Source organism: Rhinolophus sinicus, linkage group LG01, assembly GCF_036562045.2.
Source record: "Rhinolophus sinicus isolate RSC01 linkage group LG01, ASM3656204v1, whole genome shotgun sequence".
NCBI lineage: Eukaryota > Metazoa > Chordata > Mammalia > Chiroptera > Rhinolophidae > Rhinolophus > Rhinolophus sinicus.
The window spans coordinates 62857450-62984139 of NC_133751.1; the positions used below are offsets into that span (position 1 = coordinate 62857450).

Sequence of the window (126690 nt, forward strand, 5' to 3'; positions counted from 1 at the left end):
CTGCAAGTTAGTCAATTAAATGCTAACTTAAGGTTTTGTGGTAATAGAGCAACAAGTCCTGGGCACCCTATAAAGCCAAGTACGAGGCCAGCAGGGCTCCAGAAGGCTCCCCGTAAGGTCCTTCTAAGTTTTTCACTGTTCTAGGGGCCACCTCGGTCATCCATAAGCATTAGTAAAGAGAAGACTCAGTGAAGGTGACCCCGAAAGAGAGAAATAGCAAGGGAGAAGAAATAAAGGCAGAGAAAGTTGGAGAATGAGCAATTTAAGAGAAGAGCAAGAAGGGGAATTGAGAAAGAGCAGTTACTGCAGCCGCACCCACTCTGTGGCCCCCAGGGTCTGATACACACTATTTGCAGCCCACCTTTTGACCAAAGATTTTTTGCATTAATACCTAAGTGTCCTTATTTGCATTTCACAGATGGAGACAGGAAGGTTGGAGACTGAAGTGTCCTCATCCAAGAACATGCAGTGAAACAGCAATGTCCCCAGCCCCTCATTTGTCCTCTGACCTTTGGAGACTAAAATGCATATTGACTAAGCCTTAAACTGTGTTCTTTGATACCTCGCCCTCACTGGGTTCTAAGACGCAATTGGCCACTGCTGTTCTGCACACTTCTTGATGAGAGAGCGATGTATTGTTGTCTTCTCAGAATTGTACTAAAGTATCGGAATAATGAAAATGAATTACAGAATCTGAGAAGTGGAAGCCACTTTTGAGATCACTGAACTCAATCTCCTCATTTTCTAGATTAGGAGCCTCGGTGCAGTCCAGAGAGGTAAAGAGGTTTACGAAAATCACATGGCTGCCTAGGGAAAGCTGGAGCTACAATCCAGATATCTTGGTTTCTAGGAAGCTACCTACCCAAGAGTCTTACCAGACATAGATTTGTTTCTTTTCTCATACCCAATCCAAAGTATTCAGCATTCCATTCCCAGAGCATTCCAAATGGGTAAACAATAGCAAAGAACTGAGTGTGATCCAAAGCACTGATCTCTGGTGTTTCTTCAAGGGTGTTTTTGGCTTTCAATCTGTTAACCATAGCAATATTGAATTTAGCAAAGTACATCAAAGTTTTCTATGCAATATGCTAAGAACAGCTGAAACCAATTAAATGCTAATCAATGTTACCCTGTCTGGTGCCGAGTGGAAAAAATGTTCCAAAGGTCTCTCCACCCTGAGATGTTCTTGGCAATGGGTCTCTGTGCGGTGGGCCCCCTCCCATCTCTCTTAGTCATGTACACTCAGGAAGGAGACTTGGCCAACTCCCTTCAGATTTGAAAGTAGAGCAGAATCCAGCCCAGACTTTTCCCTTAAAATAAAAGTTCATCCTCGGAAGAGAAGGCTGCAGACTCTGGGCCAATGCACAGCATAATTGAGAATAGGAGGGACTGAGGAAGGCAGTGAATTCCAGTCACATCTATCAATCCCCTGTGGCCACGTCATGGACTCACCGGCCATCTCTATTATCTGATCTCCTAATGCTACCTTTTGCCCTTCCCCCAAGCCGTACCTTCTCTGAGAGACAGGCAGAAAGCAGAAGATTTTCAAATCTGACAAACTAGGGTTTGAATTTGGGTTCTGCAATTACTATGTGTGATCTTAGGGAAGTTATATAACCTCCTTAGACCTCAGTTTACTAACTTAAAAGGGAGTAATAATACCAACCTTTAAGAATCAAATGGGATCATGTTTATAGAGTATCTGATACATAGTGGGTGATCAACAATTGCTAGTTTTATCCCACATCATGCCTCCTAATCAATTGTTCATGTAGACTTTTTCCTATACTCAGACCATTTCAGTCACTTTTCTACTAGCCTAGTTTATCCCCATGTGTCTGTCTGCTATGTGTCCAGGAGGACAGTTGGATGAGAATATGTGCATTAAGAAGCCACAAGCCAAAGTACTCAGATTCACTGCCTGTGTGCAGAATAGGGAACATTTTACTCTATTCTGCCCATGGTTTTGTGTCCTTAGTAAACTATCAGCTTCTTCCCCCAAGGTTTCCACTCTGAAGGCCTCTGGAACATACCACAGTTCCCCAATTCACACTACCAATCTGTGCACATATATTTTTGAACCTGTTAACTTTCATGCCGAGCTGCTGACCATCATAGAAGGGTTGGGAAAAGTGATCAGCTCCCCGGCACTGAGGCATCATGCGTGCTAGAGGACTGGTTAGCGAGCATTTGACTGAAACAGAACCGAATACCAGATCCTAGCCACTTTGTTAGCTTTCAAAGGTTTTCCGCTTTTTAACAAGATAAGTTACAATTCATCTCCTCTGTTTAGATGAAACATGTATTCAAAACGGTAACAGTTGGTTTTTATTCCCCTTTTCCCTCTCATGGTTTTCAGTAGGCTCTGAACCTAGAGAAAAGATTTTGCAGTTGATTAGGATTTGCATTTTAAGTCAGTAGGAACTAGCCAGGCTTCTTTTAAGTGTTGATTACAAAAATGGACATAAAAGTTATCTAACTTATAGCAAACTGTAGCTGGCCTCCAAGATACCAGCATCTCACTATAATCTTTTCTGCTGAATACATTTATATAATCCAGATTGTTCCTTGTTCCTTTTCACAAACCAGCACAATTCTAGGGATTTTGTTTTTAATGAATACTGTCAGCACACTTTATTTAGTTGCCAGTTTTTGTTTGCCAAACATTATAGATCCTGCATCATGTAACTTACTTTTTGCTTAAGTATTTTCATGACTATTAGTGCTTTGAAGTCAATTTAAAATGCACAAGTTATAAATACAGAGGAAAGCGCAACCAATCAAATAATTTTTGTTCTAAGACTGTGTATAGATTTCAGTTCTGTGCTAACTGTAAGTTGATCAAAACATCTGGGAAAAAAATGACTAAAACTGTATTCATCTCTATATATATTACTTGATGAAATAAACCTTAATTTTATTAACAAAATTAATTAATTAATTAATTAAATGAAATACTTAGGCCCTATCATATTGCTAACTACATAAAATGCAAATGGTCTAAATACATCAATTAAAAAAAAAGAAATTAGCGGATTGGATTGAAAAGCGTGACCCAACTATATAGGCTGTCTGTAAGACAAGACACACACTTCAAATATGATGATATTGGCAGGTTGAAAGTAAAAGTATGGGAAACGATGTCTCATGCAAACATTAATCAAAGGAAAGCAGGAATGGCTATATTAATAACAAATAAAGTAGATGTCAGAGCAAAGCAACTTACCAGAGATAGAGAGGGACGTTGCATAATGAGTCAATCTACCAGGAAGATATAAAAATCTTAAATGTGCTTATGCCAAACAACAGAGCTGCAAAAACTGACAGACTGAAAGAAGAAATACAGGAATTTTGCAGGAAGAGTAGATTTGAATCACTAGAGGATTAGAACCCAGAGAACATAACAGAAATGGAGAACAGTAAAGAGAGACTTTGCCCTGTACAGACGGGCTGGGCTGGATCCAGTGAGAAATAGATTCTGCTAGGTAAGATTTTTGTCAGAATGTGGCATGCAAGATGATTTCAGGAGGCATACCACTAAACTTTTTTTTATATAATTCAGTGTTTATTTTAATGTTATTAGGGAAAAAATGCACTGGGCACAGTAGGTAGAAACATGATTACACAGACCACCTAAATTAATAGACTCTGCCTGAATGTTTCAGACCTTCATATACTACACATGTCACCATGAGATTTTGGAAGTAGGCGTAGTAAGAATGACTGTTCCCAACGTCTCTCCCATGGTGGTCTCAGTAGGCTATTACGTAAAGATGACATCCAAAGCAGTGGGTTATAAAGGAGCCCAAACTATGCCACACCACCAAACAACCAAACAAGGGCAACACCCACTCTAAACCAAGGAAACATCCAGGCTTAGTGTCAACATCAGTCACCCAACTGGCCAATACTGAACCTGGATCAAGGAGTTCTTCGCTTGTATAAATGAAGCAGCTATTTTCTTGTATGCATGTAAAAAATAAATTGCATTTATTCTGTGATTGTCATCGGTTTTTTTAATTTAACTTTTAAAAGTATAACTTTTTGGTTTCGCAATGTTTGTCGGTAGTATGTGGAATAAGTGTGACTGTGACACTATCAAAATCCAACTTCCCCTTTTTTTTTCCCAGGACGCCTCTAACCTTGATCCAGTGGGAAAGCTTTTTTACTCCCACTTACTTTTTACTACCCAGCAAGCCTAGTGGTTTTTTTTTGTTTGGTTGGGGTTTTTTTGCTAGCTTTAAGGTAAAAGAGTCTTACGATTTTTTATGTTCTAACTCAGTCTTAATTTGAATGTCAAGTCCTAGATATTAGTCAATCCTCCAATTTCCACCCCCTCCCCTAGGCAAGGCCTCTATCTGACAGCTGCCTGCCTTCCAGAAAGGGAATGTGGTTGGCTTCTGCTCTGTTCATTCACTTCCTCCTTCACCTGTTAGCTACTGTTTCACTTATTAATAATGGAGTCGAGGAAGGAGAAATAAAGGTGCTAGGACAGGATTTCCTGGCTGGTGGCTGAGTCCCGTAGCCAAGTTGGTCAAACTTTACTCCTTCTTGCCTGGTCATTTTCATGGCAATTTCTATTACTCCCTGTGGCACTTAACTCAAGTATTTCTAGTCTGAGTGGTTACTGCTGACTCCTTTCACAGCCCCTAAGAAGCCAGCATTCCCCTGTAGCTTTCTGCTAGAGTTCCTCCAGGCCACTCAATTGAAAGGACCCAAGATGACTTGACCAGACAGACTCCAGTTCCCCTTCTCCCAAGGGCTCACATCTGGTCCACAGGAAACAGTCACACTTCCCTGGTCCCCAAAACGCTGGGTACACAATCTAATCCTAACACAGCCACTTCCACCCCTTCTTAGGTGGGAGCCAGTTGCCATTGCTCTATATTCCCTAATGAAGGGAATACCTTCCTTAGCTCTCCTTGTGGTCTCAAGGAAGCTTGTCACACAGGTCTGAGGAGAAGGCAGCACCCCTCCCTTGGCTCTCTGGCATAGCACCAGATTCTTCCTAAGAGATTTTCCACAAATCCTCCTCTCCATCCACATTCTGACTCATTTTAAATATCATTGATCCGGCTAAGGGGTGCAAACAGCATGGAACCAGTTCTCCTGAATTCCCTTTGTAAACTTGCATGTGAGGAGTCTGTTTTACACTAAATTTGGTAACATATCAGTTACCGATTGTATATTGTACATTGTATATTGCATTGGAGCTGCAGTGAAAACCACATTCTAACGTCCTGCTATATTTATTTGTATGATTATCTTCTATTTAAGGAAAGAGATATCAATTTTTTGTTTATGGTAGAAGGAGTTTAATTTTTTAAATTAATGTATTTAATTATAGAGTGAGTTGATTTTTAAAATATTAGCTACTAAAATATAGGAGATACATTGGGAAGGCTAAAAACACAGAGATAATATATGAGTAATAGTCATCATAGATTATAAATCAAAGGTATTTTATAGAGATTAATTTGGTAGAAGTGAGAAGAATACATCGGAGAAGGGAGAAACTATAGTTTTACTATGAATCCTGAAAATACACACAAACACATAATTATGAAGACCCAGCAGATGGCACAGGGGACATTAGGAAATAAAATGCCTTTTGAGAGTTAACGTACAACACAGACTGCAGTGGATGTCCTTGTTTGCCATATTCTCCAGCTTTTGAGGAGACTGGCCTATCCCTTCCAAATGAATATAAAACAAGAACAGTACATTCAAAGGGGTCTCATTCCCTGGCCACAGTTGATTGTTCCAGGGGAGGAAATTGATTCGAATTTGACTAAGTATTCTCCTTCCTTAAGAGTTTGGAGTTAGGATCAAGAGATTACAGCTCAGTTTGACTTTCCCTTCGTGGATGGATTCATTTTTACTATGCTGGCAAATTATATTTCTGAGCTTGTAAAATGGACAGACCCCATTTCAGAGCCTGATGTGTGTTACCCAAACTCATAGAACCTAATGAACAATAAAACAGAATTCTGATTCTTACATTTACAATGAGAAATGTAATGATCCAACAAACCAAATACTTTGGTCTACAAATCAACTTATTCTGTTACTGTAGGTTAATTTACGCAAGAATCCAAATTATCAGAAGCTTCCTTATGATCACTCGGCTAGCATCCAGAACAAGTGATGCTAGCTGAGCGATCATAATAGCCGGTGCCTGGACCATGACAACATGATGTATCATCTCCTTCAGGGGATATGCCACCTTGAGAGCCAGCTCTTGTGTTCTTTGGGTCTAGATGTCTTTTATTCAACCTAGTGCTGAAAACCTTCGTTGGCTCTAATTTTCTTTACCATTCCATTGACAGCTAACTCCCTTTTAAATTGGGATTTTGTTTTTTAAATACCCCGAATGTGGTAGGCTGAATAATGGCCTTCCAAAAGACACCCACATCCTAATCCCTGGAATCTGTGAATGTTACCTTACATGGCAAAAGGGGTCTTTACATTAGATATCTTGAGATGGCTATTATCCTGGATTATCTGGGAAAGTTTTAAATGTAATTGCAAGTGTTTTTATGAGACTAGGGAGATTTGATACACAGACAGAAGATGAGAAGTCAACATGACTCCAAAGGCAGAGATTGCAGTGACCACAAGGCAAGGAATGATGGCAGCCACTAGAAGCAGGAAGAGGAAAGAAACAGATTCTCTCCTAAAGCCTGTGGAAGGGGAATGGCTCTGGAGTGAGCATGGCCCTGGGGACACCTTGATTTCAGCCCAGTGATACTGATTTTGGAGTTCTAGTCTTCGGAACAAGGAGAAAATAAACTTCTGTTGTTTGAAGCCACCAGGATTGTGGTCATTTTTTATAGCAGCCATAAGAAACTAATCCAGCAATACTTACAGTTTCAGCTGGAGAGTCGCCCTTTCTATTCCAGGTGGCTTTGTGTGTTGCCACTGAGTTGATTCCAACTCCTGGTGACTCTGTGAATGAGTGATTGTCCACAGTGTCCTGTCCTCAACAACCCTGCCCTTCTCCTGTAGACTCACACCTATGGCTTTTTTTATGGAGTCAACCCATCTCATATTTGGTCTTCCTCTTTTCCCGCTGCCTTCTGTTTTTCCCAGCATTATTATCTTTGCCAAAGAACCCTGACTTCTCATGATGTGCCCGAAGTAGGAAATCTTCAGGTTTGACATTTTTGCCTTAGGCAAGGTTTCAGGTTTAATTTGCTCTAGGACTCACGCGTTTATCTTTTTGGGGGTCCAAGATATCCACAGAGCTCTCCTCCAACACCATGACTTCTTGTGCCTGAATTCCGATTTATTATGTATACGAAGTAACAGCCCTACATGTAACAGAAACTGACTTTAGATACCATAAACAGAAAAGGGAACTTGTAATTAGGGTCCAGGGGAGTCTCATGGAGCATGAAGGGGGGAATGCAGCCGGACCTCCAGGACAGACAGAACCAGGCAACCTGGGACTCCTCTTTCACAGTCTCTCATCCCTGCTGCTTTCTAAGCAGCTCTGCTTCACGGCCTCTGATGCTGCAGCCAGGTTTTCTCTGTTACTCAGCCTGAATAGCAGATAATGGCTTTCTCCTACAGCTCTCAGCTGTAAATTGTGTTTCCTCAGCGGTAAAATGAAGAAGTTGGATATTATGCTCTGTAAGCTCCCTCTGGCTCTGAAATTTGATGGAAATTCTATTACAAGTCCCGTGTGGTGGGGGGATTCTGAGGAGTGGAGAGCCGACTCCGGTAGGTGTGAGGGAGCAGAGATGCTACAGGAAGGCAGCTACAGTGTGAGGCTCAGAGGACTGAGTTGGAATCTCTTTATGGGCCTGATGAGATCATGGGCGTGGCCAACTGGAGAAGAAATTTTGACAGGTGGCATGGAGGAGGGTTCACCCTGACACTACACCTTTAGGCTGGCACTCTCCACTTATGCCCTGATGGGCAACAGAACCAGCTAGAGTATTGCTTACTTCTAAATAGCATCAACTATGTATGAATTCCTTCTATTTTTTTGGTAAGAAGATACCTTTTTTTTTGTCATGGAAATGAGCCATACTATCCACTCTACATCTGTATTCCCTCAGAGCATATCCTACTAGCCCTGGATGAAAGCTCAGTGTGGCGCTGACACTACAGTGTGACAACCATACACTTGTACAGTAAGCCCTCACTTAACATCATCAATAAGTTCTTGGAAAGGTCAACTTTAAGTGAAACGACATATAATAAAATCAGTTTTAGTGTACACCAATTGATGCAAACAAGAGTTAAGTTCCTATGACATATGTGCGGTCACAAATTCTAAAACCCATCTTCTGTTGCAGTAATGACCACTTACCATTCAATAGTATAATTGCCTGTTTGGCTGCTAAGACTCTCCACCAGATCAGAATTTTTAAGATGGCAGAGATGTTATCTTCTTTACTCCTATATTTTCATCACCAGTATAGTGCCTATAACACTAAGTGGTTATTTACATTTGTTGAATGGTTGAGAATGAAGAGAAGTTTGGACTTGTTGAATTTGAGAAGCCTTTGAGACCTCCAAGTAAAGATACCTGCCATTGATTGTGTAAGGCAGAAGCTCAGGCAATTGTTTCAGGCTGGAGTTGGGGAAGGTAGCTGACACCATGGACAGGACTGAGGTCACTACGTCAGTGTCTAGAGCAAGGCGTGATCAGCATTTGGGGCTGGATAATTCTTTGTTGTGCAGGCTGTTCTGTACACTGTAGAATGTTTAATAATGCAGCATTCCTAAACTCTGCACACTACATGCCAGTAGCACCCTCACAGAAACACCCAGAATAATGTTAGACCAAATATCTGGGTACCTCATGACACAGTCAAGTTGATACATAATATTAACCATCACACCACTCTAAAAATTCCCTGTCTTTTCAAAATATTATTTAATACAGGCTTCCCTGAGATCTCTCACTGTATCCCACATGGAAGAAAACTATTCAAAATCTTGTTTAAACAATGCTCTTCTGTTTCAAAATACTGCATTTTGCATGACTATAGTTAGCTGTGCTGCTCATAGGTAACCATTACATTTAAAGCAACTCACAGCTTGTTAGCTTCCAGGAACAAGGATTTTTAAACAAAGTTGTGTGTGGAAAAGCACGCTCCCCTGAGAGGCAGGGGTGTGGTTAGCAGCAAGAAACTTGGCCAAGACTTGTTTAGGAAAGTGGGGTCTCCAACAGAGACACACCCAGGTCCTGCCAAAGGAAGCAGAGAAATGAGTTACAGAGCAAAGGGAGGCTAGGAGGAAGCCCTAGTGACACCACTTGAGTAAGAATGAAGGTTTGCAGAGAGCTGTTAATGGAAAGTGAATTTCCAGTGGTCCAGCCCTTGGCAGTCAAGTCTCAGAGTCAGTTCTGAGCAACCAAACTCCATCTCTTCAAGTAAATAGGGTAAGAATAATAGAGTGAGCAGGGGAAGAAGGAGCAACACATTTATCTTATCCTAGAAAAATACAAAAAATAAAATAAAACAAGAAAGAAAGAGGAAAAGAGAGAATTAAGGCTCTTTAAAAAAACTATATTATCTAATATAATCTATGAAATAGGAATTACTATACATACTTCATAAAGAATAAACCTTGAGACTTTGAGAGATTAAGCTACTTGCCCAAGGACACAGAGCTCAAAGTGACCTCACCAAAACTTCAATACTCAGTGTTCTCAAATTGCAGTTCATTATGCTGAAGGTGACCACTAGAGATTGAATTGTGTGTTCCCACACCTCTGCAATGTTTGTACGTTGAAGTCCTAACCCACAGTACCTCAAAATGAGACCTTCCTTGGAGAGAGGATCTTTATAGAAGTAATCAAGTTAAAGTGAGGTCATTAGGGTGAGCTCTAACCCAATATTACTGGTGTCCTTACACAAAGAGGAAATTTGGAGACAGATACACATAGAGGGAAGACAGTGTAAAGAGACATAAGGAAAAGATGGCCATTTACAACCATCCCTCGTGGCCCTCAGAAGGAACCAACCCTGCCAACACCTTGGTCTCAGACTTTAGCCTTTTGCAGAACTATGAAACAAATTGTTGTTGTTTAATCCACCCAGTTTGGGGAATTCATTATAGTAACCCTAGCAAACTAATCAAGTGACTCTATAGCAAGGATTTAATCAAGAAAACAAAAAAACTACACTAGTTAGTTTTTACAGCAAGAATTTAACTGAAGAAACTAGTTCAGCAGGTATTGGGGGCTAAAAGATAAAAGGGGAGGACTGAGGTAACATAGAATTGAGGAAGCAGCTACGAACCTAGGGCTAGAGGAAAAAGAGAAGGGTTCTCAGAATCCAGAAGCATAAAGAAGAGACCCTGCTGAGCTGGGGCCCAGACTTGGAGGCTGCCTGCCAGTGTTGGTATCTCCAGGAGCTCAAAGGAGGGACCCACCAAACTTGAACTCAAATGTCTGAGGAGAGGGGCCAGCTGCCTGGGGCTGGTATGTCCAAGAGGATGCTAGGAGGTTGACTTAGAAGTAGGGAAACCAGAATCTATTGTCATCAACAGGATGAAGAACCTTTCGTGAGGTGACACTGACAGGAACAGAAAGCAAAATAGACCCAAGAATCTCTTCCAGGCTTCCAGTCTCTCTATAGCATCCCCAATTGCCAGAGTGTCACAAGGCGCCAGCTGGTCAATGAGAAATGTGATTTGATGATATCTCCCTTATTATAAAAGTCTAGATGATCTTCCTTCAAGGGGCCCTGCTCACTGTCCCTCCATCTGCCCCATTACTGGTCACCCTAGAGTTTGGCAAAGCTCACCTGCACCAACTGGTATACCAGACCTTTAAAATTTTCCTGAAATATGTTTGCTACCACATCACTCTTCTCCTTCAATAACTCACAGTTGTCCATAACCCTATTTTCTCTCAACTTGACCAGGCCCTCATCAGCCCTGACCAGCAATGATTTCACTTGTCCCTGTTAAATTCCCTTTCTCTTTTTCCAGGTTGACAACTCCATTCCACATAGTACTTTTCATACGTCCTTTTTCCACCTATACCCCTCAATCTTAGCAGTTGAGATCATTTATCACAAAGAAAATAGGCTAGCTGATAGGAAACCCACAACTTCTCTTCCTTCTTCCTCTAACCTTAACTATCACGGCCCTAACTTTCTTCCTTCCTCCTGTCCCAGAGAAAGAGCTTTCAGTCCTCCTCCCCAGGCCACCTCCTCACTTGTGTGGGCCTCAAACCCAGTTCCTCCTGCCTCCCCCGCAGGCCTTGCTCTTTTGTCTGTATTTTTATAATCTCTCCCTCTCCAAGTGCTCCTTCCTCCCCACCTATAAATACATCCAAGTATTCTCCCATCCAAAAAAATGCTTCCCCCAACCCAGCTCCATTTCCACACTCTCATCCACATGAATCTTCGCTTCCTCACTTTTCAGACAGCACTCTGGCATCTGTCATTATCACTTACTTAAACACCTTGCATTGAGGTCAAATGACAAAATGACTGAATTCATCGTGTACTTCTCTTACCCAACCTCATGGTAGATTTTATGATGTGTGTGTTTTTTTTTTCTGGGTTTAAAATTAACACACAGTCATCATAGATATTTTGGAAAATCTGAAAAGAATAAAATACATTTTTAAAAAGTTCTGAGGGGTTCTGAGAAACCACGAACACATATGACATCATTGGTGTCCTTGGAGTATAGACCTGAAAAAGGAGAATAGAAATTGAAAACAGTTTAGGGGACACAAGGTGTTTACAGCCAAATCTTTGGAGAATAGTTCTGGATAATTCAGCATTCTGAATACCTATTGCTCATCCCCTTAACCACTAAGATATTTGAATATTCACACAAGGCTAAAAATCTGTTTTAAAAATAACATACTCCCTCCCCTTCTTCACCAGAGAATACAAAACACAATTTACTCTTTTATTGATGGCTTAAGGCCATGATAAGGTGAGGAGAAATAATACTAGAACTATATTTGTGACCTGCCTATTATGTGCCAGGCCTATGCTAGGTATTTGACATATGCAACCTGAATGTCACCTCATGTAGTTTTCACAGCTCATCTGTGTTTTATAAAGAAGCAAACCGAGGCTCAGAGAATGGAAGGAGATTCTAAACTGCAGCCCATCTTCTAAGAGGCAGGGCCTGGATTTGAACCTGAAACCTTAGGTCCTTTCTGCCACCCCAAGCTACATGCCCAGAAGGGAGAGCACTGGGAAATTCTGTGTCTTCCTAGAGACTTTGGAAAAACCACTGGATTGCTCTAAGACTAAATTATAAAGCCTCAAGTGGACTTTTTTTCAGTAGAATGAAGATAACAAAGAAGTAGGTTCTTAGCATTTGCGTTTAAATAGTCTTTGTATTAGTTTGCTAGGGTTGCCATAACAGAAAACCACAGGCTGGGCGTAAACAAGACAGTTGTTTTCTCACAGTCGGGAGAAGATCAAGGTGCTGGCAGATTTGGTTTCTTCTGTGGTCTATCTACTTGGCTTCCAGATGGCCCTCTTGTCACTGTGTCCTCACTTGGTCTTTTCTCTGCGGATACATCCCTGGATACATTTAGGTGTCCTAATCTCTTCTTATAAGAACACCAGTCAGATTGGATTAGCACCCACCTTTATAGCCTCCTTTAAACTCAATCACCTCTTCACAGGCCCTGTCTCTCCAAATACAATTACATTGTGAGGTACCGAGGGTTAGTGCTTCAACATATGAGTTTTGGGGGGCACAATTCAGCTCATAACAGTCTTTGGGAAAAAGAAAGAATTTTGAGATCTAACATACTGGCTTTTACTTATCAAAAGCCAATGCCCCCACAAGACTCAGGGCATAAAATCATGTCACACTATTATTATGATGTCATATTATTAAATTATAAATCCCATATTTTATACTTGGCTTAGATTCCTCTGAATTTCAACTAAGCTCTAAGACACTGATCAATTACAGTACTGGTTATAGGATCAAATGAGAAATTTAAGACACGTTATCTTTACATTAAAGTCCCTCGATGGCATTGATGTTTTAAATGTTTATACCTGATTTTTGTTGTACTTCTGACTCCTCCATTAGTATCCTGCTATCAACAGTTATTCTCACTGTTTGCAATATATAACATGATCCGTCTGTCACTTACCAACCCCAAGCTAGCCTAGAAACTTGATAACTGAATATGTTTGAATATGTAAATAAAAACAAATCAGCTTTATTTGAGGGTTTAAGGGGATTGCCTATGAATGAACTATTTGGTGTGTGGCTTCTATGAAACTTGTTTTAGTGATCTAGAGTCTTTGCTTGCTATTTCCTACCCCCAGCTGTGTTTAGATTGTTGAGGTTGCCCCATCCAACCCAAGTTTCAGGTCCATGAGATGTTCCCATATAGTAGAATCTTGGCAAGGCAAAACCTTATATCTTTCAATAGAGGAAAACCTTGACATTGGCAAGGGAAACTCTGGGATCTACTTAAATCCCCAAATTCATGAATACTGCATTGGCATATAGAGTGGTTAATATAACCTGAATGTTCTCCTACCCACCCCCAAGGTTTCTTATAGCTCTTGACCAGTCTCCATTTGACCTAGACCTGAAGTTGTCATTGCCTCAGGGTAGTTTTGTTACAACAAAATGCAAATAACAAAGAAGTCAGTTCTTAGCATTTAAGTTTCAAAATAAGCTTTGCAAGAAAAAAAGGGTTTCGAGATCCAAAAGCTTGATTTTTGGATATCAAAAGCTAATACCCAAAATAATTCAGGGCATAAAATTATGCCGGATTATATATTACTGCATTTTGATTCCCATGTTTCTAAAAAAGCAACCTAGAAAGTCTCTCTTTATTAATTCTGGTTATTTTGTAATTAAAGAAAACAACAAAATATGCTATTTCTGGACAGCTACTCGAGTAAGAATAAAACACTGTTTTAAAAGAAAATGTGCCATAAACAGTAGACTGAGAAGAATTCGGGGGGGGGGCGGTCTATGATCCAATCCCCCATCCCAGGGTTGCACGGGAGAGAAGAGAGTGTCACCTAGGTGACTTGAGAAAGACCCTTGTACCCTTCCACAAGTTAGGGAGGAAAATAAACAGAACTTTCAGAATCTGTTGGGGAAATTTAAGACCAGGAAGTGGTAAGACTCCAACCCTGTGGGGCAGGGGGGCAGGTAGATGGTCTGGCCCTAGAAAGGGTGTGCAAAGGGCCCTAGAAAGGGTGTGAGTGGATAGGACGGAAGCTCCCTCAAAGAGTCCCTGTGCACCCAGTCATCGGGTCTGGACCCCAAAAGCTGGTGGGCCAGGAGAAGCCCCACAGTGAGAACTGGGAGAACCAGAGGGTGAGAGGGACATTTCTGGAGAAGCCAGGCCTGCGAAAGTGGTGATGACCCAGGGTTATAACCCATCCTCCTCAACACACGCCCCCACGGGAAAAGAGGGAAAACATTGAACCCATTGAGCAAACTCAGATTCTGCTACTGGGTAGAAGGAGACAATAGATAGAGCTCAGCACAAAACGGGAAAGAATGTTACTCCCCCTGCCCCAACCCCACACTTGAGTTTGTGTCCTGAAGAAATGTTCCCACTACACATATGATTTGCCCCCTCAAAAGCTGTAAGTATAATTGAAAGTTATGCTTCCAGTTAACACTTGCATTTCATGTCCTACACACTCCATTGAGATGCAGGTCTAGCAGTCTGCCAGGCACAGTCTCTAGCCGAGCAACTCATTTCATGCACCAACTCAGAGGAAGTGTCCCATACATGCCTCAGTGCACCTGTTACCACAGGCCTGCCAGGGGGCTTGATGGGAGCCCACTTGTTTACAAGGACCAGAACCACTCAAGCTATCATAAGCAAAACATTTTTAAAGAATTTATTAGAGGGATACCTGGGTATCTCATGGACCCCAGAGTCAGGAAGAAGAGCCAGGCCTTGCACTGGAACAAGGTCTCTGGAGCCAGAGCCAGGAGAGCAGGAACCCAGCCTCCATTCCCCATTACCCAGGGATCTCAGGTTCATTCCCCTCTGTGTGTTTCTGCACCTCTGCTTCTCTCGTCTCTCCCTGAAGTGTAGCTTTCTCTTCTGTCTGTGCTTGGCCCCTCCACCTAGGATTAACTCGCCGTTTCTCAGGTCAAAGCCTAAGAGAGATGGCTGGAGCTTCTGGAGCTAATTTCTAACTCAAGGAGTTTTGTTACCTTTTGTTTTGTTTAATCTTTATAAAGAGACTTTAAATTTTCCATTAAAAACTCTTTCTAACTTTTAAAATTTTAAACCAAAGAAAAATGGAAAGAATAGTACAATGATCACTTGTGTACTTTTTAGTTAGATTTACCAGTTGTTACAACTCTGTGATGTTTGCGTGTGCTCTCTCTCTCTCTCTCTCTCTCTCTCTCTCTCTCTCTCTCTTTCTCTCTCTCTCTCTTTGTTTCCGGAACCATTTGAAACTACCACGAGATGTGATTCCCAATTTCTTCTTCATATATGCCCTGAAAACAAGAATAATCCAGGAGAGAAAATTGGGTTGGCTCACTTCCCAAACTGGCTCTCCCTGGGTCAGGTGTCAAACCAGCTGTGACGAGGGGACGTGAGGCACAATGTCAGCTCTGGGAGCCATCTCTCTGGACAGGGGACCAGTTCTCAGGGAAGGACATGGCTGGGGGGTGGTACTTAAAATGATTCTCCTGTATCTTGACTGCTTAATATCACTTTTAGATTAAGGTGAGATATATATAAATAAAATATACCATGTCATGAACCCTTGAGGTTGTCTAAGAATATCTGAAACTGTAAAACTGAAATCCACAACTGCCAAAGGTCTACTACATTTTACAGTCAATCTACCCTTGCTAAATGTCTATAAAATGTTCTGCTCTTGACCACTTCCAGTGATGGAATTCTGATACTGGAAGGTTCAGGAATAAAGTAATCATATGCAGGACTCGGTACCTATGAAAACACAAAAGAGTTAAGTAAATAGCTAGTAGTAATTGAGTGCTCCCTGTGCTAGGCAGTGTGCTAAGTGTTTTGCATACATCACCCAATTTCATCCTCACAAAAACGCTGTGCGATATTATTATTATTCACATTTAGAGAAGAAACAAAGGAGCAAAGAGCTTAGGTAACAGGCCCAAGCAGCTGGTAAGTTACACTCCAGAACCTGTGGTCTTAACCACTAGTCTGTATTCAAAAGCATAACCATGCCCTGAATGCTTAAGGAAGCTATTCATTTCCCACCCTCACCCCATAGAGAAACAAAACGTGAACACATTTTTAATAGCAAAGGATGGAAATGGCCCCAATACTAGTAAAATCGGATAGTCTTAGACAATCTTATCACTTTCACTGCAGGAAGCTCACTCGGGAACAATCATCACAGAGTAAGTATTCCAGTGCCATTTAGCGATATCTCTGAACAGCCCCAAATACTTCAGGTTCAACTAAAAGGTCACATGCCAGATAAAGAGAGGTTATCCTTTCCTTAAGAAGGTGAAGGTGTTGGAATGAAAACCATTCTTTCTAATCGCAGTCCTGCCTTTGCCAACAACATGTCAATGGGAGTCTCTGAAGTGCTTAGCCAGATGGCAGATGGTGTGTTCCCCGCCACGAACCGCGTGTTCTGAGGGGCCTTTCACAAGGACACTTCTAATTACCCTCCTCCTTGCAGACTCCCAAAATTTGACTCCTGCAATACATGTAATCCACAGACAAGTTGACAAATGCACTATACTGCTGCCTCTGAGCCTGACTTGGATGGAGGGGTTAAATACTGCCTTCCACGGAGCCCATCAGGATGCTTCAGCTCACTGTTCATGTCAGGTTTGGGGCTTCTGGGGCTTAAGTCCTCAGGGGCGATTCTCAACATCACAGCCTCTTCTGGCTGCCTCATCGAGAGGAACCTTGCTCCAGACCATCCTGGGTTCGTCCTGCCTGGGACTTATGTGTTAAGGACACATAGTTATGTCATAGGAGATCACTCTTTTCTGACATCCATCTCATAGGAGAGGAAATACTTCCACCATTCTAACCTTTTCCCAATAACTTCTTATGACTCAACCATGCTGATAATTTTGAAAGTTTTTCTTAAACCTATTTATTTATTTATTTATTTATTTATTTATTTATTTATTTATTGAGGGAGTGGCATGTGTTCTGAAATTTCCTTTTTGCAGTGTAATGTATTGCTTCCTGTTATTGACCTAAACTATACTTTTTCAAGTTTCCTTCGATGCCCTCTAATACAACTATTCCCATTTTAGTCGCCAAATCCCTTTCTAAAGGGAACATGTCCCTGTGGTTAGCGAGGTTTTTTCAGGCTGCTTAGAAAAGACACACCCCTATTAGTGAAAGAAATGTGCTCACTGCAAGGCTACCCAATGTGAGGCAGGAGGCAGCATCTCTACCTTCGCCACAGACTTCCAACACTGAGGAGCACACCAGGCTGCAAGAGACCTGGAACCATAACTCAACATTGTTCGCAGTCAGTCTAAACTCTAGTCACCCACTTGCCCTTTCTTCACCTAGCATTTCTTCTTCCACAGACAGTGGACTGGATCAGTTTGTCACCCCCCCACTATAGTGCTCCCTTATTGATCAGACTCTGTGACTCTTGGTCTTAATCATGCCCAACCGTACCTCTTAGCTGTTGACTCAAGGAGAAATCCCTTGTTCTGTCAGTAAGGGCCAGGAGAGCAGGATGAACACACAGCATATAAGTACTATTTGAAAGAAAGCTGGAGACATGACAGACATTTATAACTTCATGGTGCATCTCCTAATTTATATTTACTAAGGTCTGTTTCATAACTTGAAGTTTTCCTTAACGCAGGAAATGCTATGGTCACTGGTAAATGGTGGAGATCAAATAGTTAACATAGCAGGCCTGAGGCTGCTGTCCTTAGAATGCCCTGATACAAGGTTGGTCCATGACTGGCATCAGGAAACTTGAATTTCAGGAGGGTTCCCAGCATTCCTAGCAATGAGAGTGGCTCATTATGCCTAAACTGTGCAAACAATATTATGGTTTATGCTGAACACTTTCTTTCCTTCTACAAGTCCAGAATTCTGGTATGCACTAGGCAAAGAGTGCCAACGTGACCAGTCCCCAGTAAAAGTCCTGGACACTGAGTCTGTAATGAGCTTCCATGGTGGACAACATTTCACAAATGCTGTCTCAGTTTGTGGCTGCAGGAGTTAAGTGCGTCCTGTGTGATTCTACTGGGAGAGGTCTCCTGGAAGCTTGCACCTGGTTTCCTCTGGTCTTTGTCCTATGTGCCTTTTCCCTTTGCTGATTTTACTTTGTAACATCTCACTGTAATAAATCATTGTCATGAGCGCAACTATGTTCCCAGTCCTGTTAATCCTTCTATCACATTGTGGAACCGGGGAGTGGTCTGGGGGATTCCCAATACACAGCCAGTTGGGGCCACACATTTTCATTCATATTGGAGTAGCACCATTTCATCACACTGGAAAAAGAAACTATATGTCTCTTCCTTGCAGAGATATTACATCCCCCTCTCTCATACATCCATTACAGCTATTTAAAGCAGTAACTTGAAAGAGTCAGTTTTCTTTGGAAGTAGCCATAAGTGACTAAAAATTTAATGAGAGCAAAGAGGAGACATCAAGGGGGCAGACTCAGCCGGAGCGGGGCTTCAAGGCAGGCCCACTCTGAGTGATATTCAGCAGGTTAATGGCAGCATTTCTACTTTATCATGAAAAGTCAGTAAAAATGAGTATATTCTGCCACGTTCACACATTCTTAATGAGCCAAATTCTTCTACCGCACGACCTTCCTATGCAGGTCAGTTCCTTTAACCAGCTGTATTTATTATCTTCCATTTTTAGGTTTTGCTGGTGCATTAAAAATAATAACCAAAGGTCTGAAAGTAGCACTGTTCCAAAGAGCCTCATTGTTCCAAAGAGCCTGATTTACTCTTGGGGAGTAGCCCAGGCCCTGGGAGAATCTCTGTCAGTGAGGTTTTATGATAAATATCAGTGATTATGTTGATAACAGAGTGTTCCTGCAAATCTAGGCAGGGAAAGACATTTTTTCTTTTCAGTGGGGAAAAAAGCATCACCTGCTTTCTACAAAGCCCACGCTAGTGTGCTAGCATCCTGCTTCTTCCCCCAAGGGTAGGAATTGGGAGAGAAAGGGGGAGGGGCAGAAATAGGGAAAGGAAGTGGCCAGAGAATGAGGAAAGGTTCTCTTTAGCACTGGGCTCTGGCCATGAAAACCCCTATCCCCAGGGGTCTTCTCAGGGGATCCCCAATGTTTCCAGAACCTGATGCAGCCAATTCACTTCATGGTGCCACTGAGGACATCCTCTCATCTCACCTAGACCAGTCCCACTAGGACTGGTACCTATAAAGGGGTGGACCCATCATTTTGATCAAACACGCAGCTTTTCTGGTCTCCACATAAATTCCAAAGGCAGTTGTTTACTCCTACATCTAGATTAAAGTGGGGAATATACAACGTCCCACGTCCCCAAGATGTCTGTTGTTCTTCTGCCCACACTCCTGCATGTCCTTCTGGTGTCTGTGTCAAGGTGGGAAAGAGCCCAGGAATCTGGCCAACTCCCTTTCGGTGGACATTTGTTGTTTTAGTCTGCCCAGCATCCCTTCCTTGGAAAAACCTCCTCCCTCAAATAATGTGGTTTGTGAAGCTGTCAATCAGTGTGCTGCCTGTTATAGGTATGATGTCATGACCCAGCCAACTACAGCACCTCCCCCTTGGCAATGTGCTTTGTTCTAGGTGGGGGAGGAGACACATAACACAAACAGGACCAATCAGAATCCTTCCCTGAGTTGGAAAAATGGACCTTGGGAAAACAAATGCTCTCTTCTTGCTAGGGTTCTAAAGCTGGGAGAATGCAATTCTAGGATTTGCACTAGCCATCTTCTCAGCCATATGGAAAAATTAAAGCTGCAGAATAAACTGAGAGTCTAATGAGAGAGAGGGAGAGCACTTACAGCATTGAGTCCTGGATTCATCATTTCCTGGGACTGCCATAAAAAATTACCACAGCCTTGGTAGTTTACAACAACAGAAATTTCTTCTCTCCCTATTCTGGAGGCTAGAAGACTGAAATGAAAGTGTCGGCAGGGCAGTGCTTCCTCTGAAGGCTCTGGGGAGGATCTGTGCCTTGCCTCTTCTAGCTTCTGGTGGCTGCCAGCCTTCCCTGGTATTCCTGGGTTTGTGGCCACAATACTGCAGTCTCTGCCGCCATCTTCATGTTGGTTTCTCTGTGTGTGTCTCTTCTCCTCTGTCTATGTCTAATATCCCTCTGCCTCTCTCTTACAAGGATGCATGTAATTGCATGTGTGGCTCATCTGGATAATCCAGCAAAGCTCCTCCTCTCGAGAGCCTTAACTTAATCACATCTTTGCCATACAAGACAGTACTCACCCTTTTGCATATAAGGTAACATTTGCAGGCTCCAGAGATTAGGAGGTGCCTGTATCTTGGTGTGGATGGAAGGAGCATGCTTTTTAGCCTACCACAGTCCCATTCAAGTCCCTGAGACCTTAGTCCTGCAGCTCTCACTTCAACCCCATGTACCCTCACCAGCCAATAAGTTCCCTTTTGGCTTAGGCTGGTATGAGTTGAGTTTAGTCACTTAAATAACACACATCCCCATGTCTGCAGCAGGCTGGGAAATGGAGAAGGCAGCCTGGTGCGGTGGACAGAACATCTGCTCTTCTGTAAGTGTTTGAGAAAATCATTTCCTTTTCCCAGCTTTGATGTTTCATAGCTCTTACAAATATTAGGCTTAAAGGACTGTTGCATTTATTTATGCTGTTTTATTGTTTTAAACACTCTGTAATTATATTTATGGCCTGATGATCAGTTGGGAGTTTTTTCAATTGTGACCAAATACCCAACCTAGGATGCTTGAGCAACAAAGCTAAAAAGTATGGGGCTAATCAAGTCCAGCTCAATTTGACACAATGATGGTATTACTGGGCTCCACCTCTTGGCTCAGCCTCTTTAGATTTGGCAGTATCTCAGGCCCCAGGAGGTACCCCTATAGCTTCAGACTGACATTATCTTGTACCCAGGCCAGTGGAAAAGACGGCCAGTTTCCCTGGTGGGTAGAACAAAAATCTTGGAATTGGATCTCATTGGCCCTACTGGCCTGACTTCTGTCAGATGCCTACCCCTGAGCTGTGGCCAGGGGAATGAAATGTACTGATTGGCTTACCCTAGATCAAAGCTTCACCTGTAGAGTGGAGCAGAATACACAGATGAAGAGTGAAAGAAGAATCGTATTCTAGAGGGAAGGTGGCTATGGGTACCGGAAACAAGGTGAAAGCGTGCTGGCTGCAAAAGGAAATAATGTGTATGGAATACCATGAGGATTTCATGATATAAAATTCCTTTATTTATCCAAATTAATAGGTCTGCCAACCTTGTGATAAGTAGATTGATTATCATAAATCAGAGCTCTGTGAATATAATATGAAAATTTATACTACTAATTTACAGAATTTTCAGAAATTAACTGAGGAGATTGTGTGGAGTTAGCATCTTTAGACAGGGCAGAAGAGGCATACATTTAAATTATATATTGCTCTGTGTAGATCAATAAACACATGAATATTTAATAAATACTTTTTTTCCCCAAGTTGCTGATGAAAGCTTCTTGTCACAGGTGCTCTCAGTGATTAAACAAAATGTCACAATGAGTGTGATTAATGTCACAATAATATGATTAACAATAATAAATAGTGTTCTCAATTCTAGAAGTGTTCTTTTGGCTTAATATGAGATTAGCTGTTCTGTAGTGGTAGTCTTCAGACTTTATGGTGACATACCTCTACCAATAACAAGGGGCTGATATATTATGCATATGTGAAATATACATAAAATATAAAGTAACAAGATGAATTAAAGATAAAATAAGCAACATTTACAAATACTTCATTTTACTTGTTAATGGTCAAAAAACCTCTTCTGCTCTCACTGAAAAAATAAATTTAGTGAGAGTGATGCTTGCATTTCATCTAGAAAATATTTGCTTAACATTTTGTGACAGGGAGAGTTGAAGATCTGGGTCTAAGACCAGTTTATTTTGATATTTGGTTTTGTAACTGTCCGACGTGAAAAAGATAACTCACTGTTACAGACTAAATTGTATTTCTCCAAAATTCATGATGAAGCCCTAATCCCTAATATGGCTGTATTTGGAAATAGAGCCTGTAAGAGGGTAATTAAGCTTAATAAAGACAGGAGAGTGTAGTCCTGATACTGTTGGACTTGTCTGCCTAAAAGAAGAGGAAGAGTTACCTGGGATGTACACACACAGAGGAAAGGCCATGTGAGGACACAGTGAGGAGGTGGCCATCTGCAAGCCAAGGAGAGGGGCCTCACGGGAAACCCATCCTGCCAGCAACTTGATCTTGGACTTCCAGCTCCAGAACTGTGAGAAAATAGACTGCTGGTGTGTAAGCCACCCAGTCTGTGGTATTCTTTCATGGCAGCCCCAGCAGACTAACGCACTCCAAACACATGTAGCTCTAGATGGAAAATGTGCAGCATTGGTTCACTCAAAAAATTACAACATTCATTTTTGAGTCCCGTAAACCAATCATGCAAAAGTTTTGGTTAGAATTTGGCTAGCAATTTTTCATCTGCTCTAGAAATTATTTGTTCTTCAAATTAACTGAAAGTTGTTACATTTTTGTATTTTTCACAAATAAGTACATAAACCACTAGAACTCTTTGTTGGAAGATTTTTTTAAACAGATTAGAAAATCTTGTTGAAGTTCTTAAAATGTACATATCGGGGGTACCAAAAATATGTATACAAGTTGACACTTTGGTCAGCATTGCTCAAACAGTAGTTTGCCATAATCAGAAGTGTCAGGACGCTGATGGTAACCACTTTGAGCATGTTTTGTAATTGCAGAAGCCAAATGTGACTTGTATTCATCTTTTGTAATTGGTACATATTACTACAATTTTAATACAGTTTTCCTTTCTAAAAATGTGTATACATTTTTTTGGCACCTTCTGTATATAAGAGTTTTTATGGGTGCCACACCTTTATTGTTTGGGACAAGAAATTCACCCAATGATGAATATTTCCAAGTATCCAATTTCAAAATATTTTCTCCATGGCACAGGTTTTTAAAAGCAAATACTTTCTCACGCATTATTAGCATCACAAATTTTCCTCAAAGTGGTAGATTGTGTGTGAATTGTTTTTAATTGATAGGTAGCATTCTACTTGTTATCGCATAAAAAGATAACTGTCTTTATGTCAAACAAAGATTTGTGTTTCCAAGTTTGACATTTACGGCCTCTGCCCCAAGATCATCTGTGAGCCTCAGTGATGAACAAACATTTTCAGTCACTTCCCATATCATTACTAAGTATTACAAATATTCTGCTATATGTTAATTTATAAGAGGAACCACACCCGTGACTTTCTACAACTGGTTCTGGCCTCAGTGTCTTTGCTGCAGTAGCTCAAGTGTGAATGGCAGCCAAGGATTCCATGAAGGTGGCTGTGGCACCTTGCCCTGAATCCTCCTCGCAATCCACTCAAAGCAGCCACTCCTCTGTGGCTTCACAGTTCTTCCAGAAAATGTTACTTTCTTTAAAGAAGTAATTTAATATTAAGAATGTATCTTTTCCAGTATAGCTTTCCTTAGTTGCTCACAAACAAAGCAGTTCTTTGTTTACTTCATTATGGAAACAGAATCTAGCCAATATAATAAGCCAAGAAACATTTGAAACATCTGTAATTTCATTCCCTATATAGCCATGGTGTAATTTGCTTTAATACTTGTTTTTCCCGCTAATCTTCAGATATAGATATATATAGATATATAGATATAAATTTTTTTTGCCAATTTCAATGATGTAGGCTGACTACAGATGCATTTTAGCTTGACATTATATTGTTTTCCATGTACTGCTTCAACTATTCCTGATTAGAGCAGGAAGACAATTGTTTCCCTTAAAGGTATGTCTTTTGCCATAAAGTAAGAAAGCTAAAAGAAAGTCTCTAAACATTTAATATTAAATTGAGTGAAATTTTGTAAAGTACTAAATTAAATATTGCGTATTTCCAAGCATCACCAAAAAAAAATAGTTATTTGTCTTTGTGTTCTGGATACCTGGTTTTTAATGTTCTTGCTAATCCTAAGTATTTTTAACTGATGTCTCAAAGTATATTTAGGATGAGGATTATGTATCACTAATAATATTGAACGTAAATCTGTATTTCAAATAGCCTTATTGTTACTTTTGATTTTTTTTTTTTGAGGAGGGTGCAGCTCACAGCAGCCCATGTGGGGAGCAAACAGGCGGCCTTGGTTCTAACCACCCTACTTTTGAATTTTTTGACTGACCTTGAGTCATTGTTTCTACTTTGCTCAAGTGGCAGATAGCCAGCTCTTTACAGAAGTAGGAAATATGTCAGCTCTGCCCTTTTCTTATTAATAGGAAAAAGTTTTATCCTCAATTTTTGGTTTTGTAGCTGAAATGGTTTTAATCTAGTTTAGTTTACGCTACATCATATAATAAGTAAATCCAGTTCAGTGGGCACAGTGCAGTATATCACAATATGGTGAAGGGAACTAGCTGCTCTCAGTCCCTCTGTGTGGGAGAGCACCCATTCTCCTCACAGTACTTGGCAATGGGGGTGTAATTCATGACTGTCTGACACGGGGACCAAATATAGGGGGCAGAGTCTACCTATATATTTGTATAATCAATTTCTATTTTTAGGTTGGATATAAGTAAAAATATGTAATATTCTTTTCCCATGCCCTCTGGGGACCCTGCACCCCACTTTGGAGAGCCCTGGTTTCACAGTGTAGGTTGGTTATTTGTTGCTGCAGTAGACACTGTTTGGCTAGTCCCATCATTCATTACCAGCTTTTCCTGCCAGCATTAGCCTGATTTTCTGGGAGGTAGGTCCTCAGCCCTATCTCCAACCCAGTGACTGCCATGGGGATATGGGGGTATCAAGACATTTAATTTAGGCTTTAAAAAAAGTTAGTCCTAAGACTTTTGTAGCAGCTGCCAAGGCTCTTTCCTTCACCTGGATGATGTAGTTCAAGGGCATGATGAGGCTGGCACTGCAACCTGTTTACCGCTTTGAGCGCACAGACCGGAACTCCCAGGAGCCACACTGTGGAACCCAGGGATGAAATAAGACTGCTGAAAGTAAAGGGAAGAAATGGCAAAAAACTGGATGCTTGGTGACCTTACTGAGCTCCTGGATGGTCTTTCCTAAACCCAGACTTACCCCTGGATCTCTCGGCTATACGGGCCAATAAATTCCATTTAACTGCATAAGCCACTTATTTAATTTAGCTTCTCTATCACTTGGAACAAAAAATTCTTCACTGATATAACTGTCAACTCCCTCATGCAGTTTGTTTTATTGATATCCTTTTTTGTTTGTTTTGTTTTTTGTTTATTGTAGAGAGTTAAGTTAACCATACTCTGTACCACAGAATTATCCTCAGTACCTGCAAGGTCTTTCTATTAAATGATTTCCTTAATAGCATACATTAATTATAAGCTTATATACCAGGCACTTATAAGTAATTTACATATTTTAACACATTTAATCTGCATAATAACCCTATGGAATAGTACTATTATTATCTTCATTTTACAAACGAGAAAACTGAGACACAGAGAGGATAACTGCCCAAGTTTACACAGTAAGAGGAAAAGGCAAGATTTACTACCAAGGCACATGTGAAGCAAGGCAATTTGGCTCTTAAACCCACGTTCTTACTTACTACAGCACACCAGAAAGACTGTAGTACTCACATACTAACATTTGGCATTGTCCAACTGTCTAATTTTTGCCAATGTGATAAGTGTAAAATAGTATTTACTACTTATTGTGTAACCTTGGACAAATTACTTAAAATCTCTGTCACAGTTACCTTTTTGGTAAAATGTAGGTAATAAAATAATATTTCATAGGGTTGTTGTGTAATTTAAATAATACCAATGACCTTGAGCATCTTTTTTCTACTTGTTGGGCATTTGGAATGGCTTTTTGGGGAATTACCTGTTCATATCCTTGCCCACTTTTTCTATCGGGTTTCTTGCCTTTTTATTATTGATTTGCAAGGGTCATATACATATTGCAGTTATGAGTTCCATGTTAGTTGTAGATACTGAATATCTCTTTCTATCATTTTTTCTTAAGGTGCTCTTGATCGAGCAGTAATCTTTAATTTTGATGTGGTCAAATCCACCAATTATGCCCTAGATATAGAGAAAATAAAGATATGAAAACATTGTTTATGCCCTAAGCAACTTAAAATCTAGCTGGAGAATCAAAAACAACAACTATGTGAACAAGTGTTAAAGATTATACTATAACACTATGCAATAAAAATGCCAAGTTGTAAAGCTGTATTACTAACTGTTAACCTTAGAAAAGTATCCATATTTTTTCTGAGTTTCAGTTTCCTTATTTGGAAAATGGAAACAATAAAAAAATACATTTCAGTGTGTTGTAATAAGAAAACACGTTGACTGGCTCTACAGCACTGGCACATAGTACCAACTGCCATTCAGATGCAAAGCAGATTCATGAAATAATAATAAGTACTATTTATGGAGGTCTATTACCTGCCAGGTACTTTCTATAGTGTACCATATTTAAATTTCACATTCCCCTGCAAGGCATTATCTCTGCTAATTGTCAGGTGCAGAAACCTATGTTCAGAAAGCTTATGAAATTTGATGAATGTCACACAGCAAGCTAAGTAAATGGTAGTGACAGAATTAAAAGCCCGATTTCTTTGACCTCAAACCTCATGTGCTTTCTACTAAGTCACTATCAGAAAAGGTGCTAGAGAAGCAATGAAACTTTACTTAGGTCATGAAAAAAAAGGAGACAGAATTTGAATACACAGAACAAGTAAGAGAGGAAAGGAGATCATGACAGATTCTGAGGGGGTGCAGTGCATGTGAAAGGGATGAAAAGTATTGTAAATTATTAGAAGACAGAAGCAAAATCTTGTGCATCACATTTCCCTTCAGTCCTAGCAAAGACCCTGGGATAGAGTAGCTGGTGAGGGACATCTGTTCCCTACTTTCCATATTTCCACATTCAAGAAGTAGGAGTGAGTTGTCTGGCTGGTGAGCTTGAAAGAGAAACTATATAAATACGTGTATGTGTGGCTCGGACCCCTCAAGTTTGGGGAGCAGGTGTGCCCCACCAAGCATGTGTTTTCTACTTTTCCAGAAACGATAAAACTGCAGTCAATTTTCACAAGAGTGGTCCCTCTGCACCTCCCCTGCCCCCATCCGCTGTGAGGGGCATCTGTATAGATCCCCAATTTATACAGATTTTCCAACTCTACTTGTAACTGCCAGGTACTAAGACAGCCATTCATCATGTCTTATTTTATTTATTTCTGGGGTAAGGTATTAGCAGGTCCATTGTCCCCGTAGATAAGAAGCCACAGCCACCCATCAAGCTTTTACCAGGAACAAAGCTGACATTTTGCTCTCTCGTCAGTCTGACTCTGGCAGCTATTTCAATGGATTGTGAACAAGCATGGGGAATATGGGTGTTATTTGAAGCCCCTAAAACCACAACAGTAGGCACTCAACAAACCATGGTAGGAGAATGAACGTGACAGGCTCAGAGGACAATGGAAAGACTGGCTTGATCTGAGCAGCAGGAGTATATTAAGTAGCTGAAATAAGGTTAGACGGATGGGGTGGCCCCAGCAATGGAAGACATACAAGAATGGCAGAGTTTGGAACTGATGTGGGGAGAAGGCTGAAAGTTTCTGAGCAGTGGAAGAGCATGAGGAAGGCAGTGCTTCAATTAGGTGGTAAGAATATGGCAGTGAGTTGTGCTGGAGACTCCAGGCAGAGAGCCTGGACCTGGAGGGCAACCAGTTGTGGTTTCCAGAATTCTCCAGTGAGGGTGGATGAAGGTCTGGCCTAGGGACATGGAAATGTGAATGGCAGTAAAGGGATACACAGGAGATTTCAAAGGGAAAACTGCCGGGATATGGTGACAACTGGGGTCTGGGAAGTGGAGAACCATTTTTGCCGCACTACTCTGAAAGAGGCAGATGCGCAGGCCTGGACGCTGCTGGGAAGTAGGGCTCAGACTTGGGCATGTTAAAACTGAGGAGTCCAGTGGATTTGTTCTCCATACCAGGGACACCAGATGCAAGGTAAGAAAGAGGCCCCAGTTGGCAGTTTGGGGAGTCAATACAGTCAGAGACAGCACACATTTGAAGGCCGCTAGGAAGAAGTTGGTGGAGATGGGAAACATGAACTTGGGGAGTAGCTAGGATGACAGGGGTGGGAGCAGGACCACAGGTGAGGGGTGGGAGGAAGAAAGAAGAGGGGTACTGCTCCTGGAGGGAGGGAAGGACAGGGTGAGGCTGCTAGCAAACGCTGGAGTCAAGACCTTTCCAGCAAAGCTGAGCTGCAGCCACCTTTCCTCTAGGAAATCCACAGTTGAACCCAAAGTAGCCTTCCCCACGCTGGCTGGTCTTCCGGGCCCTGCGCCCACTTTCTCGAGTTCTGGCTACAGTGACCTCGGGTTGTGGGGATCCCTCTGCACCTCCAGCCATCTATCTGCCGTGGGGGGCGGCTCGGCTCCCCAGGCTGCGGTGGGGGTGTAGGGCACCGCCGCAGCCCGCTGGAGCTGCGCAAGCCAGCAGCCTCTCCCGGGGGTGGGGTTTCAGCTCCCCCCCAACACACACATCCTCTGTCTTTGTTGCAATGTCCCCCATAATACCCCCTCTCTGCCTGTGCCTCCATGTCCTGGGGGCTGGGCCGGCAGCGGGGTTCGGGCGGCGCCAGGACGCACGCGGGCTCCCGAGAGCCAGGGATAGGGAGGAGGGAGCGGAGCCGGGAGCCGCGGGGCTGCTGCTGCAGAAGGGGGAGGAGAATGGGGAGGAGCTGGGGGGGCAGGCTGTCCGGGAAGGAGGGGTCTTAAGGGGCGGCGAGCCCAGGTCAGATTTCCTTCTAGGCAGGCAGGCGATCGGCGAACCTCCCACCTTAGAGCTTGCTGTAGCCACCCTGCCCCGCGCCCTCCGGAGACCGGGAAGGGGCCATGGTGAGATCTCCGTGCGGGACGTGGAGCTGAGCGTGGTGGCCGGGCCCCTCGGGGCGGCCGAGGGTGGCTGGGCCGAGGGGGCGAGCCTGCAGGACCCGAGGAAGTTTCCGGGGTCGGCGCGGGGCCGGGTGCCTTCAGTCTCGCTCTTGTCTCTTCGCAGATGTGGACACGCTGGCTCGCGCTCGTGCTGGTGGTGGTCGCCTGGGTCCACGCCGAGGTAGGTGAGCGGCTGAGGAGGTCCGAACTCGGGCTCGCGGGCCACTGGGGTGTGCGGGTGGGGCGGGCGGTGGTGCGTCCCAGGGATGCTCTCCCGTGAGACTAGGAGTTTCTGAACGTGGGGTGAGGGGGCGCTCCGAGAAGGAATGCTACTTACGAAACTTGAACCTCAAAATCACGAAAAGAAGTTTGGGCCGTAAGCGGGAGCCCCACCGTGGCTAATATGGAGGGAGAGTGGGGAGGGGGAGAGCGGACTAGCTGGGCCGTTTGGGACGGAGGCGGCGACAAGAGCAGCAGCTGAGTTCAAAAAGGCGCCTTGAGTTTTTTCTTTTACTTAAGAGGAAATCGAGAAGAATTAGGGACTTTTCCTTTCCGAGTCTGTCTCCTCGGGTTGGGGGTGGGGGCGGGACACTCCCCACAAAATACTAAGAGTTTTCTTTTAAGGCGGAATAAAGTTTTTTCTCTTTTGTAAAGTGAGATTATAATTCCCTGAATTGTCTTCTTCCTTTGTAAAGTGCCCCGGATTTTGTGTTATCAGGGCCATATAACGGCCTTGTAAAATCTCCAAATTTCCCTTAAACTAGCATTGCGCAAGTCTGAGCCGTCCATTGCTCTGCTCCTGGAGGGCTTGGCGTTTTCAGTCGCAGTATATCAGTGCTTTTTTTTGGTAATGTTTTTCTTTTCAACTCCAGTGACCTTCCTGAGACACTACAAACAAACCAACAAACCCGTTCACTCACAAGCCCCTCCATTAACTCAAAGGTTTATGGACAGAAAATAAACAATTCTAAATTCCCTGGGCACTAGTCTCCAGAAAAGTGAGGTCAGAAACCAAACATTTGATAATTATGGCAGGAAATGTGGAAGGAATTAAAAAGCATGAGGGAGAAGAAATGGAATGTACATTACAAAAGAAATAGTTCCCTAGTGGGTGGTTATTCTCCCACTTTGAATTTTTTTTCTTCATATTACAGTTTAGCCCCACCCTTAGCACCACGCAGTTTGACTCTGCCCAGAAAAATCATAAAAGCATGCAAGGTCTTAAAGATTGAAAAAATATACACATTATACTGAACTCTCATTTAATTTACTATTACAGTGTTGATTGAACTGGAAACATGGGCTGTTTTAAAATGAAATAAAAAATAGCCAAAATTTATTGGATATCTACTTTGCATTATAATAAAACTCCATTTTAATGATGAGGAAACTGAGTCATAGAGGTTACATAATTTGTCCAGTGCCCCAAACTGCAAACTGCTAGATGGTAGGGGTAGGATTTGAACCCAGTCTAGCATCACACCCCAGGCTCTTAGCCTGCGAAGGACCTCACATAATTGCTATGTACTTATTGTATAGCAGATATTGGGCTGCATGCATCATTTCTTTTAAAGCTTCTCCAATTTTGCAAGGTTTGTTTTGTTATCCCCATTTTACAGAGGAAGAAACAGATTTAGGGAGATTAGGTAACTTGCCCCAGGTCATATAGCTAGTTAATTCTGAAGAAAGATCTGAACCCAGCTCCCTCTGCCTTTGGAGCCCATCTTGAAACCCAGATCAGCTTCTCAAGCATTTTGTTTGCCAAGATTTGAATTTGCGGGAGTATCCCTCTTCACTGGCTGATTAAGCCCTGGCTAAGGAACGCTCTTCCTTCCCTGCTGTGGCCCTCAAAAGGCAGCTGCAGTCCAGTGATGGATGAGGGAATTCCTGGTTGGTTTTATGGCAGGTTTAGGAATTGCCCTCTAGTGTGTGAAATCTCTCTATGAACTGGAATGCAAATGTGAGGTGAGAGGAGGCTATGGGTTCTGTCTTCACAAAGCTGTGTGGCTGGCCCAAGGTCCTGGATCTTTTCTAGGCAGCCTATGCCACACTCCCTCCCTGGTGCATTGCTGGGAAAAGCTTAGCTTTCAAGGAAGTTCCCTCAGCAGTAATTTCCTGCTTCAGGTGGAACAGAGAGTACTCTCACGGAATTCCCAGGCAAAATCCATGGGGAAAGAGGCAAAATCAAGAAGTGCTGAGATATGAATGAAAACTGAGGAAGTTGGTGTAGAAAGAAGGCTGTCAGCTCAGGGTATGTGAGGAGTGAGGACTAGGTATGATCTAGGTTATGTTTCATGACTCCAGATTATTAAGGATTATCTTTTAATCAATCCAGTCTCTTGGTGTCTGGCCCTAGTAACATTCAGCAAGTTTTTAACCCATGTTTTAATAATATACCTTCAATTATTAATTAAAAGGTGAATTAACCGTAACAATTTAGATATTCTTTTAAGCATTTTATCATGCAGTTAACAGTGCTTGCGGTAGAATTTTTTCCCCTTGTTAGTTATAGCAACATATAGCAAACAAAGCCACATAATGATATTTACAGGGTTTATTGACGTGAATTCACTTTCGTGGACTTCAGGGCTAAAATTGTACAAATATTGTTGAACTTTTTAAAAATGAAATTTAGAAAATAAACTGAATTTTCTTGGTGCTTTGTGGTTGAATACAAACACAAGGACTCAACTCAGCATATTTCTTTAAAGTGTGTTGCCTGACAAATCACATTGCTATTTGAAGAAACCAAGCCTTTGGAATATTAGACCCTCAGCATCAGAGGTGTCCCAAACTTGGGAAAAGGTGGTTGTCATCATTATTAATGCCGGTCTATAAATCCTGTTTGGTTAGATTCAAGAATCTAGCAACAAACCTCATTAAGGAAGGTGTTATAGGTTGAATGTTTCCCATGGTCTCTTACTTACTTGGCACCTCCTGGTTGCTTTTTTGATTGCTTCTTCTCTTTATCACTTTCTCTTTTAATTCTCCATCACCACCTGAGCTCACACCCATGCACTCTATTTAGACTCTGCTTGAAAGGCATCTCTTGATGAGCATATATTAGCATCTGGTATGGATGAGGATTGGGGGTCACAGCAGCAGAGGGAGTGCTTCAACTAACAATTGCACAGCTACCCTTTTCTAGATTCTGTTGGGAGGGGGTTGTGTGGGTCTCCTCACTCTCCCTCACCCATCCCCCTCCCACTGAGAATTACTGTAGTCGACATGAGAGCCATTGACATGTGGCCAGTGGCTCACACGTTGAGAACCCTGGCATTAGTGCATGTGCCCTTGAATCTCAGTAGATGCGTTTGAGTTCACTCCAGCATGGCAGACTGGTGGGGACCCTGTGGCCCAACCGCCTGGTTTTGAAAGACAGCTTTGACAAGTGCCCGGGCACATTCCCACTCTCCCTTGGTGGTTGATTCTGCTGGAACTCTGATTCCCAGCATTCCAGATCTATATAGTCATCATGATAAGTCACGTAAGTACAGGGAACTGATTCACAGATCAGAACACTCATTCCAGCCAGGGAATACTTGACCCACGAACTGTAAGTGCATTCATTATTTAACATAATAGTAACAAGGACAGGAACAATTTTACAGACAGACAAGAAGATTATTAGGGCATTGTCATGCAGGGCGGCCTGCAGGGTCTCAGCTCCCGCTCCCCACATAACAACTCAGAACATGGTGAGGCCAAACAGGAACACCCATGGAGCCATAGATAGGGGAGTCATACCACTATATTCTCACTGGCAGCATCCGCCTCTCTGCAATCCGCTCTTGCTAGCTCAGCCACCATCTTCTTGCTAGCCCCCATTTGCTGCTAGCGTAGCCACAGCAGTTATATTAGTGGCCAGTGGCTCACTGGTTACAGCTGACGGCCAACTAGCCACAGCTGACGGCCATCTACTACCTGAGCCAGCACCCCTCCACATGAGGCCGAGAGCCTGGAAACTGCTCTCTGGGGCTCTGTCCCCACAGGCATTGTCCCTCTAAAGCCAGATTTCTTAACCTGACTTATACCCTATTATCAATTTTGTTGGCCAATGTAGGGTCTCTTCCATATTCTTTAGAATTACTCAAATGGTGGATTCAGGCAGGCCTAGAGTCTGGCCCACATCTGACTTCTTGGAACTATAGGAAAACTAGGGTTTTAATATCCATCTTGTACATTAACCACTAAAATAATCTCTTGTTTGTTTATCCTTTGGCAAATAAACTACTTGCTGTGATTATAAAGACTATTGTTGGAAATTAGGATGTTAAAACATAGTAGGACTCTGCTGAATAGCCAAAACAGGTGGATAAGTGTCCTGCAAATTGAGGCCCTGACCATTGAAAATGTCTTTAGAAGGAGGACATGTTACAATTCCCATAGAAGTCTCTGGATTGGGTGATGGAAAGCAGGAGTCAGTTCCCAGGCTCAGAGGAGCTAGTTGGGGAGGAGCTGTGAGGTGGAGAAGATCGAGTGCGTGGGCTGCAGTGGATGTAATGTCCCAAAGAAGAAAATAAAGACAGTGAGGCATGAAGGCGTGTTTCCAGGAGAGTGGAGAAAGTAAAGGATGAGCTGTAAATACCAGTGGTCATGAATGGAGAATTGGAAATGTCACAGTAGCTTTTTCCTACTCTTCTTCAAATAACTGGACATGTAGACATAAAATTTCTAGCAGCCACAAATAGTATTAGTTTAATGATACCAGATATTATAGGATTGAAAAAGTACTTACACTTAGATGGGTTCATTTTGTAAGCCAGGTGATTAATGTCCTGTAGGTTAAGTGCATACTTTCCTCTAAAGTGCTATCTTCTGACGCCTGTGACTTTGGTGCAGGGTCCTTTCTCCAGGATTAAGGGCACGGCCTTCCTTTCATGGTGCCCGTCAGGCAGTATTCTTTCTACAGGCTGAGCACACCCTACACACAGGGCAGAGTCATGCATGAAGTACAAGACATCGTCTCTGCCTTCAGGTTGTTTGCAATCTAATGGGGGCCAGGCGTTTTCAACTGTGGCAGCTATAATGTATATTTTTATAACTAGATGGTGAAACAAGTATCTTTCCAATTATTGTTATTGCTTTTTAAAATATTAACATAGGGCTTCTCTTGATTTTTAAAGTTCTTTTACATTAGTAAATGTAATGTCTAGCTTGATGAACTTTTACATATGGATACACCCAGGTAGCCACCACCCAACCAAAGCTGAGGGAGTCGTTGCAGAAAAGAGGCTAAGAACTCAGGGTTAAAATGGAAAAAGGGAAGAGTAGTTATGATTAAGGTTACATTTCATTAGTCAACAATCATTATGGTGTAATTAGTTCAATCTCTTGATGTGTGACCTAGTAATAGTGTTTAATTCATTTTTAACTATTGTAAACCTTTAATAATTAATGAAAAGGTAAATTAACCCTATCAATATGAGATTTGCAAGTTGAATATTATTGTAAGCATTTTATCTTCTACTTAACAGTGCCTGCAGTAGAAAACTGTTTTCTTTTTTAGCTACAAGGACATATAGCAAACAGTTAAATATATTCTTCATTGACATGACTCCATTTCAGCAAATTTTGGATCAGCTTTGGGGAAGCTGACTTGACTACTTTGCAGTTGGATATTCCAAAGCTCAATATAATCTATACTGAAAAATGAAATCAAGGAAAGAAACTCAAATAATTCTATTTGACCACTTTGCCCTGGTCATTTTTACTTTTAAAGGGACTCTACGTAAGATGACTATAAAATTATTTATAATAGGTAAGAACTTAAAACCTATTATTAATACATATCCAAAAATAGAAGAGTTAAGAGTTAACAGCAATATGTGCTACTAACAGTTATGTTTACAAAAATTTGTAAAGCTCTGGCAAATTATTATGATCTAATTTAAAAAGCAGAATACCCCTCACTCCAATGTTTTATCTTCACAACTGTGTGAAAATTTATACAAAAGTATAACAAAATGTCTTGAAATCCATCATGAGGATTCTTCTGACCCCTCTCCTTTTTCAAGAGGAATTTACCCTCTTCATATATGCTATTTTAGTTAAATAAAGTTAATATGTTATTTTCTGATAAAATATGAAAATATGCTCATAAAAAGATTATAGAATATAGAAAAGACTAGAGCAAATAATTAAATTACCAATAATCCCACAACCTAAAGATAAAACAGCCCTTCATCTGTCCTTTCAGAGAAATCAGTCAACAGATGTGTGTGATGAGCCTACTAACACTGTAGACAATAAAAATAAGTACCTTCCAACACAATGCAATAAATAACCTGCCGAGATAGCACAAACATGGCACGCATGTCACCACCACCCTCTCCCTTACCCATGACAGACATTGCTAATCAACCATAGAATTCTTTCCTTATGAGCCTGGGGGAGGTTTGAAAATCCTTCTCCGCAATGTTCTAGGTAGCCACTAGCAATCAATTGGTCTGTACATGAGATGAAAGTTTGTCTGATGGTGGAGCGAAGGTAGAATGGCCACCATAATGAGAAGGTATCTTCAGACCAAAAGAACGAATTAGGCAACTCCACAGAGTACAACAGAATTTATTTTAAGGTGATTTACTTATGGGAAGATTGGGTTGGAGCAGAAAAGACCCAGTAATCTATGCCGATTATTCTCCACTAATAGACGCCTGTTACAGTACTTTTTTTTATAGTATAACTCAGGTATTAATGATTGACAAAACAAAGGGACAAATAATGTAGTAGCACCAGGGGCCATACCTCCTGGTGGTGGTGTGATAGATGATTACTTATAATCGATACTATTGCCCCTTTGATGTTTATCTCAGTTGTTATGCCATTCCAGATATGACTAACAAAATTATTTATGGCTACATTTTAAGAAACACATAATCATCAACTAGAAATCTTTGATAGGTTTGCCACGGACAGTGAGGCTGGTCAAAGGTCACAGTATGAAACTTAAAAATGAAATGAAATTTGGGACACAGAGGAGTTGGTTTTGTTCATATCTATATCAATACAGAGATATTTTCCATTACTACTAGAAAAGTCAATACAATTTGACAAACATTGGTGTACCTTTAGCCAAAATTAAGGTGATTAGAAGGCAGAGTTTGGGACTGTGACATGGGGTTATAGGTGATAGGACCAGAGTAGAAAATGGATGAAAACAGCACTACATTCCTAGCCCAGGCTTCTAAGTTCTTTTAATGAATTTTAACACCTTAAAGTAAGGCCATCAACAAAAATATGGTAATGAGAATTTTCGTGGCTGTTCTGATGGAGTCAACAGTCGCTCTTGTTAAGGCTCTAAGAGCTGCTGCTATCATAGATAACAGCTTCTGCCTTAGCAGCCATCAGGCAATAACCTGCTAATAGAAAGCTCTTTGGGTAGTTGGAATTCCAAATATATCCTATAAATCTACATTTTCTGCTGTGGTTGGAGGATTTCCATGTAATCTCTTCACTGACTTTTTATATGCTCATTTGGAAGCCATCACCAATAAGCTATTCCCAGGATTAAGTCTGAATTTATGACCCTTAAAATGTCCCCTGAATACTCCTCGACACTATTTGTGACCAATTAAGCTGTTGCAAAAACAAGTCATGTGACACATGGTAAAAGCCATGACATGTTGCAGGGCTCAATTTATACATGTGTATTTCACGGGATCTTGGCTTGAATTGATGTAGGGAAGAATGTCTTTTTGTCTTTCCTTTTCTTTGTGTTCAAGATTTAAAATCCTTGTGTCTGAGGCAAAATTTGTCTTATTCCCCCACAGTCTTTCCTTCTATCCTTCAACGGTAGTAAATGAGTGTAAATTATTAATCTACAAAAGTGTCAGACATTACGCTAGTCATTTTGCACAAATGCAAACGAATCATTTGGAATTAAAAGGCATACCATACATGGAAAAACTGGGGACCTGAACACTAGCGTGCTGAAAAATGGACCGGTTCCTATGGTCTGCTGCTAGTCACACAGCACTCTAAAGCTTGTTGACTGATGCCTCGGATTCACCACAGTCGAGTGAAGTAAGCTCCCGTAGAGGAAACCCCAAGTCCAGCGAGTCTGCATGGACTTGTGCACTCCCTGAAAACTTAAAATTACTCTTGAAAAAAAAAAAAAGAAAAGGAGCAGACAAACTAAGAGGGACGGGGGAGGTTGTAAAAGGTTTGTGAAAAAAATCTTCAGAGAGTTCACGTGTGGTTAAGCTAAATATGATTAATTAAGTAAATCTGAATATCAAAAGTAAGCTGGTGCAAGATTAGAGTTACGTTTTCCCTTTCTGCTAAGTAAGACTGTTAGACTGTTGGTCTGCTACTGATACTATGGAAAAGTTTTCTGCCAACAAATAATTAAATAATAAAAATAAAAGGCAGACCATATAGGTCCGTCCCTATTCTGCAGGAGCTGCTACCACCATAGGTACTGTACAGCTCAAATGCACCTGTACAGTAGGCCAAATCTATGGCTTTTGCAGAAGTTACCACCCCCTTCCCCACCTCTTGCCACTGGTTCAGAAAACCCTGTAATGCGACAGTGGGATGAATGGCTTCTCAGAATTTGAGAGGCTCCACTAGAGTTGCTGGGGCCATTTAAGCCTGTCCACCTTGACCACTTGACCAGTCTGTCCAGTAGGGGTTAGTTTTTTTGTGTGTGGAATTTATCTAAAATTGTGTCTGTTCCTGGAGTGCTGGTGCTTTTCTCTGATTTCCCATTTTTGTGTCACTCGAGCCTCCCACTCTGTTCCTTTCTTCCTTCTCTTCTCTCATTCTCATATCTGGGTGTTTCCAACTCTTTTCTTTTACATGGACCTTCTTACAGAACTTTCTCATTTTTTAAGAAGGACCTTATAAAACAATGAAAGAGTCCTTGACTTAGAATTCCTGCTCTGCCCCTTTCTTGCTTTTTAAAAGCCATCTAATGTCTGTGACTACAGATTCAGTTAAGAGCGAGGGCATTGGGGTAGTGGAGTGGGTTTGAATTCTGGTGTCGTCTGGCTGTGAGACCTTGTGCAAGTTACTTAACCTCCCTGAGCTCACGTCCCTCATCTGTAAAATGGGAATAATGGCTATCTCTCTGCCTGTCTATCCAATTCAATTATGGAAACGATTTCCTCTACTTATGGCTCATAATCAACACCAAACATCCGCAAAAGATGAAGTCCCTCTCACCAGTCCTTACTAGGCACTGGCAATGTTTTTAGTGTGTTATGATTTCAACAACAGAATTCTCAATTTACACATTAATATCCTCTTGGCATTGTCTGTATTTGTACAACCTGCGGTGCTGGCTCAGGCGGTTACTCTGTTTACTGATTTATCCTTGAAAGGAAGTATAGGATAATGGTTTGGCACTCAGGCCTTGAAGCTAGATTACTGAAAATCTAGTACTGCCCTTATAGCCCTAGGACCTTGGGGAAGTTACTTAACCTCTCTGGGCCTATTTCCTCATCTAAAAACTGGGCCTACTAAAGAGTATTTATCCCATAGGTTAATTGTAAGAATCAAACAAGCTATTACATGTAAAGCAATTAGAAAAGTGGTTCAGAACATTGAGTGCAGTAAGTGTTAGCTATTATTATCATTCTTGTGGCGTCTCTATTTATTGGAAGACTTCCAAAAGCCATAGTGTGTGTGTGTGTGTGTGTGTGTGTGTGTGTGTATGTGTGTGTGTGTGTGTGTGTGTGCTCATGGCTTGCAGAAACCCCCTTGCCCCTTTTACTGTCTCCAGAGATTAAAGATTACCTTCTTTTTAAAAGACAACTGGGATATTTATTTCAGTGGGTGCCCAAAATTCATATCAGAACCCTTCTTCTGTTGAGCCAATCTTGCGTTCAGACTTCTAGATAGTGTTTCTTCTGTGAAGCCACAACCCTATCATTCCTCCAGGAAAAGAATTAAATACATACTCATTGAGCACCTCCTTTGAAATGGAGTGAACGAGAGAGAGAACTGGAAAGGGAAGGCGAGTGAAAAAAGGCAAAGAGAGGTGATCAAACCCCTCTGAAATTTTTCCACATTCAGTTTTTCACTCTCTTAAATCCCTCCTTAGAAGAAGGAGGTGATGAGGAGATCCAAGATGGAGCAGTATATAAATGCTGTGTTTGCCTTATCCCGTGAACACATCAAATTTACAACTAAATTATAGAACAATCAACCTGGAGAACCATCTGACATCTAGCTGATGTCAGATGATTCTGTTCAGATATCTAGCTGAACAGAAGTTTTATAACTAAAGATATAAAGAAGTCACATCGAGACTGGTAGGAGGGGCAGAGTGCAAAATGAGCTGGTCCCATACCCACATGTGGCGGTTGAAAATCAAGAGAGATATCTCAGCCACAGATGTTTCCCATGAAAGAGAGAAGGACCCCAGCCGCCTACACCAAGCTCCCCAGCCCGGAGTACTGGTGCTGGGAAGAGGATCCCCCCACAACATCTGGCTGTGAAAAACAGTGGGGATTCTGACCGTCCCAGATGGAAAGCTGCGGGAAACCCAGATGTCCTCTTAAACAGCCCGTTCACAGACTCCCTGAAAGGCACTCACCTTGGGCTCTGGTGGAGGGACAGTTACTCTGGATGCATCGGAGACATACAGGGGCCAACTGAGGTATGTGGTTTTGAGGGGAGGAGTGAAGGGACAGTCAGCATTTTCCCTGTGTAAGGTCCTTCTTCCCTGCAGCCAGTAGGCAGGTGCCATCTTTCCTGTGTTGAACCCGCCCCCAGCACAGCCAAATCTGAATCTGATTGTCCTGGTGAGCTCAACTGCTCTGCTCTGCTCTGCTGATTCACTGGGACCCCACCCTACCCAACTACCCCAACTCCAGAGGCACTTTCTTCTTGACCAGCCAGCCCCACCCACATTACACTCTTTCTTGGAACACTATCAGAATCTGGCAAGCCTCTGGCAGGCAGCAACTGGCCTCGGTGTGCTCTGAGACTTTTGCTGAGTAGCTGCAGGCTCCGTACTGGCACCAAACCAGAATTTACATTAACCTGGTGACCACAACTCTTCCCACTGAAGTGACTCTCTGAAACACTGCCTCACCCAACTTGCATACCGCATGAGACTTTATCAATGACAGAACCTTAAGGGAGCCAGCAGGTGGCAGCAGGCCTCAGGGTGTCCTGGCTTTTTGTGGAGCTACTCCAGGCCCTGGTACTGGTGGCAACTGTTCTTGGTTCATAGCATGGACTCTCTCATGTGCCTCTAGGTACAGCATAGGCAGCGACCAACTGTGGATTGCTTTGTAGCTCCTACCAGGTAGTCCCTGGCCAGTCATAGGCAGTGGGTGACCTGGGCCTGCACCAGAGCCCCTTTCAAGGGGCTCCAGAACCAACATACTTGAAGACTGGCTTTCAAACCACAGCAGAGCACCACCCAATTAACTTCACAAGCAGCACACACAAAGGGTGGTCTCAACAGGCACCAGAGCCCACTGGGACGAATACTGCTCCATGGGGTTAGCGTCCCACACAGCAGCCCATAATCTGTGGACATGGTTAAACCTCACAGCCAGTCAGCCTGAGGGTTAATACCACCCACTGACATGCCAACAACAAGCAAGGCTCAACTATAACAGGAGGGCACACACAACCGACACAAGGGACATTCCTGGAGCACCAGGCTCAGGTGACCAGGGAGACTGTGCCCCTCACCCCCACAAGACACCTACTACATAAGGCCGCCTGGCAAGACTGGGAGGCATAGCAGCTCTACTTAATAAATAGAAACAAACACAGGGAGACAGCCAAAATGAGGAAACAAAGAACTATGTCCCAAATGAAAGAACAGGAGAAAACTCCTGAAAAAGAATTAAATAAAATGAAGGCAAGCAACCTACCAGAGACAGAGTTCAAAACAATGGTTATAAGGATGCTCAAGGAACTTAGTGAGAACTTCAACAAAGAGATAGCAAGCATTAAAAAGGACATAGAAACCATAAAAAAGAATCAGTCAGAAGTGAAGAATATAATAACTGAAATGAAGAATGCACTAAAAGGAATCACCAACCGACCTGATGAAGTAAAGGATCAAATCAGTGATTTGGAAGACAAGGTAGCATAAAACACCCAGTTAGAACAGCAAAAAGAAAAAAGAATCCCCCCCCACCTCAAAAAATGAGGATAGTTTAAGAGACCTCTGGGACAACATCAAGTGTAACAGCTTTCGCATTATAGGGGTACCAGAAGGAGAAGAGAGAAAGCAAGGGATTGAGAATTTATTTGAAGAAATAATGACTGAAAACTTTCCTAACCTGGCGAAGGAAATAAACACAAGCCCAGGAAGCACAGAGGGTTCCAAAAACAATGAACCTAAACAGGCCCACACCAGGACACATTATAATTAAAATGGGAAAGTTAAAAATAAAGAGAATCCTAAAAGCAGCAAGAGGAAAGCAGTTAATTACGTATAAGGGTGATCCCATAAGATAGTCAGCTGATTTCTCAACAGAAACTTTGCAGGCCAGAAGTTATTGACACAAAATAGTCAACCTGATGAAAAACAAGGATCCACAATCATGGGTACTCTACCCAGCAAGGATATTTAAAATCGAAGGACAGATAAAGAGCTTCCCAGAAAAGAAAAGCTAAAGGTGTTCGTCCACACCAAACCAGTATTACAAGGAATGTTAGAGGGACAACTTTAAGATGGGGGGAAAAAAGATAAAAGTATGAATAATAAAATGGCAATAACTGCCAATCTATCAACAATTGCTTGCAATGTAAGTGCATTAAATGATCCAATCAAAAACATAGGGTGGCTGAATATATAAGAAAACAAAACCCTTATATCGCTGCCTACAAGATATTCACTTCAGATCAAAAGACACACACAAACAGAAAGTAAAGCAGATGGAAAAGATTATTTCATGAAAATGGAAATGAAAAGAAAGAAAAAAACTGGGGTAGCAACACTTATGCCAGACAAAATAGACTTTAAAACGAAGACTATATAGCAAGAGACAAAGAAGGACCCAGTAATTCCACTTCCTGGTATTTATCTGAAGAAACCCAAAACGCTACTTCGAAGGGTCGTGTGCCTCCATATGTTCATTGCAACATTGTTTACAATGGCCAAGATGTGGAGGCAGCCTGGGTGTCCATCGATGGAAGAATGGATAAAGAGGAGGTGGTACATATATACGATGGAATATTGCTCAGCCATAGAAGAGAGTGGGTTCTTGCCATCTGCAGAAGTATGGATGGACCTGGAGGGTATTGTGCTGAGTGGCGTGTGACACAGAGAAAGACAGATGCAATGTGATTTCGCTTATATGTGGAATCTAAAGAACAAAATAAACCAACAGAACAGAAACAGGCTCATAAATACTTATGGTTGCCAGATGGGAGAGGGTTGGTGTGGTGGCTGAAAAAGGGGAAGGGATGAAGAAGAACAAATTGGTTATTACAAGGATTGAGGATATAGGGGATGTAGGGTATAGCATAAGGATTGTAGTCAGCGATACTGTAATTACGTATAGTGTCAGGTGGGTACTAGATTTATTGGGGTGATAGATGGGAGGGGAGCTGGGGGCAGAGTGAAGAGGGGGAAGAGATTAAGAAGTACAAATTGGTAATTACAAAATAATCATGGGATGTAAAGTAAAGCATAGGGAATATAGTCAATATGGTAATAACTAGGCATAGTGACAGGTGGGTACTACACTTAATCAGGAGGATCACTTATTAAATTATACAAATGTCTATCCATATGCTGTACACCTGAAATTAATATAAAATAATATTGAATGTCAACTGTAACTGAAAATTAAAAAGGGGGGGAAAGGTGAAGGGGAATAAGAGATCCAAATTTCCAGGTATAAAACAAATAAGTCATGGGGATGTAATGTACAGCATAGGGAATATAGTCAATAATATTGTGATAGCGTGGTACAGTGTCAGATGGTTGCTGGACTTATCATGGTGATCACTTCTTCAAGTACATAAATGTTGAATATCGTGTATACCTGAAACTAATATAATACTGCATGCGAACTATATTTTTCATAAAAATCTTTAAAAAAATAAGGAGGTGACTACCTTGGATTTTTTCTGATATGCTCATTTTCATATATTCTTGCTGTAGTTCCCATAGTACATCTGTTACTGGGCCACAAATTCTAAATTTGGGGGTTGGAAAAATATGATCAGTCAAAAGAATAAAACCTTTTGCCTTCATTGTTTGAAAAATAAATATCTCCTCTGAAAGACTGAGTAGGGAGTATTCATGGAGCAGGCTGCATTTGTTCCTTTGGGAACCACGGCAACGCTTTGGGTGTTTTGCACACAAACCTTGAGTCTGGGCACTGCTGTGTCTGGCGGCCAGCCCCAACTGCAGCCTCACGTGACCACCCATTCCCAGGCCATGTGGCTGGGTCTCTGTTGCTCCCCGTGTTGCTCTTTGCTTTCCTCTTTGTGTTTCCCCTCCGCCTTCTTGTCTCTCCTTTATCATCTTCCTTCTCCGCCATTACAGAGAGGTCATCCTGGAGGGCTGCATTAGGTGCTGCCAAAATATCCCCAGACCACCGGGTTCACATTTTATGCAGAGAGAAAGCTATACAAAGTCTTAGTGCGTTATTTTGCTTCACCCATCTGGGACAAAGTAAATTTTCACAGTAACTGAAGAAAGGAAAGTGAGAAGTATCATAAACCTGTTCTCCGTCAGGCACTGAGTGACTAACACACAGACCCCATCCCTAAGTCAATTGCAGTCCAGTGAGAGAGGCAGACAGTGGCACAGGGTGAGTGATCCAGGGTGGTGAGTGCTAGGACAGGGCAGAGAACCAGTCCTGGGGGCGTCCAGGAAGGCCTTCAAGAAGGAGGAGCCCCACAAGCTGAGCCCTGAGAAATGACTGGTAGTTAGCCGGGCAACAGGCTGGAGAAGAAGGAGCCTTGTCATTGAATTCTCACAACCTGATAATGAAGTTATTATAAGCTTCATTTTCATCAGTGAAGAAACTGTGGCTCAGAGGCTTCAATTAGTTACTCAAAATCAGACCCCTAATAAATAGTAAAGCCAGGACTTCAACTGTCAAGGCAAATGCTCTGTGTTCTAGGCCCACTGTGTCTTATTTCTGAAAGCGACTTTGAAAACAAACCCCAAACCATTTTTTTCTAGGTAACAGGGACTCAAAAAAAAAACAACAAAAAAAAAACTGTACAGATCTCTTCACATTACATCAGCTGTTAAGTGCCTGGATCGACACTTCAGGCCTGGTCATTCTGGCCACATAGATATGGGCATAGTTGCGACTTGGTTCAGGTCCAGCTGCTTCTCTGGCTCCCACTGACGTGTAGTTGTTCCATCAGAGCACTTGCAGCATAATGGTCAGCGGCTCACATATTTTGAGGCAGTTCCTTTGTCTTCCAGACATACCCACAACTGTTTCACATTGAATAAGACCAAGTTTCAAGGCAGGTCTAAGAGTCCAGCTGAGTTGCTCAGTATGGTTGTTCAGGTTGTCTACTGCACCAGTGAGGCTGGCCAAGGGGGAAAATGGGGCTGACTCCATCCTGCATTCTGCTTACTAGGCTATGTGCCCTGGCATAGGGTTTGTCTGCTCACCCAGAGGATGGAGCACCTTTTTTTTCTAAGTGATGTTCAAAGCTCCCAAACCCAACATTTTCTCTCATATATATGATGTCTTTTGGAATGGTCCACTTCTCCATCTGTACATTTTATAAATTGACATCATTCAGTCTTATAAAATTTTCACAAGAGGCCTCCATCAAAAGCCAGTTCTGTATTTTTGTGGATTTTCCTCATGGATTAGTTAAGATGCTATAAATAGAAATTTAAAAGATCTGCTTTTTTGTACCCACTAATGTGCTACTTTTGGCTGTTGCCCAACTCTGTCTAGTTTGGGAACTATGATTCCCCAGGAATTAAGAAATGCATTCCTAGCTTCCCTCTAATTGCTGGATTAGCACAACTTCCCACAGCTGAATTCCAACCCCAAGGAAGAAATGCCTTAGACTGTGAATTCCCAACCTGGAGCCTGTCACAGGTTGTGTCATGTGTTTGCATTAGCTTGAACAAAAAGTAAGCAGGCTTTCCGGCCTTGCTCCCCCTCCTCCCCACACCCCCCCTCTGGAGAGGCCAGTTAACGTCTAGACAGTGTCTGCTTGGCACTGCGCCTTTTAAGCACAATCTGTACTGTTCTGCAGCTCTGACTTGGTTCCTCTCTTCACTCGTTCCCCCAGTTTTCTTAGTCAACCTTACACTGTCTTGGGGGGACTGGTATGACCTCATACATAAGAATCAAGTGAGTGAATTTATGAGACTGTCAGGATTCCACTGTCTTGAGAGGTTCAGAGTTGAGAAAATACCACCAGTGCTGCCTGAAGCTGTTATTGAGTGTCCAGAGATCCCTGGAGTGAGCTGGCTTCAAACAAGCCTCCATTGATTGGCCAGAAGTGGGCTGGAGTGAATAATCAGGACAGGCAGGCACCCAGGTAATAAGCCTCATACCTTCCATTGGTAGTGTGAACTTGGGCAAGTCACTGGATCCCTCATCTGCAAAATATGGGGTTTAGAGTAGGTGAGCTCTAAAACCTAGTTCTGAAATCCTATTCATAAAACAGAAGGCAGACATTTTAGGTTGGATTATACAAATTATTCTCCTTAATGAAGTTCGGATAGTTGATTAGCCCCTGTCTTAATTGACCACCCAGGAAGGAGCATCTTGAAAGAGAAGCTGGTGCAGGAATGGAAAAAGAGAATGAGTAAAAGGGACACGTGTTGTGTCCCTTACTTCCTCCTGCGTGTGTAGAGCGCAATATGAGCAGTACAGCCTGTGGCACCAAACACTCCTCATGCCCAGGAATCCCAAATGCTGTTTACTCTATAGAAAGGAATCGCTTGATTTTCCACTTCAAAAACCAGCCAGTGCTCAACAACAGTGGGCAAAAAATGAAGAATGCTGGGTCTCCGTGGGGTTGAGCAAGGAAGTGAAAATAAAGAAAAAGGCAACCCAAAATTCCAAAGCGTGCAACTTGAGCTTTTATCAAACTTATTAAAAAAACAAAAACAAACAGAACTCTCTTCTGACTTTTGTGAATGTTCATATTTTCTTTTAAACAAAACGATGCAGTATTGAAATGGCTGTATGAAAACAGTTGTCTGAAAATGTTGCATGGACCTTCATTTTGTTTCCTGGAACGCTTCTTGCCTTCTCCTCACGTTACCTGACCGTGACCAGAATCCTGGGCTTCCTGAGCAGGTATTGATGAAGTCGCTGTCCTGGTCCCCATGCCCTTTTCTCTAAATCGGTTCAGGGTTTTTGTTCCAGATGAAGGCACTAACTAGTCTTTGGCCTTGACCTCAGTGGTTAAATTAAGTGACTTGCTAGGGTGAATGCAGTAAGGAAACAGAGACCAATGTGTATGGTTCAGTGCTGCTTAAATGCTTGGTACCTTACCTTCACTCCAGTTCCCGAACCCCACCAGATGATCCCAGTATCCTCAAGTGTGCTGACTCAGCCGTGAGTTGGGGGCCAGTGCAATGTTGCATGTGGCTTTCCTAATAGGACTACTTGTACAGTGTCAGAATTGAATTAAATTTGTCTGTGCTCCAGGGCAGGCTATATACACAAACACATACACTCATAAATTGCACTACTTAATTGACTTAAATTTCACCACTTGGAAAACATGACCATCTACCTATAGTTCAAATATACTTTCCTCACCAAAACAAGTTCCTATGGAAACCAATGAAGGGAAGCATGTATGTTATTATATTTTCCCTTAATTTGACTGTTTTGCTTAACTTAGTTTTTGACTTCTGTTAAAACTGTGCCGATTCCTTTCTGAGCCTCAGCACATAGAAAATCATAATGAGTGCTTATTTTTGTGGTTGTGAAGTTTGCTTCTTAATGGACATTAACATAATCAATGTATGTTCATTCATTCATTCATTCATTCCCTATCTCATTCCCAAAATAAGAGGTATGTTTTTCCTCTCAACTCCTGTGGCTTGCAGGTCTTACTAGTTTCTCTGTTAGTGTTAGGCTAACTAAGCCGATTTTCAGTTATGGAGAAGGACCTACGTTTGTGGTGTAACATTTGCAACAGAGAAAAATAAAATTGATGAAGAACTCAAAGATAATCCAGAGAAATTTCTCGTGACGGTCACCAGGATTACGTGGCTCATCTAAACTTCAGCGTGAAGTTGGTATGTGTGAACTTCCTATTCAAGTAGCTAAAAGCTATTGAACTGAGCAGACTCAGACATACCTGAGTTCCTTTCACTGTCATTGTCCCTATCAGGAGGGCCCAGGTGTGATTTCTCGGTGGCCCATCCCAGGTCAGTTCACAAAAACCTGCTTTGGGATGGAGGCAGAATTCACACGTGCTCAGAACACCCAACTTCACATCTCCAAGGGCATTTCCATCCTTGGGTCTTTACTATATGTTATTATTATAATACTACAATTAATTGGGGGCAGGCTGAGGTCTACGTCAGAGGAATTTAATTCACCTGGCTTCTCCTTAGAGTCCTAAAAATCTTTCAGCCATGTGCCCATTTGTGCTTTGTTCTCCCACCCCTCCTCTCGTCTTCTATCCTTGGCATTTTTTATTTTCTTTCCTTTTTTATCCTGTGTGGCCACTGGCCTTGCCAATAGCCACACACAGAGAAGCAGATTTCCTGGTTTAGCTACGTATTTTAGGGGAAAGCCTCTTGCTTTATGCATTAACGGGTGTCTGCATCATGTTCAGCAGATTTGGCACCAAGGGCTGGCTAATGTTCAAAGGAAACCCCAGCACAAGGACACCTACTTCAGGTGTGTTCTTTTAGGGTTTCTCAATTTATTTTCTTGGGGAACAAGACTAGAAGGGAGAAGGGTATTGGGAAGCATTCTGAGTCAAGGCCAGACAGTCCAGTCTTTCGTAAATGTTGGGTATGATAAATTCAGTACTCGCTGAGGACTTGTTTCTTAATAAAATTTCCTAAGGTACTTGTGGGCCATATTGTTTAAAGGACAGGTACCAAGTTAACAGCTTTATCTCAGAGACAAAACTGGAAAAGAGTCTGTGTTTTTCCTTATTTTCTATAGAAGAACATGTATAATATAACAGATGATAAGAAACTATAAAAGTTGTTTTTTGTGTGTGTTTGTTCCGTGCCCTATTTAGATACTCCCTCTTTTTAAGACAAAAATAAAGAACCCGTGAGATGATGTGAAATGCTGCAAGAACAACTAGTGCTTGTGGATTATTAACCCTGCTGTGTTGGTCATTTGACAGCTCAGTTCATTGAATTTCCCCTCTAAATTCCCTTTATACCTTTGATCAAATAGAAAGCCCTTCATTTCCTGCTTAAGTTGCTTCAGCGAATTGCTGTGTGGATTAGAGAGCAAGCTGGGTTCCTCCCCAGTGGCTATATTTCAGTTGGTGATTGGGTTATTTTTCTAGGTAATGCTATCATTATTTTCCCCAGTATAAATGGCATTGTCATTTAGTGACCATAATTACTCATGTTACAGTGACCTGAAATGTAAAGACCTCCTCATTCCCCAGTGATCTATTGTTTAACTCCAGGAAAATGTCTTTGCTCTGCCTAGGTTGGTGAGGTGTGCGTGCGTGTGTGTGTGTGTGTGTGTGTGTGTGTGTCTCCCAGATAGCTGAGGGTTATGATGCTCCAGATTATCAATCTGTGGGTTTAGATGTGACAAAGCCATGTACAGAAAGTCATGACATTTTCTTTAAGGGACAGACAAAAATTAGGGACTCTAAGCCCCAGGGTGTTCAAAGCATGTGAACTGTCCCAAGATGGGTCTGATTTAGAAATGAGGAGAGTAAATACGAAGAAGGAAAATGTGATGAGGAGGACAGGGGAAAGGGACGGAGGCAGTGATGGGGGTAGGAAACGGTCCCTGTTAATTATAGTGGGATAAATAAATGAAGATGGGGTGATAAAGTGAAGAATGTCTGGTCTTTATCTTACAGCATCAGGGGGAAATGCTGTGAGTGAACACTGCTGATATGTGTGATCAGAAAAGATATACGTCTACTTTTGCTAAGTGAATGTATGGTCTATAATCAAAATTCCCAAGAGCAAACAATAATGTAAAAGCTATAAATTAAAACATCACCGGTATATGGTGTGTAGCAAGGAAGATAATGATCTAAAATATCTTACACAAGGTAAGTGCTCAATAAACAGTAGCTGCAATTTTCTTGTTTTTGTTTGAATTCCAAGGGGTAGTAGAACTAAAGGGAGACAGATACAGAGCGTAGATCCGTATTTCTCAAACTATGTATGAGTGGTATTAATATATATGCTAGGTTAAATGTTGCTGTTGCTTTTTTTTGTTGTTGTTGTGTTTTCAGTTGCAGGACTTTTCAGAGTCCTTACAATGCTCACGTGCATTATATATTTTCCTCTCCAGGAGGAAAGTATTATAAGCAGTAGTTCCCAGACACTTCACCACAGAATACCATTTCCAAAAATACCATAAATATTTCAAAGCTAATATTCCATGGAACAGTTTGGAAGTATGGGTCAGTTCTAAATAGATTTCCGTAAACAGCGTCTATTTACATCTGAACCCAGGTCTTAGTGGGCTTGCTGAACTCACTTACCTAAACTAATTTAGTTTCATCAAGAAGACTTCTCTGGACCCCAGAGCCAGTCCAAGGGTAAATCCTCTGGGAGTGACTCCATACTGGACCACATACTGGATCACTGGCCATGATCATACCTGACTACAACTGGCTGGGTTTTCTTGGTTATCAACTTGAAGTACTCAGGAAACTTCTTTTTGATTATTTACTCTCCCTATCCATACCCAGTCCATTCGCAAGACCTGTTGGCTGTACTGTCAGCATATATCACATCTGTATTGACTGTTCTTGGTCTCCATCGCCATCACCCTAATCCAAGCCACCATCATTTTGTGCCTGGACTATTGCAATAGTATTCTAGCTGCTCTCTCCTTTTTCCTTCTTGCTTCTCTCCATCTGCATCTCTACACAGCAGCCTAAGTCATCTTTGTAAAACACATGTCTGACCACGTCCGTCTCCTATGTAAAACCCTCCAGTGGCCCCTGTGTTGCCAAGAATAAAATACAAACTTTTTGTCAGTGCCTACATGCTCCAGACCATGTCTGCTTTTCCCAGCTTACCTCTCACTGCTCTCTCTGCAAGGCCCTGTGTTGCAGCCACACTTTTTTTTCTGTTCCAGGAATAACAAATTCCATCCTGCTTCAGAACCTTTGCACTTTTCTTCCTCTGTTTGAATTGCTCCATTCATCCTTCAGGTTTCAGCTCAAAAGTGTTCCCTAACCGCTCGATCTAAGTGGTGCCCTTCCTCCCAGATTTCTCTGTCAAACATGTCTTCTAATCTGAAATGATCTTATTATTTGTGCTTATTCATTGTCCTCCCTCTAAAATAGGTACTCCTTCATGACAGAGACCTTCTCTGTCTCATTCACTAATGAATATCCAACACCTAGAACTGAGTTGAGCATATACCGTGTTTCCCCGAAAATAAGACCTCGCCGGACCATCAGCTCTAATGCGTCTTTTGGAGCAAAAATTAATATAAGACCTGGTCTTATTTTACTATCATATAAGACCCAGTCTTATAATATAATATAATCTAGTACTGGGTCTTATATTAATTTTTGCTCCAAAAGATACATTAGAGCTGATGGCCCAGCTAGGTCTTATTTTCGGGGAAACATGGTAATAGGTGCTCAGTAAATTTTTGTTGCATTAATACACTGGCCAAATGGATTAATTAATAACTACAAATGTCTCCTATGTGATATAAGAAGATGCATAGTATCCTGCCTATAATCTTTGTACCCTAGTCATCTTTGTGGCAGTTTCTGCAAGTATTTGTACACCTGTGAAGATGGTTGACAGCACTTGCCCATCAATACTTTGCTTAACCTTGGACACGGCAGTAATGCTGGGCTTGCTTACTCTGACACCCGGATTGATTCTCTCAGGTGTGGGTGAAGTTGAAATTTAAGCTGAGGCTGGCAGAATAGTAAAAATGTTTATTCTTTCCTTCATGATCATCAATTCTGATTTAACTGGGCATTATTCCCAGAGTACGCTAATATCCCAAGGAATATAAAATAAAGCATTATACGCTGTTGTCGGTGATTCTTTGCCCCAAAGTCTCTGGTCTTGTTGTCTTCTGACATCACCGTTTGCTGAGACTTTTACTTTTTGGAATCCTTTCTGCTCTTGCTCTCTCTCTCCTGTTTCATTTGAATGGCAACTGTGATGTCCCCAGGGTGGGTAAAGCAATATCGTTGGATATATACATTAAATCTCAGAGAAGTCTTTGTCTTAGGGAAAGTTCCACCAAACGGACAGTGATCAGAAGTGGCTGGAGTCCCAGGTGGCATATCCCCACTTACCTGTAGCCCTACTCTCTAAACTCTCTTACAGTTGACCCATAGACCAAGTTTCCTAATTTCCATAGCCTGTTGCTCTACTTTTCAATGGAGTCAGGGTAACCAAAACCAGCTAAATATGTGGCATTTCTCCAGTGTTCAGTCAGTTAAAAGTGCAGGAGAACAGAGCCTGAGAACTATACTGCTACATAATACTTGGGAGTGTCTTTACTGCAAATGATAATCTTACAGGCTACTCGCCCCTTAGCTAGTAGGTTTTTGTGTAGAGTTTCTAATGCAGTCTTTGGGGGAAAACAAAATGAACAGAAAAGGAGGTCTTTGTGCATTGTTGGTACAGTTTGAGGGTCTCACAGGATTTTAATCTCTGCAAAAATAAGGAGGTTTGCTACAATGGAGCAGAATATCTGGCAGTCTCTCATTGGTGGGCCGCCTGTCAGCTAAGGCCTGATTGGCCAGCACAAGTAGGTTTTACAGCTCCTTCCCCCCAGCTGTGACTTCCCAACTGTTCCAAGGAAAGAATGCAAGGCAAGAATGTCTCAAGAAAAATAGAATGTGCATGTTTTCATTGACTTTAATCTCAAGGCACTAAAATGTGAGTGTGTGTGCGTGTGTGTGTGTTATATTATTGAAAGCTGGTGGCAACAGAGTGTAGCAGCCGACCCAAGAAAATGAAAATAAGTTTTGAGAAATATCCACTTCATTGCCAAATTTGTCTCTGAACTTTTATACAAAAAAAAGTATATTTAAATAGTTAAGAGAAAGCTCCAAATATGTAGTTCAATTAGCCCCTTATCATTGTTTCACCAGAGAAGCCATATAAAGTCCTAAACACAGGAGGTGACAAACATTTTATCTTCCTTACAGAGGAGAGCAGAAGGGGGAGGTGACTTGTCCATAGGCACTGCAAGCAGAGCCAGCATCAGGCTTAAGTGCCCATGACGCCTGCCCATTTTCAAAGGCCTGGGTGTTCATTACTTCCGTATCCTGGTCCCAGATGTAGCCCCGTATGCTACCTCACCCATGTGTTTAGATAATGTCTGTTGATTTCAATGATAAAACATTCCAAGGTAAAGAAAGTCTTACTGTTTCTACCTAAACTCTCCTCAATTCAGCCCTCAGCAGTTTGTCAGAGCAACACCAACTTACTGTTTAGAGCTGTGCTGTACAGTAAGAAGAGCTACTAGCCACGCGTTAGGGCTATTGAGCTCTTGAAATGTGGCTAGTCCCATTAAGATGTGCTATAAGTACAAAATACATGCCAGATTTCAAAGATGTGGTATGGGGAAAAAATGTAAACTATCTCAATAATATTGATTACATGCTAATCAATGGTAATATTTTGTCTATATTAGCTTAAACAAAATAAATTATGAAGATAATTTTAATCTTTTTCTTTTGACTGCTTAAAATGTGGCTACTAGAAAATATGAAATCATCTATGAGACTGATATTATATGTACTGCTCTAGATACTTGTCACTTAACCATACATTGCAATTAACCACACAGTGTCTTGAGTTATCTCTTATTAGATTGTATTTCTTCTGTTGTGTAACATTGCACATATTTATGCCCCATATCCTCATCTAAACTGCCAACAGCTTAGGGACATGCACAGTGGTTTATTCTTCCTGAGTCTCCAGCATCCAGCATGATATTTGGTATTTTGTTGCTTGATTGGCTCAAATTTTGTTGCTTGATTGATATATTGCTTACTTGCTTGGAAAAAGGTTTTGTCCAATTCCACTTCAGATAATGATAAGGAAATACAAATTGATTTGTGTTTGTAGTGTTGCTTTTTCCAAAGGGACTGATTTTTATGTAGTCCTTAATTTGGTCCAGAAAGGTTAACATTTCTCTAAACTGGACTGTTAAAATCCAGGGAACCTGCAGTGAGTGCCAACACTTCCTGACACGCATACCCATCAGAGAGCGGTGGTGTTAGTGGATGGTTATAGGTTGTAAGGAGCCCTCATGGCCACCCCAAAAATCTTGGGAAAGCTCCACATTAAGCTCAGAAATTTGTACCCCACTTTCCAGAACATGTCTGGGTTTAGGTGCAGGTAAAGAAGGCACCAGTGACTCCCAACCTTAAGCTACAATTCAAAGAAGGGGGCCTTGGTTGCCACGTAACTGACAGGAACTCCTACCAACTGGCTGTGATTCCCAGAGTCCCTGAGAAAATACTAGGGGATGCACCCTGGGTGGGCCTTACCCTTTAAACATCCTACAGTTTTGTAACTGAGCTTGTGGCTGAACCACATGCTCATAATTTCTAGGCTGGCTACATTACGCCGAAAACACTGTCATTTCTGCTGGTTCCCTGGGAGAGTCTGACCTTTCCCTGGGTTTTGTGACCACAGGATCCCTGAGCCACTGTTTTTGGTTCAGTTGTTCAGGAATGTGTAAGAATGTACACCCGGAAACCTCCCCTCTTCTGGGGAAGATTTAGTAGGTCTCTCTGCTGTGGAATGATCCCACTCTATTGACCACATTATTGCTGTGAATTCACAGAGACCTATCTCCATTTGGCAACAATGCATGAAATGAATGATTCTCCCTTTACAGAAGCCATTGGAAGAATTTGTAATGACCTAGATATTAAAACAAAAGTTGTCTCATCTGTCCAAGTCCCCAGCCTCACAGCAACAGAAGCCCATGGGGCAGTTGAATCAAGGAAGATTAAGACTGAAAGAGGCGTCCATCCCCAGAGCAGTACTTTCTTTGGGTCTCTCATCTTTCTGAGGTTATGCCCCAGGAAAATTGAGTCCTCAAATCTATAGCTGGGTTTCTGGGCACTCAATAGACACCAGGTTAGAATTGTCACTCCATAAAATAAAAATAATCATTTTTCCCTTAGGCAGCCTAATAATTAAGGTGACCGTGTGTTATTGTTTGTGCCTGTTGTTCAAGTGTATCTCTTTTAAAGGTACCATTTTACTCTCATAAAAGTCCCAGTTTGGTTGACAAAATATAAGGTTGCCCTGTTAAGCTCAGATATTTTCCCACTCAAGCTCACATACCCCTGCTTGTCCTGGGGCACCCATCCAGCATCCTACCCCACAGAGGAGCTGGGCCCCATGGTGACACATGCAGCTTCCCTCACTGGTCCTCAACCTCTGGTCCAGAAAGCCCCTGGGACCAGAGACTGCTCAGAGAACAATGTCACAATATCTTGGGGCAGGATGTGGGGAGAATCCAGGATGAGGGGGAATTGGGTGGGGAGTGTCCTCAAGAATTGGGAGAGTGTAGTTGGAGGCACAAGCCCTGCATGTGGAGCCCGAGGGTGAGGTACACCACCTGCCCTTGGTGTTTCTTTGGAAGACTGTATCCCTCGGACTCCTGGTTTTCCCCACTTTTCTCCCAGCCAGGAGTTGCCATGGCAACACAGTGGCTGAGAACTTCTAATTACATCTGTCTGCTTCTCCTAGAACCACACTGAGACACACATATGGAGACGTCATTTAGCCAGGAGTTTCTTGCTGGGTTTTAACCCTTTCTGCATTCCCTTAGGCTGGAGAATAATTGCCAAGATGCTATAAACTTGATGGCTGCCTTGCAACCACACTGTCCCCAAAGATTCCCAGGGCTTTGCCCATGTTTTTAAGGTGGAGACTCATGCTGCTCTTATATGCTGGGTCTCTGAGGCTCTTTGTTCCTGTCAACCTTGACCTCCTTGCTATCCCTTCCCCCCCTAACCGCCCCCACCACCCTGGGCCCCTTCATCTGTCAAATTGTCTTAGCTCTTGGTTGGACATCACAGTTCCTTTTAAGGTGCCCAACCCCAGGGAAAATAAACCAGTTGGGCACAGCTGAAGCCTCACCCTTTCCTGGCAACTCACGTTTCAGTGTTTTCCAGCCTGCTACAAGGATGAGCCAGAGGGGAGTGGTTGGAGACCCTGGAACATTCTGGGGCTGGGGTAGGGGTAGAATAAGGCAAGAAGCTGCTTTTTCCGGTCTAGAGAAACTGACCAACTGGCTTCCCTTCTACCTCATAGGACAGACAATGTAGGGGTGGAGTTCCTGGGAAGAGTTAATACGAAACAGCTGCCTTGGATAATGAGCCCATTTTCACAATTTCTCTTGGCCTCTTCTCACTTGCTTCTCTTCATTTCCACGTCTCCCTTGTTATAGGCCACCACCCTACACTCTGAAGTCCCACCCAATTTTGCCTTCCTCCAAGGTACCTCACATTCCCACATTACCTCATCTTTTGCCCTGTTACCCTCCACCAAATTCTCATCCCCTCGGCATGTCAGTTAGGTGATACATTGATGGTGGACAAAAGAAATGACTGGGAGCCATATTCAGTCCTCCATTGCTCTCCTGTGCACTTGCCCGACACACACACACACACACACACACACACACACACCCCGGTGTTTCTGTGGGTCTAAGACAATCTCTAATCAGTAAAATTCCAAGCTGAATATTTTTGGCCTGGTGGAGAAGGGTGGGGCCTTTAGTCTATTTCCCCCAAAAAACTGGTCCTGGAATGGGGCAGCCCTAAGAGAGGAGGTGGCCCAGGGGCTTTCTTTCTGACCCTGCTCCAAGTCTTCAGGGCGGGGTGGTTCGATAGCCCTTTTATGCTTGATTCAACAAAGGTTGATTGAGTGGCACAGTGTACTAAGCGAAGACTTACAAAAGAACTCTATAACGTGATCCTTTTGCTCTAGGAATTTACAGTTCAGCTAGGAAGACAAAATCTGTACAATCAATTAAAATTTTTAAAAAGTGATCAAAATGAGTTTAGGCAAAGAGCAATGACAGTTCCGAGAAGGAAAGAGGAATGCATAGCAAACAAAAGGAAAAGGTCACTGAGGATGGAGTAATATAACTTGAGGTAAGCCTTGAAGGACAGGAAAAATTCGTGCAATCCAGGCAATAAATCAGACTTCCAGACGGTGAGGTTTTTTTTAGCCGGTCTTGTGGGACATTCTCTGCCCATCTGAAGGTTAAAGAAGCATCTAACAATACCTAACAGTGCTGACATTCTCAAAGGGTAATGAGTTCTCATTTCAAAATGCAGAACCTCAGGAGCCTTATACACTGTATTTTAGTCTGCTTCTGCCTTAAATCTGCTGCGGCTACCTGCTCTACCTACAGGCACATTTGAAGATTCCTGTAGCCAGAGGACCTTAGGGAGGGTTACTAGAGGTAAGGAGACCAAGGATCTTCAGGCCATGGAAACAATGAAGTCATCTATGAGAGAGGAAGAAGACTCTGAGGTACATGTCAAAGTCCTTGTTAAATGTGGCCAAGTAGATGCCAGTAGGTGACAGTGTCAGGCCTCTGACTCAGTGCCAGGTCATGTGAATCACCTTGGAGAATGGTGGCTTAGACTTCAGTTGTAGGGGGAGCTGTTTGCAAATTGGGATAATGGAAAGCCATATATGTGGTGCGGGGACTATTCCCCAGTTCAGGGAAGGTACCCAAGTTCTCTGCTATAGTTGATTCCTTCCCTAGTAGATATATCAGGAACTACCCAGGGGCTACCTAAATTCAGTAGACCCCTGAGCAAAGGGGTGGTGAGAACTCATAGCTCTTAGGCTATATCCATATCTCACCTGCCTTCTACCAAAGCAGGGGAGTAAATCCTACATTTCACTCAGAAGCCCATGAATGTGAATCCTGTTTGGTTCCGGGCTTGGGAAGCTTGGAGAGGTGGAGGGTTGCCTTGCTCGAGGTGCTGGGAATGTGCAGGAATGTTGGTCCAGATGTGGCAGGCACCGTAGGGGACAATCTCCCACAGCTGCCCTAGAGCTTTCCCTCCTCTTTAGATGAGGGTATGAGGATTTAGGTGTACGGGTTTTTTTGTGTGTTTTTTTTTAACTTTTAATCAATTCTTCTTGAACTACATGTGGAAATAATTAGAGCATGAATGCTGAGTAAATGTGAGCCCTGGCAGTCCCAGACATACTTCAGTGACAGGTTCTTGGCAGAAATGAAGAATTGTGAATCTCATGTGAATTTCCTTTAACCATTTTCTCCCTTCTTTTCTTTCCTTTTTTTCTTGCAAGGCAAACACAAATAGAATAAAAATGTTATTAATGGCATTCTAGGGGAGTAGAGGGTTCCAACCAGTTAACTGGTTAGTGAAATCAGGCCACTTGATTAGGGTCCCATTACTGCTCCCCTGATTTCCTCTGTCATGATCCAGGAGAGAATGAAAAGGCAGTGCTTATGAAAATTCTTTGACTAGGAAAGCCAGTTTTAATTCCCCCACCAAAACCCTGCAAAACTCCTGAAATTCCCTCAAGAGTCTCTCTATATAACCAGTCTCTTTAGTTGGGTCATTTGGATTAGCTTCCCTGGCAGAATAAAGTTTGACATTCAGGAACATCTGAGGTGGTAAATTCCTGTGCTTTCTAGTTAAGATTCTCCTAACAGTTTAAGGGACTTCGGCATCATCTACAACCCTTTTGTTTTACAGGTGGGAAAACTGAGGCGCAGAGAGGTCAAGCACATTGCCCCAAGCACAGAGCATATTAGAGGCAGAGATATGTCCCGGGCCTGTCTCCAGGCTCCTGTGTTAGTTCTTTCATGGGACCTCAATCCTCTGCTTCTGTTCAGGTTTTAGTAGAGGTTTGAAGCCTTTTTTTTTTCTTTCTTTTTTTTTTTTAGGTTGTGGGGGCGGCTGTCTCATCCCAACGCTTGCCAAATCATTTCTCAGACAATGGCATTCATCATCCATTTCTTGGAGTTCTCTAGACTTCCTAGTTTTGCTCCCACTTTTCTCAATGTGCCTGCTCTGCTTTCTTGGCTGCTCTGCTTTCAGAGCCCTCATATGGTTATGCAGGCTGTTCACTGCATGCGTTGCTGAGGGGGGCTGAATTCCAACCTGCACCCTGCTGGTCAAGCCCTGTTGGGTATTGCGTCTGCCCAGAGGGAAAGGCACCTTTTCTGATTTGCACAAAGACCCCATGCAAACTGGTGGCAACCTGTTCTCCTTCCTGTTCCTCTCTGTGCGCATCCTGTCCCTTCCTCTCCTCAGCTGCCCTTAGCCCTCCATCCCTACCCTATCCTCCTGAGTTCATTTGTTCTTTTGGCTGCATTTCTTACTGCTATGTGGATGATGTCCAGATGTGCATCTCTAGTCCTTTATTTTCAACTATCAGTGGGATGTTTTACATCCCCTTCGCCTTACGCCTGTAACTGACTCATCGTTGCCTGCCCCTCCCCCGCTCGGCTCTTCCCAGGGCTCCATGTCTGGCAGACACACCAGCAACCTTCCAGGCCCTCAAAGCAAAGATCTTGGCAGCTCCCCCAGAGTCTCTCCTTCCTCTCCTTTATCCAATATGTTGCCAGATCGCCTTGTTCTTTAGAAATTTCTCTTGGATTCCTTCCTTTCTCTGTATCCCTGCCACCATCTTCATGAGACTCATCACCACAGACTCTGTCTAGCTGGTTTCCTTGTGCCTCCAATTCCTCCTCAACCATTTCTTCCCGTGTTCTACTGCCAAACTATTCTTAAAACCTTCCTGCTCAAAAACCTATAGGGTTTCCATCCAGATCCTACCATTCTTCAGGGCTCGGCTCAAGTCCCATTTCATCCATGGAGCCCCATCTGGAGTCAGCACCATTTCCTTCGGGACAGCCTTGGTCTGTGTGTGTTGGTTTCAGCACCCGGACTAGGTCAGAAACTTCAGTGAAGGCAGAGGCCCCTCCTTTCGAATTCATGCCATGGAGTTTGTACCAGGCTGGTCACAGACTGTTATCATTCTTGTTTTGTTGTTCTAAGCACTCATCAAATATGCTTTCTGAGAAGTTTAAATGACTTGCCTTGGCCTTTACTGAAGAAGCCTGGGTGAGTATTCCTACCCCTACTTTGTCCTTGGACACATCTTAGGCAGACAGTTGGAGAACGGAAAACGAATACCACGTTCAAACCTAACAGGCTAATTCCAGGCAGAAAGACGTCTGGCTTAAAAGGTTCCACTCAGATATTCTGAAGAAACTGAAGGATGAAATTGTGAAACTAGGGGACTTGCAAAAGCACTCTCTAGGAAGACTAACAGAATATCTTGGACACTCCCAGGGATAATTTTGAGGACCATAAACCGATATTGGGGAGCCTGGTAGACCCTGTCAGTCAGAGTGGACTCACTGGGTGTGCCTGAGTTGAGGAGATAGCATAGCACTCTCTTGGGAGACACCCCAACTCATCGGTGAAGACCATGACCTGAAAGCGTGAGAGCACTAATGCCCTCCACAGGTGCTGGAGTCAGAGACACCTTGACTCTTAAGCTCAGTCACAGCACAACTCAGAGGCACAGTTCCCTCACTGCCAACAGGGGTGTATCACCCAACATCAGAGACCCTTGTGAGATTATTTTCAGTCCTGTTTGAAAGTGCCTTGCATATTTCTAACCCTGTAAATGCTTACTAAGTGCTGCTGTATACTTCTTCTAGGCTGGCCAAGACCATGACAGAAAATGGAACTTACCATTATGGAGAAACCAAGCATCCAGTTTATTGTGCTGTAGCTGGGCCACCTAAAGAAAGACCTAATAGATGGAAGGGGAGGCATTCCAGAGAAAGGGCTTCCCTATGAAGATGGCAGTTTAGGTCCTTCAGTCTGACAAGGCAGACACTTAGAGAATGTGACAGAACCTGTAAAATAATAGACAATGGTTAAGGTAAACAGCCTTGTCCCATTTGAAATTTGAAAGTAGTAATTTCCAGGCACACAATACTTTATCACATAAGTGAAAAATGTCAGGAACATGTTATCTCGAGAATAAGCTGTGGTAGAGGATGAATGTAGAAATTAATACAAAGGAGAATTGGATAATTCTCAAATGACAGGTCCATAATTGATTTTTTTATCTTAAAGCTAATCCTCTTGGGTGATACATCCCTTATTTTAATGTCATGAAGCCCAGCCACGCAAACATCCTAAGTGCCATTGTCACTGGCCACTGACATTGACACTAATCTGAATGGACCACAAATGACACTTAATGTAAAAAATGTTTATTGAGCATATTCTCAGGCAGGACAAAGTGGTGGGTCTGTGGGAAGCCAAATGTGCAAGCGCTTAGTCTACTTGAGATAAGCTATATAAGCATAAAATATTAAAAAGGGCTATGATGTATAGACTAAAGTTTTCTTGTTTACGGAGAAAGTAATAGGGTAGATGGAGACAGATTTACTGTGAAGCTAATTAAGCGTTAGTTTCAGATCTTTTATTTGCAAGGTCCCTTACAAGACCCTGTGCCCAATATTTCAGCCATAGTTGTGTATTCTTTTTCTTAAGGGGGGCCTCTCACGTTATTTAAACTTCAGGCCCCACAAAACCTGGATCTGGCCTTGGTGCATTAACTTTGAGATGAGGGATTGGTTGTGAACACATACAAGGAACGGATGCCGTCCTTGCAAATGTATGCCTACTGCCAAGCACATCAGGACATCTGCTAGAAATCACCACTCTTTCCTCCTCATTCCTTAAAATATGTAGGATGCACCAACATATTCTTTTCAGAGCAGAGTCATCAGAAAACTTGAGCAAGGTCACGTGATGCTTCCCCTAGATTTCAGGGTTCTAAAGTGGTTTTGCTCTCTCCTTGGCTTTCTTGGGCCTGTACTGCTGGGTTACATGATAGAATGGTCTCCTGGGAGCAACCAGCATCCCAGCCCGGTCTCCTGCTTACCCAGTTCTGTGAACTCCTTTGTCCCCAACTGCATGGTGGTGTGTGTATCTGTGGGGCCCTGGTGTTCCTGTGAAGTTTCCGTGACTAATTCTGGCAAAGCAAGGAGAGCCTTTCTCACGTCAACAAAGCCGCTCTGTCACAGAATAGTGGTAAGTGGAGCCAAAACTCCACCTTGGCATATGTAAGGGCTTCCCTGCCCACCCCCACAAAAAAAAAAAAAAAAAAAAGTTGGGAAGGAAGAAAAGGATGGAAGGCACAGAGCTGACCCAGTTCACTTTAGTGATTGATGGTATATTAAGATGCAGTTTTATGGCTTTGCTTATAAGCTTCCTTCCCTACATTGTTGTTTCAGAAATTGTACTTCAGAAGACTTTTTAAACATTCAAAGCATATTTATGTTCAAACTTAATGCTGCTTAGCCCAGAGACACACTATCACCTCTAGCGGTGGTTTTGCAAATAACTTGTTTTTCCCTTTTGCTTGCAAAGGATCTTTTTCAGTTGCAAAAATAATTGCTGTTTTTTTCGACCTTGGATCCAAGACGACACTTTTCTAGCTTTGATGTTTAAAGAGGCAAAGTGGTTTAGTGGAAAGAGGGCTGTAATTAACACTGGGCCCCATAGGTCTTAGACCAGTCACAGGTAGCCATGAGTCTCAGTTTCTTCTTCAGAATAGGATGTTATATCTGGAAGAGTCTTAGAGATAACCCCTGCCTGCCTATCCTAAAAGGTTTTGAGAATCAGAAATGATAGTAAAAATTACAGGCTAATGGAAATTGCAGTACAAATTTCATTGTGAAAATTAACCATGAGACCAAATCTCCGGGGCACGGCTTGCAACAGATAATGAAAACATAGAAGCAAGTCAGGGAGATAATGGAGAAGAATAAAGCTAGAAACCTGATGTTTCTCCATTGGAAGCAAGCATTTTGTTGATTTTTGTCACTATATCAGAGTAACCACACTTGCACAACATGCCCCATCTCCCCAGTTAATCATACTCACAGGTACATTCAGACGGATCAGTTCGTATACCGATGACCTCACACTCCTAGAGAATATTCATATGCCAATATGGTTATCTGTATGTAGATGTAATTCTCATACAGACTTGGGACCTAATTCCTAAAATTGTCATGGTGGTAAAGCAAACAATGCTGTTTTATTTGTGAGAACTGCACTGTGCCCTGTGACCTCTCCCTGTGTGGGCCCCTGTAGCTGTACCCTCTCCGCACAGCTTATTCCCTTGGCTGTTCCCGTAAAGGAATGTCGAGGCCCTGGGTTCAGGCTGACCTATGTTCCAATCCTGACTCAGCTCTCACTAGTTTTGTGGCCTCTGTACACCACAGAGCTTTCCTGAATCTTAAATTCCTTCCCATCTGTTACATGGGACTAAAAATATGGAAACCTGCACAGATGTTGTGAGGACAGATATCCATGAAGAGCCTCCCTCAGCTGTAGGTGGTCTAATTCATATTAGCATTGGACCCTAGGCCATTGTCATCCCTCACAAGACCTCTGCCTTACACCTGGCAGGTTTTCCTGCCTCCAGCCTCTTTCCATCCAGGCTGCCCTACACTTAGAGTCAGAATTTCTGTGTTGAAAGGGACCAGGCACAATATTCCAAAGTATCACATTCATCATGTCAGCTGTCCCATCCCACACTTACCCAAGGTCCTCACTGCCAACAAGACCCACAGAGAGCCCCTCGGCTCAGCTGGCAAGACCTGCTCCCCACTACCTGTCTCCCTGCTTCATCTCTCTCTTCCTCACCATGTCCCTCCCTACCAAGCAGCCATGTCCCTGTCCCATGAGCACATTCCTGCCATGTGCATCCATTCTCCAGATGTTCGCCCCCACTCAGAACCAGTCATGCAGCAGAAGGGTAAGACCACTGCCCACCCTAAGGAACTTTCCAGGAGCTTTGGGGTCGCTCCTGACATCCCTGCCCCAGAGAACATAGGGCTTGGGGAAGGGCTTCAATGGCACAAAGAAGCCACCTCTTGGAGAAAATTTTTTTCATTGTTGATGTCTGCATTAAAGCATCCCTGTGAATGGGAAGAACTGGGGAGGACCACGAGGGCTCAGGTAAGACATTCTTCCCGAAGTCTGCCAATCCCCAGTTCTTGGTACAAGCCTGTGAGGTACCTGCCCCAATCTCCCACCTCCCGCACCACATCTCCCAGGGAGGCAGGGAGGACAGAGCTGGGAGGAGCTGCAGGAGCCAGGGCAGCGCTTCTGCATTGCGGCTCTGGGCTCTGTGAGACAAAGAGAGAGATTGCCACCTATTGACAGATGTGCCACCTGCAAAGAGGAATGCTTGTGTAACCGGCATTTGTCTGTGGTCTTCAAACAGGGTAACGGGTTGTAGGCCCTTTGTGTTTTATTCCATGCAGTCTGTCCTGCTCTCAGTATAAGGAGGATGGGTGGGGACATGACAGCCCAAGGTGGTAACAGCATCTCAGTGGGAAAACTGTCTGAAAATCGGGTGCCCACTGTAACCATGGCGAATTTCAGCTGTGTGGCAGGCACTGTGCCACATGCGGCACATCTCATTTAATCCCCACAGGGCCCTCGCAGGGATCAGTGCTCTCACTGTACACAGGAGGAAGCAGGTTTCAAGATGGTGCCTTGCCCACCACTAGAGCAAGTAAAGAGCAGAGGGGAGCTGTGGGGATTCAAATCTAACTCTCTGACACTGTCTTAAGCACTTCCACCCCACATTTCCTAAGTATGCAAGTCACATCCCCATTATAATTTCCTTAACCTTAAATCTTCTGGATAGAAAAAAATCAAATGTCAAAGAACTTTTCCTTTTGGTTGGGTAGAATCCTAGCTCTGCCACCTTTCTAAGTTATTTATCTTATAAGGCTCAGTTCCCTCATCCGTGAAATGGGGATAATTATGATGTTTAACTTATGGCGTTGTAGAGCTTGAATAAGATAATGTACAATAAAAATCTCTTAGCAGAGTACCAGGTATTTATCAATGGGAGCTTAATCATCTAGTGGCTGAAGACTGGGTTGGAATCTTAGCTCCTCTCATTTTCAGTTTTGGGACCTTGAGGAAGTTACTTGACCTTTCTGATCTTTCATTTTCTTATCTAAAAGATGGGATTAATAACATACATGTTTTTGCAGGGCTGTCCGCACAATTAGGTGAAATCGTATGTATTAACACACTTTGTAAATTTTAATTGTGCTACTCAAATATTAGTCTTTATGTTTTAAATAAAGAGTATCTGTGTCTTCCAAGGGGTTTTTGAGAACTATTTCTGAAAAATGGGGTTGAATTCAACCTATAACTAAAAGCTTTTATTTTCAATACTCACTAAAAATAACAACATAAGATAAACAGAGGCTCTATAAATGCCACAGGCTATTCTGCAGGAAACTCTATAAGCATTAATATTAACAACACTTTTCATAGGCCGGTAGCTTTACATTTATTATGTACTTCCAAATATATTATTTCATTTCATCTTCACAGAGAAGGGCTGGTATTTACCCCTATTTTACAGATGAGGAAACTGAGGCTCAAAGAATTTACAGACATGCAGCTAGTAAGTGCTAAAGGTTGTGGGTGTCTGCCCGTGGAGCTGTGTGCTAGTGGGTCTTTGAATGTAAGCATACGTCTGAGCATGCTTTTTTATGCATTTGTGTGTCTGTAACTCGTGTGACACATCCACAGACGGTTATATATGTGTCTGTATGCCTTGGTTATCATGTTGTTTCATGAAAGGGAAAGGAGAAGTATCTGATTTTTTTTTTACACTGGTCAGCGATAGCCTTTTCCTCTTCCTTTCTAGAGCTGCTTTCCATGCCCAGGCACAGTTTCCAGAGGGCTCTGCCTGGGGAACATGCTCGATTTTATCTCCATTGCTAGTTTAGAAAACAGCAACTCTCCAGTCCTCTCACCCTCTGGGAATTACTTCCTCTTTTCTTCTCTGCTTGCCAGCTTTATTGAATTCGCCTTAGCAACATCCAAAAAAGAATGGGTTTAGCAACAGCATGGGAACCAATGAAATGTGGACATGACAAGGGTTTCTAGACCAATGGGAGCCTTGCATGACAGGCAAGCTGGCTCAGGAGAGAAAAGAATAACCTGGAGTTTGCAAAGCAGCCTCCATGTGGCAGCAGACCAACTGTGTTAGACACAGCCCCTCAGCTCTCAATATCTACTTTGTTTTTTGCTTTCTTTGACATATTCTTGGATCTAAAACATTGACGACTGTAAGAATTTACTGTCAGAAGCTTTGTGGGTGTGAGTTCTCTACATGACATGATAGGAATGGCCTGAGGGTAGAAGCTTAGGAACAGCCAATCCGGTGACCCCATCACGACTCCTGCCATCTCGGTTGGTTTTGTCACAGCCAATACTACCTCAGTGGACTAGGGCTGGAGGCCTGTGGTATTGCCTGCCCGGCCAGTCAGGGAGAGTGGTGGAAGGAACCATATTCTCCTTCATTCAACTACCACTACTGCTGTCCTGAGTGGCAAATGAGGTGGGGCTGGCTTTTAGCCACCAAGTAACGTGAGGAAAGGAATGTGTCCCTGACAGATTAGTGCCTACAAACACCCACGTTTTCAATGGCATAGATTGGGGCTGTTCCCGGCCTTGTCAGTGCTGGTGCATATGTCTGAACAGGAAGGTCTGACTGTAAGTGGATTGAGAATGGTTCTACTGCTTGTCAGGTGGTTTGGCTGTCTTGGTCTTGAAGCCAGGGGCAGATGTGGACAGGGGCTCAACAGGACAATATCAAATAATAGTAGATCCATGTTTTGATGGTTTAGACATCCTTCTTTTGCCTTTTGAGATGATAATTGCCGTAAGCATGACTCAGTAAGATTTTGGTCCTTCAAATATCCATATTTCTCTCAAATGTTTCCATGTCTGCCTGGCTTCCTCTTCTCATCCTTTAGGAATCAGTTAAGGCATCCTATCTTCAGAGTGTCTCATCTGATTCTCACCCTCCTCCCCTCCAGCTCCCCGGTTCTCCCATTGTTATAATTCCATATTGCTTTCTAACAGTCTCTGTTTCCTCACAGAGCCATGGAGCTTCTTGAGGACAGGAACTGTGCTTTTATATCTCCACTCCTTAGCGTAGCATTGGCATATAATGGGTAATATTATATTACACAATAAACTTCTTAGGAGAAAGGGAACATGCAAAAAAGGAGCTCTTGCTCTTCAAGAAACAATCTTAAGGACCCAGAGGTAACCTGGCCTAGGATGGACCAATCGCAGCAAGGCTGGTGCTGGCTGCTGGGGACAGCGTCTGGCCCTTCAGGACCCTTCAACACTGTGAGCCATGACTCCAGACCAAGGCCCGAGACTGAAAGTTAATCACCACCGTTGGCTCATCCCATGATGGCCTCATCTCAGTGACATGGTTTCCTTTATGATTTTGTGTTTTAGGAAGAACTAAGGAGCAAATCCAAGATCTGTGCCAATGTGTTTTGTGGAGCCGGCCGGGAATGTGCAGTCACAGAGAAGGGAGAGCCCACCTGCCTCTGCATCGAGGTAAGTCCTGAGGTCAGGAGCCAGGGGACAGTGGTCAAGGTCAGTGTGCCTACCTTACTGGAGCTTCCAGTTGGCACAACACTGCCAACAATTTCATCATCTTTATAAAAACACACCTGTCTATCTGAAAGAAGTGGAACTTTCATCCCAGGAGTTAAAAATCAATTGTGAATGCAGGGATATTTTTTCTTTTTTAAAAAAATATTTAGCTTTAGAAAATTTTATATTACAAAATTAACAGTTGCTTTATATAAGTGAAATAGTGCAGACATTTGTACAAACATAAAATTAATAATCTTCCCCATAACCCTAATCCCATTAGTCTGAGATAACCAGTGTTAACAGTTTGGTATATATTTGTTCCACGTGTTTTTTTCTTTGCTATTATAAACATATAGGGTTCACCCTATTTTATAGAAACGTGGAATCATTAGATGATAGGTAGGTAGAGAGATAGAGAGATAGATATAGATATGGGTATTTGCATTAAAAGTGCTTACCTTTGTATTCATTTATATACCATGGACAGCCCTCCAGATCAACAAGTGTGGTTCTAACTTGTTTTTTATCAACTGCATAATATTTAGCAATATAAAAGAACCAGATTTATGTAATCATTTTCCTATAGATGGACACTTAGGTTGTTTACCACTAAACACCAGCATCCTTGTAAAAATAGCCTTACATGCTGCTGCCTTTATTTCTGTAAGATTGATTCCCACTATGGCTGGCTAGGTCAAAGGATCTGTGAATTTAAAAAAATAGAATGCAGGTTTTACAGGTTTGATTTGGTTTTTAATGGACTATAAAAAGCCAAGTCAGCTTTCAAGAAATACTTTTGAAAGCAGGATTCTAATCAGTTCTCACTCCTCAGGCAAGCATAAATACCCTGACTGTGTGGCCATTCCCCTCTTTCTGCCACACCAACCCACGCCGAGAAATACATCTGTCTTTCTGTAAATAAATGCACCCAGATTAGTCCCCAGGTGAAGGATCCTGACCCACTGCCCTAGAAAGGAAGTCTCCCGACTCTGACACCTGAAAACCAGGTGTGCTGGGCGTCCTGGCAGGGCCTCACTAGAGGTGTACCTGGCACTGTGTGATGGCTTGAGCCAGACTAAGGGTCCAGAAACCTGATGTCTAGTCTCAGCGTGGCCATGTATGTACAATTGTGTGATTTTGAACAAGTTAGTTGTCACTGGGTGCCATGACAACAGAGACCATGTTTGGCTTTGCCCGGCACCCATTACATATTAAGAACTCAGTAAGAAGTATTGGTTAAGTGCAGTTCATCTTTCTGGCTTTGGTATTCTTACCTGTAAACTGGAGATGTTGGGCTACCTCCCAGCTCCAGTGTTCTGTGTTTTTTTCTACCACAGCCACTCTTTCTTGCTTTGGTACCTTTATTCAGTCTGAGCTGACCTTGCTTCCCCCTCCTTCCTTTCAAAAACCACAAAAGTCTTGAGAAACTGAGCTTGCCTGTGACCATGGCACTTTAAATAGCCAAAGTAGAACCGAATTGCCAAGTGAACTTTAGTCCATTTCCTGGTCCGTAAAGATTCTCTGTAGTACTTCACAAAGACCCAGGCGCTCCTACCACCACCCCACCCCGCCTCACAACAGGCATTGTAACATTAGGAGGAAAACACAATGGCCCCCAAATAGTAAACAAAGCAAGAGAGCAAAGATCCTTATAGTTCAGCCCCAGAAGAGTTGAAGAAATAAGGGGTGGGGTTGCCTGTTTTTCAGTCTCTCCACATTCCTTGCTCTCAGCTCTGGTTGTCTTGTGTCACAGAACGTTGGAATTTTAAGGGATCTTAGATTATCCAAAGACACTGAGGGACTTTCTACAAAGAGACAGAGAATCCAAATTCCTGACTTCTAATAAAATGCCTTTCCTGCTAATTTGATGGGGTGGGAGGGGTAGATGTGGGATGGGAGGAGGGGGAGGGGAGGACTTATTTCTTCACTGAATGGAAGAGATGATTCTGAACTAGGAGGGCCTTGTGGGGCTGTAAGGTGACGGGGTGCCTCCAGCACTAAGTGGGGTAGGGTCACTTATGTCAGAGTTGAGACTCCCTATGCCCTGATTGGATAGAGCCCATCCCTGCTGGTGTGCATCCCCTCATAGGATGGCTCTATGTGCACACAGTAGTGTGTGTCCCAGCACAGGTGACCTCTGAGACATGTTCTGCGGGTCTGTTTCAGCAATGCAAACCTCACAAGAGGCCTGTGTGCGGCAGCAATGGCAAGACCTACCTCAACCACTGTGAGCTGCATCGAGATGCCTGCCTCACTGGATCCAAAATCCAGGTCGATTACGATGGGCACTGCAAAGGTAAGACGTGCTCTCACCACCACATCCCAACTCCAGCCATGGGAGCCAGGGAATGAAGCAGTGTGGCGTGGACTCCTGGAAAGCTTTCCAGCGTGACCACAGCACCCAAAGCCGTGGAGACCAGCCACGGTCCTAGAGGCATATCCTCTTAGTGCTCATAAGCCTGCTGGGTTTGCCCTGGGTGCCCCAGGCCTCTGTCCAGGGTTTCCTGCATTAGACCCCCCCGCCCCCCACCAGGGAGGCTTCAAGCTCTGTCTGCAGCTGGATAGTGGATAGAGGACCACATCAGTAATCAATAATAATAAGGAAGTAGTTAAATGAATTCTGTACCTTTTGAAAAAGCAGGTAAATTTCACTTTTCCCCATGCTTTTTAAATTTGGGCACCTGTCAGCTCTGGTAGTATTATATGTCCTCTATTTTGCACTCAAACTATTCATTCCCATTAAGGTAACAAGAAAGGGTTCCCAAGCTGGTTGCTAATTAGACACCAGCCCCCTGACAAGCCACCACCCTGCCTACCCCCTCTCTGCCTTGAACTTCCCTGGAGAGGCAAGAAGCTGTTTCCCACATGTTGGTCTCTACTCCATTTCCCTGTCCAAAGACCCAGTGGCCCCTCCACTCCTCAGCCTAACGGGATGAGCTGTGAGACACAGAGGGCAATTCAGTGGCCCCAACATGTCAAACAAAGCAGGAAAGAAAAGATGCCCATATGTGGGCCCTGGAAGAAGGAAAGGAGACAAGGCCTGAAGACAAAATGATGAAAGGGTTACAAGTTGCCCCCTTAATGCGGGACAGTGTTAATTCCAGCAATACACAGAAATTTATTTTTGCTTCACTTTGCATTATGTATTTTCTCCTTTTGTCTTGCAGAGAAGAAACCTGTAAGTCCATCTGCCAGCCCAGGTGAGTGCCTTTTTTTCTACAGTACATTTTACGGAAGAAATTCTTTTCATGGATAGTTCACAGAAGTTTCTTGTTCCACATTCCCTGCCAAAGGTCACAGTATTTTCTATGTGCCAGCACTTGTGACCCAGAACTGGTTATTGCTCAACACAGCTCAGAAAAGCTGCAAACCTGCATTTTTTTTTGTTTGCCATTTGAAGCAGCTGGTTGAGTCAGAATGTTGACTGTGTTTTCCATTTTTGCTGGGTAGTGATTGAACTGCAAGGACAGGAAAGCCACTGAGTCCTTCCTTCAATGCTTTATAACACATGCTAATGTCATGGGACGAGCAGAATCAGAAGGCACAACTTTTTTTTGAAAGGGGAATTGAAAATAGCACTAAGACTGCTATGATTTTCTATGAATAAAAAGTAAAATGTCCTCATGGTTTATAGTTACTGACCCTGTTGGCATAAATTTTTCCTTAGATCTTCACAATAACCTTGTGAGGTAGATCTTATTATAATTGTCTTATAAGTGAGGAAGTTGAGGCCCAGACAGGCCAAGTGAATTTCCCTGAATCACACAGCTAAGAAGTGGCTGAGTAGGGAGAAGTGCCCAGATTTTCATTCCGCTGGCTGAGTGCCCTTTTCACATCCTGACATATGTTGTCTTCCAGGAATTCCCTTTTGTCAATGCTTTCCCTTCTCTACTTCCCCATCCACCCAACTCTTGGCCCCACCGGTTGTTTCCATGTGGTTTACAGCAGCTGTCCAGAGCTGGCTTCCACATGGCCCTTCCTTGGCCTCCTTTTCTGTTGTTTATAATAAAGGATAATGCAGGCAATGTAAAATTTTAGGTGGGAAGAAGTTTTTATAGACCCAGTTGGTGACAAAGGGAAAAGCTATACAGAAAGAATCATAAATCCAGTGGCATAAAGAATTGTAATGTTCCCGTTTATTCATTTGTTATTTCAGCTTATCTTTGAGCCAAGAGAGCTGTCTTATTGCTTAATTGACTTTTTCCCCCTCTACTTCCTAAACTTAATGAAAATGTCCCTTATTTTTCTGTTGTACTTTTTTCTCATCTCAACAACATAATCTCTCTATTTCAGTATTCTTGCTCTTTATAAGTTTTTGAGAGACGTGAGCTTAGACACTTTCCAGTGTGTACCCTGGGTTGACTCCTCCGTAATATGTGTGTGATTGTCCTGTTCCCCTGAGTGCTGTAGAAATTCAACGAGATAACACACATGGAGCCCCGGGCACAGGCCACCCATGTAGTGGGTATTGGGTGACACTGGGGTCCTCACCACTCAGCAGACCTCCCTCCCCTTTCCTGCAGTCGTTTGCTATCAGTCCAACCGTGATGAGCTCCGGCGTCGCATCATCCAGTGGCTGGAAGCGGAGATCATTCCAGACGGCTGGTTCTCCAAAGGCAGCAACTACAGTGAAATTCTAGACAAGTACTTTAAGGTAATCCAGAGTTGGGGTCAAAGACTGGTCAGCTCCAGGGAAAGGGAGACTTGCTCTCCCGTTGCCTGATCACATCTTCCCAGACTGTAGGAAATTATAACCCCGCGTAGAGTCCCGATGTGTTTCCTCATCACAGATCATCCTGTGGAGCTGTGACACTTCCCTTCTGACCAGCTTGATCAGTGGGAGCCCTCTGGGATCTAACACATACATGCTGTTCCCTTTGGGTGGTTAAAACCACAAGGTCTTGGAGAGCCGGTCCATGCAAAATATGGCCAGGCTGCATCCCCTACCCTCGTATGACACTTCATAGATCTGGCTGCCGATATAAAATACCTTCTGATTTCATCCAGAACCAGGCCGCTTCAGCCTCTTTTCCACCCAGTTTGACATTTCTCTAAGTCAATGACTTGGCTGTCCATGGCCTGCAAAGCTCTTTTTCATCTGAGAAGAGTCAGTGGACTGGCATTTCATGGGCCCAGTCCTTCATGAACCTAGATATTGCTGCTCCCTTCATATTTAGTTGAAGAGACAAATCGTTCCACTTAGGGACAGGAGAGATGCTGCTTTCAAAAAGGAAAGTAAGGGAGGAAATAGTACTTAGCAGTGAGCAGGGCTCTCTGTCAGAGACCTTGAGCCTATTGTTGGAAGAAGCAGTTAAGGGCGCTCTTCCAGCTGGTTGACAAGAACACTCGTGCACACATATGCACCTCGCGCTCAGAGATAACTGGGTCAAATGCAAAAGCGCACACGCACAACACACTCCACTTACAGAGATGTGCACATCACACAGAGACACAACCTACTCAGACACACATTCCCACATAAGCACAAAAGCCCCCTTCACTTACAGACACACATCTGGATAGATGTTCTCAGATGCTCATCCCTAGACATACACGCCCTTCGGTAACTTCTGGGCCTGCTATCCCAGGGCCTAACCAGCACAGACTCAGGAGCAACCCCAGACACTTGAGAGACGTCTTGGCAGCTCTGTGGTCACCAAATGTGGTCAGTGCCATTGTAGTCTATGAATTCCTCATTCTAACTGATGTTATGAACCCCACAGGTAGAGAAATATCGGGTTGGGTTGAAATAGGATATTCAGTCATTTAAGATTCACTTGTGTTATTGTCTTTATTTTAGTTTTTGTGTATGTGTGTGTTACTGTCTTTAGATAGAGTTCTCTGCTCTCTGGCAGAAAGTATATTTCTCTGGATTCCAAGTATTTGAGATCACATCAGGACGAGAAAGCACAGCCCTTCCCACTCTGTCCTCTGTCTCAAGCACTCCCACATTACAGAGCCCTTGGGGTAGGGGGTGGTTCCTCATCTACGGAGAAACACATCGTATTTCTGAACCAGGAGAATTGGACAGGAGCAGAAAATAAAGAAAATGATTTTTCAAAAGGGTCTGTTGCGAGCTGTGATTTTGCCATGGTCATATGGCATGAGAGTTATGGCGCCCAGGACACTCTTTCTAAGGGGCCTCTGGGATCTTGTAACAATTCATAGTGGCCCCTTGCTGGCACCCTGCCTGGGGCATCTCTGACACCCGCTATTGATTCAATTCCCAAGCACCTGGACCCCACACCCCCTTCAATACAGCTCCACCTCTTCTGACAGTAGCTTACTAGAACAGACTCCATTGGAAACCTACAAAGCCACTTGAGAAAGTAGGTAATTCTCACTGCCAACTAAGGAAGCTTGATCATGACTGACACACGCGACACTCACTGTTCCCAGACACTCTGGCAGTGTCTTCCGAGCAAATACAGGATTCACTATCTACTTTTTGATGATTATCTGAGTTCTGTGTGATGCAATCTTCAAAGAGAGAGTCCCTCCCATTAGGCAAACAGCTGCCTGTTGGTGAGAGATCTGAGATGTATCTTACAAAGACTATTTCTGAACCAGTGAATTGACCTCTAGCCCAGCTGGCATTCCTTATTAGTTGAAAAGAATTTGGATATGACCAAAATCAGACTATCACCTCAACTGGTGATTCAGTCACTGTTTCTTAGGTGAAAGCGTAACAGAATGAAGACGGTAAGACCCAGTAGAAAGTGTCACTCACGGCCATGACACACACATACCCTGGATTCCGAGTGGCAGACTCTTGGTGGCCAGGGCTGAAACTGGAGCCGGCCTTCTCATCTCCCTCACCCTGGTATTACATTCCCCATCGCCACAGCTGCTGTGCATAGTGAGCCCCTGGCCCAGCCCATCTCCTCTTAACAGTCCCCAAACTTGCAGTAAGCTCCAAATGTGTCTCATACACATCTTCCTGCTTTTCCACAATGCTATGGTTACACAGAAAAAAAAGGGTTATCTCAAGTATAGAGCTGGGAAAAATGCAGGTGTACTATGCCTTTTTAACTGGTTGGTTGAACAGAGCTGAGTGAATCAGTTGGCTCACGGTCCAAGTTCATGAAAACCCATGCAGGCCCCCTAGGCATTCCAGGCTTTTCTGGGGCAGGTGCCAGACCTCTGTTTTTCTGTGGATTCCACATACAGATCTGGCCTGAACTGGTCCCTCACGAGATCAGTGCAAGGAGGGCGGTACCTCCCTCAGCTTTTGACCTGGGTTCCCATCCCACTGAATGTGAAGTGAGTGCGCTCGGCACTGCTCTTTGCGGCCTGGGCTGTAGTCAGCAGGTTCCGGGCACCCCTGGTTGCCCTCTGGGACTACAGACATTGCCTCTGCCCACACTCACTCTGTGTGCAGGCCCTGGTGGTATTGGGGTCTGTGAGAGTTGCTCTGGTCTGTCTAGCACCTACAACATTTGGACTTCAGAAAGTCCTGTGCGGCTAACTAAGAATGCATCTGGCTATTAATTAATCAAGACCTCACAAGGTGAACACTTAGGGAAGTTTCCTCAGAGTGAATGTATAGTGACTACGGAACATCTGACACCTGAGACCTCCCTAGGAGTTAGGGCTAGAATGAGACACAGGTACTAAACAAGGGCATACATAGTTATCTTAAACATCCCTGTCCTTACACACGCCATGGAATGATTTACAACCTTAGAGTGGAATCCAGGTGACTGTGACAGTTATGGAAGGAGAAATGGTAGCTGTCTCTTTACCTTCTACCTGGAATTCTGGATGTAACATTGGGGGTTACTGCCCAGGACAGCAGTATGAAGCAGCCCAGGGAAAGAATTTTGAAGGGAAAAAAAAAGTTCCCCCTCCCCGCCCCCTATTGGAACTATTTAGGAAAACAGCAGTATCCAATTTGGAATTTGATCAGAGCCATGAAATTGACACCCTCCTCCTGCAGCTGGGGCCTGGGCATCTTCAGTGGTCCCCGTTGGCTAAGGTTCCAGTTTAGTGCCTTGCTGAAATGGGGACAATGCCTGAGTTTGCTACCCCCTCTCTCATACTCACGGGGTATCAGCTGGGTCATGAGGGCATCCTGCACTGGGTAAGTCAAGGACCAGTGCGCATGTCTATAGTGAGGCCCACAGCACAGGGCGGGGGGCAGTGAGGACTCTGCACCACCTCCGCCTGCAGGTTTTCAGTTTGGGCCCTTTGCCTTTGACTCCTCACTGATGTGCTCAATTAGGGGTACCAGTGTGAAAGTTAAGCAATGAGAGTAGCTAGGGACGTTGGCAATCAAGCAACAAGAAATGGTCCTGTGATTTCCAAAGTGAGCTCTGAGGGCCACGTGAGTCACTGTTCGTGAGCACTGTGGTGGAAATACATACCGGGGGCTCCACCGCAGACTCTGACTCCTAGCTTTGTTATATGTTCGTTAGGGTTTAAGAATGAGGCGTGGTGGCTGAGCTGAAGCCAGGATGCGTTCGAGACTGTGCAGGACAGTCAGGGATGGGGCAGCAGAGTGCTCTCAAGTTCCCCGGCCCAGACCTCTCGGGCAGCACAGGCCTACTTGCAGGCTGCTCTCCTGAGCACGGTCTGGGTTTGAAAGGCCCTCAGTGGTGGACTCTGCCCACCTTTGGGTGCAGACACCGTCTCTGGGTGCCCCAGCACCTCAAGCCTGTGTTGCTGTAGCTCTCGGAAGCCAGGCCAGGGCAGGGTTGGAACGTGTCAAGAAGACAATGAACGAGAGATGGGTCCAGTCAAGTGGGGGAATGATGGAACTGGGTTCTACAAAATATCCCTGAAAGATCGTGTCATTGCCTTCCTAGAACTTTGATAATGGTGACTCTCGCTTGGACTCCAGCGAATTCCTGAAATTTGTGGAGCAGAATGAAACCGCCATCAACATCACCACCTATGCTGACCAGGAGAACAACAAGCTGCTTAGGTAAGTGGGGTGAGGGGGCAGGGAGTGGTCCACGAGGGGGAGGCTGGATAGGAGAGGGAATGGGAACCCCTTGTTGCCTGCAAAGGAGCCACCATTGCCAGTGCGAAGTCAAAAAGCCAAATAGGAATTCTGTCCTCACCTAGTCTGTGAACATTATGAACTAATATATTGAGCACCACTGGTATCTGATCAAATAGTTATTGTTTTTGCCTAGAACTTTCAAGAAATAGAAGAATGCAATTTTAAAATAAATTACCAAGGTCACATCAGAGCAAAGTTGTCTCTGACTGTTGTGGATAATATTCTCATGGTTAATTTTCTGAAAGAAATACTTTAGTGTTTTATTTAACTGGAAGTCTAAAATAGTTTTCATTTTGATTTTTAAGATAATTGGTGCTATTTCATGTCTCTACCCTAATTGTTACAAATATGAGCATATCCCTCTCCTTTTCTGGTATTATTCCAGAGTAAATATGAATAAAAAATGAACCCCTAAGAAACATCTGGTGTGATTCTAGTACATTGGTAAGAATTAAAAATAGTTTAAGCACCTCTTTGTTCAAAAGAAGTACAAAGCATGAAGTCCAGATTCTAGATGTATTCTTGCTTAATAATAGTCCATCATATTAAGGAATCCTCCATATTTTGATAACCTAAAATTAGACAATATTTTACAAGTTCAACACTTGATCCTCATAACATCCGAGTGAAGGAGGACTCTTTGTCCCAATTTTACAGATGAGAAAACAGGTGCAGAAAGGTTGTATAACTAGCTCAAGGCCGTTTGGGTAGTAAGTGATTGAGCCAGGGCTCAAATTCTGGGAGAGTGAGGGAGCTGGGGTTCTACCAAACTTTTCTGAAAGATCTCTTTCTAGAATGGAGATAGTGGTGATGCTTCCTTGAATTCCATATTCCTTCTAATCACATATTCCTTTCATATCATTGATTCCTCTCTCTTCTGTTTTGATTTTCCTGGTTTGGTTGGCTTGACACTTATACACAGGGAAAGGCAATTCCTGGTTGCAGGTGCTCAGGGAGTGTAACATTTGTCAATCAAAGTGGACAAAACTATTCAGGAAATTTTAGTCATTTGGGGAGGAACATTTGAACAGCTTGAGTGATCTGACATCTGATATAACAACTAAAAGTTGGATGCTTACAGGAGTCAGGATGGTTGATGGTTGTGGGGGATCAATGTAGAGAGAAACTTTCTCACTTAGGGCCCCAGGTGTGTGTGATTCTGATGCTTATTTCCTTTCTTTGGCAGTGAAGCTGGGGTCCGGCTGACGTATTTCCGTGTGTTTTATTTCAGAGGACTCTGTGTCGATGCTCTCATTGAACTGTCTGATGAAAATGCTGACTGGAAACTCAGCTTCCAAGAGTTCCTCAAGTGCCTCAACCCGTCCTTCAACCCTCCGGAGAAGAGTATGCTTAACCTAAGAAACAGGGAGTTGTAGGGAGTAGGAGCATTTTGAGGGGGCCCAAATTGATGGAACTCTCCAGAGCATGCTAAGAAAATTACCTCCCATGATTCTAGATTAGGCCCCAGCCCATCATCTTGATGGTGATGTTCGGGTCCCCAAATCTTTGGGTGGATGGTAGCATTTGCTCAGATATGGTGCCTTTGAGGCAAGGTAGATCTTGCCTGGGGAAAAGGGTAAGGTGCCCAGACTAGCCAAGATGCTGTATTCCACCTTTACTCTAAACTGTTGCCCCTTATTTCTGGTCCCAACAGAGTGTGCCCTGGAGGATGAAACGTATGCAGATGGAGCTGAGACCGAGGTGGACTGTAATCGCTGTGTCTGTGCCTGCGGAAACTGGGTCTGCACAGCCATGACCTGTGATGGTGAGCCATGCATTGGGCAGAGAGAAGGGGCAGCAGGAAGAGAGCTTCCTTCATGAAATCACCATGAGAGAAGGGTGGGGATGCTAGAAAAGATGGTGGTGGCTGGGAGCAAGGAACCTATGGAGAAAGTGACAGACTCAAACTTGTAATGTCTGCACTCCCAGGAGCAGCACTGAGGGTGAATCACTTGTCGCAGGTGCTAAAGTTTGAAAATCACTCCAGAGCCTTAGAACAAAAGAGGTTCAAGACCCAGGACAAGATCAAATGTTGATGTGAGATTGGAATAGTCATAATAATAATAATGAAAGCAAACATTTAGTGAGAACTATGTACCAGGCACTCTTCTAAGCACTTTACTTAATCTTTATGACAGCTTAGGAAAACCCTGTATCTAAAAGACTCCGGTGTTTGAAAGACAAAATGACTCCTCCTATGCATCCATTCTCAGCAAAAAAAAAAAAAAAGAAAAGAAAAGAACTTCTTTGAACTAACAGAATTGGGTAATCCTAAGAAAAAAGGGAAAGAAAGAAATTTGAGATAAAGACATGGTCAGAGTGGATTGGGGATATAGAGATGTTAGAATTTGGGGGCCAGTGCAGAAGCCCAGTGGTATGTTGGGACCAGTAGGGTCCCATTGGGGTCCTGGGCTACAATGATGTCAAAGATCAAGAGGGACTCTTGAATCAAAGCCAAGCCCGGGGGGTGGGGATGGGGATGGGGGGACAGACAGGCACCATTCAGAGTGGAGGCAAGACAGAGAAGGGTGTAACCAGGTCACACTCAGTCTGGGAGAAAAGGTCAGTTGGAAGAAATCAAGCCCAAAATTTACGCCAGATGGACCGAACCTAAAATTATACCTTAAAGTCAACTGAGACAGGAAAGCAGGGTAGTCCTAAGATGTCCAAGGTCAGGTATGCTGGTAACTGGAGACAGAGGTCAAGGACCCAGGAAGAGGTGCATCTAGATAAGAAGCTAAGGCAGTACCAACAGGTGGAAGTCTGTACTATCCAGGGGATCCCTAGTCTCCTATTGCCCAGGACCAAGTCTCTTCTCCGTGTGGGAGGACAGGAAACCAACCTAACTCTAGAGGCAAGTGGAAGAGCAGGAGGAGACTAGAAATGCCTAGAAGCTAGAGGCCAACACTAAGCCAGGGTAGCCAAGCCAAGGACACAGTAGCTACTGAAACCAAGAAAGAACATCTCAAAACAGTGCCCAACCTGCCTTAGCCAGGAAGCATCCTCTACTCTCTTCCCAAAACTCCCTGCAGTAGCTCCTCCACACCTAACTGCTCCTGGTCTGGCTTTGTAAAGGTAGCCATGTATTTCTAGGATGTAGGCAGTTGGTGAAGTGATGATTTCTGATCATCTGGACAATCAGCCCCATCACATACATCAGACAAAATTCCAATGATTGTCCCCAGGGGACAATGCCCATTTCCATGCTGCACTAGACTGTTTCCTCTGGATGGCCCAGGTTCGGAGCCCTGCGTGGGTATAAAGTGAATTCTCAATGGTGGTGCCCCCACGGGCCTAAGCACGTCTTGGTGTGGGGGCCATGGGTCTGAGAAGACATTACAGAAGGCATTCCAAGGCATTTTCAGGTCAGTAACTGAAAGTTAAGTCTGGTTTGAGATCATAAATCCCAATGATGCAAAGAAGGGGCATCAAGATGTGAGGCCAGCTGGAGCCAGAGCTGGCGTGAGGGGCAGCTGAATGCTGAAATCAGGAAGACTTAGCTGAGCAGTGTTTCCTAACAACAAACACTATTCTTGATAAACATGCAGATTCCCAGGCTCCATCCCTAAACTACTGAATCAGAATCTGCAAAAGAACAGCATGGGAAGCTGGGTTTTTAAGAAGTATTCTATGATTTTTTTTTTTCCAGTTTGGAAAACACTGCTAATATGCTGTGGTTATTAAGCCTGGCTGCACAGTAGAACCACCCAGAGAACCTTTACAAAACCCTAGTGCCCAGGCTCTCCCTCACAATAATTAAATCAGAGTCTCTGAAGGTGGAATCTAAGAAACTGTATTTTGAAACATTCTCCAGGACGTTTTGAGGGTATATGAAAAGTTGAGAATCACTGTCTCAGAAGAACTTCCTGAGTCAAGATCCATATTTTCTCCGTGGCCCTTCCTGCACAGCCAACTCCTGGCATGTATGTGCTGGAGCAGTTGAAGGCACTAGGAACAGAGGCCAGAGAAGAGTGGGGGTAGATTGCTTTGTTTATAGTGAGTTACTTTAGAGGTTGTCAGTTGCGCTGGATGCACCTCTCCCACAAGTTAAATGGGAGATGAGATTAAGAACCTAGACAGTAGATAGAGATTGGTGGGATCCCTAACAAGCTTCCTTCAGTCACCACTGCTCTGAGCCTTGGTTCTTCTTGCAGGAAAGAATCAAAAAGGGGCCCAGACCCAGAGAGAGGAGGAGATGACCAGATATGTCCAGGAGCTCCAAAAGCACCAGGTGAGTTGCAGCCTCCATGCTGTCTCAGGTATCTCTGCGGCTACCAGGGCCTTCCACCGTCAGATGTTGCCTAATGTCCCAGGAGACCAAGGAGATGTGCTCTGTTCAATACAATAGCTCCTGAATGATACATCTATAGTGTCAAACCATGCTCCCTGATAGGGTCCTTGCAGGGTCCCACAGGTCCCAGCAGATGTAGGCTGCAACTTGGTAAATTGCTTTATAAGTAAGAATCAGCCAGGGGAGGATTTGCAAATGGGTTGGAAGTGGTTTGCAAATGAGCACGAACTAATGAAATGTTACTGTTTCCTGTCATGATCTGTGCCCAGACCTGAACTCCATGAGCTCCTGGAGGGCAGGTGCTATGGCTTGCTCACTGCATTTAGTACAGGGCCTGGCATATAGCTGGCTCTCAATGAGCTTGAAATGAATGGATTTGGACTATAGCAAAAAGGATGAAAGTTAAATGTTAGGCTGGCTAGAAGACAGCCTGCGATTGACAAACACTGGGAACTTAGACGTTCTGTTTCCTGGAGACTTGAGAAGGTAATAATAAATAAGAATTCTGTTCGGGTTCTCTGTCATTAAGTTGAAGGCCTTCTTGTGGAAAAGAAGCAGAATAGTAATCCACTGATATATTGTGCCAAGAGGCTGGAGAGAAAACATGGCTATGCTGGACTCCTGGGCCTATCTTTCCACGGTTTTACCATACAGTCTTAACAAAGTATATTGTGCTTTAAATCACCTCTCCGTAGACTGGGTCTGTTAATACAAGCGTTTCCTCTGATGTAGAAATTCTTAAGGAATATAACCATGAAAAGAACTGCTAAACTACTGAGATGAAATATTTGAGTTGAAAATAAAGAACTGTTAATATTAATAATTGTGGAGCGGCCGGATGGCTCAGTTGGTTAGAGCATGAGCTCTTAACAACAGGGTTGCCAGTTCGATTCCCACATGGGCCTGTAAGCTGTGCCCTCCACAACTACGTTGAAGGACAATGACTTGACTTGGAGATGATGGGTCCTGGAAAAACACACTGTTCCCCAAAATAAATTTAAAACAATAATAATAATTGCTAAAAAAATAATAACTGCTCATATTTATTGATTTTTACATGCATTTTGTCATTAGTGTCACTGATAGTGTAGAAACCTCATGTCATTTTTTTTTTAAGCAAAAGCAGAATCTCTTATCCTTTTGTTTGTCCAGACTTCAGCAGCATTGAGTCTCCAAATGAGTACAACTCCATTAAAGGAAAAAAGAACTTAATAGCAATTCCCTTCATCTAGGGTGTATGTATGATCAGAGTAGACAGTGGGGAATGAATTATAATAGCTATCATTTTTAAGTGTCTCTGTCTTCTGTGAGTTCACTCAGAAGCAGACCCTAAGGCAAGGACTTAAGTACAAATAGTTTATTTGGGAGGCAATCCCAGGAAACACCAGAAGGGGAGTTGGGAAGTGAGCCCAGGAAGGGAAGGAAGCAATAAAGAGTGTGTATCTAGGAGAGTTACCCCTATGGGCAAGTGAAGCTTGGTCGTGTTGCAGCACTCTGGGAATAGTCACCAGGCCTGAGGGGGAAGGCAGCTGGGTATTCCTGAAGCAACTCCCGTCAAACATTGGCTGAGGGCTGCCACCAGCAAACATGAATTACCTGGCATTTCTGGCCTGCCAACATGTGTGGGCAGAGCAGGCTCCAGCAGCCAGAGAAAGCCTCAGGCAAAGAGATGCAGGTACTGACAGTACGAAGCCATGTCAGTGTGCTGAAGCGGTAAAGAAAAGGGGCTATGCGTGGGGCACCAACAGTGTCTGCTACACGCTAGGCACTGTTTACTTTTTGTATTGAGGTGTAATTCACATATAAAATTCACCCCTTTAAAGTGTACGGTTTTAAGTATATTCACAAGATTGTCAGCCATCAGCACTATCTAATTCCAGAACTTTTTCATCATCCCAAAAAGAAACCCTGTGCCCATTAGAAGTCCCTCTACATTTTCTCCTCCCCCATCGCCTGGCAACCACAAATCTGTTTTCTAATTCTACAGATTGGCCTGTTCTGGACACATACACGTGGCGTTATACTATATAGAGTGTTTTCTGTCTGACTTCTTTCATTTAGCATAATGTTGTCAAGGTTTATCCTTGTCGGAGCATGAATCAGTACTTCATTCTTTTTTATGGTTAAATAACCTGCCGTGGTACGGATACACCACATGTCGTGTATCTGTTCAGTAGCTGATGGATATATCGGTTGTTGCCACTTTTGGGCTGTGATGAATAATGCTGTTATGAACATTCTTGTAGAAGTTTTAGTGCGAACATTTGTTTTCATTTCTCTTGAGTATATATACCTACGTAGGAGTGGAATTGCTGGATCATATGGTAACTCAGTGTTTAATCTTTTGAGGACCTGCCAGATGGTTTTCCAAAGGGGCTGTACCATTTTACATCCTCCATTTCTCCACTGACTGGCCAACGTTTGTCATTGTCCATTATTTTTTCTTTTCGCCTTCCTAGTGGGTGTGAAGTGGCATCTCCTTGTAGTTTTGATTTGCATTTCCCTCATGACTGATGGTGTTGAACATCTCCTCATGTGCTTATTGGCCATAAGAAGAAGGCTTCTTTAGAGAAATGTACCGCTGTTATAAGAGGGAGATACTTTATTATCCTCATTTTGTAGTTGAAGACATTGAGCTATAGAAGTTTTCATAATATGCCCAAAGTCCCCCAGAAAGTAGCACAGCCACGATTCAAGCTCAGGCATTGTGCCTCCAGAGCCTACTGCTCTTAACGCTTCCCTGGACTTGGATTCAGGACATCTTGTAGTACTTCTGCTTAGTATCCTTTTCTTCATCTTTAAAATGGGGATAATACTGTCTGACCTGATTGTGTCGTAGGAGTGCCAATGAGGTCAGCTCTTAATTCAGTGACAGCCCCCACACGACCTTGAATAAGACATGATCCTTGCCCTCAAGTTGTTCGCCACCCTCGGAGGAGACAGACAAGTAAATAGAACTAAAATTCAGCATATTCATATTCAGCATATTCTGTCAACGCTATATAAAGTTTTGAGGTTTAGATAAATGCCAATGATTTTTTTTTTTACTATTTCACAATGCGTATTTTCTCTTGCTCCTCAAAGGAAACAGCTGAAAAGTCCAAGAGAATGAGCACCAAAGACATCTAATGAGGAGACATCTGGCAACGGTGTCCGCAGCCCGGCACCTTCTCTTCCATTTCAGCACGGAGTCCAGTATACGCAAGTGTCTGCTACAATCGCCAAATCACCAGTATTTGCTTGTATAGCAACGAGTCTTATTTTGTCTATTTGTTTTGCAATAAAGGAAATGGGGGTGGCTGGCTAGGAGAGGAAGGGCCATAGCCTTCATTACTAGAGAACCTTAAATGGGGCTCGGGAGCTGGAGGCAAGTAAGGAAACTGCATCAGGGTTGGGAGAGGAGCGAACCCAGATCTGAGCCACTTCTGAGTCTACCACAGCTGTAGACACGCTCGCTGCGGGAAGTGCAGACAATGCCAGAGAGAACTTGGCAGGCTGACCCGAGAGGAGGGGTTTGGGAAGCTCAGGGGGGGAAGAATGCATTCTGCTTCCTGCCCTTTCTGTTGCCATCAGCATAACAAACTCCAGGGTCAGTGCTTCGCCTCATGGCCCCAACCATTGCCTCTAGATACACAGCCATCCCGCTAGTGACCCAGTGTCCCTCAGACTTGATGGAGTTTCTGGGAGGGTGCCCCCAAATGATGCAGATACTCGTGTACTTTCAGCCCCTTAGAGACCTAACCAAATTTTAAACATACTTTTTACCAAAGGTGCTATTTTTCTGTAAAACTTCTTTTGGCGAGTTGACTTCATTCTTCAGTTATTATCATTATATTATTGTTGTTTTTAATATTTTATTTTCTTGACTAGAAATTAAGCTTTTGTAATTATTTTTCAGTGGTCCTACCATTTCAGAGGTGGGAGAGTTTGGGGTTCTTCCTGGTGCAGGGACCGCTAAAACCCAGACTCCCCGATCCTGCCACATACTCACTGCAGCCCAGAATTCGGCCCCCTGGCTTCCAGTGGGTCCGCAGTTTGCCCAAAGGAGCAGCGGGTGCCTCAGGCAGAAGGTGAGGAAGAGAAGTGTCTCCATACAAAGCTTTTAAGATCCAAAAAGCTAATTTGTTTTCATTTATTCTGATAAGTTCATGCAAATCAGTCTTTCAAAGGATGGAGACAAGTGCAGCTAAGCGAGGTTTCGATATCCCAGCCTATCAATATGCTCGTTGATCCACCACTAACTAGGACAGTGACTTTGTCCCTCTCTCTTCCTATTTCTGGGCCTCAGTTTCCTCAGTGAACAGGTAGGAATGCATTAACTTTTCGATTTCATAAATTATGAATTCTGTGGTTCTGATCACTGGTCCAGAGGAGACACGTTCCTGTGATTTCCTTCTTCTCCTTAGGATAAATGAAACTTTGTTGTTCTAACAAGAGTCAGACAGCCAAAAATGAGACGACCAAATTTGGCCTCAGTCTGAGTGGCCCCTCAGGTTGTGCTGTGATGCAGAGCCCTCTCGGGTAGAGCCTGCCCAGGAGGAGAGTGGGAAGGAGAACCACTCTACTTTGTCTTCACGTTTGCATTTCCTCTTTAACCTTCTGTGAAACAGTAATGGCTTTCCCTTTAGAGATCAAAGGAGGTTTAACATTTCAAGAGGTGGGGGGAATGGAAATTGAATCTTAAAATTGTGATTGGGGAGAAGTCACTTAGTCCTGTGTCTTTTGGCCTCTGTAATTGTTAACTCCACTCAGTGCCATATTTAAGATGCATTTGGAATAACATTAAAAACTTAACATAAGATCTCGTTTCCAGAAAGCATATTACGGACCACTGGAGGGAAATTATGTAGGTTGTACTGCACAGGCAACTCTGAGAAAGTTGTGCTGAAAATGGAATTTCTTCTAAACAAGTTTCCTTGTTCTCCTTTGAAAGGAGAACATTCCACTTTGTTTAGAATTCTGAGATTTTGTATGTCATCCTACTTAAAAGCTCTCTTCAAACCCCACTTGTGCAGTCTGAAATGTGCCGCTTTGTCCAAGTGCCTTGGAGAAGTCCCTTGATCGAGTTTTGCCAGCCCTTGGACACTTTGGGAGAAAGGGCAAGAATACCAGTTTAAAGCAAGAAGCCAGACTGTCTCCCTGTCAGTTACATTTAGGACAGTGGTTGCCATCCACGAGTTACCCTGCCCTGCAACACTGAATTCCCAAGGGCAAATCTGCATTCCTCCTGTAAATAGGGAAGCTATTGTCTGCACCATAGAATCACATGATCTGATGACCATCCATGGGAAGCTGCTAAATAGCCTCGTTTGGGGAGTCTTGCATAGAGCTTTGCATAGAGCAAATTAACAGGATTAAATTGGGTTCAGTTCCTCCAGCTTTCTAAAAGCACAGAGATTAGACTTCAAGCTTCCTTAGGCTTTCTCTGTGAGTATACACTTTTATAAACATTAATTACAGCCTCTGTTAAGATCCAGTGTTCATGGAAACCTCACATGCCATGACTCTGGATTCCATGACTGTTTTTGGAAAGCAGGGCTCCTCCACCTGCTAATATGCCCATGTGAACCAGTCTGAATGTCTTTCCTTTACACTTATGTTTTTAAATAGTCAAATTTCAAGAAGCAGTTTGAACAGGTTTCTGTTGCCTATGTGTTTGGGAAATGTATTGAGTAGGTTTCCATATTGCATTTAACTTGTTTTGTAACTCCTGATTCTTTTTTTTTTTTTGGATACTATTGATAAATAAAGAAATTAAAGTAACAGTTGTATTGTTTCTGTCCTCTAAATAAAGCTGTGAGAACATTAGCCTTTTACATCATAATAGTGGATTTGGGTTTCAGGAACCTTAAAAGAGGCCTAAAGAATTTCTCCTAATAAAGTCTTAACTGCAGCTGGGAGGGAAGGTTCACTCAGGGACTCATTGAACAGGCTTATTTAAAAGAATGATAGATGCTGGGTCTGGGGTAGGAAGTGATGAGAAGTCAGAGAACATTTCTGTATTGGGAAGAGGTCAAACTAAATGACTCCTAAAGCCCCCTTGGGTCTTATGAGACTGGAATGGCAGCGGGTGAGTCTGGCTGCAGTTAAACCTGTATGAGAAGCCAAATAAACTGGGCAGGTGGCACAGGGAGCATGCTAGGGACTTGTTGGATAACCCTAGTGGCCTTTACCTGATATGCACGTATTAGCTACAGGGATAAACATTTCTAAGTGGACTGAATGTTGGCGGGTTAAGAGCCTCTGTTCTGCCCCATCTGGGAGACACATGACCAATACTGGCTTTCCACCTCCCTGTCCAAGTGATTATTATAGGTATCATGTGCTCCCCACCCCCAATCATTCTAGCTTCCAAAAGAGCTCATTACAGTTGATGGTTTAAGCTTTCTTAATTTCAGTCATATGTGTAGAAGTCGCTTCTCTAAAATTATAGCCAGGTCACCTTGATTGGATTTGGGGTATTACTCAAATGTTAATCAACTATTAAAAGCAATCTGTGTTTATGTCATTGTTACAGATTACTGATCTCACTAATCACAGTTTGATTCTTCGAATTTTCGTTCTCGGAAGGGACTCTTGTCCACAACCACTTTTAAATACTGGTTGGTCTCTCCCAACCTTCTACCATGCTCTGGGAGCACTTTTCCTGTTATTACAGTGTGTATGTGTTTAGGAAGTAAAAATAAATTAAAATAGCCTGAAAGAAGCATAATTCAGAAGGTAAGTTTCCTATAATCAAAATATAATATTTTGAATTGTGCAAATTAGTACAAAACACTTTAATTAACTTTAGTTTTGGAGCACCTGTATTGTTTCCATCAGTCTTCTTGAATTATTTCTGAAATACGGGGAAGGAGGGACGGGGGCGGAGGGGGAGTGGAAATAGGAATATGAATCAGTAGATGGATCTAAGCAGATTCTCTCAGAGCCCTGAGAGTACATCTGGATGGACGTGGGACATCGAGCGAGTACTAAACCCTGGGCTACTGCTGCTGAGAGCTGTTTCATGATGTAACAGGAAGCATCATGTTGCTGCTGGAATGACAGGGTTTTCCTGTCAATAGGAGTTAATTTTTTAAATTATTTAACATTTATTTCTTATTGAAAAGTAATAGGGCCAGCCCAATGGCTCAGGTGGATGGAGCGCTGTGCTCCTAACGCCTAGGTCGCTGGTGCGATTCCCACTTGGGCCAGTGAGCTATTCCCTCTACAGCTAAGGTTGGGAACAACAGCTCTCCTTGGAGGTGGGCTGCAATGAGGTTGGTGTGAGCTGCCGTGGGCTGCTGAGTGCTGTTGCCTTGGGCTACCTTGTGCTGCCAGGAGCGGCCAGTAGCCAGTGTGAGTGGCCCGCAGCCAGTGAGAGCTGCCGTGAGCTGCTGTGGGCGGCCGACCAACGACCGGCGACCAACTGCCTCAATGGGGGGCGAGGCGGAATCACAAGGCTCATAACACCAGCATGGGCCAGGAGCTGCGTCCTACACAACTAGACTGAGAAACAACGGCTTGAAACGGAGTGGGGGGGGGGGCGGAAAAAGTGGGAAAAAATGTATATATGCACATCGTAAAAACATCCAATCGTATCAAAGAAAATACAATGAAAAAATTTACCCTCTTAGAGGGTTGTACATTTATAATTTGCTTGTAATTGCCAATTGTCCTTCAAAGAGGTTACACCCGGTTACATTTGAACCAAAACTACATAAACTGAGCATGTCTATTTTCCTACATCTTTTACAAGTACTGTGTCTTCAAACTTGGGGGCCTCTGATAGAGGAAAAAATTAGACAGTTACATTTAGGACAGTGGTTGTTACATTTAGGACAGTGGTTGCCATCCAAGATTTACCCTGCCCTGCAACGCTGGGCTTTACTTTAATATGGGCTTAATAAAGCAACATTCATTGCTTTATTTTTAATTATCTCATTCCTTTTGTGAGATTGAGCATCTTTCCATGAAAAGGTCCTTGTCGTTTTCTTTCATTCTCTTTGCTCATTTTTCTATTGGTTATTAGCCTTTTCCTTATTGGTTTGTAATAGTTTTGTAACCCTGTAAAAAGATATTTTACATATAAGGAACATACAGTTCATAAAGTTTAAGGAACTTGTCTAAAACCACACAACTAGCAAGGAACAGAGTCAGGATTCAAACCTGGGTCCCTCTCAAACTCATTCTACTTTGCCACAATGTTTCCCTTTACTTAAAGGTCATCAGTGTGAACTATTAATTCCTAATTAGTGTTCTCTATTATGTAATAGCTGATCACATATAAATAATTCATAAGTTTCTTCATTTAGTTCTAATAATAAATTGCATGTCCTCTTGCTTGGGTTTCTTTTAAGTAGATATGTGAATGAAGTTCATGTCAGGCCTCTGAAGTTCCCTGAAATGTGATCCCGTCCAACTTGTTCTCCCCAGAGATGATACATCCAGGAATCATGCCAGTCAGTCTGGGTCCCCCAGCCACCTCCAGCATACACCTCAAAGGTTTAGCCTGGTGAAAACTTACCTTTGGAATGCACGTGCCAAATCTGTACAACTGCAAAAATCTCCTGGTGTGCCTTCTTCCTGTGCCATCCTATGTGGAAGTTTTAGAAGCAGACGTATGTCCTACCTCCATGGAAATTATTTTATCACTTAAATCCAGTGATTCAAAAAAATTTGGTTTTGAGCCAAATAAAATCTCTGGTTCCTGGGCAGTTTTCTGTCTTTTCTCTTACGTGCCTTTTCTCCTCTCTCCCAAAACCTAAGTTTGATTCCTACAAGGCCCAGCCGCCAGGAAAGACATTGCCCCGCTCCCATATCTCCTTGCTTTTTGTATAGAACAAAGGAGGAGAATCTGTACAAAAAGCATGGAGATAGGAGAGATTTGGAAGGTGGAGTTTAGGAATAATAAAGACCCTGAAATCAACTGGGCAAGTCAGAAAATTTCAAAAGTTAGTCTCACCTTCTTTATATTTCCAAGATGTCAAGCGTTTGTCCAATAATGCCCAGAGAAGACTTTTACAAACATAATAATCCCATAATCATTTTTAGAGACGTCTCTTTCTCAAGTTTTCCTATGTGTCAGCAAAGTGCCCGTGTGAACATTGTTACCAAAACCCAAAAATTCTGGCTTAGAGAAAACCTGCTCTGTTCTGAACTCTCCAAGTTGTCTGCCACTGAAGCACCACATCAAGAAATATACACAGATAGCTCATCTGCCCTTTAACTGTCTTTCATTTTGCAGTGAAAAAATTTATTTTTATTTTTATTGGGGAATATTGGGGAACTGTGTGTCTCCAGGGCCCATCAGCTCCGAGTTGTTGTCCTTCAGTCTAGTTGTGGAGGGCGCAGCTCAGCTCCAAGTCCAGTCGCCATTTTCAATCTTTAGTTGCAGGGGGCACAGCCCACCATCCCATGCGGGAATTCAACCAGCAACCTTATTGTTAAGAGCTTGCGCTCTAACCAACTGAGCCATCCGGCCACACCCGCAGTGAAGTTTTTAGTTTACCAGAGAACTCAACATGTGAGAGGCATAGGTCAACTAAAAGTAAATTGTATAATTAAACAGAATTAGAGAGAAAGAAACAAGACTTCAACATAAGACTTAAGACAGACAAAATAGGAGAGCTCCTATAATTTTAGTCGACATCCAACACACTGGTCCTGTTACCCCCTTACTATTTTTCTGTTTATGGCAGATAGGCGCCTAGGACAAGAAGGATTTCATCCACAGGAGAAAGCCAGGAGCTCCGGGCAAGACAGTGGTTCTTGGGAGGATGTGATTTAAATCTCTTAATAGTAGTCAGATGTAGGAGGATACTTTCTCACTGCAAAAAAGAAAGAAAACATAGCAGGCTGGAAGTTTATATCAGAGACAAACCCTGCATTCAGCTACAGTATATTTCTGAAAACTACACAGGAAAGAAAAGTTGTGAAAAAATGAATTCGCTCTGCTCCTCCTAAGGGTAGCAGCCCTCAAATAACTCATTCACCTCTAGCAGTCCTCCAGTTGCCAGGCAAAATCTTGATTTACTCATTCATTAATTTAACAGTACCATTTGGGGAACAATTAGAGAAGCCAAAAGAGAAAAGGGATGTGAATGGGCTATTTCCTATCAACTGTCAGAGAGAAGGGAAACAGAAAGAAAATAGGTCCCAGGCCTTGGAATCTGTTAGGTTTATGGGGCTGAGACACAGGTAAGTGCAGCTGATGTTTTCAGTCAGCAAATCGCACCACTTTCCAGTACACTCTGGAAGGAACTCATCCCAGGCCAAGGGATGACTGCAGTCTGCTTAGTAGCTTGGGAACCCACCCACTGGAGAGAATGCAGAAGGATGTTCCTGATGTATCCTGAGAAAAGGAATAAAGAGGTCCTGCGTTTCCATTTCAAGGTTCCAAGTTATTTTGCATCTCTGAGGCCATGATGATAAGACTCAGGAATTAAGAGCTAACAATACCTATTCGAAGATCCTACTGTGTGTCAGGAGTCAAGAGAGAGATAGGGGAGCATGGTTTCTGCTTGTGAGGGATTCACAGTCTTGTGACAAGATGAATAATAATGAATTTCAGCAATGCAATAAGTTTGCAAATACAGTGTGTTTGAGGTGCTATCCAGGGCAGTCACCTTGCACTCCTCCAGGGGTGCCAGTCACATTAGTCTATGTATGTACAGCTCCAGGAGCGCCCTGGGATTGTAATATGCATAAACTGAGCTACTGCACGTGGCTGTCTTGCTTCTTTCTCCAGCTTTCATACCATCACTCACAAGAATCTGAAGGGAGACCCAGAGTTCCTCGAGCTCCAGGTAAGTCTGCTCCACCCTGGCCTTCACACCTCCATCGCAGCGTGAAGGGAGGATGTCAGAACTCTGTGTGCTCCCGACCACCCCCTCACCATCTCTCCTCCCACAACATTTATGACTCTGCCATCAGGGCCTGCCTTGAGACTACATCTAATCTCATTGTGCCTTTTTCCCTACTCATGTTTTACCCCACAAGAAGCCTAAGACCTCCCGTGTATCATTCATCCCATGGACTCTGAGCCCCACAGGCTCTGGACCTTCCTTTTTCTGACTGCATTTCCGACCCATTCCCAACTTTCTGAACTCTTCTACGGTTCCCTCTGGAACTTGCTATCATTCATCAGCAAACTCCTTCTAGTCTCAACTTCGTCTGTTAATACCTCCCTTAGCCTCTTGCTCAGACGGAAGTCTAGCTCTCCTCTGAGGACACTTCCCCTCTAGCACTGTCACTGTGGTGCAGGTTTTCTTTCCAACATGTTTCCTACACTTGGGGTAGGTGACTTCTTTACTTCTCATTACAGCTTCCAGATCATTTTCCTTCCCTCCTTTCTACAAACCTCTGGCTTAAAATCTCACGTCATGCAACTGTTCCATCCACTACCCTTCTATGTAACAGTCTTCTAGTCTCCCCGCCACCATTCTTTGATTTTTAGCTGCTGGCTCTGTGAAACGGTACATTACTTCTGTCATACTTCTTGGTGTCACTATCTCATACTCGTATTTAACCTCCTGGATTCCTCATATACGCAGGCGACAATAAGAACAATTACCTTGCAGGGTTGAGGCAAGGACTTAAAATGAAATACATAGAATGCCAGGCATGCGGTGAGAGGCTGATAAATGGCAACTATAACTATTGGGCCTGTTACATCATAAAGCTGATGTCCTTAACAAAGAAACAAAAGCCTCATCAATAGTAACAATCACATCAATCAGTCTCTGAAGTGTGTGGTCTGTTTTAAAACCCAAAGAGATTCCACCTCACTAACTTCACTTGCCTCAGGCTACAAGCTTATGTTCCCCTATGTTTCTTCAAATCTCCAAAGTGCCTGATACTTTTGGCATTCAGTCAATATTAGTGAGTGATCACTTCTCTGCAGTGAAACACACCCTGCTTTCATTCACTCACTTGGGTATTTGTGGATGATTCTGAAGGGCTGGTAGTTCACGTCTGTCTCTGTTATGCGGCAGACATATTTCTCATTCAACTTGACAGGGTATTTTCGGACAGAGACGCCATTCATCTGCTCGTGTAGGACCCCCACGGTGCTGTGGTTACTCAGGCCCCTCTCTGCCGGGTCCAACCAGGTCACATTGGGCATGAGGTATCAGCTCTTGGAGACGCATGGGGCCACATCTTCATCATCAAGCTTACCAAACTGCACCTGGGGCATTTCAGAGTCTGGTTGAAAAAAAATAACAAAACAATTGGTTCCTTTTTTATTTCAGCCCCAGGAGGATCGGCCTATCAGAACTCTTGCCCTCCTGAATTTTTACATTATCTCTTAAGTAGGCAACACTTCTTGAAGTTCACTGTAGTTAAAATTTTGAACCAGGCAATGAGAGAAAATCAGGAGACATGTATGCTCCTGCCCTCCAGGTCTCACCTACCACTGCTGTGTTTACTTTTGGAATCTTCCCCTTTGGCAGATTCATTTCAACCTCTCTGATGACCTCAGATACCCTGCTGAGAATCATGGAAGATAACAAATGATTCTCACCCTCAGCTTCCAATCTCTTCCAATTCTTACTCTGGAGGAATTCTGCCATGCCTCCCTCCACCCCCATGAGATCTCCGTGTAATTCTGAGAAAGGCGAGGATCCCTGGGGCACTGTGGAGCTCCACTGGTGCAGTCCAATCCTGTATTTTAATAGTGAGAAAACGAAGCCTAGACAAGCTAAATGAGTTGTCCAAAATTATCCACAATTAGCACTGGGCCTCCTGAATCCCAGTGCAGAGCTCTTCTCACTAAATTACGCATCATATCTCAGAGTTTTCATGTAGGGATATTGTTATTTAACATTTTGGTTTTTCACTGTTAATATTCACTTGGTGAGTTTGGGACAAGGCCAGTGGGTTTTCGTTTTGTTTTGTTGTTTTTTATGTGTTGTTTGCTTGTTGGAAAGATAGGTACAGATATAGCAACTTTGGTTCAGAGCAATATTTTTAGCTAAGATGAACAGACATTCCAAATACCTGACTCTCATTATGGAAATGAGAAGAGCATATAATAATTTGAGTAGATAAGAAAAAGTGAGAATACCAGAAGAGAAAACTTACAAAGTATCCCTATGAATAGACACAGAGCTTTAAACCAAGTTCATCCAATAAATGTCCTTACCTTCTAGTATTAGCTTAACTGTACTTTCGGCTCTTCCATGTGGTGTGATGGCTGAGCACTTGCAGATGGCTTCATCCATTAAGTCCACGTTTCTTAGTAAAAGTGATACAGGTCCCTCAGAAATTTCAGCCTGATCCATGGAGACTCTTCCTTCATACAAGGAATTTTAGTCCTCGAGTTGGTCTGTGTTATTGCCAAACTAGTAAACCAACTTTGAGAAAACTTCAAAAAAATCATCGTGCCTAAAGAAGTGGTAATATTCTTTATCATTTTCTACCTCATATTCCTCTTGGATGTCTTCTCTTTCCCAAGAAAAGTCAAGATTTCCTGTGCCCTACGCAAAGGAGAAATGGCAGGAGAGGGTAACATCAGTGAGAGGGTGGGCCCCTAACTCTTCTATCAACACTGAGAAAGTGAAAAAAGAAATGAAGTTAGTAAAGTACTTATAAAGATCAGTAAACACTGTATCAGATAGGGTTTAGTAACAGATAAAAAGAAACCACTCTAGCTGTTTTTAGCGGATAGGAATTGAGTACAGGGACTTCAACATTACAAAATCACTGGAAGGCTGGAGGTATGAGCCCAAAAACGGCCATCGCAGGTGAGACTTGCAGTGTGTGTGTTCTGTCCTTCCTGTATTATGCTAGGCTCAGAACAGTGCTGTTTCCTAGTTCCTACTTCAATATAAAGATTAAATGAATGAATTCAGGAAAAGCTCTTAGACTATGTCTAGAACATTGAAAACACTTAATAAATGTTACCTGATATATTAGTCCGGGTTCTCCAGAGAAACAGAACAAACAAAATCTGTATAAAGAGATCATGTGATTATGAAGAGAGAAGGCCCAAGATCTGCAGTGCTCAAGCTGGAGACCCAGGAATGCGATGGTATTGCTCCAGCCTAAATTTGAAGGCTCAAGACTAAGAAAAGCCTGTGTTGCATTTCGAGTCTTGCTCATATTGTTGCCATTTGTCTGATGTGGTTTAATCAAGAAGCAGTAGATTACAGTTATAAACGAATCTTAGTCTGAAGATGTGTAAATCCAAGTTCTAGTTCTAAGTCCCTACCACAAGTTATTTGACATGGGGCAAGTCACTTAATCTCTCTGAGTTATAGTTTCCTTATGTGTAATTAGGATAAGAACACCTGCTCCAGGGTTATGAAATACCTTGGGATCTTAGGGACTATTTTTCTAATGACATGGTTCATTTTTCCAGAGGGAGAGCAGTAGCGGACCAGATAAGTGGAGCCTTACTTAGTAAGCTGCCCCTCTTCCCAATTTCTCATAGTATGTAGCTTACTCATGAGGAGGAGTCCTTGATTCTAGCTTTTCGGGTTATAGTCAGGAGGTCTTGCTGCAGCTATACCCTTTCTGGCCCCAAAGGAAAGGGCCTCAGACTCAGGAATCCAAAGGCTTTAGCCAGCATATCATGAAACATGATCTAGTGATGATGTAATTCGTAATGTAAGAGCCAACTTCTGACTAATGTATCTGCAGATGGTCCTACTTGAATCTGAATAACTCTTGTTTATCTCAATCTGTATTATTTCTAGACCATTTGTGTCTTTAGCTTCCCAAACCTTAGAAGCTAAGGCAAAAATTCAGTAAAAGCTAATAATATGGGAAAACACTGTGAAAACTGTAGAAAGGTACTATCTCTAAAGCACCTACTGCAGTACCTAGCACATAGTATTATGTTATCAATATTGCCATAAAATGTCAGATAATATTGGAACTAACACACCTTTCTCTTTCTCAGCTACATGGACACTGATTCCTTTAATTTATTTGGTTGGGTTGTTCCTGACTATGAGTGAATTACCATCTCACTTTGCCCTACTGCTCCCCTCTACACACACACACACACACACACACACACACACACACACACAACTAACCAAGCATCAAAAAAAGCCAGTAAATGTAATCTGGGTGGACCTTGTACTAACTCCTGAGTACATCTCCGGAGCCTGAGGTTGCCTTCAAGCTGCTGCTACGTTTAAATGACTAGCAGAGCTGCCGGAGGTCCCTGAGAGATGGCATATGCATGGAAACTATAAATGCATTTGATCACTTTGTAGAGTAGTTATATTGCAGATTTTGGATATATTTTTTAAAAGAAATGTTTGCATATACTTTGGGTTAGCTGAATTACATTAACATTTTCAACATCTATATACTGTTCGTGCCAACATTTTTGAAGAATTGAGTACAGGGTTATAAAAACCCTGTGTTGACTGCCCATTCAGATTTTTCAGAACAGGCCTGATTTCAAATATTCTGTGGTGTTATACTCTAAATCAGCATTTGTCAGAGTCACTTAAAGTTGGGGGGTGGGGGCGTCTAGATTTTTTTGTTGTTGTTAGGGGAGTTCACATTATAGATGTGAATAAGTGTATATCCAGATAGGGCCTCAAATGGAAAAACCAAATTGGTGGGGGGAGGCTTTTCTCATTAAAAAAATAAAAATAGAGTCAACAATAGTAGCTTACAATTTGTATCTGTTATATTTTCCCATCTCTTTTTCACCATTTCCTGAGAAACAAATACAGCATTGTTATTCCCATCAAACAAATGAAGAGACTGAGGTTCAGAGAGATTAAGTCACTTGATTTTTATTAAAATCTCCAATTCACTATTTTTCATCACTATTTCCAAAGCTGTTTCAGAAATACCCACAAAGTTTTTTTTTTGAAAGGTGACTCACCTGCATCGTGAACAAAAAGAAGTATGTTGACAGTCACCAAAAAGAAAGACAGTCTGTAAGGAACAAAGAGAAAGGTAGAACATTTGCCTTGGCCGAGAAAGAGTATGGGCCAGCATAACCCAGTCCCGACCCTGCTGGCTCTGAGAAGACCCCCACAGATACCATCTCCAGACTCCACCCCTACCAGACGCACCCTCAGAAGACAGAGACTTCCAGCAGCTCAGCATTCCATGTGGGATGTCTACTGAATCAAGTTCACTCAGGCTGATCCTCTGCGGGAGCGTTCGACTTGCCATATGAACCTGGAACTCTGTTTCTCTCATATGTAACCCTGTCTCTCTTAGGTGAGTCACGTTTGAATTCATTTGGCTCAGAGTCTGCCCTGAGATGATATTTGAGGGATCAGTGACAAGTTTTGAGGGGTTAGTGACAAGTTCACAAGCAACTGTCACTGGCCTTTCTGGATGTTGCTGGGGGAAAGTCAACAGTGGAGGAGGCATAACTAGTAGATACACAGGTGTCTCTGGGAAGTGATGGAGTGGTGCTTCCCAAATGGATAAAAATAACTGTGGGGAAGGAAAAATCATTTTCCTTCTACGCTTCTAATTTGTTCTGGCTGCTCTAAAAATCAAATTGACATGAGACAGATTAACAAGGGAAAATAACCGAATTTATTACATATGTACATATGGGGGGGTTCCATAAGAACATGGGACCCAAGGACAAATCAGGCAGTTGACATTTATCTGCCATCTTGAGCTAAGGAGAAAGCAGAGATTTGGGACTTCACATGGGAAGAAGGCAATTCACATGAAGATGGAAAAGCAAACGTTTCATAAATAAATGTTTGCTGGGCCATCTTTAACAACGGGACACAGATCCTATGCAGAGGACTTTCATCAAAGGAGCTTGCTCGGTTCCTCTCTGTTTATTGAATACTAGTTCATATGAAACAATAGTCATCTACGACGACAGCTCCTCTCCTGGAACAGGTCCCTCTATCTAAGTTTTTTTAGGTAGTTAGGGGTAAGGTCAAAGGTTATTCCTCTTTTGTTTCTTAAAAATAATCAGCTTAAAATAATCAATATCCTAAAAAAGGCATATTTTAGGGTGGCAGTTCTGCTCTCCCTCCCAACTGAGAGGCAGTACTAAACAAGTCTGCCCAGCCAGGGCTGCACTTTAATGGGAATGACATTAACAAGCCTGGAGGGGGTGGGAGAAAAGGCTCAGGGAACACTCAGTCCCTTTAAGAAGCTGTGATCCAAATGTACATCTATACACAGGTAAAAGCAATCTTACTCGTGGGCTGGATCCACTCTCCCTGTCTGGTCTCATCTGTCACTACTCCTCCCACATTTCAGTTTCCAAGGTACCATCCCTAAGTCATGATGCTGTCCAAACCCTCCTTGACTGGCACATCCCCCGTCACCACTACCCTCAATGCCACCCACTACTCACTTATCATTCAAAACTCTGTCCAAGTAGCATTTCTTCTCAAAGCCTCCTCTGCTCCATGTCCAGTTCATCACTTCCCTTTCTACATCTTGAAGATAGTTTTGTCGTTGCATGAATCACATTGTATAGCAATTATTTCTTTACATGTTCTTTTGTCCCTTATTATTTCAAAGAAAGAAAGGTAAGATTATCATATCTTCCAGCATATTTTCCTGCCTCCTCTTCTTCCTATAATCTATTACAGAGAAAAAAGAATTCACCACAATCCTCCTGGCCTATTATACGTCATAATAATAACAACTATATGAGGTGTGATCACAAAATATGGTGAATGTTTAAATAAAAAAACATATTACAGCAAAAGAAAAGACACATTGCCATTAATCCCGCTCAAAATACTCACTTTGCTTTGAATGTACATATCCCATCCTTCTTGCCACGTTCTGAAGCAGTTCTGGAAGTCCTCTTTTGTGAGTGTCTCTAGTTGTGCTGTCGTGGCTGCCTCCATGTCCTGAATTGATTCAAAACATTTACCTTTCGTGGTCATTTTGACTTTGGGAAAGAGTCAGAACTCTTATGGTACCAGATCCGGTGAATAAGGTGGGTGAGGACACACCATAATGTTTTTATTTGACAGAAATTGCCGTACTAGAGCGATATGTGACAGAGCCTTTTTTCCACTGTGATCAGAAAATACGGTGAATGCTGCTGCCAAGTGCCACCCAACGGAAAGGCAGGGATCTTCAATATGGGAAGCAGCACGTTGAACCTTAGTAACAGTGTGAGACAAGTTTCAACTTGTTCAGTGCAGTCAGTCGGGTGTGAGCTATGGTTGAGAGAAGGTTTGTTTTAGTGTGCCATAAATCATCCTCCATCATGACAATGCTCCGTGTCACACATCGCTTCTGGTATATGGCAATTTCTGTTAAATAAAACACTATGGTGTGTCCTCATCCACCTTATTTACTGGATCTGGCACCATGTGACTTCTGGCTCTTCCCAAGTCAAAATGATTCAGGACATCGAAGCAGCCATGACAGCGCAACTAAAGACATTCACAAAAGTGGACTTCCAGAACTGCTTCAGAAAGTGGTAAGAACGATAGGATAAGTGTGTTCAAAGCGAGGGGGAATATTTTGAGGGGGATTAATGGCAATGTGTCTTTTACAGTACTAAATTTTATTTAAACATTCACCGTATTGTTTGATCACACCTCATATATCAAATGCTTATGAATGCCAAATTTAATCTTCAAAATAAGCCTATGAACTAGGTACTATTATTATCTCCATTTTATAAGTGAGGAAACTGAGGCATAGAGAGGGTAAATGATTCATCCAACGTTACACAGAACCAAGACTCTCACCTTTCAGGTTAGCTGAAGCCTGTGCATGCCATCTAAAGTCTGTCCTGACAAACCTCTGCAGATTCACCACACAACATGGAAAATTTCATCACCCAGGGCATCCAGTAAGAGAACAGGAAGCACATGGGCTAATGAGGTAGATGGCTTGTGGAATATAATAATAAGTCTCTTTCCTAGAGGCCTTTTAGACAATGGAGAATATGTGTCAGTGGGTTGAACATTAACAGATACAGAAGACTTCAGAAGAATATGAGGATAAAGAGCAGCCCTTGCCAGTCAATGATAAAACAAAGCATTTCTAGGGTCAGTGGGACAAGTGGAAAGATTCTTTGTCAAGTCTATCTACTCTAACTAGGAATATGACTAGTGATTGACAACAGCTATTGATTTAGGAAATAGCTCTCAATGGTATGTGTAGTAAAAACGTGTCTAAAATAATATAAAATTTAAAAGGTAATATGCCAGCTAGCAGCTATTAGAGCTATGGTTGAGAGAGAGAGAATGAAAGAGAGAGAGAGAGAGACACTGTAGTCAAATGTGATAGAGAAAAGAAGTTGTAGGAATATGCCTTTTCAACTCAATAAAATTTCATTATCTACTTCCAAGATACAAAGTTTTGCATCATTATGAAAGACAGAAATCCTAAAGCCGTCCCAATTCCCCACACGTCAGATATAATCTTTGCTCCTCTGTACTTCCACTGTAGTTTGTACTTTTTTATAGTACTCTCATTCATTTAATAAAGCTTATTTTTATTCTAACACAGACTGATTATTAAAAATTTTTTGAAAAAATAGAAAAAAGAAGAATATTAGAATCATTTTTCAGTCCATCACTCTGACAACCTCTGTTACCACTTTGGAGTATTCTCTTTCAGTCTTTACATGTGTACTTTTTAAGAGAACTCAACTTGTACATGTAGTTTAGTGTCCATTTTAATTTTCCTCATGATACTGTTTTGTAAGCATTTTTCCATCATTAAAAAAATTCTTATAACCTGGTCTACTGAGTTTTATAGTCATTTGTATGCAAACCTTATCATCCCTACTAGACTGTAAGATCCTTAAAGGCAGGGCTAGGTCCTCTTTGTCTTCTCATATGTCCATCATGGTATTCCATGTGTCATAAACACCCAATAAGTGTTTATTGCATTAACTGAATTAAATTGAATCTAGTGGAATATTTTTACAACATATCACTATATAACAGGAAAAATAAAAAAATAAAACATAAAAAAGAAATTCCTATATTACTAAAGATGAGTATCAGCTATGCTAAAACAGAAAATTCCAGCAGTGTATCCTGGTGTTGCCTCCAGGGCTTGTGCCCTTTCCACCCTGTTTTACAGAAAAACTATGAGAAGTTGACCTAGCTCTATGTAGACATGTAAGTGTAAAGGGACCAGATAAAGTTTGGAGTAGATACCTAACCACTTCAGTCATTATCCGTTATTTGGATCTCCAATTCACAATTATGGCCAACAGTTTCTACCAAATAAATGGACTCTACTGAAAGAGTTTACCTGTTATCACAGCTGGTCCCTCTGATCAGCCAGGTGAAAAGCAAGTGAGGTGGTGTCAAGCATGTCTTGGAAGGGACTGTTGTGTGGCAGTCCCCAGGGAGAAGGCTCTGTGATATTGTTATTACCAATCTGTTGCAGCAAAAGCTCAGCAAGAAGCTCCGTGAGACTTAACATTCATAATGGCTATATTTGTTGGCTCCCTCCCCGCAAAAAAAAGTGTTTACAAGGAAACCTAGACAGGGTGGCTGAAGGAGAAAGTACCCTTCATTTGGTCTCCCTTCTTTTTTTAATAACATTCGAGTCAGACTTATCCTAAAATACAGTCAATGTGACCCAAGAGTAGCTTAATGGTGAAGTTTTGATAAATGGACAAATATGCCATGTCCTTTCCCAGTTCCTTGAAATCCATCACTTCCTTTAGAAAATGCATTACGTTGCTTGCTTTTCCCTTTGTACTCTCCTGGGCCCCCACTGCCTCTCTGGCACTTTCTTCTGCTAACCATAAGACAGACCTCATCACTGTGAAGGTCCACAACCCATCAAAGCTCCTTCAACTCCCAGAAGGTTTTCAGAATTCTCCAGCCTGACTGGATAGTTTCAAGGCCCACTTTAGTGGTGGGGGATGCTGCTTAATTTAGACCCATGTGGCCACAAGAAAGAGAGATGTACCCATGGTAGCTGAAATAGAGAGGGTTTTATTATAATAAGCAGTAAGGGGATTCTCCCATTAATCTAAACATTTCTTCAAAATGTTCTATGAGATAATTCATTTTCCATTATTGAGGCTATTGCCATCTTTCCCCATTAATTTCTATAATTTGTAATCTTAACTATATTTCTGAATCACATTTGAATTATTTCTTTTTCACATTTTACATAACATTCCTGTCACTTTCTTTTTATCACACAGATAATTTTTTAAACCATAAAACTATTATTTTAAATATTTGTGATTTTCACATGCCAGAATGTGATCTTGATCCAAAACAAGGCCTAATTTTTAACAGGACCCTTTCAAAATAGGTTTCAAAAGCAGGACACTCTATCAGTTTTAAAAATATTTTATCTCTGGTTTAAACTGACAAAGTATATCCTCCCACAACTATAACTCAACCTGAAATCAAAGTTTGGCAGCAGGTAAGAGGCATAAAGCTTCTCACACAAAAAACTGACAAGAAAAATTTCATTCTCCTTTTTAGAAGGAAAGCAATTTAATATCATTGATTAGATACAATCGCTTAACATTTTTATGCATAAGATCTTTTTAAAAAAGCTAAATAGTTTTCTCATATCTATTCATGACTTCAAAATTATAAAAAAGTAATTTCAGAAAAGACTGAGTTTAGGGCAAAACAGAAAATATGTTAATTGAAAGTACTAAATTAAAACCAGAGCCAGGATTTTTCCAGTTAAATTGTAGTTTTAACCTGCAATAAAATCTCAATACTTTGTGAGTTCTTAAACTGATCAATTAGTTTGAGCTATCTCAAATTAACAAACCTCCTCTATGGCTCCCAAATTCATTTCTAGCCACAATTTAAACTGAAAAACACAGAAGTGCTTCTATAGCTAAAATGGCGAAACGTCCTTTCATAATATACGTTATTTTATCATGCTTACAACAAATCCGGTAGGGCAAGCGGGTCAAGTATTATCCGTATTTTATGGATAATAATTCCTTGTTTTTATGGATAAAAATTCCTTGTTCAAGGACATGAGTCTATTTAACAGCAGAATTCGAGGTAAGAGCCAGGGGGTTCTAACTCATAGTCCAGATATTTTCGCACTTCGAAGTCAGCTTCATTCCTCTCCAGACTTTAAATTCCCGGGGCTCGCTGTAAGGGGCTGAATCACCACCAATTTACAGTGTCCTCATTGATTACTGCAGACTAGAGGCCACACTCCTAACCAGGGATTAAGCGGCCGTTGCACTGTGACGCGCGAAAACCCTAATGGCCGGAAAAACAAGCAATCCTCGGGCTGTTGACCGAGGCGGCCAAGGACTCGGGCGACAGGTCACAAAACTCCAGGGGCTATAAAGCGCGGCAGCCCAAACCCCGTGGGGTTCAGAGAGCAACCTGACAGCCTCTGTCTACCGCCCAGCCCCGCGACTGAACCGCGCGCTAAACGCCACGTGAGACAACGCCCGCCCCTGGAGCGGCGCGCGCACCCGCCGCAGCACGTCGCGTGCCTCGGCGGGCGCGCGCGAGGTTAGCGTCAGTCCTCGCAACTTCCGACGCAGCCCTGGGTTCAGGTTCCGGGGCGCCGCGGAGCTCCGGGCCTGTGAGTGGCAGGCGGCGCTCTCCGGGCTCCGGGGCCGCGGGCCCTGCGGCTGCCGGAATGGAGGAGGCCGGAGTGGCCGTGACCACGGCCGGGGAGGCTGAACTGAACTTGTCCCGCCTCAGCGTGTCCGCCGAGACGCTGGAGTCGGAGCTGGAGTCGCGGGGCGAGGAGCGGCGCGGCGCGCGGGAGGCGCTGCTGCGTCTGCTGCTGCCGCACAACCGTCTGGTGTCCCTGCCACGGGCGCTGGGCAACGGCTTTCCGTACCTCCAGCTGTTGGACGTGAGCGGCAACGCGTTGACCGCGTTGGGGCCCGAGCTGCTCGCGCTGCGCGGCCTGCGCACGCTGCTGGCTAAGAACAACAGGCTCGGCGGGCCAGGCTCGCTGCCCAAGGGTCTGGCCCAGTCGCCTCTCTCTCGCAGCCTTCAGGTGCTCAACCTCAGCGGGAACTGCTTCCAAGTGGTGCCTGCCTCCGTGCTGGAGCTGCGCGCGCTGCAGACCCTTAGCCTGGGCGGCAACCAGCTGCAGAGCATCCCGGCCGAGATCGAGAACTTGCGGAGGTGAGCGGGTCTCTGCCAAGGAGGAGGGGGGCCCCGGGCGGGTGTCTGGCCGCCTCTGGGCGACAGGCCTGTTTCTTGGCGCCGTTCAATTGTCACGTAGTTGTCTTCTTCCAGGCTCTTCTTTAATTCTTCTAAACTGAAAAACACAAAAGTGCTAAAAAAAACACAGTCTGGCAGTGAATACTACCCGGGCTTTTCGGGGAATCTAATATGATCTTGTGTGACGGCGTTTGGTATGTTGTGTTTGCCCTGTGCAGATTTTCGAGGCAATTTTTCTGTCTTTCTTGGGTCTGAGGGAGTGATCCCAGCTGAATAGCTTCATAAACAAATGTAAATCTGAGTTGTCACTTCCTTGCTCCAAAGTCCTTAGTGGTTTTCCACTCCTGTAGATCTAACCCTTGCTTTCCACTACATTTACTGCCCCCTATTCTCTGCAGCAATACCAGCAATGCCGTAGCCCCCCATTATGGGGGATGGAAGGGGCTACGTTTTCAGACCCCCAGTGGATATCTGAAATCTCAGATAGTACTGAACTCTGTGTGTACTATGCATTTTTCTATGTATACGTACTGTGATAAAGTATAATTTATAAACTAGGCACAGTGAAAAGTTAACAATAATTAAAATAGAACAATTATCACAATATACTGTTATATAAGCTATGTGAATGTGGGCTTTTTCTGTTCATGTCTTCCACCCACAGATTTAATGCCCTTTTCATCTTAACTAAGCACTTACCAAGCACTGTGGCCATACCTTATGCAGTTTGAGGTGGGACTGCAAAACTGGCATGAATTTATTTTTCCTTCACAATTTCATAGATGGAAGATTCATTCTTCCCTTAGATCTTAGCAGTCTGAGCATATGATTTTTACCTTTCTTTTTAAATAGAGAACTTTCACCTTTTCACTTAAAGGAAGCATTTTACGATTTTTCTTTGGCATATCTGAATTGCCAGCATCACCACTCTTGCACGTTGGGGCCATTATTAAGTAAAATAAAGATTTACTTGAACATAAGCACTGCGATACCATGACAGTTGACCTGATAACTGAGCCGGCTACTAAGTGACTAATGGGTGGGTAGAGTATGTAGCATGTATATGTTGGACAAGATGATTCACAACCCGGGTGGGATGGAACAGGATGGCATGAGATTTCATCACGTAGTTCAGAATGGCTTGCAATTTAAAACTTATGAATTGTTTATTTCTGGAATTTTCCATTTAATATTTTCGGACTGTGGTTGATCACAGGTAAGTGCAAATGTGAAAAACAAACCACAGAAGAAGGGGACTACTGTACTATTTGTAGAATTCAGTGAGCCATGCAGTTTTTATCAGCACGTGTGGGTGTTCACTAAATATGTGTTGTACATGACCTGTTCCCTTTGCCTGGAGTGTTGCCTACACCTAGAAAACTCCTATTCATCCTTCAAAACCCATCTCGAGGGCCATCTCTTTGTTTTTTTTCTTTACTGCTTCTGGACAACTAATTTATTACCTATACTGTACTTCCTCTGTACTTAATTCATGCCAATATTGAATTCACCCTATTGATTATAATTCCTTGTTTACAGGTCTGCCTCACCTACTAGATTACTCAGTAAATGTGTGTTGATTTAAATGGAAGGAAGAAGCAGAGACACAGGTAGCAAAAGTTCCCTAAAGGTGCTCTGCAGGGGAGTGAAATGAAGCACAAGAGAAAGTGTATTGTGCAAAGTGAAAAAAAAGTGTCTTCCATCTGTGAAATATTTTCACATCCTTTACTGAATTTTTTGAGATAACAGAATGTTAGAACTGGAAGGGACCTCAGAGTGGTGAAAAGAACATGGGACTGAGAATAAGAACTCTTGGTGTCCCAGCCTTAGGCAAGTCACTTGAACATATTCTGACTACAGCCTCCTAAGCTACAAAAAGGCATTTGGACAAGATGTCTTTTCATTTACTCATCAACAGATATTTATTTAGAACCTACCATGTGTCAGGTGATGAGGATACAGTGTGAACATGATTCTGCCCTCATGGAGCTAACATAACAAAAGAGACATTAAACCTTATTTAATTACAGCTGTTGTAAGTCCTATTCAGACGTACAGAGTGCCTTGAAATGAAATAACAGAGGGACCTGACTTAGTTTGGTTCTTGCGTTTGGTTCTCTAACATTTGAATTGAGTTTTTAAAGGAAGAATAAGAATGAACTATGAGAGGGTAGGGTGAGCTCAGTCCAGGTAGAAGGAACAGCACATGTGAACCCAGAGGAAAGGAGGACATTGTACTAGAGTATAGTGAGAAAATGGGCAGGAGGGAAAGTGGCAAATAATTATTTGGACCAGACCCCAGGTCATGTCAGATCTTGAAAGCCCTGGTAAAGTTTTGATTTTATTCTAAGTACACTGAGTTTTAAGCGCATCTCTCTAGTTGATGTGTAAGAGTGGAGTGGGGAGAGGGTGGAGAGATGAGATTTGAGGGTTGGTTAGAAGGAGGTCATTCTAGTAGAATGAGAGGTGATGGTGGCTCTACCAGGGTGATGCTAGGAGAGATAGAAGGGTTTGAGAGAAATTTAGATGCAAAATTGACAGGCCTTGCTAACTTCTAATTTTGGTGTTACACAATTCCAACCTTCTCATTTGAATTTTCTCAATATACTAAGAAAAAATCCAGAGCCAGTATTATTTCCATCACATGGGGAAAGGTGTAGGCAAAAATACCATTTATTGAATACTTACAGTGCAGTAGGCCCTGTTGTAGTGTTTTAAATATGCTTTTTAATTCTCACAGTATCTCTGAGACAAGAGGAAGAAACTGAGGCTCTAAGAGGTTGTCATAAGATCACAAAGCCAGTGAGTGGTGGAACTGGATTTTACCTCTGGGATCTCTGAGTCCAAACTCGAATTTTCCACAGTGACAGAGCAGGGCTAGAATCTAATCTTTCTGACTTCTCTTCTGTTGCTTATGTAATCAAGAGGGTTGGGCAAAGTCGTTGCCTGGTTGACCTGATTTTTTGGGCTAATAACAGTTTTTTGGTCGTTGTGCCTTTGCCTGTAATCATGTGTGGGATCTTTTATGTCATATTTTAGTTGTATGCTACATTTCTCTTTACTGATAAGAATTAGTAAAGTTTTAGGCCATGCTCCAAATATAAACTGGTTGAATGTAGGCTAAGAGGGTCATGTCGAAATTGACTCTTAGAAGTAGAAACAGCCTAGGCAATGGCCTGATTTACCCTCTTCTCTTTACAGATAAGGAAACTGAGATTTAGCATCCGTGACTTGCTTGAGGCCAGATAGTGACAGTGAGATTCGTGTGGTTCAGCCCTCAAAGGCTGCTTACTGCTCATTGCTAAAACAATGCATTAAAGATTCAAAAGTGTAGAGGTGGAGATTCAGTCACTTAAACCCTAAGGCAGTTGTCCAAGAAAACAGTCTTCTCTTAAAATATACATGAACTCCTTAAACCTCATAGGTAACTGTGATGTATATTGTATACTGTGCCATGTTGCTTTTAAAACCAGATCAGGTGTTTTTGGACATTAGGAAGATATCTACCCTGTTTAATAGCAATTTTTAAAATACTTCAGAGTATATTATCCATGTAAAGGTTTCCTTTCTCCCCAGCCTTCATTTCAGGACATTTAAACTTTTACTCTCAATTCGCTCAGACATTAACTGAGGAAGAACTTAATAACTAATCAGTCAATGGGTAACAGACTTTAAGAAAACGAAAGCTTTGGGGCTGTTTGATACCCAGGATACTAGATACTGGAAGAGTAGGTTTGAGCACAAGTGAGTTTCTTTGATACCATTTCCCAGTCTTCTCAAGTAATGCCTTTTTCTGCTCATGATTCTCCTCTCACTGTTTGCTTGATGTGGTTTTAGAAATTAAACACGATTGTGATAGAAACAAAGCTAAATATTAATGCCCTGGAATGTTTGGACGCTAGTGTGCAGTAAGTTGATATATTATAGGAGAGGTGACTAGACCAGATAATAAATAGGATGTGATAAAGTTGAAATAAAAACACTTTTCCCCATCTAAAGTCACATACTGAGTTTTCCTCTGGTTCTCAGCTTCTTCCCTCCAACTTCTTTCTTTTATTGCCTTAGTTTGGGGCAAGTACCAAATGATGATTTCTCCATTTCTGCTTCTACTTTTGAACATATGTATTTTAAAAGCCTGTGGTGAGTGATGGTATTTGAAAGTGATTCAATATGGGTATTCTGTCTCAAGAAAACTCTTTATCCACAAATGGATGGGTCTTGTCTTTCTGTGTTTCTTTTTCTGTTTTCTGCCTCTTTGTATACAAACCTCTCTCACTTTAATTTCATCTCCCTTTAACCATGTATATTTTTGTTATATTTAATGTCATTTTTATTTGGGTAGAGAAGCAAAACATTTTCTGTTTATATCTGTGGTTAAAGTTTATTGGCACTAAGAGACCCTAGTGTATTTTTTCAATGAGTCAGTGGCCCTTGCTAGAGAAGAGACACCTACTTCAGTATTCCTAAATATTGGAGAAGTGGAACTTTCCAAGAAACAAATTTAATGTTGGTCTGTCAACACTAAACAGGAAAAAAAGGAAGAATTCTTCTCTAAATTTTGTGAATGATTTTCTTGCTTTCTATACAGAGGGTGCCAAAAAAAATGTATACACATTTTTAAAAAGGAAAACTGTGTTAAAATTGTAATACTCAATACATACCGATAACAAAAGGTGAATACAAGTCAAAGTGGTTACCATCAGCATCCAGACACTTCTGATTACAGCGAACTCCTTACTGCTTGAGCAACGTTGACCAAAGTGTCCCCTTGTATACATTTTTTTGGTACCACTGGTATTTGTCAAACATTGAAAGAATTGTTCCAAGCCTGATTAACAGAGGCGCAATGCTGACAAACATTAAGAACTTTTAAATACTACGGTTATGCTTTAAATTGAACAATAGTTGAATGCATTTTTGGAAACAGTGGAGTGTGTTTTAGAAATTTAATTCTCACAAATCATTTAAAGACTTTAAGTCCCTAGAACTTTGGAAATTCTTTGTTTCAAAGGGAGAAATAAGCCTGACAGTGTAAATTTAATATGCTGGTTGTATAATCTGATTAATGATACTCATCAGTTGCAAAAGGGAATTTATATAATTTCGAAATCATGGGCTTGGTTATATTTTAGAATGTCAGATCCTTCTTTGCCAAAGTCACAGTAACTACTAAGGTTTGGCATCTTTTCTGTCTGTATGCCTCCCAACCCACTCCAGAGCATTGAGAAAAAAAGATATTTAGTAGTAACTGACCACCAGACACTAATTTCTCTTGGTTCCTGACTTAAATAGAAAGGACAATACTTAAATTTGCTCTCTGACTCACTCTTCCTTTCTTCACTTTGTTGTCTTTTCTCCCTCAGTAGACACTATTGCAAGTTGTTATTTAACTATTGAATCTTTTATAAAAAGGACTTTTAGGGTTGCTGATATTTTTCCCCAGGTAGTTTTCTCATTAAAATAATTCTTTTTCCAGGGTACTTTCTGTTTTGGGGGCTCCAAATATTCTATTCTATTCTATTCTGTTCTGTTCTGTTCTATTCTGGTAGCTCTCATCATTGAAAAATAGACATTTCTGAGTAACTGAGCATTAACTTACACCATTTTTGGTGGGACCAAAAAAGACCTGCCTAGGAAGTTTTTTCACCAGTGCTTAAACATTTACATGTAGGGGAATTCAGTCTTGTATCCAGACAGTTGATTTTTGCTACAAGGTAATATTTGAAAGACAGAAAAATAACATATTGGAATTAAAGTTGTCTGCTTTTACTAAGCATCATAAATCTAAAAGATTTACACAATCAGAAATAGAAAAAGGGTATCATTAATATATTTTTAAAATGACGAAACTTCGGATTTAAGTTGACTTTTTGAATCATCACACTTCAAGTAAGGCTGAGATTATGAAATACAGATAAGAAATTCAACAAATGGGAGAAATTATATCAGAAAATACATGTAATAAGGCAATCTGTAAAGGACTTTAAAATAAGTATGTTTCCTAACTTCAGAGAGGTAAAGGAGGGACCTTCATCAATGAAACAAGAGTAAGTTTAAAAATTGACAATTATAAAACCCCAAATAGAATTCCTAGAAATGAAAAAATGTAATTATTAATTCAGGGGGCCGAATGGTAGACTGAAGTCAGCTGATGAGTGAGTCAGTAAGCTGAAAGATCTTACAGGCATTCTCCTGAATGTAGCACAAAAAGATAAATGGAAAGTATGTAAGAAATATTAAGAGATGTGGAGAATTGATTCTGAAGTTCAACTGCTCTTTGGTAGGAATTCTAGAAAGAATAACATGTAGGAAAGGCAATGTTTGAATAACAGTGTCTGAGACTTTCTCACAGAGAGAGCACTCTAAATTGATTATCTTGACATATAATAAAACTTCAGAACAATAGTGTAAATAAAGAAAAAATATCCTAAAAGCTAATAATAATTAAAAAACAAAACAAATTACCTACAAAGGCGCAATACTGGCTGAAATAAGATAATGAATGGAACAGTATCTCCCTAGTGCTAAGGAAAAGTAACTGTCAACCTAGACTTTTATGCCCAGCCAAGCTATTTATTATTCATGAGTGGGGGGGGGGAATATCAGAGACAAAGGACTTTAAGATTAACAACCATGTTGTGTCCTTGCTGAAAGAACTTCTAAAGGCTATACTTGAGTCACACTCTAGAAAGATCATTTTGGCTGTTGTGTGGAAAATAGCTGCTGAAGTGGGAGAAGAGGAGAGTGTGATGGAAAGAGTGGGAGCAGGAAGACCAGACTGGAGCCTAATGTAGTAGTCCAGATGTGAAATCACAGAGATTTGCTTGGTACATCTTTTTCTGTCCCTTTACTTTTAATGTATTGGGTTATTTCTGTTTTAGGTGTAACTCTTGTAGACAGCACACAACTCGATAAAATACAGAATCCTTACTAAGGTCCAAAGGGCCCTCTGATCTGATCTTCCAGGGTACCTTTCTGACCTGTTTAACTATTGCTTACCTGCCTCTGTCACCCTGATTCACCCACGCTGGCTGTGTTGCTTTTTTACAACACAAGCATTTTTCCACCTTGGATTTGTACTCAAATCATTTCATTCAGATCTCCATTGAAATGTCATTTATAAGAATACTTTTATGACCACCCTATCTAGAATGTCACTTCCATCACCATCTAATTTTCTCCGTTTTTCTTTATAGCACTTACAGCTATCTGGTAAAATATACAAATTCATTGATTTATTTTCTGTGTTTCTCACTAGAATGTAACCTCCTTCAGGTGAAAAACTTGGTCTTGGGGTGGCCAGTTAGCTCAGTTGGTTAGAGCGTGGTGCTAATAACACCAAGGTTGCTGGTTCAATCCCCACATGAGCCACTGTGAGCTGCGCCCTCCTTAAAAAAAAAAAAAAGGGGGGGGAACTTGGTCTTATTTCCACTGTATTCCCTAGAATGGTACCTAGTACATAGTAGGTGTCTGTCTGGTTCACATTTGTTGATTGGGCACTTTACATGATATATAATAATATTCCATTTTTAAGAAGAGGAAACTAGGGCATAGTGAGATTAGTTGTTACACTGGTAAGTGGTGGAGCTGGGATTAAATGAAATAAATACTAACAAAAATAAAAGCAGTAGGCATTATTGATAATATTGTCCAATATTGGTGTGTCTTGCCTGCTTATCTATAAGCTCCCTGAGGATTGCATTATTTCTCTACTGACTGTACAGCACATAGCAAATCCCAAGTAAAACATTTGCTGAATAGATGAAATATGTTCACTGTAATAAAGACAATGGGTTATCTTGTCCAGCTTTTGTTTACTCTTTTTTTGTTGTTCATTTATCTTTGCAGCTTAGAGTGTTTATATCTTGGAGGAAACTTCATCAAAGAAATCCCACCAGAATTAGCAAATCTGCCTTCTCTAAATTACTTGGTATTATGTGACAACAAAATCCAAAGTGTGCCTCCTCAGCTTTCACAGTGAGTAGTTTCAGGCAGTTAATGTATACGGTAGGGTTTATATGTAGTAAAGAACTTCATGTTTTCGCAGTAAATGATAACATGAGAATTACAGTTCTGAGGTTTGCTGTGAATTGGGTTGTTTATTTTTAATGATACTTTTAAATACTCTGGTTTACTCCTCAAAATATTTGTTTAGCCTGTTTTCTGCAATCAAAAATAGAATGTCGTTTTGACATAGATTTCCCAAGTTTTATGGGATTTTGTGGATTTTATATTTGACATGAAGCATTCCTGTCCTAATGAGATAACGTTAAAGGATCTTGATTCTGGTTGCATTTAAAGTCATTCCTTTTTTGGGTATCTGAATGATAAAACAGTCCAAAAACAATCTTTAAAGCTAGCATTTATATTTCATGTAGCACATCAGAATACTCTAAGTATTCTAAACTCTCTAAGATTCCATGGGCAAAAATCCTTCATGACATTTATAAATCTGCTCTCTGATCTAGTTTCAGCACCTTTTTATTTTACTTCCATTGACCTTACTCTTAATTGCTCATTCTTATGGGGAAATCAAGTACTTCACTTAACTTTCTTGGTAGTAATCTTGCTTACCGCCATTGGGTTTTGTGCTGCATTCATTCTAGGTTGCATTCGCTTCGTTCCCTCAGTCTTCACAATAACTTGCTGACATACCTGCCTCGAGAAATCCTCAACCTTATTCATTTGGAAGAACTGAGTTTGCGAGGAAATCCATTGGTTGTTCGTTTTGTTAGAGATTTAACCTATGACCCTCCAACTCTCCTGGAATTAGCTGCACGGACCATTAAAATTCGAAATATTTCCTACACTCCTTGTGATCTTCCTGGGAATCTTCTTAGATACTTGAGTTTAGCCAGCAATTGCCCAAACCCAAAGTGTGGAGGTAAGTTATATCAGTTTCCTTGTTTCCCATTCATTTAGCTATTTTTAAAATTGATGATCCAAGTTTTGTTTTCATTAGCTGTCTTATTTCAGAGAAAGGCAGTTAGTCTCTGGTTGCCTCATCCTTTCACCCTTTTACCAGAAAGACATTTCACCCTGTCTGAATTTCTTTCTTTTTTTCTCTTTAGTCCCTTCCTTCCTTCCTTCCTTCCTTCCTTCCTTCCTTCCTTCCTTCCTTCCTTCCTTCCCCCCTTCCTTCCTTCCCCCCTTCCTTCCTTTTCTATTCTTTTCATAGTACTTTACGATTCATACACAAGGAAAAGACCTCGAAAGTCTCATCCCGTCTTAGAACTGTCATAAGATGGTAAACACTTTCTTTGAGAAGAAACACAAAGGAAGCATAAATCGTCCTAATAGCTTAAAAAGAGTCTTTCTAAAATGTTTGGCCACGTTTCATATTTATTTGAAGGACATGTTCTTAGAGTCACCATTCTGAGTATCAGCTTTACAGAGTATGAGTCAAGATATATGAGAATGGACTGAATGTGTGCCGATTTCAGAGTGTATCCTGGAATTTTGTATTCTTTTAAATCCATAGTTCACAATTTCTTGAGTTAAGACATTTGGAGAGAATTAAACAAATGTTACAATGTAAGGCAGAGAAGTAGGAATTCAGTGTACTATTGGAAATCAAAAGAGGGAGAGAGTACATTTAATTACATCTGGAAAAGATGAGATGATTCTTGAAGTATGAGTTGGATTTTCGTAGGGTAAGATTGAGGATAAGAAACTTTCCAGATGGAGAGTAAAATTGGAGATAAAACAGTATGGGGCAGAATGTTGGATGAGTAATAATTTTGCTTAAATATACAGTTAGGGTAGTAATGAAAGAATAAAAGATACTTGAAGCCAGGTTATCAAAGGGCCTGGAGTGCCAGGGGCTGTGGGTGGGAGTTGGTGATGGATGTCAAGTCATTCTATTTTGTCTCATGAAAGACTACTTCTAAAATAATCCAATCTGACAGGGATACAGAAATTTTTTACTGTTGTATGATAAATGTAGGTGCTGAGGAAATGCTACATAATGATGATCAGAGCCATGTGAGATTTTCCCTGGAAGTCCCATCATGTCTTGAAATTGTTATAAGGTTAAAAAGGGAAAAAAATGATTTAAGTTCCTGAAAGAATATTAGAAAAAAGACATGATTGGTTTAAAAAAGACAATACTCTCAGCCATTTCCGGCCACTCACTCTTAAAAGTAGAGGTTGCTGTGCTGTGCCAGAGCTGCTCTCTGTGGTTTTCTTTCCTAAGTTGGCTTTAACAGTGGCAAGGGACAAGATTCACACCAGGCCTTCAGGCTTAATAGGCTGTATCTAATCTCTTCTTTAAGTCTGTCTTTCCCGGAAATGGCCCTCTATAAGAATTCTCTTTTTTCTCTTAAGTGGTTTCTTAATCTCTTCTTCAATATACTGATGTGTCATTTATCCTACGAACAAAAATAAATTAAAAATTAAAAATTTGAGATAATATATAAAAGAACCATTGACGTTTTCGCCAGACTCATTACTGTTATTGAACTCTACACAAAAGTAATTTTATATTTTGTGAGATACTTTCTTTGTATAGTCTGAGATCTTACAAATGACAGTATTGTACTATTTTAGCTTATGGTAATTCTGTAATGTTTTATTTTGTTACTTCATCTGTCTTCAAGAAGCTGGCACATTTTGGAGGGGATTTATTATCAATATTGATTGACCAGTTTATTGAATTTATCTACTTTCCTAAATTGTTCAAAGTAACATACCATGAATTTCCCTTTTTAAAAACTATGAGTTATACTGAACTTATAGGATTAGAAAATTAGAAAGTTAATGGGGAAGTGTTAGGAAAAAAATAAATAGAAGTCATTATGTCTCCTTTGCTTGGACCCCATCTTTTTATTTTGCCCCTTATGTGCTATACACAGAGTAGTTGGTGTCAGAGGAAACTCAGGTAAGGCGTAGAGGTTGAGATTCCTCTCCAGAGAGGTGATGGGACCCAGAATTCTAGATGTTCCGGTTATACTGTACCTATTGTGAGAGCCTTCAAGGGTCAGAGCTGTGCAGTATCTTTAAGGAGCAGCTGGAACCCTGAGACACAGCAACCTCTGCTTTCCGCTTAGCTCTAGCCATATTTTTACTTACTTAGAGGACCACAGTTCAGGAGCACTAAATTAGGAATCAGAAGAGCTGATCACTCGTTTCAGTCTATGTAATATTATATAATTGTGTGGAAATCAAGTGAGGCCATTAGTGAAACAGCTTTGAAGCCTATAGATTTAGAGCCTGTGGAAATGTAAGATAGCATTTTCTTTCTTTTAATTTTGCTTCCCAATACATAAGAATGGGTACCAAAAGTCGTCTCCTTTCTGCAAATTTTGTATATAACAACTAATTCTTGAAGATTATTATTAAAGAAGCTTTGTGGGGTTTTTTAAGTTTCTTGACTGTAGAGTAGTATCAAGGAGTGGCTTGGTTGACGGAAGAAGGGTACTTTAGGTGTCCTGTAATCTCTATCAGCTGGTGTCCACCAAGTCACCCAGAGAAAACAAAATAAGTAAACAGTGCCAGTTCCATTTAAGATAAATCTCCTGGCCTTCTCCTAGCAGCCAAAATGCCACCCCTAAAACCTTCCAGTATTTCTATAAACAGCTATAGAAACATCTAGTTCTGCTGAAGATTCACAAAAGAGAAGACTGTATATGACATTTCTTCAGAATACAGGAAAAACGGTTGAAAAAGAAATTGGCTTTTGCTTTATAATGATTACTTTGTACTTATTCCTTCTTCTCTCCAGGAGTCTACTTTGACTGCTGTGTCAGACAAATAAAATTTGTGGACTTCTGTGGGAAGTACCGCCTGCCCCTGATGCACTACCTGTGTTCGCCGGAGTGCTCTTCCCCTTGCAGTTCTGCCTCTCACAGCTCCACATCCCAGAGCGAGTCGGACTCGGAGGACGAAGCTAGCGTTGCTGCACACAGAATGCAGAAAGTCCTTCTGGGCTGAGAACAGTGGTGGGAAACACTAAAAGACTGAGCAAAGGTGGTTAGAAAAGAAAATAGACTTTGAAGTTATCTAGAAACCATATCTTCATCTTGAATGTCCATAAAAGAGTCGTGCGTGATGTAAAATATTTTGTTTTCATCCACCCGTTCAGCAGGAATGAATCCAGTTCCGTGTTTGGATTCCTTGAATGTAATTCACTCTGAATGGCAGTTTCAGATTTGGCTGATTGCTTGCAATTTTCACTCCAGTTTTGCATGACTCACATAGCAGACTATTCTGAAGAGCATTGCTATAATAGACCATGAGTAGTGTAACTTGTGACAGTTGAGACTAAGAAAGAAATGATAAAAGCTGTAATTATTACCAGAGTTGTCGTTGGGTTTAGGTTGAACACTATACCATAATAGAAGTAGCCCTCCTGTGATGTATTGCCCATATGTTGAGATTACAGAGCTATTCAGATAAGCTCACAGATGGTTACATAGGACCCAAACCTTTCTGACCTACTAACTGGAAAGGAGGGGATATAACCTTATGTGGGATTTTAAAACTCTTCAGTTCTGCTGCTTTATTCTATATGACTGTTGTTACCTTTAGGTAATCCAGCAATGACTGTGATAGTGCCTTAAGAAATATGCTTTAACAGAACTAGGGAAACAACTGTTTAACATCTGAGCTCATGGCCACCTAACTTCATTTTTTGTTTAAACGTGAAGTAATCCCCTATAAATCACTTTTACACTTAATGGGAGGCCACTCTGTTGATCATTCTGTTCATCATAACACAGAATAATAGTTTTTGATTGAAAAATGCGATTTCTTTTGACAGAAAAGAGATGTAAGCTAGTAAAGCTTCTTTATATATGAGTGGAAAACTGATTTAAAAATTTTTAACAATCAGGTATGACTCCATTGCCTGTGTGTATTGAACTGTAACTTTTTCTACATTTTAAAGAAACACTAGAAAACTATTACAAGCCAAATAAAATTGGGGCCAACAATCATTGTGTTTGTACACAATAGAACAATTTCCAAAACCAGTTTAGTCATGGAATATTTTTTGAAAATAATGTATTGATAATATATTTTAAAAGTATTAACTACATTATATCCTTAAAGTATAGCAGAAAAATGATTTCACAGATTCATTGCTATTAGAAATGACCAAATTTTTAACTAATTTTAAATGCAATAAAAATTGAATAATAGTCCAATTATAGGTTGATATTATAAAATAAAATAAAATACAAAACACATACTAGCAATCATTAGATCATTAACCCATAACATGATGGTTTGTTGGTAAATGTTACCTGTACAGTAATATGCATGTCAGAAATACATTGGAACACGAGACGATCTCCCCTCTGACTTGCTGGCATTCATGACTGGGCACACAATTTCTTAAAAGCAGATTGTTGTACAGTAATGATATGTACGTACATATATTAGGTTTTTGTCATATATATTTTATTTTAGAAGAAAATATATTGTAGGATAGTTCAGGGTTTGTTTATTATATGTTAATTCATGAAACAGAGTTTCATGACTGCAGGTGTGAAACGCTGCTATAGAGTGAATTCCTTCTTCCCTCTTGTTATAATGTAAGATTATTTTTCCTTATGATTCAGAAATTTTCTATACTATATAAGTAATCTAGTATGTTTCTACTGCCTAGCAAAGTAGTATATGAGTGATAATACCATACCATGGAAGTACTGAGAAGTCTATACTTCTCCACTTAAGCCACAGCAAGCTGCATATTACAAAATTACGAATGGTAAAGGTGACTTAGGCAGTGTCTAGTGGCAAGCCCCAAATGTTTTGTAAGTAAGTGACTTAGTTTAGATACATAAAATATTTTCATAGAAAATAGTGTATTCATAGTAAAATAGTCAAATTAATAGGACCAAAATTTTCTGGCTTAAATGCCTCAGTTTACTTCCTAATTCATTACCAACTTGACCTAAGAGCTTGGGTAATCTTCTAAAAGTTAGTCTTTGTAAAATAAATGGGTACGTATGTAAATATGGTATTTAACCTTACATAACTCTTTCCAGCTTCCCAGACAGAAGATACACTGATTGAGCTTTTACAGATGTAAATAGGTCTACCCAGGAATAGTTTCTAGCCTTTGCTGTATAACGTAGATGTATACTATAGTATACAACAAAACACCTTTCAACAAAATGTTTGTTATGTTTCTCTGTATGTACATTTGAAAATCTAAGATAAGTGTCCACTGCCTTTGGTTACTTTTACTGAAATCTACATTATAGCTGTTAGTTTTATCTATTTTTTTTTTAAGTCTTTGACCTAAACTTTTACAAGAGCTGCTCATAATTTCTAAGATTTTTCCTGTTTTTCCCCTACCTTCCCTTTTTTCATAACTGATGATAATAGAAATTAACCAGAGCTGAGATCAAGGGACTTGATATACTAGAAATCAGATACTCAACTCCTGAGTCATACAGCTGACTATTTAAAATGATAAAATGATAATCTTTATTTCTTAAGTCACATGTTTGTGTTTAAACTATAGTTAGTAAACATTAACTGTATTTTTTGAGATTTATAGAATCTGCACTAATTTTCATAGTGAAATAAGTTTTTATATTGCTATACTTGGACAATTTTAGTGACCAAAACTTAGGTGGATAAAACTACTTAACCAAAGCATTAATGTGTTCAGAATGAAATTCTTCAGTGCTAGTATTTGAAACTAAAATGGGTACATCGAACATTCTTAGTAATCTTTATTCCTAGAATGCAGTTCTCATTGTCACCAAACTGAGTTGTGAAATAATCCTAGGTTTTAGAAAATAGTAAGATTAGCTGATACGCTACAAGCTTTTCATGGTGCCAGAGAATGGCTGACCTAAGGACAAGCTAGTCAGGGTTCTCGGTATTCCCTGTATTTGAATAGTGGAGGTAGGTCTGAGGGTTACTGTTCGTATTTAACTTCTAAATGTGTGCAAGAGGAGACTTTTCTAAAATTCTTGATGTTTGAAACTTCAAATTACCAAATTTAAAAGTAAAGACTTGCATTATAAACTGTACCTCAAATTTGAGAAATTTCTGTTCTGATGTAAATAAAAGTTAAAAGCATTGTAATACTAGTGCATTGTAATACTGCAGACCAGTTCGACCAAACATTGTAAATATTAATTTTAAACAAAAGAAGAGAAGGCAAAGGCTCATTGCTGGAGTGTGAAATGAAAGGAGTCTTTTTAAAGCAGCAAAGGGCAGGGAAAGAAAAATCACCAGGAATATCCCTGAGCCAAGAAAGTCCTTTAAAGCAGTAGTGAATTGTTTCAGAATTAAGTGGCCCACTAAGTACCATCTGAAAGCCTTTATCACTAATTTCTTCAGTTTCTGCTATTGGGAAGATTGTCCACCTCCCTCCATAATGAAGGGCCAAGAAGTAATAGGATTTTCTTAGAGCCAGCCTTGCTCTTTCCAAAGGGAGAACGTAGTATCTCATTAACCTGGAATTTGTGGTACAACCTTGGTTAGTGTTTACCTTTTCACTGTTTAAAAAAGAAAAAACACTAAACATAATTACTGCAAATAAAGTTTGATCTTTTAAAACATTTTATATAAAAAGTTATTCCTCAATAGTAAGATCCTTTGTAGGCAAAACTATCAGTTATAGTATGTGTATGTAAAATTAGTTAAGCTGCATTTATTTAGAAATACCTAGTTTTTACGTAAATCACCCCCTTCGTATCCCAAAATTGAGATTTCATTATGGCAATATAAATATTACTCCCATTTAGTCCAAAGTAGTGAGCTTTTAATAGTAAGCTGGGCATTTAACCACAGTGAAGGCTATTTGTATAGGTTTTTAGGCAACATGATCTGTAATACATAGTTCTGATTCCCTCTATAAAAAAGTACTTGACCTTCACTGTTTCTGCATTAAGCACTATACTCTATAACATTAATGTGATGAATTTAATAGCATTCGATTTTGTATTATCTTTATAGTCATAATCTTTTTAAACGTAGTAGTGTCTTCAGTTGTACCTTAAATCCTCCATTCTAGACCGAAAGTTTGGGGAACTATGTCATTTAGCAAGTTGTGACAGCGTTGTCATCCTTTGCATTTGACTTGAGAAAAACTGGGATCCTTCAGGGAATTAATGTCTATGAGTCTTTGAGTCTAGGGCTTCTGGAGAGAAAACCCCAATCATGCATACTGTCAGAGGAGGCCAAAGCTATAAGGAAAGGACCCTGGAATAAAATCAGTGAATGGCTATGTTCTCTTTTGTATTATTTCATAAAGAAAATTCATCTGCTACCACTAAAGGATGACAACAGTTCCTAATCATATTGTTAACAACATTATACCTATAAAGACACTGCCATGAGGCCTAGCATGTTTTGAGTGGCTTCTTTGTAATACTAGGTTGAAGAGGGGGTATGTTTTAGTATCTCTGCATGTAAATATCTTCATTCTTTTTCTCTCTCGTTGGTCCATATTGCCAAGAATTGATGTAGAAAATAACAGCTCATTAACAACACATTATACATTATTGACCACTCACAGGGTAATATTGACTAGGTGCTACTAGACTTTTCCCTAGCATTGATTTGTCTCTGTTTATCATAAGAGACAGTATTCAATCCAGTAAATATTAAAATGTATTAGTTTAATGAAGGTTATTTATATACAGTCATGCCAGAAGGCCATGATTAGAAAAACCATTTGTATTCACCAGAACTTATTTTCTTCCTTTGGCTGTGAATAAATGGGATAAAATTCCAGTTGGGGAAGAAACTAGGATAAGATTGACATCACTATTGTTGGTAGTACAAAAACATTACTAAATTGGTTAATTCTTCTGTCTACAACTGATGTTTTAAGAGAATCCTTTCAGTAACACATAGATAACATTGATGCGTTACTGGGAAGGAATATTAAACTCAACAGTCACTTTACAACAATCGTGGAGAGACCTGTGTACCTGCGACTGGTGTTTGTGGCATTTCTGAGCCCACTTTGTATTCATGAGAAACAAACAATAGGAGAAATATTTTAAATCAGTATTTTAACTTTTTTTTACAGTTTGGGACTTTAAAGTTTCAACAAAGGATATTGAAAATATATGTACTTTTGTCAAATTGCTTTTTATCTGATTTTTAAATTTTCTGTATTTGAAGTCTTGTGGATTAGGAATATCTATATCTGTGGATATATAGATATTTAAAACTTAATGGTACCAATAAATGTAATTCAGCAATCCGATTCAATAATTTTTGCATCAAATTTGTATATTACCTTGTAATGGTAAATGCTCTAAAAAGACTATTCAAGCCACTTGGATTCTATATCTCCTTTATTCCCCCAGGACACACAAAAAAATATGATCTTATATTAACTAACCCTCTGTGTGAATTTTGCTGTATCAAACATTGTGCCATATAATATTAAAAGTGTTTAGTTGAAATTGATTCTATTCTGTAAAAGTAACAGTATTTTAGTTTTACTTGATAAACATTTATTTACAAAAACTAAAATTATAATGTTGGTATTTGCCTGATTACTTACTATACTGTTGCTTACATGTTTATTGAACTTTTTAATACATGAATACACATATTAAACATATATTAGCATTTACTCTGTGCTAGATGCAAGGGATAAAAGATGAATTAGACCAGGTCCCTTTCTACTAGAGTTCTTTCTGCTTCCACAGTCTTAACAGACTTATGAGTGCATGTCTAGTAAGAAACTGGTGAGAACAATTTTCTAAGGTCGGTTACTTCTTGCATTTAGTCCAGAATCAATCTTAGCACAAAGTAGTACAGTACCAACTGAGCAACATTAATATTACAGTACTTAGTATTCTTTAGCGCCATTATTTTGGTGACTCGAGAAACCTGACATTTTTCTATATTCCAGAATGTGGGAGAATATTGTGGATGGTTATAAACTGAGGTAAACAGAATGGGTAGGAAAGATACACTGTTTCCAACACAGCTAATATTTCAAATTTGCTGAGATTGAAAAAGTTCAGCACTTCTCTGTTTTTATCTAGGAAGGCTTCTTGGTAAAGATAGGCTCAGAAATTTGAGGGCACAAGAGAAAAAACATTGGGTATAACTGATCTCTTTTTTTTTTTCTTTTCTCCTGAGGTTAAAACTGTTCCCTAACCTGCCCAGTTAGGGATTTTCTCCTCAGAACAGTGTCAGCAGAAAATTTTCTTCTTGAACTGTGTCATGCGGGCTCTCAGCTCCCACTCCCCACATAAGAACGCAGGATATGGTAAGGCCAAAAAGGAACACCCACAGAGCCCTAGATAGGGGAGTCATACCACTGTAGTCTCGGTGGTGGCTGGGTTGGAGACACAGGAGGCAGGAGCCACACCATCCACAAACCTCCATCTGCTTTTCTGCCTGCCTACCAACCAACCAACCAATGTAGTCATGGCAGTTATATCAGTGGCCCATTGGCCAAGCGGTTACAGCCGACGACCATCCAATCACAGTTGATGGTCATTTACTACCCGAGCCAGCACCTTTCCACGTGAGGCCGAGAGCCTGGAAACTGCACTCCTGGCTCTGTCCCCACAACTGCTTGTCTAACTGTAGATACCAAATAGGCCACCAGAATTGTTCAGGGCATATGAGTGATTTGGATGTGTCTCCCCACACATCCTCACGGCCAGCTTCATGAGCAAGTCCACCAGCCTTCCCTAGAATGTTAGAGCTAGAAGAAACTGAAGGTCTGAAATTGACTCACTCACTCGAGCGGTAAAAAAATTTAAGTGTTGGGGGACTTGTCCAAGACTTCACATGGCTGAATCTTGAATCCCAGCCTCTGGACTCCCACTTCAATGCTGTTTCCACTGTAGTATGCTGCTTTCTTTAATACTCTATTCTATGACAGGAAATCAGTAACAGTATTGGTACTGCATTGTAACAGGTCACCTGGTGTCAAAGCGATGCTGTCTGCTCTGCATCTCGGTGTGTGCAGATCTGGTGGGAAATCTTAGATAAATCTGAGTACACATCTAGGTAGCTCATTACTATTTACAAAGCACATTGAAAAACCTGCCTTATTTTATCCTCATGACACTGAGGTAAGACCAGATTTGGTGACGTTTGTCGGTGTCGTTTATCACACCCTTTCCCTCTGATTGAAATGAAGAAATTGACATAGACTTGAGAAAGGGATCTAAATATCAGCTTTATCAAATCAGAATTGAGCTTATAGTCTTCAGTTGAATGTAACCAACCAAATCACACACTCCCCTACAGGCGTGTCTACCCCTAGATAGCATTCTACAGGCTGACCAGAACATCACAGATCCAAAGGACGTCATGTCAAATCTTCAACTCTGCAGTGCTGCCCAATAGAGAAACTTGGAACAAGTATCATTAGACTTTGGCCATAGGAAGGGGAAAGGTGCTAGAAGGGTTTCTTCTGGGAAGCTGTTATTAACCCTACTTGAGCATTAGAATCACCGTGGGAGTTTTCAAATATTGAAATACCTGGGTCCCATCCCCAGACCAATTGAAACCTGATCTCTAGAAGTAGAGTCTCGGCATCAACAGTTATAGAAACTCCCCTATGTGACTCAGTTGCCCAGCAAGGGAGATTCTTTAGTGAAAGTCCCCTGTTGGTAACTTGATGTCAGTGAACTAGGGTTTTAACAAATGAAGAAATGGGCCTGAAGTGATGAAGCAACTTGCCCAAGTTCTCCTAAATAATGACAGAGTTGGGTTTAGAATCCATTCATCTATTTAAAAAAGACTTTTTTTAATTGAATGCCTACTTAGGACCAGGCCCTGATGGCTAATCCAATGTTCTTCTCCATGTCAGTCACTTTTTTTCTGAACTGAAAGTGTTTTGGGAAAGTAAGATGGTCAAGTGGATTGGCAGTATTGAAACCAACTGCAGCTAAGTCAGAATATCGGTTGAATCATGGAACGCAACAGCAGCAAACAGATCAACTTGAGCAGACACATGCATGAAAGCATAGCTTGGTCAAATATTTCAGGCTGTAGCCACAAGGCAGGAGACAGCCTTTCCACGGGTGAGGAAGACTTTCAAGTCATTCACTGGTTCTTTGACCACAGATAAACACATGGCTAACACTAGCAAGAAAGATAAGTGTGGGGACAGAGTCCCAGAGAGCAGTTTCCAGGCTCTCGACCTCAACGTGGAAAGGTGCTGGCTCAGGTAGTAGATGGCCATCAGTTGTGACTAGTTGGCCATCAGTTGTTACCGGTTAGCCCTTGGCCACTGATATGACTGCCGTGGCTGAGCTAGCAGAGGCGGATTGCGGATTGCAGTTAGCAAGGGGTTGGTTGGTTGGCAGAGAAGCGGACAGCAGGTTGCAGATCCCGTGGCTCCTGCTTCCTGTGTCTCCAACCCAGCCGCCAGCGAGCCTATAGTGGTATGACTCCCCTATCTATGGCTCCATGGGTGTTCCTTTTTGGCCTCACCATGTCCTGCATTCTTATGTGGGGAGCGGGACCAGAGTCCCTGCATGACAATAAGGAAATATAGATAAAAAAATCTGCCTAGAAGAAAACACTATAGTTAATCCATAAACAGATTCCCATGATAAGAAACAGTAAGAAAAGTTCAATGCAACTACACATTTTTATGAGTAATATGCATAACGTCTACCCAAGTTTCTTTTAGATGTAGCTCAGACTACATGATTATTTTACTGCTTAAATCTGAATAATCACTTAAGACCTCTAAATATATGGAAGATTTAATGGAAAAATAAACTTGTTCATGATACTGTGGAAATTCATGGGAAAGAAAGTATTCTTAAAATGTTACTGTGAATATTTCTTCCTACAAATAAAGACTGGATTTAAAATGTTGCTTTGGGAGTTTTAACAGCTGAACTAAATAAAGATATGTGAAGTAAGTTTAACTTCTTGGAAATTAAGCTTATGTTACAGCTAGAAAGCTACCATTTTAGAATTGTGTCCTTATTTTAGCCTTTGTAACCTTGACAATGACCTCTGAGGCTCTTCTTAACTTTAAGAGTCTACAATTATCTGTGCTCACAACTCCTTTCTATTTTTGTAGCTCTCAAATATCTGTAAGTTCTTACATCACTCACCACACCTTTTTAGTCATCGCTGAGTGGGTCTTTTAACTTGCCTCCTACGCCAATGCACATGCAGCCAGGGGCAGAGTTAATGGAGCAGTGAGAACTTTGCCCCCGAATCTGCAGTTAAAATTCTACTCTTCCTATCACTTCCCAGGGTTTGTTGCAGTGGATGACATGTGAATGGGCAGCTTTGAAACAATCTGTGTTTTTATTTCTGCTGAGGACAGCATCTCATAAAAGAAAGGCATGTGTGTAATTGAGCAATGGATAAGAATGAATCAGATGATTACTAGATGCCTATGAATTAAGCTGTGGTGCAGTTGTAAGAACATTTTTAACCCTGGCCTGCTGTAGGAATTTTGCTCTAGTTCTAAGTGATCTCAGAAACACAGAGTTTGAGAAGTCACCATCACATCGCTTCATGCAAGAGGACAAAACCATCAGGGTGAGACTTGTCCTATTATTTTTAAAATCCTCACAGATTTTATTTCAGCAATTCTGAAGTTCAACAATTGTCACTAGAGGAAGTATTTCTTAAAGTTCTTGTGATTTGTGCAAGCCAGATTAGATATGGAGGCAACTTTAAATTATTTGTCAGCAGAGAGGCACAATGACACCAGGAAAACAAAGTATATTGTGTGTGCATGTACCCATGCACATGTGCGTTACTCATTATGTGGTTTTGGCACCTCTGTCTGGCTCCAAAGTTTTGCTGCTCCCTTCCTCTCAGTACTTGCGCTGTCCTTTCTCCCAATCCAAAACTCCTCCCACTACTATAAAAACCAATGCACGCAGGAGTCACACTTCAACAGTTTCTACCTTGTGTTTGTGCAACACCTATTAAGAGGAGAAAAGCGAGAGAACAGGATAACAGCTCTATGCATGTGAGACATAAAGCCAATAACAAAAGAACTAGACATCAAGCTGTGATAAGTAGAGAAAAGAGAATTCTTGACAGTGAAGCTTTCAACCTTGACACTGAGAAGCAGACAGGCAAGTGGAGATAGAGGAGGTGATGTATCCAGGAGGAGGAAAGAAGGACAAGGTGATTGATTCCTTAGCCATTCTTGGCTGATTGTTTCATGGGTTCCCCAGTGGGGAAGGTTGGTGATTGAAACCTGAGTCACAGTGAAGTTAAATATGCATATTATTTGTAAATTGCCATATACATGTATGTACATGTTAATTGTTGTAAACCAATCCCAAAGGGAAGATTCACTCTTTTACTTATTTTTGGTTATCCTTATGTGCTCTCAGGTCATGGTCTCTTCAAGGTACTGTTAAAGAGAGGAACTTGAATTGAGTCAAATCAGTATTTACATTCAGATAAGCCCAAATCCTTATGCAATCCTACATATTCATCCACACAACAATACCCATGCTAACATACACATAGCCCCCCAAAGACTGAAGTTTGAGCATTGGGCATAGACAGCAGAATGTGCCTGTTACCTTCACTGGACCATGTGGCCCAAAGAGGAACAAATGAGCTTCTAGGTGACACTGCAGGAAGTGCAGAGCTCACTGTGGCCAGATAGATTTTTTCTCCCTTGAGAGATGCAGAGCCAAAGCCATCTTAGAGCACCTTATATTAGGTGTTCTGACATAAAGCAGATATCTCTTTTTCTCAAATCAAGGTTTGGAGGGATCTGCTTATCACTAATAAGCCTATTAACCCTGATGAGGGTGATTTTCCTATATGTGCCCTTTAGCCCCAGGTATCCAAATCCAATCTCTTTTCTTTGTGCAACCATAAGCACCAAGACAAGATTAGGCAATCATTGATGCACTAACAGAACCAGAAATACAGGCCCCATGGGTGCATACCCTCATAAAATTAGGCAGTTAGTAAGAAAGTGAGAAGTTCATGTTAGATGCAGATGCTGATTTAAGGAAATTCCTTGGTATTAAAAACCAAAAGACAAGTGTTTCGCTGAAGACTTCTGGCACCGACATCCTGCTTTCCTTCCTTTTATTCCTCTTCATTCTCTTATTCTCCTCGCTCTCCTTTTCTTCCTTTTCTTTCTCTTTCTTCTTCTCCACCTTTATTATAATAATGATGTGTGTAGGTCACAGAATTAGACGTGGGGGATACAGAGACAGTCATTTCTTCCAAGGGCTTAGTAAGGTAGTTGTGAACTAGAACACTGAGAAGATGGCAATTTCAATACAGTTGCCGTCTCACCAACTCGCAACTCCAATCTTTTCTCAAATGGCAGCTAGAGCCTATGGGTGTATGAATGAAAGTGAGGCTCTGGGCTCTGGATGAGTCCTAGAAGGAAGAAAGTGTGCCAGGACCCCCCCTGCCAAAGACTACAAGAGACACCATCATTGGAAATGCCCAGGGAAACAAACAAAAAAAAAATCCAGGGAAAACTTGACTCTCAGAGATCTTCTGGATCCTAAGAGTAAAGGCTGATTTCCACCCTACATGAATGTGTGGCTTTTTTCTGGTCCCAAGAAGGCAAGAAGGAACTGAATGGTGGGCCATGTCCTCCCTGCCTCTGAGGCTGAGGCAATCTACAAATGCTCTACAAACGGGGAGCAGGATCTTCCTCCCTGCTTCAGTAGCAATCTTGTGGACAGCCTATCTCCATACAATGAGCTCAAAGAGAAGAGATCACTTGCCTTCCGCCGTATACAGAGCCTCTT

The 126690-nt window shown here is 41.9% G+C and overlaps 2 protein-coding genes and 1 long non-coding RNA gene across 3 annotated transcripts; all 3 read left to right on the plus strand.

The window, feature by feature from the left end:
- The first annotated feature begins 19838 nt into the window (after positions 1-19838).
- On the plus strand, positions 19839-23753 carry LOC141572714 (uncharacterized). Its single transcript, XR_012498115.1, has 3 exons — positions 19839-20145; positions 20610-20665; positions 22236-23753. It is a non-coding gene; the product is annotated as an uncharacterized LOC141572714 (long non-coding RNA).
- A 5144-nt stretch (positions 23754-28897) lies between these two features.
- On the plus strand, positions 28898-85729 carry FSTL1 (follistatin like 1). The gene is made up of 11 exons (XM_019729648.2): positions 28898-29037; positions 29198-29254; positions 66520-66624; positions 68833-68962; positions 69834-69866; positions 71190-71320; positions 75474-75592; positions 76905-77017; positions 77328-77438; positions 79828-79904; positions 83049-85729. Exons 1-11 carry the CDS (start codon positions 29035-29037, stop codon positions 83091-83093), a joined length of 924 nt encoding a protein of 307 aa, XP_019585207.2. The 5' UTR covers positions 28898-29034; the 3' UTR covers positions 83094-85729.
- Positions 85730-102203: 16474 nt separating this feature from the next.
- LRRC58 (leucine rich repeat containing 58) lies at positions 102204-123802 on the plus strand. Its single transcript, XM_019729649.2, has 4 exons — positions 102204-102982; positions 110870-110998; positions 111628-111905; positions 114744-123802. The coding sequence occupies exons 1-4, from the start codon at positions 102483-102485 to the stop codon at positions 114950-114952; spliced, it is 1116 nt and encodes a 371-aa protein (XP_019585208.1). The 5' UTR covers positions 102204-102482; the 3' UTR covers positions 114953-123802.
- Positions 123803-126690: the final 2888 nt, after the last annotated feature.

Excerpts from the sequence above, each read along its gene's own strand:
- LRRC58 (XM_019729649.2), top strand. The coding sequence starts at position 102,483 with ATGGAGGAGGCCGGAGTGGCCGTGACCACGGCCGGGGAGGCTGAACTG. Across the intron at positions 102,983-110,869 it reads GAGATCGAGAACTTGCGGAG|CTTAGAGTGTTTATATCTTG; the intron begins GTGAGCGGGTCT and ends TTATCTTTGCAG. Across the intron at positions 111,906-114,743 it reads CCCAAACCCAAAGTGTGGAG|GAGTCTACTTTGACTGCTGT; the intron begins GTAAGTTATATC and ends TCTTCTCTCCAG.
- FSTL1 (XM_019729648.2), top strand. Across the intron at positions 75,593-76,904 it reads GAGAACAACAAGCTGCTTAG|AGGACTCTGTGTCGATGCTC; the intron begins GTAAGTGGGGTG and ends GTTTTATTTCAG. Across the intron at positions 77,018-77,327 it reads CTTCAACCCTCCGGAGAAGA|AGTGTGCCCTGGAGGATGAA; the intron begins GTATGCTTAACC and ends TGGTCCCAACAG.